The sequence below is a fragment of the Podarcis bocagei genome, assembly GCF_964188305.1.
Source record: "Podarcis bocagei genome assembly, chromosome: 16".
In the NCBI taxonomy this organism is placed as follows: Eukaryota; Metazoa; Chordata; class Lepidosauria; order Squamata; family Lacertidae; genus Podarcis; species Podarcis bocagei.
Genome location: NC_138142.1, coordinates 39,854,662 through 39,997,160, shown reverse-complemented (window position 1 = coordinate 39,997,160; position 142,499 = coordinate 39,854,662). Strand labels below are relative to the sequence as shown.

At 47.1% G+C, this 142,499-nt stretch overlaps 3 protein-coding genes and 1 long non-coding RNA gene across 9 annotated transcripts; 1 reads left to right on the top strand and 3 right to left on the bottom strand.

The window, feature by feature from the left end:
* Positions 1-23,092: 23,092 nt before the first annotated feature.
* Positions 23,093-35,244, bottom strand: ECM1 (extracellular matrix protein 1). Its single transcript, XM_081173683.1, has 7 exons — positions 35,025-35,244; positions 29,990-30,091; positions 29,092-29,435; positions 26,823-27,260; positions 26,061-26,281; positions 24,294-24,381; positions 23,093-23,999 (listed from the first exon to the last, which is right to left on the bottom strand). The coding sequence occupies exons 1-7, from the start codon at positions 35,092-35,094 to the stop codon at positions 23,820-23,822; spliced, it is 1,443 nt and encodes a 480-aa protein (XP_081029809.1). The 5' UTR covers positions 35,095-35,244; the 3' UTR covers positions 23,093-23,819.
* A 6,004-nt stretch (positions 35,245-41,248) lies between these two features.
* On the top strand, positions 41,249-54,724 carry LOC308575357. Its single transcript, XR_014002808.1, has 3 exons — positions 41,249-42,129; positions 43,582-43,668; positions 53,303-54,724. It is a non-coding gene; the product is annotated as an uncharacterized lncRNA (long non-coding RNA).
* Positions 54,725-54,850: 126 nt separating this feature from the next.
* TARS2 (threonyl-tRNA synthetase 2, mitochondrial) lies at positions 54,851-94,228 on the bottom strand. 3 transcript variants are annotated; one of them, XM_081173551.1, is made up of 19 exons: positions 93,059-94,228; positions 91,651-91,841; positions 90,669-90,792; positions 81,429-81,553; positions 77,794-77,911; positions 74,039-74,103; positions 72,712-72,790; positions 71,309-71,455; positions 70,742-70,840; positions 69,608-69,774; positions 69,314-69,476; positions 68,542-68,679; positions 68,111-68,188; positions 66,570-66,670; positions 63,417-63,521; positions 62,319-62,391; positions 61,079-61,193; positions 56,107-56,262; positions 54,851-55,414 (listed from the first exon to the last, which is right to left on the bottom strand). In XM_081173551.1, exons 1-18 carry the CDS (start codon positions 93,122-93,124, stop codon positions 56,114-56,116), a joined length of 2,103 nt encoding a protein of 700 aa, XP_081029677.1. In that variant the 5' UTR covers positions 93,125-94,228; the 3' UTR covers positions 54,851-55,414; positions 56,107-56,113. The 3 variants fall into 3 exon arrangements, 2 of the variants coding, with proteins under 2 accessions (XP_081029677.1, XP_081029676.1); XM_081173550.1 differs by lacking the exon at positions 54,851-55,414 and having other exon boundaries at positions 55,645-56,262; positions 93,059-93,282; XR_014002695.1 differs by lacking the exons at positions 54,851-55,414; positions 56,107-56,262; positions 61,079-61,193; positions 62,319-62,391 and adding an exon at positions 64,153-64,304.
* A 7,040-nt stretch (positions 94,229-101,268) lies between these two features.
* On the bottom strand, positions 101,269-141,513 carry RPRD2 (regulation of nuclear pre-mRNA domain containing 2). Of its 4 annotated transcripts, XR_014002694.1 has the most exons (12): positions 141,195-141,513; positions 118,822-118,951; positions 117,650-117,750; positions 116,309-116,458; positions 115,024-115,076; positions 112,550-112,676; positions 111,715-111,890; positions 110,651-110,942; positions 109,358-109,681; positions 108,618-108,821; positions 104,556-107,624; positions 101,269-104,465 (listed from the first exon to the last, which is right to left on the bottom strand). XR_014002694.1 is itself a non-coding variant. In XM_081173448.1 (11 exons), exons 1-11 carry the CDS (start codon positions 141,475-141,477, stop codon positions 104,905-104,907), a joined length of 4,560 nt encoding a protein of 1,519 aa, XP_081029574.1. In that variant the 5' UTR covers positions 141,478-141,513; the 3' UTR covers positions 101,269-104,904. The 4 variants fall into 4 exon arrangements, 3 of the variants coding, with proteins under 3 accessions (XP_081029574.1, XP_081029575.1, XP_081029576.1); XM_081173448.1 differs by having other exon boundaries at positions 101,269-107,624; XM_081173449.1 differs by having other exon boundaries at positions 101,269-107,624; positions 116,309-116,386.
* Between the last annotated feature and the right edge of the window lie 986 nt (positions 141,514-142,499).

Sequence of the window (142,499 nt, the reverse complement as noted above, 5' to 3'; positions counted from 1 at the left end):
GAGGGAGATGGGAGATGATGGGAGATATATGGAGGGAGATGGGAGATGATGATGAGAGATGATGATGGGAGATGATGGGAGATGATGGGAGATGGGAGATATAGATATAGATATAGATATAGATGATATAGATATAGATATAGATATAGATATATAGATATAGATATAGATATAGATATATTTTACAATTTAATGTACTCATTTTTACATCCTTAAGATATCAATGACTTCCCTTCTTCTCTTTCCATGGTTCATTTTACATATCATAAATCCCTGCATATTTTACAGAAATTATACCGTTCAGTGACGGAAGCACGTCCGCAACCCGCAGCGTTCGCATCCTGAAGTGTATGCGCAGGCGGCGGCACAATTTGGTGCTTCTGCACATGTGCAAAGAGCGATTTAGCGCTTCTGCGCTTGCGCGAGCGGCAAAGCCCGGAAGTAACCAGTTCCGGTACTTCTGGGTTTCCCGCTGTCTGTAACCCGAAAACATGTAACTTGAAGCGTCCGTAACATGAGGTATGACTTTATGTACCGTATTTTTCGCTCCATAAGGCGCACCGGACCATAAGGCGCACCTAGTTTTTAGAGGGGGAAATCAAGAAAAAATATCTTATTATGTCCGCTTCTTCCAGAGCTGCTGGGGCTGCCAGGGAAAGCCCGGGTCCCCCCCACCCCAGCCCCAAAGAGCAAAGAAGCCAAGACAGTGATCGGGATCCATCCCGCTGGCTGTCTTGGCTTCCTCTTTAGCCACGCGCAACCTCTCCATCCGGGAGAGGCTGCCCGCGGCTATGGCTTCTTTAGCCCCACACAGCTCCAGGGTTTTCACGGCTCCAGAGCACCGCTGGGCAGTCGGCCGGGTAGCCAGGCGCTCTCAGTCCCGGCTCAATTTGGGTCATGGGGGGGTCAGCGGTTCCCCCAGTTGACACGCCAGGCGTCCCCGGTTCCCCCTCGCCAGCCTGGTAGCGCAGTTGACTCTGGCTGGCTTCAGGAGCTGCTCTCTGCTGTGGCGCCCGCCATTTTGCCTCCCCATATGATGTGTCTTGTGCCGTTGAACCAATCACGCAACATTCGTTCCCTACTAATAAATCTACAACACTTAAAATATAAATCCGGGGACATTAAATGAAATCCGGGGACATTCCGGGGACGGATTTTGTCCGGGGACGGATTTGTAAATCCGGGGACTCTCCCGGGAAACGGGGATGTCTGGTAACCATACATTACAAGGAATGTTGTACTTGACTGCCTCTCATGGATCACACCCCACAAAAATATTGTTTATGATTAAGGAGGCATATGAGCAGTAGGTCCCTCCAACTAATGCTATAATATGGGTTACATGAAAATACAATCCATACACACCCATGCCCTTTCGTTTCATTTTATCGTATTTTATGTTTATCACATCTCTATTCATATGGTGCGCACATGATAGGAAAAGCAGGGGAATGAAGCACAGCCCATTTTTATTTGATCCAGTCCACGTGTTGGAAATTGCCGCAGCGTTTTCTTATCCAAATATGTAGGAACATTTGTTAAACCTCAACAATATTTCTGCAGTACTCGTGTTCCACGTCTGTGTCGATGCTGTATAACGCTTCTCTTCCTGTATCTTCCCACTTTCATTTTCCTTCCCTAAAAATCCTCCTTTTCTTATAAGTTTAAAGCTTTAATAAACATGATGCGAAACAAGCAAACGGGACAATACGACACACAAATTTTTGGGCGGGGTACAAATAAATTATTATTATTATTATTATTATTATTATTTAAAAAGAAGAAGAAGCTTGCTTTATATACATTGTAAAAATGAAATAAATAGAGAGAACAGTAACAACGACAGATGAAAATCAAAACGAGGGAAACAGACAATGAAGTGGGATAAAATAACACGGCCCAAGTAAAGAATATTGGTGCTTTTGTCTTTAAAATGGTGGTTCTCTTGTATATGTAGTAAAGGAATGTCAAATGATATAGAAAGTGCCTGGAAGTTCTATAGAAAGCGCCAGATTTTCCTGGACATTACTAGGAATTCAGAAGTGGAATTGACGTCTGTGGGGAATCGTCCACTTTGTCCTGGATCTTAGGAAGTCAAATTGCGGGGTTTTGTGTGGCGTTTTTGTATTAAAAAAAAATTCAATAACTTTGGGGTTTGTCTAAAAAACGCTCAACAAATTTTGGGTTGTCCTGGTTGTTTTTACTTTGTTAAATAGGGCAACCCGAGGTTCTTAAGTTCTTGCTGAAATCTCAAATTGTGCATGATTTTCTCTGTTAGAGCAATATTCCAGAGTGAGTATTACCAAGCATCCAGTGTGAGATTTTTGGGTCCCCCCCCCCCCCCGTTTAGTTGCAGTTGTGGTCATGAGTGCTTGACTCCATGCACTGTTCCCTGCCGGCACAGGAATCTGAGGGCATGATCTGTAGCAGCTTCTCAGCTTGCTGTGACTTGTTGGAGAGTTTCGAGAAGGTCAGGCACACCAGTTTGACTTTCGGGTGCAAAATTGCTGTCTTGGAGAAGCCATCAAAAGAAAGGGTGGGAGTGAGAGAGAAAGACAATAAGAGATCCTGTTGCACTGGCAAGAAACTAGGACTGCTAACCTCTTCTCTCCCACACATCCCAATTTCAATGCTCTTTTTTTGTCTTTCTCTCATGTACGGTTTTGAACATTAACACGCACACACCCAAGATAAACAGCGGAGGAAAAATGAGCAGAAAGGATTGGGCTTGGCAGGAGTCCAGCATGCTCTCAACTGCATCACAGATACCCCCACCACTGATTTGCCATCCGTCAGAGTCAACAGAACAAAAAAAATAAAAATATAACCACATCCAACCTGCTATTTATAACTGGCTGTGCCTACCTCCCCGAAATAGACTTCCGTCCCAATGCCAATTAATATGTTTTAAAATGACACACACCCTCCACTCCTCGCCGAGTAGCCAAGTGAGATTGTCTTCCATAAACACGGTTTTAACAATGACTGTGGATTCTGGATCCACACCTCCTTCCACAGTGGGGACATTGGTTTCTGGGCAAGAGTTGATTCCGGTGTGGATTTGCCAAGTGTGCCATCCTCTTAGCACGTTTCTCCCTTATGTCCTGAGTTCGAGTGTCTTCAAAGCCCGTGACACCTTTGGGAAAGGCTGTTCTCCAACTGGAGCGCTCGCAGGCCAGTGTTTCCCAGTTGTCAATGTTTATACTACATTTTTAAAGATTTGCCCTGAGACAGTCTTTAAACCTCTTTTGTTGACCACCAGCATTACGCTTTCCATTTTTAAGTTCGGAATAGAGGAGTTGCTTTGGAAGATGATCATCAGGCATCCGCACAACATGACCAGTCCAACGAAGTTGATGTTGAAGAATCATTGCTTCAACACTGGAGATCTTTGCTTCTTCCAGTACAGTGGTATTAGTTCACCTGTCTTCCCAAGTGAGGTGTACAATTTTTTAGGAGACACCATTGATGGAAACTTTCAAGGAGTTGGAGATGGCGTTTATAAGTGGTCCATGTTTCAAACGTAAGGATTTTCTGCAACGAAAGCCCAGTCTAATCTGCTTCCACTTGCGGAGGCTTCAATCTCCTGAACCCCAATAGCTTGACACCCCAGGAGGGGAGGCTTGGTCTTGGGCTAGAATCCTGCTTGCGGATTTCCTAAAAGAGGCATTTTGTTGGCCACTGTGAGAACAGGATGCTGGAGCAGATGGGCCTGATCCACAAGGGTCTTCTCTTCTCGACAGCAGCCAGACAGATGCCCCAGAAAGGCCCAAGCAGGCAATGATGGCCTCCATCCTTCAGCGACCCCCTTCTCCCCATCCTTTGCCTACCCCCATGTTATGTACTGAGTTGAATAGGATCCAAACTGCAGCAGTCTGATTGGTCCTAGAACAATAGGATCCAAAATGCAGCAGTCTGATTGGTCCTAGAACAATAGGATTCAGAAGGCAGCAGTCTGATTGGTCCTAGAACAATGCAGCAGTATGATTGGTTGGCAGGACCCACCCAATCCGGCTCCAGATAAAAGTGAATCCACAACCTGATTGGCTTACAGTAGAATTCCGGAATTAGCCAATCATGTGCAGCCCATTGTGTAAATAATGTATATAAAGCAGATACTGTGAGGGGACTTTCATTCATTCCTCCTCACCACTATGAGCTGAATAAAGAGCATGAAATCACTTTGCGACTCTGAGTATATTTCACCCCAGCTAATATTTAAGGTACACTGAGTCTGGACAGGGAGGTTCTGTTCATCTGCCAGGCCTGAAATATGTTGGTAGGCGTATCCCACCGTGAGTTTGTACAATTTTTTTAAAACTCCTCGAAGCACAGCAGAGGGGACTGTCCCCTGTCACTTGTCCCTAAGATCCAGCATTCAGAGGTAGACTATCACTGTCCATTTAGGTTCCACTAAGCTATTTTCAGATGACACAACCTTGATGGCAGAAAGTGAGGAGGAATTAAAGAACCTTTAAATGAGGGTGAAAGAGGAAAGCGCAAAATATGGTCTGAAGCTCAACATCAAAAAAACTAAGATCATGGCTACTGGGCCCATCACCTCCTGGCAAACAGAAGGGGGAGAAATGGAGGCAGTGAGAGATTTTACTTTCTTGGCCTCCATGATCACTGCAGATGGTGACAGCAGCCACGAAATTAAAAGACGCCTGCTTCTTGGGAGAAAAGCAATGGCAAACCTAGACAGCATCTTAAAATGCAGAGACATCACCTTGCCAACAAAGGTCCGTATAGTTAAAGCCATGGTTTTCCCAGTAGTGATGTATGGAAGTGAGAGCTGGACCGTAAAGAAGGCTGATTGCCGAAGAATGGATGCTTTTGAATTATGGTGCGGGAGGAGACTCTTGAGAGTCCCATGGACTGCAAGAAGATCAAACTTCTCCATTCTGAAGGAAATCAGCCCTGAGTGCTCACTGTAAGGACAGATCCTGAAGCTGAGGCTCCAGTACTTTGGCCACCTCATGAGAAGAGAAGACTCCCTGCAAAAGACCCCAATGTTGGGAAAGATGGAGGGCGCAAGGAGAAGGGGGCGACAGAGGACGAGATGGTGGGACAGTGTTCTCGAAGCTACCAGCACGAGGGAGGCAGTGGAAGACAGGAGGGCCTGGCATGCTCTGGTCCAGGGAGTCACGAAGAGGCGGACACAACTAAACGACTAAACAACAACAAGCTATTTTCAATAATAATTGGGGGGGGGGGAATACCAAATGGGGTGGCAGTGGGATTTGGGGGTGTGTGTCTCAGGTGGCCTCAAGTAAGAAAAGACAGAAATCTGATTCAGAGCTGGCTCGCTGGTCCAGGAATACAAGGCTGTGTTGTGTAGTGGTTAGACTAGGACCTGAGCGAGACAAGGGTTCCCCCCACGTGACCACATGACACTCAAAGGGTGCAACCTTGGGGACCAGTCACTGCCTGTCTGCCAGCCTAACCTACCTCTCAGGGTTGTTGTAAGGGGGGATTGGGAGGGCCACATATACCATGTTAAGCTCCTTGGAGGGAAAGGCAGCAAATCAGTGCAGTAAATAACAATGGCAGCAAGTCTCGAGAAAGTAACTCACAGCAAGTCGCAGGAGGTGCCGAGTTCAAATCCAGCCCAAGCTCACTTAAGGAGCTGCCTTAGCATTCAGTACTCTCGTCCAGCCCCCTGCGGTGCAGGAGCCACAGCTAGGGAATCGGTGAATGTTTGTTTGGAGGGTACAGTGGTACATAGGCTTCAGGTTACAGACTCCGCTAACCCAGAAATAGTGCTTCAGGTTAAGAACTTTGCTTCAGGATAAGAACAGAAATCGCGGTGGCAGCGGGAGGCCCCATTAGCTAAAGTGGTGCTTCAGGTTAAGAACAGTTTCAGGTTAAGAACGGACCACCGGAACGAATTAAGTACTTAACCCGAGGTACCACTGTACTTTTAAACAGCCCCCTCCCCTATTTGGGTAAGCAGCTATATTTTTTTTTAAAAAAAAAAGGATGGCAATTTTAAAATGAATGAACAACTCTAAAAAATACAGTGGTACCTCAGGTTAAGTACTTAATTCGTTCTGGAGGTCTGTTCTTAACCTGAAACTGTTCTTAATCTGAAGCACCACTTTAGCTAATGGGGCCTCCTGCTGCTGCCGTGCCGCCGGAGCCCGATTTCTGTTCTCATCCTGAAGCAAAGTACTTAACCCAAGGTACTATTTCTGGGTTAGCGGAGTGTGTAACCTGAAGCGTAAGTAACCTGAGGTACCACTGTAGATGGATGGGTCATGGTGATCCGATTCAGTGGAACCGCCCGCATGCCTTCGATTCTGAGCAGTTGCGTTCCCATCAGGATGCTCTTAATATTCCCAATTTAATCCCTTTATCTCCTTAGGCCTTTCAACTCTCCTGAAGGTGAGCCAAATGCTTCTTTACTCAGCAAAGTAATAATCGAGGGCAGCACGCAATGCTGACGGACTCCAGCTCACATCCTCAGCATCCTATATACCAGAGTGGCCGGGCAACCCAATTATTATTATTATATACCACTGTATTTTCTTCGGAGAAACGCTGGAGGGTATGCACACAGGCACACACAGGCAACACGAGGCTTCCTTCTGCATCATGCAAGGCTGGGATTTCCACCTCAGGGGTTCAGGTCATGCTGCCCTGTTCCTTTGAACTCTGGTGAAGGACGGTCCTTTCTCTGTCATTGGTACACTCTCAGCCACATTCAGAGCAGAGTTAATGCAACACACAGGAAAACAGACGGTGCGTTTTCCCATTGACCCTGAGCGCTCCTTCTTTCTGCTCGGGGATGCGGGGAGCCTCGTAATCTTGGCTGGCCTCCCCACTTCCTACAGAGAGACCCGTTTATTTTTCACACCCCAGAGAGCCCAGAGGCCTCCTTCCGCACTCAGCACGGCCAGCCAGGCGGCGGTCTCCCCAAATAAATGTGTGTGCCCCCTTCAGGCCCTGCCTGGGCTCCCCAAAACTGGCTGCCACCCCGTTTTCCTGTAAGCTCACACCAACTGGCAGGAGACTGGCGGCTTCTGGGTTTGGCGAGAGGGAAGGTTCTGGTTGCTGGCACCTCTTGCCGCACACCATGTGCAAATATTTAAGCTAACATACCATGGAAGAGAGGGAGAGGGTGGAAAAAAAGCAGTTTTATGGTTGGGAAGGAAAAGCTCACACTCCCTGGGTCGGATTCTGCTCCCTGGGCCTGCAGATGGAAAAAGGACGGTCCGAAAGAGTGGCGAAAAATTACTTGTACGGTCAGGCTAAGGCCTAACTGAGGCGTGTGATTCTGGTATAAGCTCTACGTTCTGGGTTTTAAAAAATATACATGGTGTTGTCAGTTTGGCGGGGAAGTTAGGCTGTATGCCTGTAAAGGTAAAGGTAAAGGTAAAGGGACCCCTGACTGTTAGGTCCAGTCGTGGCCGACTCTGGGGTTGCGGCGCTCATCTCGCTTTATTGGCCGAGGGAGCCGGGGTGCAGCTTCCGGGTCATGTGGCCAGCATGACAGCCGCTTCTGGCGAACCAGAGCAGCGCACGGAAACGCCGTTTACCTTCCCGCCAGAGCCGTACCTGTTTATTTACTTGCACTTTGACGTGCTTTCGAACTGCTAGGTTGGCAGGAGCAGGGACCGAGCAACGGGAGCTCACCTCATCACGGGGATTCGAACCGCCAACCTTCTGATCGGCAAGCCCTAGGCTCTGTGGTTTAACCCACAGCGCCACCCGCGTATGAGTGCCTCTTAATTTCTGGATGCAGCAAGGATTCAATGGTTGGAATGGCCAGGAGAGCTTCTTGGTAATGCAACCCCCTAAATATGGGTCATTAAGGTAACAAAGGAAGCGGCTTTGTGCCAGATGATAATGGGGGTGGATCCCATTCCCTCACCTGGTTGTTGTTAAGAAGGAAATGGGCCAGAGAGCTGAGGTGTGAGAGAGCTTGGAGCAGGCCGCAGGCTGAATCCTGTGAAGGAGAGACATGCTTGATTCCTGTTTGAATCCAAACAGCAGCTATGGGAGAAGCAAGAACTTACTGGGGGTGCTAATGCTGCGAGCCCCTGCGGGTTGTATATATGGCTCAGGTTGTAAATATGTGTAAATAAGCCATATATCCTAAAGACAACACAGTCTCCGCTGTGCTTCATTCCTGAAGGAAACACAAATAATTAAAATAAAATTGCATTATCTGCTTGCCCAAGTCAGGGGTGGGTCTAAACCAGGCGTCAGCAACATGCGGCCTATGAAGACCGTTTTACCGGCCCACGAACCGAGCCGCCTGCTTGGCAAGTTTCCTGTGCGCTACGCTAAACCGGTGCAGCGCGGCATGGGGACTCGCTGAGTGGTGCTGGAAATCTGCACATGCCCAGACGCCAAAAAACTGCTTCTGCGCAGGTGCGTTTTCTGCATCTGGGCATGTGCAGATTCGATTTCCGGCATCGTGCTGCGCCAGTCGGGCCTATGGAGGATCTCTGCGGGAGTGATCTGGCCCATGGCTGGTAAGCCTTGCCAACCCCTGGTCTAAACTGACCGTCAGACCTGATCTGGCAGGACTGTTCTTATACTTTTTCTTTTTAAAAACACTCTGTTCTCAGCCTGCTTATCAAGGGAAATTGTAGCCACAGTAATCCTTGCTGAGATAGCCTCCAGGTTAGACTACAGCAATGCACTGTTTATGGGGCTGCCCTTGAAGACAGTTTGAAACCTGCCTTCGTTGCAGGGCACAGCTGGGTCCGCACTTAATGGTTATCAGACCACAAGTGCGATAGCAACCAATCAATCAGTTTGAGTTTCTTTCGTTTTCCCCATTTCCCCAGTCTTAAATTCAGGTTCCAGTAATATGCAAATGTTCCTCCCAAAACACACATTTGCAGCTTTGACTAATTTGCACATTTTTTTTGCAAGTGATTTACACATTATTTTCACAAGCAGGTCCATTTTTATGCATGCTTTCCCCTAGTATCGGCAATCCTAGTACGACACAAAATCCAGAGACCTGCACATGTCAGTGGATTACTGAGCTCCAGAAGTTGCTTCTCAAGACAAAAATAAGATTTCGCCCCCACTGGGGCCAAAATCGGGTCACTGCATGTTGGTGCTGGCACCCTGCCACCAGGATCAGTCAGGATCCGATCCAGAGATCCATGGAAGAGATTCAATTGAGGTGGGGGTGGAGGAGGAGGAGGGAAAGAGATTTTGCCAGAAGAACTTGGTCGGAATGGCGCCTCTAAATCTCGCAAGAAGCTCTCCTGGAAAAAGACACTGACAGAACAGGCCTGGGATTGAGCCACCTCCAACAAGCCCGCTTGGAAATGAAAGCGGAATAATGGAGCCGCTGATGAACAGCCAAATCTTGTCCGCGAGACGGCTGCGTTTTTCCCCCAAGCAGTTATCGCATCTGGGGTCACAGACAGGCTATCACTGTGGTCGTTTTAAAAATGAACTGAGCGTGGTTTCATTCCCTGTGGCGTGCGCTATGCATACACAACGTAGAATCGTAGAGTTGGGAAGGATGGGGTAACTGTGCCCCCGAAGGACCAGGTGCGCAGCCTGGGAGTCATTTTGGACTCACAGCTGTCCATGGAGGCGCAGGTCAACTCTGTATCCAGGGCAGCTGTTTATCAGCTCCATCTGGTACGCAGGCTGAGACCCTTCCTGCCCGCGGACTGTCTCGCCAGAGTGGTGCATGCTCTGGTTATCTCCTGCTTGGACTACTGCAATGCGCTCTATGTGGGGCTACTTTTGAAGGTGACCCGGAAACGACAACTAATCCAGAATGCGGCAGCTAGACTAGTGACTGGGAGTGGCCACCTAGACCACATTACACCGGTCTTGAAATACCTACATTGGCTCCCAGGACATTTCCGAGCACAATTCAAAGTGTTGGTGCTGACCTTTAAAGCCCTAAACAGCCTCGGCCCAGTATACCTGAAGGAGCGTCTCCACCCCCATCGTTCTGCCCGGACACTGAGGTCCCGCTCCGAGGGCCTTCTGGCGGTTCCCCCACTGCGAGAAGCCAAGTTACAGGGATCCAGGTAGAGGGCATTCTCGGTAGTGGCACCCGCCCTGTGGAACGCCCACCCATTAGATGTCAAAGAGAACAACAACTACCAGACTTTTAGACATCTGAAGGCAGCCCTGTTCAGGGAAGCTTTTAATGTTTGAGGCATTACTGTATTTTAATATTGTGTTGGAAGCCGCCCAGAGTGGCTGGGGAAACCCAGCCAGATGGGCGGGGTATAAATAATAAATTATTTATTATTATTATTATTATTATTATTATTATTGCCAAGGGCCATCAAGTCTAACACCCTGCAATACACGTGAACATTTATCTTGCCTTCCTCTCACCTTTGATCAAACAGGCTTGGGGAGGGGAGGACACATAAGCGAAAACTTCACAAACCAGAAGCAAGAGGAGTCGTACATTCTTTACGAACAGCTATTGCATCTTTCGAACCGCCTTCTTCAGTTCTGCTTTGGGGGGGGGGGAAGGAGAGGGAAAGCAAGTCTACCCTCAATTTGAAATCAAAGAAAGCAGGTAATTATATGCCCAGAAATCGAGGGGGCAGTAAACATGAGTCGCTTTGTGCTGCAATCGTCCTAATTGCACTCCTCGTAAACGAATACAGGAACTGAAATTTTATGTACCGTATTTTTCCATGTATAAAACAAGGTATGTTAATCATTAAAAATTGGGGGTCGTCCTATACACAGATAGTACAGAGGGGGGACAGGTTGTAGTCGCCAGCAGGAGATTGTCAGTCTGCTGGTGATTGGCTAAATAAAAAAAATCCTTCCTGTAGCACCTTAAAGACCAACTAAGTTAGTTCTTGGTATAAGCTTTCGTGTGCATGCACACTTCTTCAGATACACTGAAACAGAAGTTGCCAGATCCTTCTATATAGTGAGAAGGTGGGGAGGGGTATTACTCAGAAGGGTGGTGGGAATTGGAGATTGGCAGATAGCTGAGATCTGTTGGCTGTTGCAGCAATTTGGCAGGTGGTTGGCGGCTGCTGGCGGCGAGCGGGCAGACGATTGGTGGCTTCCTCCAATTGGTGGGCGATTGTCAGCGGGGTTGAGGTGGGCGAGGGATTGTCGGCAATCCCCCCTAAAAAATGCTGAACAACTCTGGGCAATCTCTCCCCATTTCCTTAATTTGGGGTCCCCAAAAATAGGGTTTGTCTTATACACAGGGGCGTGTTATACACAGAAAAATACAGTATCCATTTCCTGGATTTGCATCCCACTTTTCTCCCTGAGGAGCTCAAGGGGCCGCGGAAGGTTCTCCCCTTCCTCATTTAATCCCCACAACAACCTTTCAAGGTAGGTTAAGCTGAAAGGCATCTGGAGAGATCTGGCTGGCTGCTGTGAAAACAGGGATGCTGGACTAGGTAGCCACTGCCCCCTTTGGGGCTGATCCAGCTACAGGCCTCTTCGTACATCCTTATGCATCTTTGTACATGGTTTTCACCGACCGATACATTTTATGTACGCTTTACCCCATTACAGGCACCTTTGTACACATTACATGCATGCGAAATTCAGAGGAGATGTGTAGATTTCAACAAACAAGCTGGTTTTGAGAGACAGTGTGGTGCAGCGGTTGGTGAGTCAGACTAGGACATGGGTAGGCAAACTAAGGCCTGGGAGCCAGATCCGGCCCAATCATCTTCTCAATCCGGCCCGCGGACGGTCCAGGAATCAGCGTGTTTTTAGATGAGTAGAAGGTGCCCTTTTATTTAAAATGCACCTCTGGGTTATTTGTGGGGCATAGGAATTTGTTCTTTTTTCTTTTCAAAAATATAGTCCGACCCGCCACATGGTCTGAGGGACAGTGGACCGGCCCCCTGCTGAAAAAGTTTGCTGACACTTGGACTAGGATGAAAGAGACCCCGATTCAACTGTCCCTGGGCTAGTCTCTGTCTCTCAGTCGCAGCGCTGTTTGGGGGATTAAATGGAGGAGGGAGAGAACCGTCGTACCACGTTGAGCTCCATGGAGAAAAAGGTGGGATATGAATGCTAATAATGCTAATGCTAATGCTAATGCTAATGCTAATGCTATTGCTAATGCTAATAAAATAAAATAATAATAAATAATAATAATAAAATAATAATAATAATAATAATAATAATAATAATAATAATAATAATAATAATATTAATATAATGTAGCCCAGCATCCTGTTTCTGTCAGAGTGAATGATCAGTGCCCACAAGTACAGCATGCTACAGCCCCGCTGAACTGGTCTGGATGGAACAGAGTAGGACATACATACCTGTTATGTACTGAGTTGAATAGGATCCAAAAGGCAGCAGTCTGATTGGTCCTAGAACAATAGGGTCCAGAATGCAGCAGTCTGATTGGTCTGCAGGGGCCACCCAATCCAGCTTCAGGTGGAAGTGAATCCGCAACCTGATTGGCCTACAGGAGCATCCCGGAATTAGCCAATCACGTGGGGCCCATTGTGTAAATAATATATATAAAGCAGACATTCTGGGGGAACTTCCATTCTTCGTCACCACGATGAGCTGAGTAAAGAGCATGAAATCCACTCTTGACTCCGAGTATATTTCAATACCCAAAGATAAATTGGTGTAATTTCTGTCATGGATGCATTGCAAGCGGTCGTACCAGATAACATTCGGAGGCCCTTCCTACAGTTCCCTGATAACAGGCCAACCCGCCACTTCCAAAGGCCTTCAGTTCCTTAGCCCTTTCCCGTCAAGCCACAGACCATGGGCTCTCATTCAGGCCTTGACAACCTTTCTCAGAGTCTATCCCAAACGTGGAGATTTACGACTCAGCCGTTTCAGACCAGCAGCGCCTGGGCCGAGACGGGTCCAAGCAGCTGCCGGCAAAAGCCTCCACATCTGGAGAGGGGGCAGAAAGAGGGGGGAAGGTTTCTAGAAAGTGTCTCTTGCCTGCTCGCTTTGCTTTCGAAGACACTGTTCCCTGCAGAAAGCACGGCTACAGAGATCTCCGTCTCTCGGAAATCTGGGGTGTTTGGGAACGGAGTCTCTGAGCCCCACACCCCAAAACATGAACCAAATTCAAATGGCCAGAGGAGGCCGAATAGTTTAACTCCCAACTCTTGGGCAAAAGCCTGGATAAGAGGAGGCTGGAAGGAGATTATGATAGCCATCTTCAGATATCGGAAGGGCTGTCACAAGTCTGTTTTCTGCTGTCATGGTTTGGTTCAAGGGCGATCAAAGTCCTGGCTGGGGACGTTGGGACCGGGGTGGGAGCAGGAACGGGAGTCCAGAAGCCAGGAAGCCAAGGGTCCGAGGGTCAGGAAGCAAGGAGTCACGAAGTCAGGGGTCCAAGGGTCAAGAAGCAAGGAGTCACGAAGTCAGGGGTCCGAGAATCAAGAAGCAAGGAGTCACGAAGTCAGGGGTCCGAGGGTCAGGAAGCGAGGAGTCAAGGAGCCAAATGTAGCAAGTGAGGGAACATGTTGCTGTGGCAAAGAGCCAAAGGGAAATGCTGACCTTATATCCCTTCCCGGCTCTTGTCACCAGGTGCTGTGAGTTACCAATCAGCCTCACCTGTGCAGCCATGCCTTGCCTCTTCAGAACAAACTTAGGAAGGCCCCAGTCCTGCAAAGTCCTACTGGTCACAGGGCCTGGTTCCTGCACGCACTCCTGACATCTGCAGCTCGAAAGGTGAGGACCCAAAACCAGTGGATTCAAATGACAAGAATTGAGATTCTGAGTAAATATTAGGAAAACGTTTCTGACGATGGGAGATGATCCACAGTGGAACGGACTCCCTCGTAAGGTGATGAACTCTCCTTCTTTGGGGGGTTTTAAGCAGAGGTTAGACAGCCACCTCTCAGGGATCCTTTAGTTATGATTCCTCAAGGTCCCTTCCAACTCAACAATTTTGTGATTCTACAAAAAAAAAAGTTGTTCGCTTGTAAGTGTTACAGAAATGACAAGGTGGGGGGGGGGCACATCTTTAAAGTTATTTCAATGTTACAAATATTACGCCTGAATGTATCCTTTCGATTTGACAGCTCAGGGAAGATACCTAGCTTTCTAAATCCATAGAAAATCCATACTTTAGCAGACTCTCCATTTTAACCCTTAAGATAGTTGAATTTGGGCTGCACCTCCCTCCACAAACCAAGAAGCATGAAGTCACGTAGGCAGCAGGAACAGGGCATAATTCCCCAAGCATGAGAGCACAGACACGGCCCCCCACCCAGGGAGTGACCAAGGGGGCAACGATAGTGTTATGTCCTAGAACAATAGGATCCAGAATGCAGCAGTCTGATTGGTCCACAGGAGCCACCCAATCCAGCTCCAGGTGGAAGGGAATCCGCATTCTGATTGGCCTACAGGAGAATCCCGGAATTAGCCAATCACGTGGGGCCCATTGTGTAAATAATGTATATAAGGCAGACATTCAGGTGGGACTTCCATTCCTCCTCACCACTATGAGCTGAATCAAGAGCGTGAAATCCACTCTCGACTCCGAGTTTATTTCAGATATACATCCACAGAAGCAGTTTAGCAATTCAGGTGTTCTGAAAGCCCATCTCCAGACAAGTCCTGAGGGCAAGGATATAGAAAGAGTTTTGTTGCGCTTTCGGTGATGGGTACTTAAGAGGTGTTGGGAAAGTTGTCTGATAAAGGGACCTAATGTTGAACTTGTGTAATCCTTGTATACCCCTCCCCATTTGTGACATGCTAGTGATGTAGTGATGATGTATCAGTGATGCCTCTCAAAGTGTATTCTGGGGGAAAGAGGGATGTTTTAAAAGAGGATGTCACCCCAGGCTCGGGGTGCTTACTCCTGTGGGGACCTGTTGCACAACAATAAAGATCGTGCTGTTTTGCCCCCAAATTACTTAGCTGGAACTTCCTTCTTTTACTGACCGCATGGACCTGTGGGGGACTTGCACCCCGATGACCTGGGCTGTTGAGAGTGGTCTCTCATCCCAGAATTTTTCCATAACAAAAGGTATGTAGTTCTTCTGGCCCTTTGCTCAGTTCTGTATCCAGCTCAGCCTGGATAATATTTTGCTGCCACCACACGGTGCCAGAAATTGCAACTGGAAAAAGCAAGGAGTGTGAGGAACCAACCTTCTCCGTGACCAAAAACTGGTATTTTGCACAACTTTGATGCAGCTAAAGGTAAAGGGACCCCTGACCATTAGGTCCAGTCACAGACGACTGGGGTTGTGGCGCTCATCTCGCTTTACTGGCCGAGGGAGCTGGCATACAGCTTCCGCGTCATGTGGTCAGCATGACTAAGCCGCTTCTGGCAAACCAGAGCAGCACACGGAAACGCGTTTACCTTCCCACTGGAGCGGTACCTATTTATCTACTTGCACTTGACGTGCTTTCGAACTGCTAGGTTGGCAGGAGCAGGGACCAAATAATGGGACCTCTCCCCGTCGCGGGGATTCGAACCGCCGACCTTCTGATTGGCAAGCCCTAGGCTCTGTGGTTTAGACCACAGTGCCACCCACTCCCTGTTGAGAGTAGTCTCTCACCCCGGAACTTTTCCATAACAAAAGTTATGTAGTTCTTCTGGCCTTCTGCTCAGTTCTGTACCCAGCTTGGCCCGGATAATATTTTGCTGCCATCACACGGTGCCAGAAATTGCGACTGGAAAAAGCGATGGGTGTGAGGAACCAACCTTCTCCGTGACCAAAAACTGGTATTTTGCACAACTTTGAGGCAGCTAGAGGAAGCAAAAAATAATAAAAAAGGACAGCCCGGCAGCAATTGAACATTCAAAGTGGGGATTTTAGCCGGGCCTCTCTCCACAGAACTGAAAAGCTGAGCCGGCGGCTCTCAGCTCCAGCCAGAAGCCCATACTTTAACCATCCAAGAAGCCCTCAACTCCTTGTTTCCAAACTATGCATGAAAATTCCGCCCGGCAGTCTTTTGGCAGGTGATGTGCGGCCGGAAGCTGCACCTGGCCCAGGTAGCCGGTGACCCCATAGCGGCCTCGCGATGCTCTGAGCCTGCCTGTTTCTTCGCCTTGCTTCATTAACTTGAGCCTGAAACAATCCGAAAGGAGTGGGGGGAAAGAGAGAGAGAAGGAGGGAGGAATGTGGGAATGAAAAGAGGTTTCTGGCAGCCCTGTGGGCCAAGAGGAGGGAACGCAGGTGTGAAGGGAAAGGCAAGCCGGCTCACGGAGCTGAGGCCGAAGGGACGGAGACGGCCTGGGGAAGGCGGCCTGCTCCTCACAGATCACCCCCGGGCAAACGTCGCTTCGGCAGTGGGAGAGTGGCAACAGGCGCTTGCCAAAGCAAACTGGGCTCCATCTAGCTCTTCTCCGCTTTCCCCAGGAAAGAAAAACACAGGATGTCGATGCCTCAAGAGAGGACGGCAAACGTGACGGTTGCACATCGCGATTTTATTTTGACGCCCTCGCATATGCTGAAGCAGAGCATTTGATTATTTCACGCCGAGGTTTTGGTCATTGCAAGCACACAGACCGCTTGGCATCACAGGGGACGCACCGCAACTATGGCCACGTTCATACAGCATGGGTGGCGCTGTGGTCTAAACCACTGAGCCGTTTGGGCTTGCCGATCAGAAGGTTAGCAGTTCGAATCCCCGTGACAGGGCAAGTTCCCATTGCTCTGTCCCAGCTCCTGCCAGCCTAGCAGTTCGAAAGCACACCAGTGCAAGCGGATAAATTGGTACCTCTGAAAAGGAAGGTAGGTAAACGGTGTTTCTGTGCGCCAGAAGCAGTTTAGTCCTGCTGGCCACATGACCCAGAAAAGTTTTCTGTGGACAAACGCCAGCTCTCTCCACCTGAAAGCGAGATGAGTCGCCTTTGACTGGACTTAACTGTCCAGGGGTCCTTTACCTTTTACCATACATGGAAACTTCTACAATACCACTTTAAACGGTCACAGCTTCTCCCAAAGCATTCTGGGAGCTGTGGTTTGTGAAGGATGCTGAGAGTTATTAGGCAGAGACCCTTATTCGCCTACCAGAGCAGTTTAATGACCAATGCCTCTCCCCAGTGAAGTGCAGTTTTGAGAGGGGGAATGAAATTATCAGTAATTTCAGCAATTTAAAACCTTCTTTTGAGAATCTACAACCAGCTAAAAACCAGATCGAAGCACATACCCCGTGTTCTACATACACATCCGGGTAGGCTTGCCTAAACAAAAACATTTTTAGCAAGTGCCCCAAAGAGGACAGTGGAGAAGGTGAATGTCAATTGGCAGGGAGTTCCAAGTGTGGCTGAAGCCCCTCTAAAAGATCCAATGCATACAAATGCAGAACAGGTATTACAAGGCAGCTGTAACAGCGCCGGTTCTGCAGATCGGAGGGGTCAGGGGGGGCATAGAGGGGGCAAGGCAGGCACACTGGTGTTCTGATAAGGGACTTTTTACCATATGTGGTGGGAATGTAGAGAATTTTTTTTAAAAAAGGGTAATGATATACAATGAGTTGAAGAAAATGTTTAAATTAAAAAAAAACCAGAAGCATTTCTGTTAGAGATTGTAGGAAAAGTCCTGCCAAGGGAAATAGAGAATTTATTTATGTATGCGACAACGGCGGCAAGAGTCTTAATAGCACAAGGATGGAAGAATGAGGAAATCCCAACAAAAGAACAGTGGCAAGAGAAATTGATGGATTATGTGGAATTGGCGGAATTGACATATAAACTGCAAGACAAGGACAACTGTGACTTTAAAGAAGAATGGGAACTTTTCTGTTGTTGTTTAGTCATTTAGTCGTGTCCGACTCTTCGTGACCCCCTGGACCAGAGCACGCCAGGCCCTCCTGTCCTCCACTGGCTCCCGCAGTTTGGTCAAACTCATGCTGGTCTCTTCGAGAACACTGTCCCACTATCTTGTCCTCTGTCATCCCCTTCTCCTTGTGCCCTCCATCTTTCCCAACATCAGGGTCTTTTCCAGGGAGTCTTCTCTTCTCATGAGGTGGCCAAAATATTGGAGCCTCAGCTTCAGGATCTGTCCTTCCAGTGAGCACTCAGGGCTGATTTCCTTCAGAATGGATGGGTTTGATCTTGCAGTCCACGGGACTCTCCAGAGTCTCCTCCAGCACCAGAATTCAAAAGCATCAATTCTTCGGCGATCAGCCAACTTTTTACAAACTACTAAAAAGAACAACAAAATGAATTGGACTCCTTGGCAGGTTTCGAATAAACATACACAAATTTATTATTGTTAATACAATAGACAGATAATTTAAGGATCTTTACAATTTTAAAATATGCAGAGAATAACATGTGTTGAAAAATCAGAGAGAGGAGCTGAGGGAAGTCTTGGGGGGGGAGGGAGGGATTTTCTTGGGGAGGGGGGAAATGGGTGGAATGAAGATGATATGTTTTTGATAACTGTTATGTTGAAATTTTTAATAAAAACTATTTTTTTAAAAGGGGGGAAAGAACATCCTCTGGCGTTCCTTCGAAAGTCACGCACAGCCCCCCCCAAAGGAGGTTGCCAGGATAAATGGACTCAGCTTACATCCGCTCTTGTCGTCCTCTGCCCGCCTGCCCCCTTCCAATTCAACTTTTCTCTCTTTCGAAACCAGCCATTGTTTTACTGGCTTTGGAGTGGCGGGGGCAACGCTGGGTGTTGGGCGGGGGTGGATCAGGCCCCCCAGCCAGGGGGCCATTGTTTAGTCCAGGCCTAGCAGGACCTTCCCCTGTGATCTTAGACTGGGTTTTTCTAACACCGCACAGTGTGTGTTTCTTTCCCCTGTGAACTTTGCGGCCTGAAAGGGGGACGTGTTGTTAAAAGGGGGCCTTGTATCAGCTGTGCACTGTTTGCTTGGGATAGGTGCCCACCCTTCTGGCCAAGCTGCCCGGTGCCCGGCCCCACCCTCCTCAATACGTGACCAGGAGGCCCCCGGGGCCTGTTTGTTTTAAACACAGCCGGTGCCAAGTCCCTTGCTGCCGTCGTGCAAAGTTTCGTTCGCCCACTCCTGCACTCCCCCAAAAAACAAGTCCGTTCTCTCACCATTCCAAACCAAAGGAACTGGGATTATTTTGGTCGCTGGAAAAAACAGGTCAGCTTTGAAACAAGAAGCCAAGGATTAGCTCAGCGGCACGTCTTCTTAGAACCAAAAGAAAAGAAATCCAAATCTGTGTCCAAGGGAAAGGTCCCATTTCTGAGATGGATCAATATCTGACATGGTTTGTTTTTCACTGCCCCCAAGAGCTGAAGCCATGGGAGATCGTCTCCCCACAAGCTAGCACTTTCCTTCCCAACTCTGGGACCCTCCAAAACTAGCATTGGACTAGCACAGAGGTCGGGACACGGGAGGCGCTGTGGGTTAAACCACAGAGCCTAGGACTTGCCGATCCCCGTGACGGGGTGAGCTCCCGTTGCTCGGTCCCAGCTCCTGCCCACCTAGCAGTTTGAAAGCATGCCAAAGTGCAAGTAGATAAATAGGTATCGCTCCAGCGGGAAGGTAAACGGCGTTTCTGTGCGCTGCTCTGGTTCGCCAGACGTGGCTTAGTCATGCTGGCCACATGACCCGGAAGCTGTACGCCCGCTCCATTGACCAATAAAGCGAGATGAGCGCCGCAACCCCAGAGTCGGCCACGACTGGACCTAATGGTCAGGGGTGCCTTCACCTTTACGTTTTAGCACAGAGGTCAGCAACCTAAGGCCCGTGGGCCACAAGAGGCCCACAGGGGTCGTTTAGCCGGCCCACAAGATATCCCCAAACCGAGACACCCACTCAGTGAGTCTCCCCACACTGCGCTAAACCGTTGCAGTGCAGGGACTTGCTTCCGTGGTGCCGGAAATCACATCTGCGCAGATGCCAGAAATTGCGGGTGTGGGCGCTTACACACACATGGAGGGTTCTCCGCTGGAGTGAACTGGCCCAGGCAAGGTAAACCTTTCCAACCCCTGGACTAGGACCTGGGAGAGACGAGGCCCCAAATTCTCACTCTGCCAGTGGAACTCACGGAGACAAGATGAAGAGCCTGCATTAGGCAGCAAGATCCGCTGCAGCGGCAGATCCCAGAGCTGATCTTTCTCTCCCCCCTACCCTTGTTCTTGATGTAGATCTTCCCTCACCCCTTCTTCCCTGGGGTAGCGCCTTTTGGGAGTCTGCCTCAGGTGCCAAAATATCTTGAGCTGGCCCCGTCTCCCAATGACCACTGGTCATCCTGGCTGCTTGGGGGTTGGAGTCCAGGTTAAATTTGGAGGGAACCTGGACAAGGTAAGGTTGCCGCAGGAAGCCCTTGAGAAATTAAAAACAGGCCAAATCTAGGTAAACATCTGTTCTGAAACCTGAATAAACTCTAAGCGTTGAGACGATAGCCGTGTATGAAAGGCTCAACCCCCTGAGCCAGTTTGGAATGTTGGGGACCATTCTCGCCACGCACCTTTAGCTTACGGAACTCAGCGCCACAAGGTGCAGCGGTGGTCACTAATTTTGATGGCCATAAAAGGGGATTGGAACAAAAGGAAAAGAGTAATATTTAAGAGAGAACTGCAAAGGTAAGCTTGTGTCAACACGAGCTCATTTGGTTTTACGGATCCATATATCATTTTTTAAAATGCTGTACGCTCTTTTTCAGGGGTGGCCAACTCCCAAGAGAATGTGATCTACTCACAGAGTTAAAAACTGGCAGTGATCTACCCCCTTTTGGGGGGTTCAGGTCAAGGTTGTTGAGATTTTTTTAGAAGGAAAGCCATTTTGGGGGTGCAGGGTAAAAATGTTGAGCTTTCTTAAGGGGAACCAAGGTTGTTGAGCTTCTTTGGTGGGAGACAATGATCTACTAGTGATCTACCACAGACGTCTGGTGATCTATCGGTAGATACCTGTTGGACGTGCCTAAATTAGATGACTGATTGGTCCAGAAACATGGTCAATATATAAAATAAGAAAAGGCCAGTTTGACCCCTTACGAACTTTTTTCTTGAGGCACTAGTTTTTGCACCCATTGCACAGCTTGCACAACTAAGGCCCACTCTGTTGAATAGATTTTGGCCTCCCCCACTTACTCCCTAAAGCTCATAATAAACCTTCCACTGCCTCTCTGCCAAAAAATAATAATTCTTCTTTTTAAACCAGTTCCCAATTAAATGCTTTATCCTGGAGACTTTGTGTCCTTTAGGATGTCGAATCATGTTCATTATATGACCAGAACATGAGGCAGATGCGTCCTGTCATTCTCTGACTCCTCCGGCTTTCCAGGGGGCAAAGAGACAACCCCCCCAAAAAAAAAATCTGTTCCCCAAACAAATGGCTGAGCGTCTATCTTGAGTGATGTGTCAGAGGTGCTGCTGAGCCAGGAAAACTCCAGTCCTGCTGAGGTGCAAATTAAACCGTGTCTAAAAGATCTGGCACTGCAGACCGGCTGCAAGTGGCCAGTGCCAATGCAGAGGCGCACCCTGGTGGTTAAATACCTCTGCTGTTTTTGCTGTTATTGGATGTTGTTCATACAATCTCCTTATATTCACAGTGTCGAAAGGATGTCGCTGTAGTTTTGCATGCTGTTATGCTTCTTCTCCTGTTGTTTTCTTATGTTATGAAACAGTTTTACAGTGTCTGGTGTTGAAAAGCATTCCTGCTTTCTCTGTTGCTTGCCACTTTGGGCATTTCCTGGAGGCATTTGTACAAATAAAACATATGAACGAACATATATATGTTTTTATTTTGATTATATGTTTTGTGGTTTTATATTTTGATTTTGTTCTGGGAACCGACCCGAAACCTCCCCGTATAGGGTGGTATATAAATTTAATTAAGAATAAGAATAAGAATATTCAATTAAGAATAAGAATAAGAGTATTTTACGGCAGTCACCATCAGTGCTAGTAAAGGTAAAGGGACCCCTGACCATTAGGTCCAGTCACGGACAACTCTGGGGCTGCGGCGCACATCTCGCTTTACTGGGCGAGGGAGCCGGCGTTTGTCCGCAGACAGCTTCCGGGTCATGTGGCCAGCATGACTAAGCCACTTCTGCAAACCAGAGCAGCACACAGAAATGCCGTTTACCTTCCCGCCGGAGTGGTACCTATTTATCTACTTGCACTTTGACGTGCTTTAGAACTGCTAGGTTGGCAGGAGCAGGGACCGAGCAACCAGAGCTCACCCCGTCCCGGGGATTCGAACCACCTTCAGATCAGCAAGTCCTAGGCTCTGTGGTTTAACCCACAGCGCCACCCGTGTCCTAAGTGTTGAGTACTCTCTAAAAAACCTCTAAACACCTGTTTTTCCCCTTGCTACCCAGCTGTCTCTCCACAGAACTCGTCTCTTCAACTGGAGTTGTTCGGCAGGGAGGCTGAGCAACTGAAACCAAAACGAAGCCCCTTTCCACCCCTACTGATGTCCTTTTTGGGCTCCATGGAGGGTCTCTTTTGCACGTTATGTAAGACTTTGTTACAGACAGACTGGTCTGTTGTGCCATTTGTGTTTTGGCAGAGTTCTGGGTGTCCCTGATGTTCCAGATTAAGCACCCGCTTCCGCATAACTTTTGCTAAATGCATTGGCACTCAAAACCCATTTTGTGGCTGTTCTTGCCATTTTGATCAGAGGCTGCTTTCTTCCTTATACCCAAAGCAATGGCAAAACTACTTGCTGTGCATGGCTTTCTTTGTGTGTCTGTGTAACGTAGGTCTTTTTCATTCAATGGCATGTCCTGTCTCTTTGCGTGATTTAGAAGGAGGAGGAGGAACAGCCAGCACTTTTGTTCCCCTTCTATTGTTCACTGCCACATATGCATTTTGAGAGAATTTCAGAACTAGTACCAAGAGCGCATCACAGTAATCTGACCTCAAGGTCACTTAACGCATGTCTATCCCTGACCAGGAACAGAGCTGGTAGACCATTCCGACTTTTTTCCAGTGAAATTTCCCCAAATATATAAGTAAAATAAAGAAGTCAGATAACGGAAAGGATTCATCTAAAAAGTGGTTTATTAGAGCCCTTTGCTCAGTTACAGCTGGGAAACAAAGATGGAGATGCAATGGTGTGACTTGGCAGAGTAACCCACAAACTCCCCTGTACAGTGTTTCCTTCTGGGCTAGTGTGTTTTCTGGGCATGTTTCAATAACCATTACACCACACCAACTCTTCCCTTGTTATTTTATCCACCGTCCCCACCATCATTCCTGATTGCTAGAGCCTTGTTGGTAGGGCTGTACCTGCCTAAGATCAGCAGAAAAGCTACTCAGAAATAGAAGTTCCCCTTCTCCAGTCCTTCAGGCCTTGTGCTCCTGTTCCGCTTTCTTCACTAAAAAAACAAAAGCACTGGCACCCATCTACCTAATTGGAGACCATCCTGATCAACTTAAGTTTTGCACAAATCCAAAAGCAGACTATATGGAACAGAAGGCAAAGCTCCAAATAACGATGGCGACACAGACCCTCCAGATATCTCACGAAGATCTGGAGGTGTCTGGATTGAAGGGAATGAATTAAACTTTGCCAGCTGGCCAATATGGTGGGGGGGGGGAGGCACTCCCTAGCAAGAGAAATCCTCTCTCTGCTTTCTCCCAAACTCCCCTTTTGAATCAAAACGCCTTTTAGCACTTTAGTGACAGAAGACAAAAATCAGACAGAACTTTTTCTTTTAAAAAAAGGACTGAGATGTTTTCCTTGGGTCGCGACTGCCTAGAATTTAAAGTGCGTACCAGTGAGGGCTTCCAGAGGCCCCCTTAGTGAGAGGTCAGTGTGTGCAGATTGATTTTTGCCCCCCCCCTGCTTTGCCTTGGGGAGGGAGCAACGTCTTAGATAGTTGATAGTCTATAGGTCAGGGAAGCAGCTAACCCACTTCTCGGAAGCATGGAACTGGAACCAGCCAGAGAGAGAAGAGGACAGAGGAAGGGAAGAGGCGCGTTTCAGCAGTAGGGGACGAGTCTGTTTCTGATTCACACGGACGGCACCGTTGGGCGGGTGATCTGCACAGAACTGGCAAGAGACACGTTGTTCAGGTAGTTGACATTGAAGCAGTTGCTGCGGGCCTCGCCCTCCAACTGGGAACAACATTTCTTGGGGTCTTTCCACGTTTTCTTCTGGGAGCTGCAGAGTGCCACAATGAACTGGGATTTCTGCAGGGAGGAGAAATAACCACATCACGTTAAAGGATCAAGGATGTCAGTGTTACTCTCTTTTCTGAAACGGTGGGACATCATTGCCACCCATCACCACCTGTAGGGTCACAGGTCCCCATCCCTCGTTTATAGGCAGAGGAGGGAGGGGTGAAACACAAGTTAAAAGTGGAACCCCTCGTGCTCAGCTCATACTAGGCTGCTCCTAAATCAAGATCCTTGCCAACACCCCCCCCACAACCCTTGCCTTGTTCTTTACAGATGAATAGCTGCTTCCTCCAACCGATTACTCACCACATCCTCAGCACACTGTGTCCTCTCACTGCCCTGCAACTTGCAACAGGGTTCTGTGATGTTCTGGACCAGAGCAGGGATGTTCTTCCTGGAGAACAATGTGAAAAAGTTGGGGGGGGGTTGTAATTATAAAAATATACTAATGGAAAATGCCCTTCAGATGGGCAAGGACGGTTAAACATTTATGCCACACGTAAGTCTTGATCGACACGTCAGCCATTTCGGATGGCAAATTCTCTTCTTTCTTCCTTGAAATTTTCTATTATCTGTATTTAGAGACTGGCAACTCCATCAAATTTCAGTTTCCCTCATTCAGTTCACCATGTTTCCACATTAGCTTGCAAATATTTTTTTCCTTTAATGTCCTCACGAATGTTCATCAGAATTTCAGTGTGAATTTGTCCTAACATGCACATCTTTGCAAAGCAATTTCCTCTAGTATAATGCACACCTGTATGTTACATTCACTAAAATATGGGATTTTATTAGCACACTTCAACAAAATATTTGCAATTTTCTACACATTGCAAAATTTGAAGAAGCACGAATCTTGGCCGTGGTTCAATTCACATATCATTCCTGGAAGTGCAAATTGGGCTTATTTGAAAAAGCAAACAGGAGTGAATTTCTCTCCCATTCCTTTCTGTCTTCAGCTAATAAGACTACGTAGACTGGAGGAGGAGGATCTTGAACTGTAGACTGAGAATGGTTTGGGTAAGGGGGAGGAGAAGAGAGAAATCACTTTGGGTTTCAGCCACAAGGGGGAGCAACAACCCTAGGTCTGAATTAATTACCCAGCCTTCCTTAAATTAATTATTTCTGAACAGCTCAGTTTAACTTTTTTGAAAGACACACACAAGGCTTGCTGCCTGCAAGCAAAATGTTGCTACCAGAGGTGGCTGCAATCTCCGCAATCTGTATTCCGCCCAGTTGGAATAACAGTCATTGCATCTTTATACCACTTGCTACTGACAGATGCCCTTTTCACACTCCCACCCCACCCGCCTCCAGTATAGGAATTCTTAAACACACTTTTTCTAGCCGGGGAAGTGCATGGCACAAATCGGAAAACCAAACTTCTCCAACCTCCCCTGCAATATACTTCCCGACAGCCCAGCAAAAACCTGAAGCCCTCTTGATATTCCACTGCCCTCAGAAGTTGGGGAGTTCTGCGTGACAGCCCCTAAGTCAAGGAATTCCCTCCCCACAGAACTGCGTCCAGCACCAACATTATGCAGTTTCTGCCATGTATTGGAAGAAGATGCACCTTCCAAACCTGTTACAGATAGGTAGCCGTGTTGGTCTGCCATAGTCAAAATAAAAAATTCCTTCCATTAGCACCTTAAAGACCAACTAAGTTACTTTCAAACCTGGTCTTTGATACCTGATACAGTGGTACCTCAGGTTAAGTACTTAATTCGTTCCGGAGGTCCGTACTTAACCTGCAACTGTTCATAACCTGAAGCTCCACTTTAGCTAATGGGGCCTCCTGCTGCCGCTGAGCTGCCGCTGCGCAATTTCTGTTCTCATCCTGAAGCAAAGTTCTTAACCTGAAGCACTATTTCTGGGTTAGCGGAGCCTGTAACCTGAAGCGTATGTAACCTGAGGTACCACTGTATATATCTTGACAAGAGCCACCCTTTTCCTGTAACTGCCATTTGTTGGAAACTGTTTGTGATACTGAACTTTAAATTGCTGTAGCTCGACCGGGGACCTGAAGGGGAAGGGCAGGTAAGTAACTGAAACGGAATAAGTAACCATACTTACTGCTTGGTGAGAAGCGTGAATTGGCCACAGAGCGAGTCCAGGAGGTCTGGGGTGACCTGACCGAGGTTGACCTGTTGAATTTCCTGGTCGTAGGCTGGGTATGGAGCCAAATTGGCAAAGCAACCATAACGGGCCTCCCCTGCAGGGACTTTACAGCAGAAGTGTGGCCTGGTCTTCACAGAGAACTCCTGTTTGCAGTACTGGGTCAGAACCTTTTCCCACTGGAAAGCAAAGCAAAACAAAACAGGGGGAGGTCATGAGAGAGAGACAACCTCTAGAGGTGAACGAAAACCCATCCATTTATTGCAGCTCCTTGCGGTCTACCAATCTTAAGTTCAGTTCTCTACAGTCCTCATGAAAATTCGCCAGCCCTTTCATTTCAGTTTCTTCCCAATATGTACATTTTTGTATGCTACGTATGTGTTTGCAATTTCCCCAATAGAAAGCATTTTTGCATTTGCTAATATAGACCATTATATGCACAATTTACGCATCTGTGTACCCGTTCCTTGGTTGGAAGAAGCGACAAACTTCCCAACGGTTAGCCTGCAAGGCTGCAAAATTCCAAAATGCCACACTGGGTGTTACCCCCAAATCAAGGACAAATCCTTCATTGTGAACTGCTCAGATTCTTTGGCTGCATGGGAGAGGCAGCTTGTGTTCGAAACAGACCATAAAGCATGGAATGCTGGGAGAGAAAGGGATGCTGGGAAAAGACCCAAGCAGGAGATTCCAGGAGGCCCTCCTGACTCACTCACTCACCCCTTTGCGGGCACAGCCGGCATCCTCCTTTCGGCAACATTTCTTAAACTCATTTTCCAAGCGGTTCACAGCCTGTGCTCGGCGCACCAACCAGCCAAAATGTGACTTTGGGAAGATGCTGGCCAGGTAGGTGGGCCGGAATTTACGCAGCTTGCAAATATTTTTGATGTTGGCGCTGGTGGGCTCTCCAGGAGGAAAGGTGACCTCTAGAAGCTTCGGTGGGTTGACCTGCTCCGAGGGTTTGCACCGGGAAGGATTGCTGCAGGTGACCGGCTGTGATGGACCTTGACCATCAGAGCTCTTGAAGTCATAATTCGGGAAAAGGGAATCCTCGTCAAAGCAGCGATCCCGGCTGGCACCTTCCAGCATGCAGCAGTGGTAAGGCCTGGTCTTTATCGAGAATTCCGTGTCGCAGAACTGCTCCAGAACATCTGACCACTGGAGCAGGGTGGGGAGAGATGAACGCGTCAATCAGATGGCTAACCAGAGTTTTTATCATCTGGGCCCAAACTCAAGAGTCTGCTTTTGATAGCACATGTCTGTCTGTCTGTCCTGGGATGTGCAAGGCGGCAGCAGACTGAGAAGAGGACAGATTTTGGCTGTGTAAAGCAGGGGTCAGAAAACTTTCAGCAAGGGGCCGGTCCACTGTACCTCAGACCTTGTGGGGGGCCAGACTATATTTTTTGGGGGGGGGGATGATGCAAAAGCAACACGAGCCCCGGTAGCTGCTTACCTGTGTCTTGAGAGCGGCAGGGGCTGGTGGCAATGGGACGATGAGCCGTGTGCGAAAGGGCTCAGGAGAGGGGCTGCTTAAAATGGCGGCCTCTCAAGCGCTGGTGCTGCTGGCACTAACAAAGCCCAGCAGCTCCCTTCCTCCTCTAGGCAGGGCGGGGAGAAGCCAGGAGGAGGGAGGGAGGAGTGGCTGCCACTGCCGCCATGTGAGGGAGAGGGAAAGAACGTGCGCACTGGTGATCCATGTGGTGATTCCCAGACCGTCCACGGGCTGGATCCAGAAGGCAATTGGGCCTGATCTGGCCCACGGGCCTTAGTTTGCTAACCCATGGTGTAAAGAGTGACTTTGCCTCAACCACAGCATGCCCTACCAACACATCTGGAGGGAGAGGAGAAGCAGCTTCAAAGGCCATCCTTGAGAGACCAAATCTGTGCAAAGGTGTGTGGGCCCCCAAACGCCCTTTGAAAGGAGTCCCACTAGAGTCCCACAGAGTCTCGGCTTTATGCTCCAACCTTTGAAAAGCGGAGGATGCATCATACAAAGGCATTGTTGGCCTTCACAACCAGTGCAGTATCTGAGCATGTCACAACCAACACCGAGGGGTATGCTGCTATACTACATACACACAGCCCAGACAAAATCTCATCAGATCTCAGTTGTATAGAAGTCACCTTTTACAGAATAGAATACCTCTCTGCGTTCCTCTTACTGCATGAGGAAAAACAATGGCTTGGCCACAGACGGTCCCAACCCTGATAATAGCATAAGATTAACAAATTTGGGGTGAGAATGATCAGACCTTAGAGACTGGGATTGAGCCAACTATCCCTTTTTTAAAAGGTTTTGACCAAAATGCTCCGTAGGGCATGTTCAGCACCCACAAAATCCATGCATGCAAGACTCTTCCTGCCTTTTTAAAAAAACAGTGGAAAGAATTCAAGCTCAAAACCAGTCTTTCCAAGGAGAGATAAAGAGTCGGACATGACTAGATGACTAAACAACAACAAAAATATGCCTAAGAGCAGCAGCCCCTGCCCCCACAAGGCCCCCGTATTACAGCAGTTGCCGTATTTGTCAGAACAACAGTGACAATGGTAGATCAGATGTCGGACTGCAAATCCAATCAACCCTTATTCAGCATGGCTGGATGATGGTGGGAGCTGGATTCGGGCAACAACTGGAGGGCCACAGATGTTTCCCAACCCTGATAGACACGTAAGATTTACAGATCTGGGCTGCAAACTGTCAGCCTTCAGAGACTGGGACCGAACCAACAGTCCCTTTTTAAACGTTTTCACCAAAATTCTCAATAGGGTGATTTCAACACCGACAAAGAGTAGAAGAAAGGTTTTTTAGACTTTCCCAAAAATATAAATAAATGGTGGAAAGAATTCAAGCTCAAAACCAGTTTTCCAAAGAGGGGCTAGGAACATAGGAGTTGCAGCTCCTGCCTTGTAATGTACCTAAGAAAAGTGTGCCCGTTATCACAGCAATGTCATTTTTGTCAGACCAGGAACAACAACGGTAGCAACTCACCACACTCTGACAGCAAGTGAGTTTCTCGCTGTCGGGCAGCTTGCAGCACTGGCCCACCCCGGACTCCATGTTGTTGAGGGCATCTCCCTGGCGGCTGAGGTGACCGAAACCCGTCTGGGGCACATTCCAGGGCCCGTAGTAGAGCTTCCTCCTCCCTTCATTGCAGATGTTGCCAATATTACTGATGTTAGGTTGGGCAGGTGGGAATTCTTCCAGTCTGTAGCGAGGGGGGAGCCGGGTGCACCCCAAGGCACTGCTGCAGCCGGGCCTCCTGCCCCTTGGGCTGAGGGGAGAGGATAACCGTGTCTGGGGCTCCCCATTGACCAGCAGCGGGAGATCAAACTCTGGGGAAGAGGAGAGGGATGGAAATCAAACAAGGCACACTCACATCTCACATGCATTAGCTGGGAAGTGCCCGTTTTGAAACTAAACCTTAAAATATTTCTATTTTTTTCTTTTATTATCTTGGAGGCAGGCGAAGTATAAGTCTATGAACGTTCTTTCTTACTCTATGGGAGATTTCGTTATCAGGTGCCATGTACAGATAAATACAGGTGTTTGAGAATTTCCGAGACATCAGCAGTCATTATTTGGGTCGCTGTTTGACGAAACATTTCCCTTCAGACTTACAAAACAATAAGATAGACATAGTAGATTCGTAGAATTGTAGAGTTGGAAGGAATCACGAGGCTCAAACCCTGAAATTAAGAGTCTCATGCTGTACTGAGTGAGCTACCCCAGGTTGGTATTACCTATTCAAAACAAATACATCAATCTGTTTCTGTACAATTCTCTCTTCTTGCACAGCCCAAGGTTTTCTGAATAACATTTTCCTGGAGAAACTGGCCCCAATCCCCAGCATGGATTGTAATTAGAATGGAGAACCTTGAACCCTCACCTCCCAGTTCATCATTATCTAGTATCCTCTGAAGCAGAACTTCCCGTGGGATCTCGGCCGGAGGGATTTCCTCTTGGAGAATTGGCTTTCCAAGTTCAATAACTAAAAGAGAGAATTGGGAAGGAGGGATTAGAAGATGTTTTTAAGCAACAACAACATTTTTTACTGAATTGATACCCCTCCCTTTCATCTCTAAGGATTCCAGGGTGGCAAACAGACACACAATTTAAAAACAAAGCAAAAAAAGTTGTAAAACAGAACATTCTAAAAAAGAATTAAAAACAGTTTCAGTTGAAAACATGCTTCCATCTAACAATCATGGGGTTGCCAGGACCTATATCAGCAAAGTCAAACTACATCCAGCATCACAAATTTCCCCCCTTATTTAATTTGGGACTTCTCAAGAGCATATAGTCTTGGTTTGCAAGGACAAAAGAAAGTTTGGCAAAAAGCAATAGCTATGGGACAGAGCACCTGCTTGGCATGCAGAAGTTCCCAAGTTCAATTCCTGACATCTCTAGGTAGGGCTGGGAATTCCCCCTGCCTGAAACACTGGAAAGCCTCTGTCGGGCATTTGCAAACAATACTGAGCTAGAGGGACCAATGTTCTGACTCGGCATAGACAGCTTCCTAACTTTTCCCCTTCCTATCTTTTTTCAGAACCATGAGGACTGGAGCCTTACTTTATTTTAAAGGGGGAGTGCCATGGCTCAGTAGCAGGTACGCTGAACCGCAACTCCAAAGTGGAAGTGGTGTGTTGATCAGGAAGCTGCACGAATACCAAAACAATAATTGTACCCTGTACTGGAGAATTCAGAACTTGGCCCCCAGGGCATCAAGGCCTAATTAAAACAAGCAACCATAGCACAAGAATGTGACTTCCTTAATATTTGACTTAAGTCATGTGGCCACTCTGCCCAGATTTGGTTGCGGCAGAGCTCAAATAGAAGGGAGACTTTGATTGAGGCCGGTCCTACTATTAGACGTGGCTGCCTCTGGTGGCAGGTAGACAGCGGCAAGGAGGTGTTGGCCCCGAGTTTCCGTGTGAGCAGTGGAGGATACTGACCTATGGGTGGTATCAAACCAAGTTCTAGTCAAAGTAGACCTATTGAAAATGGTGGGCTTAGCTCAGTCATGCCCATTCAATTTCAATGGGTCTACTCCGAGTAGGATTAACACTGAACACACAACCCCAGTATTTTAAATTGTTTTGCCCAGGGGCCTCATTGTGTGGGATAGATTTGGAAATCAGAATACAAAAATGATTTAGCACACGTCGCCAGCTCCAGCAAAACTGCTTTTATGGGCGGGAAGGCCAGCCATGTGCTGCCGGGACCAAGTCTTTCTTGCTACAGTTAATCAGCCTGGTTAATCAACTTCCTCTTGTCAATTACAAGCACAGTTCTCATGGATGAGTAAGCACAATCAATTCCAAAAGAAAAGGAAGTCAATACACTCTGCCACCCGCTAATTAACACTTGCGGCAATGATGGAAGTCTGGCTCGCTCCGTGGGGCCAGTTTCCTGGGCAGACTCAGCCTGACTACCTTATCTGTCTTGTACATATTTTGTCCTTGACTTCCTGTGAAGGTTTCTACCCATTCTTTTGCAGCATAGCTCCTGCAGCTTCAAAAACAGATGCTGGACAGGCAGAGATTCTACAGGTGCAGCAATTGGGGGGGGGGGGGGCGGAGAGAGAGAAATGGCCCCTGTTGAGTTCTTCAGTTCCGCATCTTTCAGGCCACACAGATGCTTCTCTACCCCTGATCTAAGTGACCAGCTATATGTGCTATATGACATCACCACATTCAACATTTCATTGCAAGTCTCTGGCAAATGTGTGTCCTCCCATGTAATCTTCTTCTTTGGCGATCACTCGTAGTCAAGTAAGATTGTCTTCCATAAACACAGTATCACATTGTGTAGGGTGTCAATAGTAACCAGGAAGGAAGGAGAAGATTGCTGCATACACACCATACATTTTAAGCATACTCCCCCCCCCCACAAGAATCCTGGAAACTGTAGCTTAACTCAACACAGAACTATAATTCCCAGCACCCTTAACAAACTACAGTTCCCGGGATTCTTTGTGGGGAGTGATGTACTTTAAATGCATGTATGATGAGTCTAGTTGGTTTACGAACAGAACGAGAAAAGCCAGCTTATTCTACTGGTCTTGCAGGGTGGCGTTGCCATTGTGGCAGGGAAAAGTCCTCTGGCATCAAGAGCTGCTTTAAGTTCTCTGCAAATAATGGCCTCAGAATCCACTCCCTGCTTAGGGAAGGTAAATATTGTATCATGCATGCCGAGGGAATGAGATCTAGAGGAAGCCACCCACCACAAGGTCTTGGGCTGCACCTGACATATGCATTCTCAACATGTACACCCCTTTTCAAAACAAATAACAGTTTACTCTCACAGTCAGCGCAGCGCTTTTGTACAGTTTGCACAGCCAAAATCCCTGCTGGTTGCTCCTCACGGCAAAAGAATGGCAGGCTGGTTGCACCATCATACCCTCACATCAAGGGAGGGGGTTCTAGGTTTGGTATGGACAGACTTTAGGTTTGTGGGATCTACTTTGTGGTGTGTGGGGTTTTTTGTTTGTTTTTTTGTTTTAACTAAAAAAACCCGAAGTTCAACAACAAGAGACAGGTGCACAATAGAGACTGAGCCTAGTGGACATATGCTAAGAATTAAGGAACAAGGGTGTCTCTGGGCATGTACTGAGACCAGATGGTCAGTTCTAGAATCAAGATAAGAAGTCCTTCCTTTCAAAATTCTATTTCTGGTCACCCTACCACCGAGCGTTCTTTTTCAGCATCTAATAGGGGGTGTTGGTGTTTGGGTCATTCTTGTTGCGGATCAGGAGCTCTTGCTGAACTACTGCAAATCACCCAGTAGACCATGATAGACCTGCGCTGCTCCCAAGGATGCTACTGTTGAAAAGGTCTCTGTAGCCAATTGTTTATGCTGTGCAAGGAGCCCGACCACACTGATGCTTTCAAACATCCCAGGTGATAAATAGCAGAAACTTCACTTCCTTCCTTCCCCGCAAGCCAGCTTGTCCTCCAAGCAATCACCAAGAAACAACAGACCTTCCAAAACGAACAACCAGCTTCTGCACTCCCTTTCTTTACTTTGAGGTTCGGGGGAACATGCAGTGCATGCTGGGAAATCAGAGCCACTGCGCTCCACTAGACAGAGAACTAAGCTTGGAGACCTCAGAGGCCTGGATCTCAGGGCTTGGCTCTGCCATGGGACAAATTATCCCATGCCTCAGCCTCAGTTTTCCTCATATGTAAAATGGGAACATCTGTAGTGGCCTATCAGAAAGGGTTATTGTGAGGCACCGTTTTGGGTTCTGGGTTTTAAATTTTTGGTTGGGACACACACATGCATTTTGGGAGGGCTATATTTTCTCTGTAACTCAAGATACACACAGCATCTTGGACACAGCAGTTACAGCACTATTCTTTACAATCTATTATGTTATGGTATGTGTCCCTTCAATCCAGAGTTGTTCTTGTATCTGATACTACTTCTTCTCTCCCCCCCCCTCTTTTTTTCCTTTCCTTTTTTTTGCAGAGGGAAGGAATCGTTTAAATTTTAAAACATTGCAACACAATTTGGCTGGAAAAAACCAACACCAAACAAGACGACAGATTTCACAAGGTTAATCAGGAGATTTTTCAGATCCAAAGCCAGTGTCACATTTTTTTCCAGTTAAAGCTACTGAAAATCATGATTTATCGCCCAGTTGTGCTAGATTTCACAATGCCTAGAGTGTTTGGGGTTTTTTGCCTGAAGGCCTTTAAAAAAATTGTCAAATACTTAGAGGATCAGCAAGTGTGTAAATAATTGGTTTTCAGTTCCAAATCACAAGACTGATGATAGATGTGTTGTTTTGAAGCCTTATTCTGCCTGAGCCATTAAGACAACAGCAGTTCTGAAACACGATTAAAGAAAGAGAGGAACAATGTTGATTGATTTGGGAGCACCCAGCTACACAAATAAACATAAAAAGATAAAGTAGAGGCTGTGAATAGCCTCTGGATCTGTGCTCAGAGAATAAAATGAGAGCTGTCTTAAAATTTCAAAAGTTAGGAAGACCCAAACTTTTGAGAAAACTGAGGTAGATTGCAGGACTCAGAATGGCTCAATCTTTGATTTACATCTCAACAACGTTCAGGGATTCTGAAGGCGATAACAGGGGTTAGCGTCTATAAAACACAAAAGGGGCTCGTGTGTGTGTGTTTGTGTATGTGTACAGTATGCTGAAAATTCTCTTTCAGTATGCTGAAAATTCTCATACACCCTACATTTAAAGCACACAAACCACTAATAACCCCACGAAGTGTAGTTTGCCAACTCACAAAGCTACAATCCCCAGAACCCTAAACAAACTACAGTACAGTTTCCTCAGTATGGGGGTGTGCCTGAAATGTGTGGTGCCTATGCAGCCAGCGGTTTTTCCCTGCAGTGACAATAAGGTACTCTCTCTGAAACAGCTGGAAGGTGGGGGAGAATAGGCAGTTTCAGAGAAGACTTGCACAAGCAGGGAAGGACCCAGAAATTTAAAATGTTGTTCCCCCATTTGCTTTATAGGAGTGTGGCACTAACACACATAAGGCCATACATTTAAAGCACACGGCTCTCCCCACCCACAACTCCTGGGAACTATAGTTTCTCAAGGATGCTTGGAATCATGGGGCTGTAAGGGGGCAAACTACATTTCCCACGATTGTGTTTATGAGCGAGGGTGCTAATAGAGGAATAAATGTGCTTTAAAGGTATGGTGCGTATGCAGTCTAATGCACCAGTTGTTCCCGGCTAACAGGCAGCACGGAGGGCGCGAGGAAAGTGCCAACCTGAAGCGCACTGCCGCCATGCCAGCTTGCAGATCTCGCTCGGCAGCTGTCACCTTGCCCTGCACACATCTGCCCTAGTTTGCAACAGGGAAAGGGAGGTCAGGAAACAAGTAAGCAAGCAAGGTCCCAACTTGTCGTAGTTAGTGATGGGTTCTTGAGTAGGCTTACCTTCGGGAGCAAGAGTGGCGGATTGCGCCAGGACTAGCCAAGAGGCCAGGAAAAGGACCAGCATCTTCATAGCCGTCCGGAGTCAGGTGGAGTCTGGCTTCTCTCAGGGGTTGTGACGCCAGGTGGTTCCTCTCTGCTCCTTCTTCTTGCCTGAGCTGCTGTTGCTGACGGTTTGCTGGCTGCTGCTGTGCTCTTTTATAAGGCTGGAGACTGGCAGGCGAAAACTGAGTCATCGGCTGACGTAGGGAGACACGCCCTGGGTGCTCATGAGCCAGCAACCCACTACCACCAAAACCACAACTGGAGGGGGTGGTGCAGGAGGAAAGAAAAACAGAGGCATTTTCCTCCTCCTCCTCCTCCTCCTCTCTCTGCCCCCTCCCCAACCTCAAGCCCAACCATGATTCCTTATTAAGGATCAGGTTTCAAAGCAACTGCTAACAGATAAATAAAAGAGGAAGGGAGAACATTCACCGCCTATTATGAAATTATCACCAGACCATTTCATAATACAGTACAAAGGAGTTGGGGGAGGTGATGAATACACCCTAATGCAAATCTGTTTAAAGAATGTGTTTGACTTTAGGGTTTAAAAAAAAAAACCACCAAAAAAACCCCACAAGCAAACCAGTTCTGTTTTATCCTTTCATCATGTTGCAGCTGATCTCTTTGTTGCAGAGACCCACTCAAAATAAGTAAATAATGTCTCTTCCCAACTCCCATCTCCACTCCCTACAAAATCAGGCAATGCTTCTGAATAAAAAAACGTGCAGTTGGGGACAGCCCATAGTGCAGAGGTGAAGCATCTGTTTTGCATGCAGAACGACCCAGGCTCAAACCCTTGAATTTCCCGGTACAGTGGTACCTCGAGTTAAGAACTTAATTTGTTCTGGAGGTCCGTTCTTAACCTGAAACTGTTCTTAACCTGAAGCACCACTTTAACTAATGGGGCCTCCAGCTGCCACTGCTGTGCGATTTCTGTTCTCATCCTGAAGCAATGTTCTTAACCCAAGGTACTATTTCTGCATTAGCGGTGTCTGTAACCTGAAGCGTCTGTAACCCGAGGTACCACTGTACTGTAGCTTCCTGTTGTCCCGTTTAACTCCGAACCGCAAGGACTGGAATCTTAGTTTTAGGGGAAGGGCTGTGATACATCACAACATTGTTCCCCCCTTTCTGACCTTCAAAAATATTCTTTTACTTAAGATGCCCATGCTGACAGAACCAGTTGTGAGTTACAGTTTTCCAAAGAAGTCACCTCATCTCTCTGAGGTCCCGCTGGCCACCGCTGAATGTGCTTGCCTTGGCTGATGTATTTCCCCCCCAAGTTGAGATCTCCTTTGGATCAAACTTTGCAAAGAAGAAGAAGAAAGTGTCTGGTCTGTTGATAGTGAAATGTCAACACTGCTTTGCAGAAAAAGAAGCCAGACTCAGCAAAACACTGGTGACCTGGGGTTATGGCTGTCGTTTCACCGCAGGCCCTTTTTAGCATGCCTGGAATTCAGTCCCAACAGAAACAGTAGCTGCTGCTGCTGTAACTAGAAAACAAGACCCTGGCAACATCAAATGGTATATTTTAAGGGAGATAAGGCCTGCCCAGGCTTGCTAGAAGGGGATCTGTCATAGAACCAAGTGTAAGAAAATGCAACTCCTGATTCTTCTCTGTATTTGCAATTGGAACAAATGGTGGTAGACAGCTATGTGTGCTTGTGTTTGTGCTACACATAAAATCATCATGTTTGGGGACATCTGGGTTTTTTCTGTTTTTTTTTACTTGTGTCCATAGTGGCTTGGAACTCACAGCTCAGGTGTTGTCTGAATGGTACAAGAAAGGTAAATCTCACATCAGTTTTATTCTACTTTTAACAGAGGAAATGGCCAAAAGACCAGTGTAAAATAAAAATGATGATGATTCTTTAGCATAACAAATCCCTTGGACAGAGGAAGGTGTATATTCTGCATTTATAAGTTTAAAATTATGGCAATGAGTGGCAAAATCCCACTAACCTGAATAGGAGGCAGTGCTAGGTTTATTATGGTCAGTACTCTGGCTTAAGGTAAGGGTAAAGGGACCCCTGACCATTAGGTCCAGTCGTGGCCGACTCTGGGGTTGTGGTGCTCATCTCGCTTTATTGGCCGAGGGAGCCGGCGTACAGCTTCCGGGTCATGTTGCCAGCATGACTAAGCTGCTTCTGGCGAACCAGAGCAGCGCACGGAAACGCTGTTTACCTTCCCGCCGGAGCGGTACCTATTTATCTACTTGCACTTTGACGTGCTTTCAAACTGCTAGGTTGGCAGGAGCAGGGACCGAGCAACGGGAGCTCACCCCGTCACGGGGATTCGAACCGCTGACCTTCTGATCGGCAAGTCCTAGGCTCTGTGGTTTAACCCACAGCGCCACCAGAGTCCCAACTCTGGCTTAGTGGAAGTCAAAACAAATGATCTGGATATTATAGGCACATTTGGATTCTTGGGATCGTGAACAGCTTCTCCCTGAATTATGATCTATTTTGATTGTGTACGTGTTAAAAATTGTTACAAAAACTAGGGCTCTGCTGCAGAATTATGATGAAAGTGCAAATTGTATACCTCTCCATTGGGGAAGGGTTGTAAGTCAAGTGATGGAACATCTGCTTTGCATGCAAGAAGGCTCCAGATTCTGTCCACAGTGGCATTTACAGTTAGGGCTGGGAATATTTCCTACGTAAAACCCAGGAGAGCTGATGCCAGTCAGGGTAAATATTACCAAGCTAGATATATCTACTTATAGGAACTGATTGCCTGGGGCTTCTCGTGGTGCTGGATGGACATTTAGCACTCAAAAGGGTTTCTCAAACTTTGTTGAAACTTTACTCCCCTTCCAAGCGGTTTGCTCAATCTTCCTGGACGGATCTCTTTACGCCCACAGCGGCACCACAAGCACCAACTGCTTAGTGGGCGAGCATGTGAAAGGCCTCGTGAACGGCAGCATATCTCCCTGCCGCCTACGTGCCGAGATCTGTGGATCTGGGTAATAGGGCCAGCCCTACCCTGGAACAGAACGGAGATGGTCACCTCAGGGATCACATTTGGGTTGCCCTTGAAAGACATTCAGCAGGTTCCATTATGTATACCATGGTACAGCACCTCGGTTTCCAAACTCTTGGAAGTCGAACGTTTCAGTTTTCGAACGCTGAAAACCCAGAAGTAATTGCTTCAGTTTTCAAACGCTTTTCGGAAGTCGAATGTACCACGCGGCTTCCATATTGAGTTTTCCGTAAGCAAATGTTTCCGGAAATGCATGCTTCGGTTTTCAGATGTTTCGGAAGTCGAACGGTCTTCCGGAACAGATTACGTTTGAAAACTGAGGTATCACTGTATTTTAAAAATCATGCATTATATATTTTTTCAATCTATAGAGGGCGCCATTCGGATGTTTTACCCGAGGCAACCCACCTTGGCAGTGTGAGCAGTGGCTTTAAAAAAATGGTTAGACCTCAAAGGCTAGAAACTTGGGTGAATTGGGGTTTTGAAGTAAACAGGAACTGGCCTGACAATGTCTAGTACCCAGAAACACAACCCTCCATATTGAGAGACAGGACACTTTTGCTAGGGCAGAAAAGCAATGCACCAATTCGAAATTTGGTGATACTTCAGAATTCTTACATGTAACCTTCTTGCAATTTGAGTTTTTCTTCAGGTCTAATCATTTCTTTAAGCCACTAATGGAAATCATTCAGTACCTAATAGGGGTTCCTCCTTCCCTTAAAATCTAATAAGGTCCACAATTCAAGAGGTCTCAGGTCGCAGTGGTAGACTATGAGCCTTGTATGCCAAAATAATAATAATAATAATAATAATAATAATAATAATAATAATAATAATAATAATAATAATAAACATTTCAATCTGTGCAGGTCCAACTAAAAGCACAGGGAAGGATGCTCTCTGTCAGAGACTCCGTAGCTGTTGTCCGTCAAAGGAAATTACGCTAGGTTTGATCAGGGGAGAGGAACAGTTTTCAGACCAAGGGCCACATTCCCATCTGGGCAACCTTTCAGGGGCCACACCTTAGTGGTGGGTGAGGCCTGAGGCAAACATTGGTGAACAATAAGCTAATTTCCATGTATGTGAAGCAGGGCTGGTCAGGGTGTGGACTAGGGAGATGGGGCATGGCTTCTGAGGTGGGAAGGGAGCTCAGTAGGGTCTAAAGGGCCAGGCATAGAGGCCTGGAGGGCCACCTTTGTCCCTTGGGCACCAATAGAGTGATCCAGCCTATAGCAGCTCCCTGTGTTCCCTGACTGGAAGATTAGAAAATAAAGAAAAAGAGTGAGATTATACATCCAAATTTTCAGGGCGAGGGGAAATTAAAATAAAAAAGAGGATAACTGACGGACTGAGAGCTTTCCTCACCCACCTCCTCCCCACAACCTTGCATTTTCAAACAGGGATGGATATTCCCATCATGCTTTGCTTGTGAACATCCCAGGTGTGAAGGAAAGTGGCCACAGGCTGTGTGGCTTTTATACACCATACCTTTAAAGCAGCTTCAAAGCACACACCCATGCCGCAAAAAAAGAAAAGAAAAAGGGAGTTGTAGTTTACCCCCTCACAGAGCTGTAATTCCCAGCACCCTTAAACTAGTTCCCAGGATTCCTTGTGGTGGAAAATGTGCTTTCAATATACTGAACTAGATGGGGGACACACAGAGCCTGCTGTTCTTATTATGCTATCCCGTTTGGGTACGCCAGCAAGCATGAAGAAACGGGCAAATAAATAAATAAAAACAACACAGCAGCCAGGAAGAAAAAAATCAAAAACAACCGCCATCATTAAATGCTGTTAAATGAAGCCGCCAAGACTAGGATAGAGGTTGAATGAGCTCATTGTTTCCCTCAGTTGAGAAATAAGCCAGCTTCCGATCCTAGGAAACCACCTGCTAAAACTGCTTATTTGTGTGGGGAAAGGAGAGCGGGGGGAGGAAGAGTGTATTAAATGTGTGTTTTCTCACCCTCCCCATCTTCATGGCGTACGTGGTTAAAGCTGCAAGGCTAGGCCCTGCTTGCATTGTGGGACAGCAGCAATGAGGCAATAAGGTTGCTTTTTCAGAAGAGGGGAGATTAAAACTGACACTTTCAGGGGATTAATTGCTCAGGTTGGAGGCTTTGAGCGCCGGGTGGAGAAAGGTGGAGGGGATGCCCAGTTTTTGTAACTTACACTGTTAGCAGAGTTCCCAAAAGCGCACACTGAAAGCAAGCTGCCTGGAAATTACAATCTTTTAAAAACTTTTCTCGTGTGGGGAATTGCCCATGGTTACTCCATGCTGAGGACAATGCACTCTACACATGCCCAGAGGCACAAACATTGAGGGAATCATTTCTTTACATGGGTTTTCACACTCTTTCCATTCACAAAATGCTGCCTCAGGTGTGGCGGGGGTTGTTAGGAAGAGAAAATGTCTTAAAAGGCTGTCAAAATCACTACTAAGGAAACAGACGTGTCTGAGGAAATACTCTCTCCCATTGTGGTTAGAAACCTCCTTGAAGGGCAAAAGTATTAAAAATGATTTTGCAAGGTTATGCTTTTAGAATCCGCTGCCTGATCTTGTAAGATCAGAGAGAGATAAATTAAAATTACCACATGTGGATATTTGGTGCCGGCCTGAAACAATTTGTCACCTGAGGCACAAAACCCAAATAGAAAAAGCTCTGCCTTGAACAGGGAATAAAATATAACCCAAAAATAAATGGCTCAACATCTCATTGGCCTTTAATTATGCTATCTGAGGCAGCCATCTTAACATTTACCTCAAAGCAAGCAATGCCCCTTTCACCTTTTCAACCCTCATTGGTTTTCTGAATCAGAATTACCTCCTCTGTGTATGTTGCCCTTTTGAAACAAACAAAAAATCCCATCAGATTTTGGCTGGGGTTTGGGGAACAAGTTTTATGCAATAAAAAAACACACCAAATATCCGCCCATACAAAAATTTGTGAGGTGTTCTTTACACCCATCTTTACACCTGTCCCTTTACACCTAACTAATAGAAAATTTGGTTTAGATTCTGTTGTAAGCTGCCCAGTTTTCTGTCTGAGAAAGACTGAAATCTAATAAACTTTTCCAGTCTGAGGCAAGCCATGCTGCGAAGTCGCACACTGGTTGTGTGAGAGAAAAGGAGCTCTTTGATGGTTGTGACAGGAGAATAACTTTCCCCTCAGAACAAAACGGTTGTCGCCAAAATACCTGATAACTTTTTGAATTCACTGATGTAAGAGGGAGCCAAGAGAGGGCTAATCTTGATATTTCTGACTCAAAACATCAGTTCCACTGGTTTCCCTTTTAGATTACACAGATAATCCAGTTAAAGATTTCCCCCTTTTTTGCTTTTTATTACGGTCTTTATCTTCATCTTCCCTTTCCTCTCTTCATTTGTCATCAGTGTTGTTTTCCTTTAACACAGGTCAGCGCCAAGCGCTTATCAGTTACATTTGTTTGATGTTTCTACAATGATAAAACGCCTTGGTAGTTTTTTTAAAAAAATGTCAGCGGTGCCTCTTGAACCTGGCAAAACTAATTTGCTACCTGTATACAGTTTCCTCAGAGAGAAAAAACTGTTTTATTTTTATTTTGAACTGGTTATCTTATTTATTTACAACATATACACAGAAAACCTAGCTATTACCTAGCGGAAATATTTGATTAAAACAAAAATAAATCCAATAAGTTAATATATCCCTTCCAGCAAAACCGAGCTGAGGAACTAGGTTGTCTCATGAATAAACAACAACTACAACTGTTTTGTTGTAACGGCAGGTAGCAAATAGTGGAAATTGTTCTTTGAGGACTAGATGCACAGAATTTAAATTAAGGAAAGGGTGGTGGGGATATAACTGCCATTACAACTTCTTTGCAGGAAATGCAAGCACTGCCCCTTCCCGGTTTTTGTGACAGTTACAGATGGGATGCCATGCACCGCAGCGACAATAACAGACCGATTATGAGACATTTTCCTGGATTACATGAAGTGCCAGTGAGAGCAAATTCCAGAGAACTCTTTCATTACGTGCCTCAGTTTCCCCACCCACGCTCTTTTTAAAGACATTAGGACACTTCCTCACCAAAGGATGAGGTAACGAAGAAACAAAGTGGCTTTGGGTGTTGTGTTTGAGGGGGATAGTTTGGTTTAGTTTGGATTTTATTGCAAATTTGCACTTCCTGGAGCAATACGTCAACCCCAATACCCACATCTACACTGCAAGATTTGCACTTACACAAATTTTGTGCTGCAGTTTTGCAACTAAAGAATGGGTTTAAAAATGTGAATATCAGGGGACATTAAAATTGCAGACTAAAAGGCATTAGGTTAGGGGAATGTGCTTGCAAAAGTGTCTATATTAGGCAAAAGCTATTTTTTTTTAAAAAAATGTATATTATGAGAAATATACACTAAATATTGACGAATTTTTGTGATTACCTTTTTAAAAAATGGCAAACTGATGTGGAAATGTTGCAAACTGAATTTATGACTGAATAAGAAATTGACATGATTTATCCATCCCTTTATGTGGGGAAGAGGTGGTATATATCCTTGGTGAATCTGAGTTGCGTCCAAGCTTTTACTCAATAGTAGTGGATCCATCAAAATTAATGGCCTACTCTGAGAATGACTTAAGGTTGGATACAACCCCATTTATTTGGTGTCAATACGTGTAAGAAGATTCCCAAAGGCTTCCAGGTCTTTGCAAAAAGTTGACCCAGACTAGCAGAGTCAGCAAATTTCTCATCCAGGGCTCACTTCCAGCCAGGAAAAGCGGTTGCTGGATGAGAGGTTAAGCAACTCAGCCACACCCAAAACCAGAGTGGCAAAACGGTTTAGGGACTGGTGTCATTTCCCACCTCAAATTTCATTTTATTTTTTTTAAAGGTGCATGGTCTGATCTGGGCTTGCAGAAAGGCCTAGTTAAGAACAGGCATCATTTTCAAGTTGGCAATGTGGGTGTGGGTGTGTGGGTGGGTATGGGTATGGGTATGGGTATGGGTAAGTGCCATAAAGGCTGCAAGGGGATGCAAGTTGGTTGTGTTGTGTGGAGGCGTGTTTGGTTAGATTCCATCTCATATCCAGGAAGGAAGAAAACTGTTTTGAAATTGCTGTAAAAGCCAATGGTAGGGAAAGAAAAATTGAGCAATGATTCAGCAAAGAAACAAATTTAGAGTGCAGGAAGGTTGATTAACCAAACAGCATATTTATCTCTTCTGAACAGACGTGAACATTTGCAATTAAGAAGAAAGTCTACAGATATTCCAGAACTGCTCTGAGGATGTTATTCACTGAGAAATGTGAATACTCTAAAAATCTAACTTCTGAGGTACTATTCAAAATATATACAATACCTCTCATCTCTGGATCTGAAGATGTAGGCTGTGAAGAATTTGAGGAACACAAAAATGTCAGTTAGTGATTTTTCAGTCAGCACTCCTGAGCCTTTAATAGTTGCACAACAGGCAGAAATTAAAGAGGGAATGTTTCTCCAGAATTCAAAGTGAAAGTCATACAAGATTGTTTCCATTTGTTCCCTTTCAGGAACCCGGGGTGACTACAAATCTCTCCAGGGCACTCCCAAATGCTTTGGGTCGATGCCTGGAAGGGACATCAATCTCGCATTACAAGGTAGAAGATGGCTTTTCCATGTAGCTGTTTATCAATATAGCACCTTTTTGCCATCTAAAGGGACCCTTTCCTGCTTCTAAATCTTTCCTCTGATCTCCACAACTGTGGTCTCTCTTCTTAGCCTTCCTGGCTCTTTCGCCTCAACAAGCCTTTTCTCTTTAAAAGCTACTGGCATGAAACATTTGCTTCAAGATGCAAGGAAAGTCTTGCATTAGCTTCTGCTGCAACAGCCTAAAACTTCTCTGGTTCCTCCCCTCTCACTTTTCATGTCTACGTTTCAAGATTCTAGTCCTCATTGTGCAAACATCTCTCTCTCTCACTCTTCTCCCCACTTATGTTACTTTCTTTGTTCCTCACAATATCACTGGTGCTATGGGCACTGGACAGAGGATTGAGGGTATTGTGCCAAGGGATGTAATCCCAATGGGGGTACTCTGGAGAAGGGTCATGTCATTGGTACCAAAAATTGGGCAACACAGGGGTGTGGAACTTCTGGCCTGAAAGACAAACACAAGCATCCAAAGTTCTCTATTTTGCACTTGGGCTCTCCCCAAGCCACACCCTTCACTGGTCTTCACTGGTGTCTCAAGGTGGGGAGTGAGCGTGTGTACTTAAAAACGGAAAGCATAGTGCTGGTGGTCAACAAAAGAGGTTTAAAGACTGACTCAAGGCAAATCTTTTAAAATGTAGTATAAACACTGACAACTGGGAAACATTGGCCTGCGAGCGCTCCAGTTGGAGAACAGCCTTGACCAAAGGTGCCATGGGCTTTGAAGACACTTGAACTCAGGACGCAAGGGAGAAATGTCCTAAGAGGAAGGCACACTTGGCAAATCCACACCATGATCAACTCCCGCCCGGAAACCAATGTCCCCACTGTGGAAGGACGTGTGGATCCAGAATTGGCCTCCACAGTCACTTACAGACTCATTGTTAAAACCATGTTTATGGAAGACAATCTTACTTGGCTACAAGTGATCGCCAAAGAAGACAAGAAGAAGAAGAGTTTGGATTTGATATCCTGCTTTATCACTACCTGAAGAAGTCTCAAAGCAGCTAACATTCTCCTTTCCCTTCCTCCCCCACAACAAGCACTCTGTGAGGTGAGTGGGGCTGAGAGACTTCAAAGAAGTGTGACTAGCCCAAGGTCACCCAGCAGCTGCATGTGGAGGAGCAGGGAATCGAACCCGGTTCACCAGATTATGAGACTACTGCTCTTAGCCACTACACCACACTGACAAATGACATTTACATTCATTGCTCCATCCAGTATTGTCTCTGGCCCTGTCCACCCATGGAAAGTTGCTCGGAAGGAAATGTGGTCCTTAATCTGGAAAAAGGGTCTGCACCCCTATTTTAGCACTGCTGTCTATGCATTTGTCTGACAGTCCAGCTCTGAGTGCAAATTCTGGGAAATGAGAAACTGCAGCTTGGCTGTCTAATAAGAATGGGCTGGCCCTGTCATGGCTGCTTAAGCATTTTTGTGGCTTTAAACAGAAAATCCACAACAATGTCCTCTTTGCCTCCTGCCAATTAACATGGGCCACAATCCAGCAGCATCTGGGTTTGGGAGTTTATTGGTTTTTGCACAGTGCTGAAATAAGCAGTTGCTCTGTTTAGTGTATGCAGAATTCCTCAGAACCTGGTGCTTCCTACTAATTTTAATTTGCAATAAAACTAAGCCAATCTTGCAAAGCCTGGATAAAAATCTTTCGAACTTCTCCCGTACTGCTCAGCCGAGGAGGAGTTTGGAATTTTTGAAAGCCTTGATGATACCAGATGCATATTGCATCTCTGTTCCATCACCAGCCCTTCTGGCAAGTAGAGAAGTGGGAATTGTTTAAAGGGCATTATGAATGTAGGACGCTGTCTTAAGCCCAGTCAGACCACTGGTCCATCTTGCCCCATACTGTCTACACTAACTGGCAGTGATTCTCCAGGGTTTCAGACAGGCAATTAATCCCAGCCCTACCCAAAGATGCTCAGGGCAGGGATGTGGCTTTGTTCATTGTGTCTCTCAATACCAGAGAATTTAAGGGGTGGGAAAAGACTCCATGGAGGGGACTTCAAGACCCAGTTGTGGGCTTCCTGTTGGGATGGATCCAGGAAGGCAAATACTTGTGTGGCAATGTACCAGCTTGTGTATCTGAAAAAGGAGTGTGTCCCCAGGAGAACCTCAGAGCCAGGTGTGGGCTAACCTTAACACACCAGGTGTGCGAAAGTACATTGCAAGGAATGTTCTTGAGGTGTGCTCCTCTCAGTTCAACTTTCAGGAACCAGTTTGGTTAAGGTAATTGAGCAGAAAAAAGAGCTCGCTGCACCCATCTCTCCCCAGAACCCCCCTTGTGAGCATTAGTCAGGGGAATTTTATCTGATCTCCCCGATTCGAAAACAAAGGGGCAGCTTGATCTCCCCGGAAGGTATAGGAATGTTTACAGGAAGATGCAGAATACAGGAGGCTGGTAACTAGGGGAACCTCTCGTCTTTTGAAAGAACGTCTCATTCTTCTCAACAAATTGTGTCATAATGTTTGTGAAGAGTTCTCTGAAAACATGTATGTGGCAATGAATAATGGAAGGGGAACAAAAGCGTCCACTGTCCCTCATGTTTTAAAATATTTTTTTTAACACCCAAAGGGACAGGGCATGCCACTGAATGGAATGAGACATGCATTACACACATGCATCCAAAGCAAGTAATTGTGGCATCATTTGTTTTGGGTATAAGGAAGGAAGCAACTTGTGCTTCTCATCTCCTCTGAAAGGGCAGCCTCTCATCTCCCAGCGAAGTAGGACCTCAAGTGCCAATTGAGCAAGTCATGCGGAAAAGGACAGTTAAGCTAGAACGTCACAGACGCCCAGACCTGTCCCAAAACACAGGAGCACACAACGCCCCAGTCTAGCCCAGCCTGTCGTGAAGTCTTACGTTTGTGCGAAGGGGTTTGTGCTCGTTCAACCTGTTTCCTCTCTACCCTGCTCTCGAAGCTGGAGTTTGTAAGCTTCTTGGGGAAAGGGCCTTTGGATTGCCCACCCATTTTTGCTTGGCCACAAGGCAATAATACTGTGTAAATAGTAAGGACCAGGGGTTAGGGGAGTTATAGTCCAATAACAAATGGAGGGCACCAAGACTTGCGAAGTGCATTTGACCCTATTCTGGCCCCATTCATTACGTAAGACCCAACCAAGGGAATCAGGCACAGGGACTTCTTCACTGTGGCCCCACTACTGTGGCACATACAGTGGGACCTCAGGTTAGACACTTCAGGTTTCAGACTCCGCTAACCCAGAAATTGTACCTCGAGTTAAGAACTTTGCTTCAGGGTGAGAACAGAAATTGCGCGGCGATGGCGCAGCGGCAGCGGGAGGCCCCATTAGCTAAAGTGGTCTTCAGGTTAAGAACAGTTTCAGGTTAAGAACGGACCTCCAGAACAAATTAAGTTCTTAACCCGAGGTACCACTGTACTAGGGAGATTTGCCATGCCCGTTCTTTCCTGTTTCTCCCTTTCCTGTCTTCTGGAATTCTTTTTATGAATGGTTTGTTTTGCTTTTCCCAGCATCGTGTTTTGAACTCATGGTTGCTCTCTTACTGTAACCCCCTCAGGGATGGAAATTGCCTTCTCGTGCTTTACATAGTGCCATCTACTGAAATAGCTCTATAATTTAAATAGCTCCTCGACACATCACGCATCTAGTCAAGCACAATAAATTAAACTAATTTACATGATTAAAGTGTCCAAGGGATGCTCATCAGTTGATGTTGTTTATCCCTCTGTCTTATGAATATGGTAGCATATTATCTCCTTCTATATTTGACCAATATGTTGTTACTTCAGCAGTAAAGCCATTATAGTTGTTGGGTTTTGGGGGCGTGGGGCGTGTGTAAGTGTGTGTTCCAGAGTTTTATTTGTTTATTGGAGCTTCTGTTTGGAAAACTGCATTCAACAGTTTTTGATACTTATTGTCAGAGCTGCTTCCAGATCCTAGCTCACAGAGGATCACGCTAGCCAGCGGTCACTTGTAAAAGTCTTTTATTGAGTTACAGTTTCCATTCTCAAGCTGCTGCGTGCAACTCTACGTCTTATGGGTTAGACCGGCGAAGCTCCGTCTGAGTCTCCGCCCCCTGTGCACCAGCTTACTAACCTAGCCTTACTCCACCTTTTCCGCCTGACCATTCTTCTCTGGGTCCCTCTGCCCCCCGTGGTCTCTTCCGTCCGGGACGCTTCTGACGCTGACCCCCCGGACCCTTCTGTCTCCTTGCGCCGGGCTTTAGGACCTGGCTCCCTTTCCGGGCTGCTTACTGCGCCACCTTCCTGTGTATTTGAACTTGGTGCGCGCGCCCAACCTTCCACTTTCCGCCTGACCGTTTCTTCGCTCCCCGATGGAGGTGTGGCCACTCCTGACTCGTGCCCTCCCTCCTGTTGTGAGCTGCCAGCGCTTGATACCTGGCGCCCTTCCTCTCCCCTGCTCTCTGTTGGTGACGCTGGTCCCGATTTCCAACTGCTCCCCTCTGAGTCCCCTCTGGCCCTTTCTTCCTGGGGTGTCCCCCTAGGCTCCCCCCTTGCCCTGGCCACTGGTGCTCCTTTCTGTGAATCTTCTGATTCACTGGAAAGACTCGGAGATCTCGGGTCGTCGTCATCACTCATCTTTTCTTCTGCCTCCTCCCCCTCGCTCTCTGTTTCCTCCCTTGCCCTTGCCTCTGCTCCTGAACCCCTGACATCCATCCCCCCCTCGAAGCCCCCCCTTCCCCCCTCCCCTCCTTCCGGTGCGGGAGCTGGGTGCTGCCGTGTCAGGGGGACGAATGTCGGATACAGTTCGCTTCCCGTGGTGGGCCTCCATCTGAAGGCTTCCGGTTCTTCCTCCCTGCTCTCGTTGACGACGGTCACCTCCGCTTCCATCTCTGTGCCGCCGTGCTCGAAACCCGGGTCGTCCCCGAATACGTCCATGTCCGTCTCTCCCTCCTGTTGTGAGCTGCCAGCGCTTGATACCTGGCGCCCTTCCTCTCCCCTGCTCTCTGTTGGTGACGCTGGTCCCGATTTCCAACTGCTCCCCTCTGAGTCCCCTCTGGCCCTTTCTTCCTGGGGTGTCCCCCTAGGCTCCCCCCTTGCCCTGGCCACTGGTGCTCCTTTCTGTGAATCTTCTGATTCACTGGAAAGACTCGGAGATCTCGGGTCGTCGTCATCACTCATCTTTTCTTCTGCCTCCTCCCCCTCACTCTCTGTTTCCTCCCTTGCCCTTGCCTCTGCTCCTGAACCCCTGACACTTATATATATTGAAACTTAAGAGTAAAAATCACATGAAGCTGAACATAGGGAGGATTCAGGCAAAAGACGGTATATCTTTATGTAGTGCATAAACTATGGAATTTATTTCCATAGGAGGCAGTGACAACCACCAAGAATATAATGCCTATATTCTGCTGCCACAACTAGAGGCAGCCATGCTTGATGCAGCAGAGAGAAAGAAAAAAGTGAACGCTATTCTAGGCTGCATCAACAGAAATAGTGTCCAGACCAAAGGAAGTAATAGTACCACTATATTCTGCCATTCATTCTGCCACACTATATTCTGCCATTCATTCATCCATTCTGAAGGAAATCAGCCCTGAGTGCTCACTGGAAGGACAGATCCTGAAGCTGAGGCTCCAAGGCTTGGGCCACCTCATGGGAAGAGAAGACTCCCTGGAAAAGACCCTGATGTTGGGAAAGATGGAGGGCACAAGGAGAAGGGGACGGCAGAGGACGAGATGGTTGGAGAGTGTTCTCGAAGCTACCAGCATGAGTTTGACCAAACTGCGGGAGGCAGTGGAAGACAGGAGGGCCTGGCATGCTCTGGTCCAGGGAGTCACAAAGAGGCGGACACGGCTGAACAACAATATTCTGCCTTGGTCAGTTCTGGGCGCCACAATTTAAGAAGGATGTTGGAACATGTGCAGAGGAGGGCTACCAAGATGATCAAGAGTCTGGAAATCAAGCCTTATGAGGAACGGTTGAAGGAGCTGGGTATGTTTAGCCTGGAAAAGAGGGGACTGAAAGGAGATATGAGAGCCATCTTCAAATATCTGAAAGGATGTCACATGGAAGAAGGAACAAGCTTGTTTCCTCCTGCTTTGGAGCGTAGGACTCAGACCAATGGCTTCAAGTTGCAAGAAAGGAAATTTAGACTAAACACTAGGAAGAACTTTCTGGCAGCAAGAGCTGTTAGATAGTGGAACGGGCTCCTTTGGAAGGTCGTGGGCTCTCCTTCCTTGGAGGTTTCTAAGCAGAGGTTGGATGGCCATCTGTCATGGATGCTTTAAGTTGAGGTTCTTACATTGCAAGGAGTTGGAATAGATGACCCTGGAAGGTCCCTTCCAACTCTATGATTCTGAATACCAGTTGCTATTGCACTTGCGTCCTGCTTGCAGGCTTCACACTGGGGCATCTAGTCAACTACTGTGAGACCAGGATGCTGGACTGAATGGGCCACTGGTCTGATCCTGCCACAGGGCTCTCCTGATGCAATTATTCTTTCACAGGTTTGCAAAAATTCAGCTTTTCCTGAGGCAGTATTCCCTGCACCCTGAAGCAGAAACCCAGCCCCACAGAGCATTCACAGTCCTGCTTATGGATCTCTGGGAGTTTTTTTTTTACCTGAAAAAGAGAGGGTGGGGAGGAGGAAGTTGCAAGAGTTGCCAGAGGCTCCATTGCACAAGGGAAGCCTGCACCACAATGAGCCCTGCTGCCGCCACTCCTGCCGAAGAAAAGCGAAATTGCATCAGGGGCTCAAAAGTCATCCTTTACTCACATGAGGATTCCGGCTCCTTGGAAAAGGGGGAGGGAGGGAGCAGGCATTGCGAAAGAGGGGCCGTTTTGTTGTCTTGGGCAACCGGAGGCCGTTTAAGAAAATAAAATAGATGAATGAAGAAGAAGAGAAGGAGTTTGGATTTGATATCCCGCTTTATCACTACCTGAAGGAGTCTCAAAGCGGCTAACATTCTCCTTTCCCTTCCTCCCCCACAACAAACACTCTGTGAGGTGAGTGGAGCTGAGAGACTTCAGAGAAGTGTGACTGGCCCAAGGTCACCCAGCAGCTGCATGTGGAAGAGCGGGGACGCGAACCTGGTTCACCAGATTACGAGTCCACCGCTCTTAACCACTACACCACACTGGTGAAGCTGTACCCACTTTCCAAGATTGCTCCCACAATCCACGGGCTGGCTCCACGGCCTTGTTTCTGCAGAACAAGATCTCAAGGCAAGAGCTGGGATGCATCAAGAAGGGAAAGCACCTGTGTCTGTGGAAAGTGTAACTAGTAACAAACCACCCCATAGTCACGTAGGAGGCTGCCTTATACAGTGGTACCTCGAGTTACAAACACCTCAGGTTACAAATGCTTTGGGTTACAGACTCTGCTAACCCGGAAGTAGTACCACGGGTTAAGAACTTTGCCCCAGGATGAGAACAGAAATCGCGCGGCGGTGGTGGGAGACCCCATTAGCTAAGATGGTTAAGTTTCAGGTTAAGAACGGACCTCCGGAACAAATTAGGTTCTTAACCAGATGTACCACTGTACCCAGACAGAGCATTGCTGTTTGTAGCTCAATATCGTCTACACTGACTCCAGGGTTTGAGGCAAGGAGTTTCTCCCAGGGTTTGATTTATTTCATTCAAATGAATCTTAAAGTGGCGTGCAATCAGTAACAATGACCTAATAGAACATCACAAATGCATACAAAATAATTAACAAATCATAAATAAAATAATCCATAAAACACTATTAACAAAATAGCAACTAAAAAAAGAAATAAGCTAAGCACTGCTAAGTTCATACACATTCTCCACACCCCCATGACTCATAATCTTTCTCTCTATTCAGTTCACTAAAATACAATAGTACCTCTGGTTGCGAACGGGATCCGTTCTAGAGCAGAACGCAACCCACGTCTGTCTGCGCGGGTCACTATTCGCCGCTTCTGCGCATGTGCGCGACGTCATTTTGAGCGTCTGCAGATGCATGAGCGGCAAAACCCAGAAGTAACCCTTTCCGGTACTTCCGGGTCGCCGCAGAACGCAACCTGAAAAGATTTAACTCGAAGCGTCTTTAACCCGAGGTATGACTGTACTTGTAATGTCTGTTGTTAAGCCAGCTCAGCCAAATGTTGCACGAGATGCTGGGCACTGAAGCTGGTGTTTCCTGTGTGCAGAACAGGGGCTCTACTACAAAGCCACAGCCCTTCCTCTACTGGCAATTGACACCAGCAGGTTAAAATCAAGCTGCCTTGAACTCTTGTCTGCTTCTGAAAGTAGAAAAGGGACCCGCTTCAAGGCACGCACAGGTGATGGCCGGGGTCTGAAGGCTGGATTCCTCAGAAAGCTTGTCGCTCACTAGGAGAGTGAAAAACAACAAGAAACCATCCCCTCTGTATTGTGAGCCCAACTCTGTGGAACTCCCTCCCACTAGAAGTCAGGCAGATGGTGACTCAGTCAGGCAGGATATTTTCCATAGAGTTGGAAGGGACCCTGAGGGTCATCTAGTCCAACCCCCTGCAATGTTGGAATCTCAGCTGAAGTATCCATGACTGATGGCCATCCAACCTCTGTTTAGAAACCTCCAAGTAAGGAGAGATCACAACCGCCTAAGGGAGACCGTTCCACTGCTGAACAGCTCTTACTGCCAGAAAGTTCTTGCTTCTGTTTAGTCAGAATCTCCTTTCTTGTAACTTGAAGCCACTGGTTCAGATCCTACTCTCCAGGAGCAGGAGAAAACAAGCTGGCTCCCTGTTCCATGTGACAGCCCTTGAGATACTTGAAGATGGCTATCGTATCTCCTCTCAGTCTCCTCTTTTCCAGGCTAAACATACCCAACTACCTCAAACGTTCCTCATAAGGCTTGGTTTCCAGACTTTTGATCATCTTGGTTGCCATCCTCTGCACAAGTTCCAGGTTGTCAATATCCTTCTTAATGTGCGGTCCCCAGAATTGGGCACAGTATTCCAGGTGTGGTCTGACCAAGGCAGAATAGAGTGGGACTATTACTTTCCTTGGACACTAGACTTGTGTTGATGCAGCCTAGAATAGCATTGGGGTTTTTTTGCTGCTGCTGCATCACACTGTTGACTCCTGTTAAGCTTGTGGTCTACTATGACCCCCAAATCCTTTTCACATGTACTGCTAGTAAGCCAGGTGCCCCCCCCCGTCTTATATTTGTGCATCTGGTTCTTCCTGCCTAAGTGCAGAACCTTAACATTTGTCCCTATTGAAATTCATTTTGTTACGTTTTGGCCCAGGTTCTCAAATCTCTTAAGGTCATTTTGAATCCCAATCCTGTTTTCTGTGGCGTTAGTTACCCTTCCCAGTTTGGTGTCGTCTGCAAATCTGATGAGCATCCCCCCCTATTCCTGCATCTGTTTATAAATATATTGAACAACAGGCCCCAGACAGAATTCTGCGGCACTCCACTTGCCACTTTCCCCCCAGGGTGCTGAGGAACCATTAGTAAGAATTCTTTGGTTTCCGTCAGTCAACCAGCTACAAATCCAAATTTTGACCAATTAAATGTGCCTATTTCACAGTCAAGGAACACTGAGGTGGAAACATCAAGTGCTTAAGGGCAAGGCAAGATGTGTAAATATATTGTTCATTTTTATTTACATGCAGTTTCATGAAATGAGTTGTTGTTCCAGTGGAGAGTACCAGCCAGGAAACACCAAGACTGAGAGACACCAAGACTGACAGCAAGCAGTACTAAGCGTAAGTGCACTACAATACTACGATCCTATGATGGCTGTGTTTTTGTGCAGTTGTGTGAAAGCCTCGCTGACTTACTGCAGCAAGGGGAACAATCTACCAGTCCCCTGGGGTAAAGCAAAAACAGCATATGTACATCTGCGTTTGAACAGAGAGCATAACACTTATTACTCAGTCCACACTCCCTTTCCCCCAAGTTCCTAACTCCCTGCAAGTTGGAAATCAAGTTAAAGATCAGAGGGTAGTGGGTGCCAGTCATCTAAAAGCCCCCAGGTCTCTGTCTCTCTCTGTCTCTCTCTCTGGAGAGCTGAATGCCAGGTTATGTTTGCAACAGAGTTAGCGGTTGCCTTGAATTTTTGATGGATGCCAATTACAGATTTAAAAGCACTTAGTCACTCATGCGCGGGTGATAAATCCTTTCAAACAGGTTTTTCCAACCTGCAGGGGAAAACCTGTATTCCTTCTGAGTTCAGGCCTTCAGCATCCCTTTCCCTGCTTTTTAACAAGCCAAACAACGCCACCAAAGAAAATATTCAAGTGTCACTGAAGCCCAGTTAAAATTGACTCCTGGCCTGGCTCTTTATGATACGCCCCAATATCCGGCTTGCTATCAGAAGGTCACCTGTCCTACTAAAAGGAAAAAGGGGGTGCAGAGCCGTGCAAAAGCCAACAACACAGGTTGATCTAGAACACCTGAACGCAATGATTTACTCAACTGTGAGTCAAGGGCTCTCTGTCCATGCTCAGGGACACCATGTCATAGCTTCATTTTTGTTCCGGAGCTCAACTGTGGCATTAAGGACGTGCCTTTTCTTTTCCTTCAAGCGGATGAAAGCCAAACTGAGTCAGAGTTGGGTGGCGACCCACGTCACCTGTTGCCCCAACTTCAAGTATTCTTGAACCAGAAAAGAATCCTGCTCCTTCCTCTCCCCCCCCTTGCCCCCTCCGCCAAGTGTTTCATAAGTGTGTTACGTACGAAGAGGAGCCCGGCTGAATCAGTTGCAGAGTGACCATCTAAAGTTTAATCTAGAGGCCGAAGTGGTGCCCCAACAGGAAACTTGACCGGAAGGACACCTTCTCCCCTCCCGTTTTCCGCAGCTGACGTTCAAGGGATATTTCCCCCCTAGCATTTTAGCAATCAATCAATCAATATCAAGGCAGACTGCCTCTGAGCATGGGAGGTTCAATTTTAAGCCACCACCATGGTTAAAAGGTCTTTGATAGAGCTCTCCTCTGTGAATTGGTTCCATCTTTTCCCCCCTGAGCTTTAAAAGGCAAGAGCTGCAAGACAGAGCCTATCATTAGGCAAAGTGAATTATCATTATTATTATTAGCGTTCCACAGATAGACAGACAGACCAGGGCAGTTCAACTTTTCATGCCAAGTGTGCCGCAAGAGTACTTCCAACACAGGACCTGTGGGCCGCACACTGAAGTAAATTTCTGTATCGTAAATAAAAAGTGTTCACAATATATTTAATATTATTTAATGTACACAATTTATATATTTAGTTAAATATTTATAATTATATACACAATTAATAGGTTTAACTATTAAAGAAATTTTATACACCAACAGATGCATGCGCTTTCATTAGCAATGCGTGACACACACAAAGATTAATTTTTAAAGGCTTTAAGGTGTTCTTTCCTGAATGTTGCCGAGGGCCGCCAAAAAAAGCCTCGTGGGCTGCACCACCCTGATATACCAAAATGCTAAAACCACTTAAATACTAAAAGTAACTAAAACAACTTAAAAAGCACTTAACGTAAGTACCTAAAAAGACCCCGATGGACCTGCTACCGGAATGTTACGCAGGCCGGCCCTGAGTAACTATTTCCACGCATCAACTCCCATAACCATTAAAGAGACCTATTTGCATCTGATAAAGGATATTAGGGGCAGGGGGCAAGGTAGAATTTATGAGCCGAGCTGCTGTTGACTCAGTCCTGTGAAGAGGTGTGTGTGTGCGTCTCTCTTCCCTTCCCACCTGTGGGTCCTCCGAAGCTTTCCGGGAACAAGCTGCGACAAAGATGAATCACTTGAGCAGTTTGCACACACACCTGCCGTTAAATGCCCCCCCCCCACTCTAGGCACCAGTTTTAGTGGGATCCCTTGTCAACAAGACACACCTTACGCATCCTTAGAAAAGAACAACTTGGCCTGACCCAGACCTCGACCCGCCAAGGCCCCTGGGGCTAATGCAGTAGTTCGCAGCAAGGCCAACCAATCAATGAGACCGCCAGCCAAGCTGCAATTTCTCAAGAAAAGGTATTTTAATTACGGGCCTCCGCAGGGGATGCGGTGACCATGAAAGACAGGCTGGCCAGCGTGAAGGAGAGAAACTTGGCATCCCTCCAAGAATGCGTTTCCACAAACAGCTTTTCTGGGAAAGAGGGTTCTGCTCTGGTTGTTGTACATGCTGCTCTGCCAGTCAACCAAGAAAAATGGCAAGATTTTGAGGGGTGTTCGAAGAAAGCAGCGGGGTGGCTTTGATATACGGCCTGGGCTGGTTCAGCTCTAGCAAACAAGGATTCCTTGCTTGATAAGATGACCTCGGTCTCCAAACTGTGGGGGCATCGATGCAACTTGGTATCGTGACCTTGAGGTGCCCCGAAAGCATGACACTTGTGAAATGATTCACACACACACAGCTTTTGCTGTTGTTTCTGTTACTTGTGGATGTCCTGGCAAGTTGATGATGGGGGTCTCACCTCTCCTTTAGAAGAGATCTTCAGCATTTCTGACACGGGCTTCCCGGAGCTCGTGGAGCCTGCGCAGCACCTCGTGCGAATCCCGCTCGCCGTATTGGTGGTTGTTGCGGCTACGGACGTTGACGGTGCGGTTGGACTTCTCCTTCCGGCCGACCACTAGAAGCAAGGACATAAGATTAAGGGGAGGCTGCTGGGTCAGGCCAATGGCCCATCAAGGTCCAGGGTCCTGTTATCACAGTGGCCAAATGCCCCGAAGAACCCAGTAATCTCGACAGTCGGCCTCTGATCCTGCAGGCTCCATAAGAATATCAGAAGAGCCTGCTGTACTGGACCAAAGGGGCCCACTCAGTCCAGCTTCCTTTTCCCATAGGTCACTATGATGCTTGTGGTGAACCAGCAAACAAGACCCAAGCACAAAAGTAACACTCCCCTGCCTTGTGTTTTCCAGCAACTGGTATTCGGAAACATTGCTGCGTCCAGCTGTGGAGGAACAACACAGACTCTCCATCATGGCTAGTATCTATCAATAGGCGTCTCCTCCTCCTCCATGAATCTGTCTAATCCTACTCTGAAGCCATCCAAGCTGGTGACCATCACTGCCTCCAGGGGTAGGGAGTTCAATAATAATAATAATAATAATAATAATAATAATTTTAAAATGTTTTTTAAAAATTTTCTTCGGATTTTTTGTATGTGGGGGGTGGGGGTGGGATGGACGTTTGGTTGGGCTTGGGGAATTATTATTTTTTTTATTTTGATGTTTTTGTAATTTTTACATTTTTTTTGTTTGTATTGTTTTATTGGTTTTGTTTGTTTGTTTAAGGTGTTATTTTGTTTTTAGGGGGAGGGTTCAGGGCTGCCGGGGAGTGGGCCCCAGCCCACAAAATGGCTGGGGCATGTTCCACAGGGGGGGATGCACTGGGACAACCGATCTCAGTGATCACGGGTAGGAGGAGGAGTTACGCTAAGACCAGACCATGTCATTACAGAGGAGGCAGGTTTAGTCGTTGTCTGAGGACTATCCCTGCCTCCGGGTCTGGTCCTGTCCGGATGGATACTAGAATCAGCAAGGGATACCCACGTGACCTGAAGGTGCTGCTGTGCAATGCCAGGTCAATGATTCGTAAGACCACTGCCATCCATGACTTGATCATGGATGGAGGATTTGACCTGGCATGTGTAACAGAGACTTGGTTGGATGAAGCAGATGGGCCTGTCCTTGCCGCTGCTTGTCCACCAGGTTTCTCTTACGCACAGCAACCCAGGTCACGTGGGCGGGGAGGGGGGGTTGCAGTGATTTTTAGGAAGTCATTAGTTTGCACCAGGCGTCCTATTGGGAAGACCCAGTTTTCTGAGTGCATGTTCTGGAAGTTGGGCAATAGGGGCAGTACAGGATTCCTTTTGGTGTACCGACCTCCCCGCTGCACCAAGGATTCCCTGCCCGAGCTGCTTCAGGTCGTGGCGGATGTTCTCCTGGAGACACCTAGCCTGGTCGTCCTAGGGGATTTTAACATCCATGCCGACACGACCTTACAAGGGGCCGCTCGGGACTTCGTGGAAAGCATGGCCTCCATGGGGCTGTCCCTGAATAAGTCTGGCCCAACCCATAGCCGTGGACATGCCTTGGACCTGGTGTTTAACTCTATGGATGTTGGTGATCTGACACTAAGAAAAAGCGAAATGAAAGAAGTGCCATGGTCAGATCACTTCCTGGTGCAACTGGACTTCTCTGCGACCCATCCCCTCTGCAGGGAGGTGGGACCAATTCGGATGGTCCGCCCTCGCCACTTAATGGATCCAAATGGTTTCCAGAGAGTGGTAGGGGATGCTTTATCCCATGTTGATGGCCTTTCAGCCGATTCCCTGGTGGCCCGCTGGAATGTGGAGTTAACCAGGGCTATTGACTGTTTGGCTCCGAAGCGCCCTCTCCGATTGCATGGAGCCCGGACAGCCCCGTGGTTTTCCACGGATCTGAGGGCAATGAAACAATCGTTGAGACGGCTAGAGCGCCGGTGGCGGATAACTCATTCCGAATCTGACCGGACACAGGTTAGAGCTCAACGTCGAGCCTACCAAGTGGCGATAGCGACGGCGAAGAAGAATTTCTTCACCGCCTCTATTGCATCTGCAGAAAACAGCAGCAGGAGACTTTTTCAGGTGGTTCACAATTTAGCGGAACCACCTGCAACATCGGGGCCCAGTACGGGCCACATGTTCTCCTGCAATGATTTTGCAAAGTTTTTTGCAGATAAAATCGCCCAGATTCGGGAAGAAGTAGACTCCACCGTGGGAGCAGGGCCGGGGCGGGAGAGTGCTAGAGTTCTGTCTAGTCAAGTTGAGTGGGATCAATTTCAATCTGTTACCTCCGAGGATGTGGACAGGCTGCTTGGACGAGTGAAACCAACCACCTGTCTCCTGGATCCTTGCCCATCCTGGCTTATAAAAGCTAGCCGGGAAGGACTGGGTGATGGGCTTCGTGGGGTGGTGAATGCTTCCCTCCGTGAGGGAGCCTTCCCAGACCCGCTGAAAGAGGCGGTTATTAAACCGCTTCTTAAAAAACCATCTTTAGATGCGGCCACGATGGCCAACTATCGCCCAGTCTCAAATCTTCCATTCCTGGGCAAGGTGATTGAGCGAGTGGTTGCTGAACAACTCCAGGCACGCCTGGAAGAAGCGGACCATTTGGATCCCTTCCAGTCGGGATTCAGGCCTCATCATGGGACTGAAACTGCCTTGGTCGCACTGGTTGATGATCTCCGGCGGGCTAGGGACAAAGGTGAGAGCTGTTTCCTAGTTCTGCTGGATCTCTCAGCGGCGTTTGATACCATCGACCATAGCATCCTTCTGGACCGTCTTGAGGGGCTGGGAGCTGGGGGCACTGTTATACAGTGGTTCCGCTCCTTCCTCCTGGGCCGTGTTCAGAAAGTGGTGGTGGGGGATGAGTGTTCAGACCCTTGGGCCCTCACTTGTGGGGTGCCTCAGGGTTCTGTCCTCTCCCCCATGCTTTTTAACATCTATATGAAGCCGCTGGGAGAGATCATCAGGAGGTTTGGGCTGGGTGTTCATCAGTATGCGGATGACACCCAGCTCTACCTCTCTTTTAAATCAGAACCAGTGAAGGCGGTGAAGGTCCTGTGTGAGTGTCTGGAGGCGGTTGGAGGATGGATGGCGGCTAACAGATTGAGGTTGAATCCTGACAAGACAGAAGTACTGTTTTTGGGGGACAGGAAGCGGGCAGGTGTGGAGGATTCCCTGGTCCTGAATGGGGTAACTGTGCCCCTGAAGGACCAGGTGCGCAGCCTGGGAGTCATTTTGGACTCACAGCTGTCCATGGAGGCACAGGTCAAATCTGTGTCCAGGGCAGCTGTTTACCAGCTCCATCTGGTACGTAGGCTGAGACCCTATCTGCCTGCGGACTGTCTCGCCAGAGTGGTGCATGCTCTGGTTATCTCCCGCTTGGACTACTGCAATGCGCTCTACGTGGGGCTACCTTTGAAGGTGACGCGGAAACTACAACTAATCCAGAATGCGGCAGCTAGACTGGTGACTGGGAGCGGCCGCCGAGACCATATAACACCGGTCTTGAAAGACCTGCATTGGCTCCCAGTACGTTTCCGAGCACAATTCAAAGTGTTGGTGCTGACCTTTAAAGCCCTAAACGGCCTCGGTCCAGTATACCTGAAGGAGCGTCTCCACCCCCATCAGTCTGCCCGGACGCTGAGGTCCAGCGCCGAGGGCCTTCTGGCGGTTCCCTCACTGCGAGAAGCAAAGCTACAGGGAACCAGGCAGAGGGCCTTCTCGGTAGTGGCGCCCGCCCTGTGGAACACCCTTCCCGCAGATGTCAAAGCGATAAACAACTATCTGACATTCAGGAGACATCTTAAGGCAGCCCTGTTCAGGGAAGTTTTTAACGTGTGACATTTTACTGTATTTTTGGTTTTTATGGAAGCCGCCCAGAGTGGCTGGGGAGGCCCAGCCAGATGGGCGGGGTATAAATAATAAATTATTATTATTATTATTATTATTATTATAATAATAATAAACAATTATTTATACCCTACCCAACTGGCTGAGTTTCCCCAGCCACTCTGGGCGGCTTCCAACAAAGATTAAAAATACATTAAAATGTCACACATTAAAAACTTCCCTGAACAGGGCTGCCTTCAGGTGTCTTCTAACTTCTAGGTAGTTGTTTATCTCTTTGACATCTGGTGGGAGGGCGTTCCACAGGGCAGGCGCCACCACCGAGAAGGCCCTCTGCCTGGTTCCCTATAGCTTTGCTTCTCGCAGTGAGGGAACTGCCAGAAGGCCCTCGGCGCTGGACCTCAGTGTCCGGGCTGAATGATGGGGCTGGAGACGCTCCTTCAGGTATACTGGGCCGAGGCTGTTTAGTTTACCGTAACTACACACTGCATAAAGAAGTACTTTCATTCTAAGCAGTAGTAGAGAAGAAACAGGAAGAGACATGGAGATTTGGAGGAGACCACTTGGCCGCATGGATTGCAAGCTTTCAGGGGACATAAAACAGGGCTGCCCAAACTCCCCATTGTTTTTAAAAATTGCCCCTACATTTTCAAGCATATAGCCACAAGCGTAACAACTCGAAACTTGATTCTGAGATCACTCCAGAGACTTTGCTTATTCTTCACCCTTGTGGATGCTGCAGCTGTACAAGAAGTTTGGATCAAGCCCATACTTTTAATCAACCTAAGACAGCTGAGGGGGATGACAATGATCCAACTTGGTATAACATAGCTTCCTACGATGGGGAAGGGCTGTAGCTCAGTGGCAGAGCAGAAGATCCCGGGCTCATTCGCCGGCACCTCCATCTACGGCTGGGGAAAGACTCCCCCCTGCCAGAAACAACGGAGAGCCAGTCAGTGTAGACAATGCTGAAGCTAGATGAACCAATTTGGTCTGACTCCGGGTTAAGGCAGGCTATTCCCACTCGCTTTCGGAGATGCCAGCTCACCAAACTGGAAGTTGTACTGGGCCAGCTGGGCTTTTCGGATCTTGCGGTTGAGGGTCAAGCTTTGGTCGGCACTGATGTCTGCCATGAATCCTGCCTGGTGGAAGAGCTGGTGGACCTGAAACACAAGGGGGAGTGTGTGTGAGAGAAGTGTCAAATAGTTAACCCAGCTGCAGTCTGCTTGGAAGGAGGCAGTGGGAGAAGAGGAGGTACCGTATTCTTCCATGTATAACACGGCCCCATGCATAAGACGATTGCAGCAAAAAATCCCAAAGTTGTTGAGCTTTTTTGGGCGGGATCACCACCGCCAATTGCTCTACCGCTCTACAGCCTGACCGCAAATACAAATCGCACGCATCACCGTGGCCACCAATTGTCTCCACACTTGCTGCCAAAAGCCCACCTGCCCACTTGACGCAACCACAGCCGATTGCACACATGCCTCACCGCTGGCATAAATCACACACCCGATTGCCGCAGCCAATCGTCAGCAGGCCTTGCCACAGCAACCAATCACACGCCAAATCAGCGCTGCCAATCTCCTGCCCGCTGCTGCCACCAATTACCCAGACCCCCTCTGCTATCCGTGTATAAGGCGACCTACAATTTTTGCCTATTATTTCTAAGGGAAAATTACCATCTTAGACACGGAAAAATACTGTATTTGTTGTCCGCCCCCTCCCAAGCAGGGGGTGGGGCCCTCATAGGAGGCTACTCTGCCCATTCCTCACTTCCTTACTGGTAATCACACACCCCAGTTCTATCCCTCCAGGGCAGCTACACTTTATAAAAATATATATTTGTGTGCACTAAACGTTCTGTGGCAAAGCAATTCCAGGCCTTTCCATCTGCATGCCTTAACCCTTTTCACTGCATGAAACTTATTAACAGTATTCAACATTTGACTAGGGGACATGGGGCGGCAGGGAGTGATTACAAGGAAGCCAAACAATTAAATAGAAGTCCTGCCCATGATAGATTGGGGGTGGGGTGGTGCTTTCTTGACCTCCTCTACAGCTTTTTCCACATTTCAGCAGAAGCTGCTATGGCACACTTTTCACACCATGAGGAATAGAGTATTTTTTTTTAAATGCACTGAAATGTTAATGCACTGAAATTCTTAGAAAGCTGAATTGTGAACCTAATACTTCTCCCCTTCACTGTTTCCTTACATGATTTCACAGCATATAATGCTTTGTGTATAATGAACAGGCAGATCCATGCTATTCTTCTTGTCTCTCACCTCGCACGCATAGTCCTCCACGTCTGGGCCAATGGGGATCACCATAATTTGGAACGGGGACAGCCAGAAGGGCCTGCAACGAGAGCAGAAAGCACAACACCCTCAAGTCAGCCTAATTCTTCCTTCCCCTCCTGCAGCTCCCACTTCCTGGGTGATCTATTGATTTATTAACTTTTATGGCGGGCACTCAGCAGCTTTCGCAGCTCCACAAAAACCCACGGTCCTGATCTCTTGACTGCTATTGCCCCCGCATTGCGGCATTTTCTGTTCACAATAAACCTTGGAGAGTGTATATAGCTGGCTCCGCAGTTTGAAAGCATATCAAAGTGCAAGTAGATAAATAGGTACCGCTCCGGCGGGAAGGTAAATGGCGTTTCCGTGTGCTGCTCTGGTTCGCCAGAAGCGGCTTAGTCCTGCTGGCCACATGACCCGGAAACTGCAAGCCGGCTCCCTCGGCCAGTAAAGCGAGATGAACGCCGCAACCTCAGAGTCGGTCACAACTGGACCTAATGGTCAGGGGACCCTTTACCTAAGAAGAACCGGATGGATCAGGCCAATGACCCACCTAGACCAGCATCCCGTTCTCCAGGTAGCCAACCAGATGCCCCAACAGGAAGCCTGCAAGCAAGATTTGAGCCAAGGGCAAACCCCCCTCCTGTGGTTTCCAGTTTTCAAAATTATTACTGACTCCATCTGTGAAGACACAGCATAGCCATTGTGGCTGGAAGCCATCAACAGCCCTCTTGCGTCCGTGAATTTGTCTACTCCCCTTCTAAAGCCATCTAGGCTGGTGTCCTGCAGGAAGGAGTTCCATAGTTCAACTATGTGGCTCAATAGGAAGGACTTTCCTTTGTGTCCTGAATCGTCCAGCTTCATTGCATGTCCACAGCTTCTAGCGTTACGTGAGATAAAACTTTTCCCTATCCAGTTTCCCCAGGCCATGCATCCTTTTACGAACTTCATCTATACGTATATGAACAAGAGGAAACGTTTCCAAACAATGGCAGCCTCCACTTGCAGTCGCTTTCACCACCTCATCCTGCAATATGGCGAGACCCAGCAAGGAAGATCGGTGGCACAGCCCCTCCGGTCACTCACCACTTCCCGCCGTAGTTCTCCGCCAGGACAGCCAACATCCTCTCGACAGAGCCAAGGACCGCTCGGTGGATCATCACTGGTCTCTCCTCCAAACCACTGTCTTTGCTGTATGGGACATGAGCACACAGAGTCAGCACCTAAACTCTCAGGGCTGTGTATGCTCCAAGTTCCTGAAATCCTTTTGGGTGAAGCGAACCTTGGTTTCTGCAGCCTACGTTGAACGGCGGAAATTAAGAAGGTAAGAAGGGCCCTGCTGGATCAGGCCAGTGGCCTATCTAGTCCGGCCTCCTGTTCTCACTGTGGTCAACCATCAGGTGCCTGTGGGAATCCCCACAAACAGGACCTGGGCACAAGAGATCTCTCCCCCCTGGGATTCGGAAGCACTGCTGCCTGCAGCTGTGGGCTGCGTGCGTTTGCGTAATCTAGGCCAGGGGTGCAAGCTTTGCTCAGGTGGGCCCCGTAGCTTCCCTGTGGATTTGTGGCAGGAGGCAGGAGATGGCACATGTTTAGGAATACAGGAAGCTGCCACACCTTGAATCAGATCATTGGGGTCCATCTACAATGACCGGCAGCAGCCTTCCAGGATTTCAGGCAAGAGATGTTCCCATCCCTTCCTGCAAACGCCGCTTGGAACTGAACCTGCATGCAAAGCATGTGACCCTACCACTAAATAATGCTAATATTCCAGTCCTTGTGGTTCCAAATCAAGGGCTGACTTAGGAAAGCTGCCTTATACCCAAGCCAGATGCTTGGTCAGTATTTGTCCACATTGTCCAGCATCTGGTCTTCAGGGTTTCAGGCAGGGGGTGTTCCCAGACTTAACTGGAGGGGTCAGCAGTAAAACCTGGGACCTTTCGCATGCAGATTCTAGCAGCTATTCCTGACTTCCTGCTGGGAAAGTGAACAAGGATCTCAACCCCTCCCTTCCCCAAACCAAACCAAATCACGTCAGGTCTGGAACAAAATTTTATTTCGGGCTTTTTTTGCTTGTGCCTGCTTGTGTTGTTACTCCTGTTTTGTGGTTTAAAATTAAGACAATTGCTTTTTTAGATGATAGATAGATAGATAGATAGATAGATGGATGGATGATAGATAGAATACCAGTACTTTGAAGGGGCCCAGTCTCCCCACCTAGCTATTCCTTATTTCTAAGAGGGATCTTTGCCAAGATGCACAGAAAAGCTTGCCCAACAACAAGGTTACAGTCAGACCTCTGGCAGGCAAAACACTTCCCCATTCTTCCAAGTCTGACACCTAGAGCTGGCACACAGCTGGTGCCACGGAGATTGCAGATTAGCTCCTGCAGCTGGCAAACCAATCTCCAGAAAGCTACTAAACAAAGGCGCCTTCACATTCCTAGGCAGTTCCTCTTTCCCTGTTCTGTGGTCAGACAGGGGTTGGGTAGGGGAAGGACCAGTTGCGAAAGTTGGGTGTGAGGAAGCGAAGGGAGAGGGAGAGAGTGAGAAAAGGGAACCTTCCACTCAAAGAGACCCGAGAATGAGGCTCCTCTGACGGAATCGCTGTGGAGATTTTGCGTTGGCTCTCTCAGAAGTTACGCACTCATGTCTGAGCTTCTTGCTTGATGTTATAAACACTATGGCAATGTTCTGTGCTCAGTGTAGGGCTTTGGGGAGGGCGGGGGAGAGCAAGGGGTGCAAGCCCAGTGGTGGAGCATCTGCTTTGCATGCTACGGTGCCAGGTTCATTCACACAAAACTCACTCCGTGTTTTGCTTGCACAATCTGGCAGGTCTGGAAAGGAACTCGGGTGCATCCGAGTCACTTCAGCCAAGAACTGAAAATGCAAGAGCCTGTAGCTCTGTGGCAGAAGGTCCTTCGGGTCAATTCCCAATGGCATCTCCAGGGACGGTGGGCAAACACTCCTGTCTAGAGCAGGTGTGGGGAAAACTGTGGCTCACCAGACATTGCTGAACTACAACTCCCATCATCAGCATCCCCAGCCTTGCTTGCTGGGGCTGCTGGGAGTTGAAGTTCAACAACATCTTGAGGGCCAAAGGCTCCCCACCATCACCCCACAGAACCACTGCCGATTAGTGCAGGGCCACAATGGAAACCTGTGCCTCTCCAGGTGTTATTGGGCCTCAGTACCCATTATTTTTTTTGTTTGAGTTTTAACCATTTCAACTACAGTGGTACCTCTGGTTGCAAACAGGATCCATTCCAGAGGCCTGTTCGCAACATGAAAAGAGCGCAACCCGCAATGGCGCATCTGCACACGCGCGGGTTGCGATTCGCCGCTTCTGCGCATGACATCATTTTGCACTTCTGTGCATGTGTGAGCGACGAAACCTGGAAGTAACCCTTTCTGGTACTTCTGGGCCGCCACAGGATGTAACCTGAAAGAACGTCTCATGAAGCGGACGTAACATCAGGAATGACTGTATTTATTTGTGTTTTTACCTTGTATTTTTACTGAGATCTTGTGATGAATTGGTGGGATCTTAATAATGATAAGAATGATAAGAATTCTAACCGGTAGCAATGCTGGCAGATGGGGAGTTGAGTGTCCTTTCACGTTGTTGAAAACCAGCCCTTTTTCCAGAACCATGAGGACCGGGACCTTGCTTTATTTCTAAGGGAATAGCTATAGCTGAGCAGTTGAGCACCTGCTTTGCATGCAGAAGGTCCCAGGCAGGCAAGTCCAGGTAGGGCTCTTCAAGGCCCCCGACAGAAAACTCTGCCTTGTCAGCCTAGACCAAGGATCGGGATAAGTCCCAGCCAGTCAGGGATGGTGGGAATTGTAGTCTGGACAGCTACAGGCGTGTCCAGGGGAACCAAGAGGAAGATCCAAAGTTGCCTCCTACCCAGTCAGACCATTGGCCCATCTACATCAGTAGTGTCTGAACTCACCGACAGCAGTTCTCCAGGATTTCGGGAAAGGAGACATGGTGATGCCACTGAACATAGGACCTTTTGCATGCAAAGCAGATGCTCTCCCGCCGAACCATGGCCTTCCCCTTAGACCATAATGGCCTGACATGGCAGGAGACAGCTTCCTCGGTTTCCAAAACGCTTTCCTTTCATTAAATCCCCCGCATGAAAATTCGAAGGCAACCTGGGAATTTTAGGGGACGGTAGGAGCAGAGCGGCAAGTATGTGAAGCCCCCTGGCGATCTACCTGGAGCAGAGCTCACCTTGCGTATGAGAGATCAAACCGGATGGGCATCTGGAAATCCAGCTGAATGGTGGCACATTGGTGGTGCCGGCCGAGGGCATCCTTAATCTGAATATCAACCTGGGGGGAAATGCACACAGAGAGAATACTGTGAGGAACAGGACCCATTACGTGCCTCAGCTAGCTTTGACCTGCAAGTGCCGTTGGGCGATGTTCAAAGAGGATCAGAAAAATCCACAGAGGATAAGGCTGTCAGTGGCTGCCAACCCTGATGGGCATGTTCTGCCTTGACTGTCAGAGGCAGGCAGCTTTTGAATGTCAGTCGCTGGGACTCAGAAGTGAGAGGAGTGGGCTTTGTTCTCACTGTGAACACAAACACATAAGAAGAGCTTTCTGGATCAGGCCAAAGGGAGCCTATTTGGTCCAGAACCCTGTTCTCACAGTCGCCAACTAGATGCCCCAATGAGAACCCGCAAGCAGGATTCAGACCCAAGAACATTCTTCCCTCCTGGAGTCTCCAGAGACTGGCATTTAGAACCACTGCTGCCTCTATGACTGTGGAAGCAGCGCAGAGCCACCAGGACTAGCAGCTGTAATAAACGAAAATCTGCCCCTATTCCCTTATGGGGAAGACAAAAGCCCTTATAGAGTCCTTTGTAGGTTCTCCATCAGTCAGAGAAAATAACAGAGGCCAGCCAGAGAATACTGAGAAGCAAAGCAGCTCGTAAGCCTGATCTTTATTGAACTGTTGCAACAGGGTGCTCGCCTCACACGCAGGAAAAGAGGAGAACCCCGAACAGAGGTGTGCCCGCCCTTATATAGACATTTTAAATTGCCCGCCCTGGAGTCCAAGACCACCCCCAGACACATCATACCTACATCACAGAAGGGGCGGTCTACAACAGAAATCTGAGTGCTTTGTTTATCTCCTGTCTGGCAGGTTACCTGCTAATGCTTACTTGATTGGATACCCTGGGGAGCCTGGCCAGTCTTTTGTAGCGACAAATACTTAGTTCCTGAGCCAGGTCACGGGCTCACCCTATTCATACACAGATATACCCTTAAGACAGGTTTTGTGAATGAAAAGACAATGGGGACCGGCTTTTCCATTTTCCTTTGACCTTGCAGATTAAACATTTGGTCAGTTTGGGAGCCAAAAGGGCTCCAGGGCTGCCCTCCTGTGCTGCCTCAGACATGTGGCCCATACATTTATGTACGTGTTTGCCTGGCACATCCATGGACATTTATTATATATGTAAGACCTTATTTTTTTTTATTTCACAGCCATCCATGAATTTGTCCTGTCCTATTTTAAAGCCCTCCAAGTTGGTGGCAATCACTGCCTCCTGTGGGAGAGAGTTCCGTAGTTTAAACTCTGCACTGCACGGAGAAGGACTTTATTCAGACTGCTCTGAATTTCGCAACACTCAGCTTCGTTGGATGCCCACAAGCTCTAGAGTTAGGGAGAACCAGCGCCTAGGTGGGTCCCCATTGGCCGGATCCAGCTACCGAGCTCTTCCTACTGTTCAGGATTTCTGGCAGGCGGGGCCACTCACTGACCTTTGGCCCGTAGAAGGCGCCATCCCCAGGACTGAGCTCCCAAGGCTGTCCAAAGTCCCGGAGGCTTTTTTCCAGCAGCTGGAAGGTGAGAGAAAAAGGAGGAGTCAGGAAACTGAGCTTGCTTTCCACTTGGCAAGCGCCCGCCATCTGGGTGGTCAGGTCACGGGAGCTTCTTTGAGTAGAAAAAGGACCTCAGGGCATGTTTGCCTAGCAAACAGGATGGAACAAAGGATATTTTTAAAGGGGGGGGGGAGCGTTTTGAGAACACACACAAAGCTAATCCTTCCCATCACTGCGAGGGATAAAACCCGCACAAATATGGATTGAAACATAACATTGAAAGCTATTTAAGTGCTTCTCAGGTTGATCAATTTGCAGGCAGGAAAAAAAATTTGGCTCTCCTAGGCAATGGCAGGGGGTCTCATTCTTACCTCCTCGGCCCGATCCCAAAGGTGAGGCTCTCCAAGAAATTTCTCGGGGCGGGTGGAGAGGTAGAAGCGCAAAGTGAATCCGAAAATAGAGTAGACAGCTTGAAGGAAGTCTAGGCAGCCTTGAATTTCTCCTTCCAGCTGAATTTGAGGGGTGGGGGAAGAGAGAAGAGAAGAGGTGATAATATCCTGTCCCTTCCTGCTTTGTCCCCTTTAAAAGATGTTCCGGTTTTTGCCCATTTGGTATCTGAACACTTTTATGTTTTTTTTTTTTTTTTTACATTTTCTTTTTAGTGATACTCATCAAAAGGTATACAAAAGTTTATACCCAACACAAATTCTATTTTTATAATATATGAGAATAAAAGAAATGTTTTAAAAATCCAACCAGAAAAGAAACAGGAGCAAAGAGGAGGAAGGTAGAAGAAAGAAAAGGAAAGAGAGAGAGAGAGAAAGAAACAAATGAAGTCTCAGAGCGCTGTTTCAACAGACAGGTGGAGCCTTTGGGTTCAGGCATGCAGGTACAGTGGTACCTCTGGTTAAGTACTTAATTTGTTCCGGAGGTCCGTTCTGAACCTGAAGCACCACTTTAGCTAATGGGACCTCCTGCTGCTGCCACGCCACCAAAGCACAATTTCTGTTCTCATCCTAAAGCAAAGTTCTTAACCCGAGGTACTATTTCTGGGTTAGCAGAGTCTGTAACCTGAAGTGTATGTAACCCGAAGCGTATGTAACCCGAGGTACCACTGTACCTTGCCATTGCCCCATCCCTCACCTGATCCATGGCACAGAAGATGTGAGCGTCGTCCTGCTGGAACCGGCGCACCCGCGTCAGCCCAGTCAGGGCTCCCGAAAGCTCGTTTCTGTGCAGAACCCCAAAATCAGCAAGGCGGAGAGGCAGCTCTCTCCAGGATCGGGGGCGATGGCCAAACATGAGGCTACGTGGAGGAAAGGGAGAGGAACTTGCTTCTACCTCTCAAGGCACATCAATGGAGCTTTAGGTGCAAGCCAAATATACCCCCCCCCGGTCTCCATCCCTACGCCCCCCCCCCAATAATTCATAACTCACCAATGGCCAGGGCAGTTCATTGGCTTGAGGGCAAAGGTCTCCTCTTCGACCCTGAAGGAGAACATGTTCTCGGCATAGTGCTGCCAGTGGCCAGACGCTTCCCACAGCTTCGCGTTGTAAATGTTGGGGGTGATCACCTCAGAGAAGCCGCGCTTGAGATACTCACTCTAGGACACCCACAAACAAAAGGGAGGGAGGGGGGGATACCAGGAGTTGGGGGCAGAGAATTAAGTAAGAGATTGAGCATGAGTCCCAGACTAGCTAAAAGATATTTAAAATTAGTTTTCTTCGCACACCAGCTCATTAAAAATAATAAACGTTTGTTTTTTTAGTTCCTGACTTTATAAAGGTAAAGGGACCCCTGACCATTAGGTCCAGTTGTGGCTAATTCTGGGGTTGCGGCGCTCATCTCGCTTTTACTGGCGAAGGGAGCTGGTGTACAGCTTCTGGGTCATGTGGCCAGCATGACTAAGCCACTTCTGGCAAACCGGAGCAGCGCACGGAAACACCGTTTACCTTCCCACCACAGTGGTACCTATTTATCCACTTGCACTTTGATGTGCTTTCGAACTGCTAGGAGCAGGGACTGAGCAACGGGAGCTCACCCCACCAACCTTCTGATTGGCAAGTCCTAGGGCTCTGTGGTTTAACCCACAGCGCCACCCGCGTCCCTCCTGACTTTATAACTTGCTCCAATAGGCTGACTATGTGGTTCGTCTTTTAACAAAGTCTGCATAGGAAATTAGGTCGTTTGCTTGCATCTCTTTGCTCACATATAATGGGATGATGTAGCAAGAGTGGCAGAAACTGTCTTTTTCAAACTGACCATCCTATTCTCCTGTCCAGGACACAGATTTTCTCCAATTCTTACCATACAAAATCCTGACTGCGCTGTACAGGGAAACATCTTTGCATTGTATATATCAATAATGAACACTGGGTTTAAAGTCAACTTGAATTGTCATTCTACGGACTGTTTCTGATACTTAGCCAGGGAAGGATGAACTTAGATCATCCGCCTCAAACAGTGTGTGGCATCAGAGACCAGCTCTGACCTTTGCACATAAGTCACGCACAGGCAAACACTCCGATTTGGAACATTTGAGAAGCGATGGATTAGGAAGCAGAGCACACCTTAATGAAGTCCATGAGAGTTGTGTAAATGTGCGCTCCTTTGGGGAGGAAGAAGCAGCTTCCTGGGCTCAGTTCATGGAAGAAGAAAAGCTCTTGATCCTGCAGAGGAACAAAGTCAGTCTGTGCGGCGTAATTAGAACCGGGGAATAGGATCCGAGAGACCAGGGTTGAAATCTTCACAAGGAGACCTTGGGCCCAGTCACTGTCTCTATGGCAGGCAAAGGCAAACTTGGCCCTCCAGATGTTTTCTGGGACTACAACTCCCATCATCCCTAGCTAACAGGACATGTGGTCAGGGATGATGGGAATTGTAGTCCCCAAACATCTGGAGGGCCGAGTTTGCCTATGGCTTGCAGGAGTGCTGAGAGGATAAAAAATGGGGGAGAACCACGTACAACCACCTTGAGCTACTCAGCAGGAAGGCGGGATGTCAGTGCATCAATGTATATATTTTACAGGTGCTTGTTCGTAAAAGAATGTGACCCCCTGGACTTGGGGGATGGGGAGAGAGGGAGGGAAGCATTTCCTCCCAGAGATTATACCAGACCCAACGGGTCTTAATTCCACCTTGCCTATCCGCCGATGATCCCGCTGGGCAGCCTCCTCTTGAGCACGTTCCCATTCCGCGAGCTGCTTGGGGCTGGGGAAGGAGATGCCGTAGACCCGCTGCAGCGACTCCTTCGAAGGGTCTCCGTGCCAGTAGGAGGCGGCGTTCTGCCAAGCCAAGAGGAATGACAAAAAAATAAATAAAAATAAGCATGCAATATCGCCTGGTCCAGAAAAGAAGCCCCTGGGGTTTCTGAACGTATGAAGTTCAGGACAGGGGAAAAGAAAGCAGTGAAACTATGGAACTGGCTTCCGGGGGAGGCGTGATGGCGGCCAACTTAAGATGGCTTCCAAAGAGGATTTGAGGCAAATTCATGGATGGCTGTGCTCTGCCTCCACTGCTAGAGGCTTCTGAATACCAGTTGGTGGGAACTGTGAGTGGGGAAAGTGGTTCTTGGGTTCAAACCGTGCTTGCTGGTTTCCCTTGAGGGCATCTGTCTTGCCCCTGTGGGAACAGGATGCTAGACTAAGGTGGGCCCTTGGCTTGATTCAGCAGCCTCTGCTTAAGCTGTTACATTAGCGCAACTTTGGCATTTCTACCACCTGGGATATTATTATTATTATTACAGTCATACCTCATGTTACGTTTGCTTCATGTTACATGATTTCAGGTTACGTCCTGTGGCGACCCGGAAGTACCGGAAAGGGTTACTTCCAGGTTTTGCCGCTCGCGCATGCGCAGACACGCAAATGTTGTCATGCGCAGAAGCGGCAAATCACAACCTGCACATGCGCAGACGCACTACTGCAGGTTGCGCTCTTTTCATGTTGCGAACGGGCCTCCGGAACAGATCCTGTTCGCAACCAGAGGTACCACTGTATTATTATTATTATTATTATTATTATTATTATTATTATTATTATTATTGCTATTTAGACTTCATGGTCACTTGCTACCTAACAAGCCTCCAAGTGACTTAAAAACATAAATACAAAGGGGGGGGGGAATTATATGAAACATTAAAATGTTTTTTTAAAATAAATATTTATTAGGACTTTACAAATTATAACAGACATAACAATACACACAAACACAAACAAAAATAAAATAAAAAAGAACATGTATAATTTCAAACCTTATTTTCTTAAAACTTATTTCACTGACCTCCTCATACCTCCCCTTTCTGCATTCCCATTTCAAAAATTTAGTTCAGCAAATCCTCACCCTTAATTTTATCTAATTATCATCCTTTCTTTCCTTTTATATGAAACATTAAAATGTTCACATAACAGCTATGCTTCATTAATATGCTTATCTTTATTTTATTGATTCGCAGCATTCGCACCAGGCTCTTCAGCCAAAAAACCCCAAAAGGCTCTCCACTCTACTCCCGGATGCAAGGACCTGGGACGTTAGCACCCACCTTCAGGAGCTTCAGTGCACGGATCTCCCCCGTATGCCGGACGTGCGGCCCCCGGCAGAGGTCAATGAAGGGTCCACACCTGCAGACAGGAAAGAGGGGAGACGGTGAGTATCGGGCCTTGATTATTCCTGATGCTTTGACTCCTTAGGTGGCGTACTTATGCTCCAATTGGAGAACAGCCTTTAACAAACCTGTCATGGATTTTGAAGACGCTCTAACTCAGGACGAAAGGGAGAAATGTGCTAAGAGGAAGGCACTCTTGGCAAACCCTCACCGTGATCAACTCTTGCCTGGAAAACAATGTCCCCACTGTGGAAGGATGTGTGGATCCAGAATTGGCCTCCACAGTCACCCACGGACACACCGCTAAGACCGTGTTCATGGAAGGCAATCATACTTGGCTACGAGGGATCACCAAAGAAGACGACTTATGAAATTGCTTATATTTTGTGCAAGAATAATAATAATTTATTATTACAGTCAAAGACGAGTTCATATATATTTTGTGTATTTTAACCTGCTTTAAGATGCCTTGAGGCTTTTGTTTTTTAAAATATAAATATCTCTTTAAGAAATATAACTAAACAAAACTAAATTAGAATAACAGGAGCATTGACGCTGTGGTGATCGCAACAGGTCTGTTAAAGGGCTAGGTGGCAATCTTGCTTACACCGATGCCCCTAAAGGGTTTTGTTACAATAGGAGGAGCCCATTGGGGAATTTAGTTGATCACTGTGAGGACAGGATGCTGAGCCTAGGTTCTTACGACATATAAGAAATAAGATATGGGATGGAAATAAACTGATCTGCTCATCTCCACCACCAGGAATAAGCTCAGATTTGCACTAAAGATCAGGAGGCGCTCCTGTTTTCTCAAAAGGCGGGTAAGGTAAAGGTAAAGGACCCCTGGACAGTTAAATCCAGTCAAAGGAGACTATGGGGTTGTGGCGCTCATCTCCCTTTCAGGCTGAGGAAGCCTGCGTTTGTCCGCAGACAGCTTTCCGGGTCGTGTGGCCAGGAGGACTAAACTGCTTTTGGCGCAACGGAACACTGTGATGGAAACCAGAGTGCACGGAAATGCCATTTACCTTCCCACCGGAGCAGTACCTATTTATCTACTTGCACCGGTGTGCTTTCGAACTGCTAGGTTGTCAGGAGCTGGGACAGAGCAGCGGGAGCTCCCTCGTCGCAGGGATTCGAACCGCCCACCTTCTCGTTGGCAAGCCCAAGAGGTTCAGTGGTTTAGACCACAGGGCCACCCGCGTCTCAAAAGGAGGCAACAACCGCAGGTCAGCCGTGGATGTCCAGAGTTGAGGGTTTCTCTCACCTGTACACGGTAGCAGTCGGAGATTTCACCTTTTCGTCGATAATCTGAAGTTTGAACTTGTTGTGCTGGAAGGGCAAAGAAAGAGCCAACAATCATCAAGGAAGTTTTGCGATAGTTCGCTGTGAGAAACAGGGTGCTGGACTAGGTGGGCCACTGGCCTGATCCTGCCAGCTCCTCTGGTGTTCTATCCATCCCGCAACCGCATCACCCAAAATCCCACTTCCCTGAACACTTTCCAAAAGAAGAAAATTAGTCTGAATGCTCAACCCAAAGTTGCTGGCATGTAGCTCAGTGGCAGAGCACCTGGCCTGCATGCAGAAGTCTCCCAGTTCAATCTCCAGGTAAGGCTGGGAATATCCCCTGCCTGAAACTCCTGGAAGAACCTCTGTTGGATCATCAGTCTGACTCATTAAATGGCAGCTTCCTCTAGTCCTATTTAAACTGGCCTATTAATCAGAACCATGAGAACTGATATCTTTGTCTTTTTTTTAAAAAAAATAATTTTTATTAACCGGCCAATCAAATCAAATTAAACCACATCACATAAATTCCGAATTACAAAGCCGATTTTTAAATTTTGTTGGGGGGACCCATATTTCAAGATCCGAAGGGGGATTCTGATCATCTTCTTGCTACTGCATTAATGTCCAAATCAGTCCAAACAGAGTTCATAATTCTATCCAGTCTTATCTTGCTGTTTCCACATCACATCTTGTTCATATATTTTCTCTTTTTTCTTTATGATCTCTTCTGATAGTTTCCTTAAGCCGATAAACACCAATATTAATCCTGTGTGAATTTTTCCGTTCTTCCAATCCTCAAATCGAGATGGTTTCCATATATCATCACCTTCATAGATAACATCGCTCTTTCCATCATTAATCTCGCAAAACTGTCGCTCTTAAGTCCCTCTGAGGAGTTTCACCCACAATATAAAAGCAGCTCTATTTCTCCTCCCAGACTCAAGACCTCCGACAGAACTTCCCAATATGGCGACGGCATTTTTAACTGCGTCATTCCAGAGCTCTTAATACATTCCACGCTCTTCTTAAAACAATCTTTGGTTCGAAACTTTAACTCCACACAGCCTTAAATCCACAGCTTAAGTCCTTAAAACGAGATTTCTGACTCGTGAGGGGAGGGGATTCTTGTTTAATCACATAAGGAAAGAAAGGAAAGTTTTTCCCCCTCCCCCATCAGTCATTTGCCATACCGTATCTTGGCGTATCTTCTCATAATTTATTCTTGTCTTGTTTTATCAGAGATCTCTTCTGTTAGCAGTCTTTACTCCCCCTCCTTCCTTGAAATATGTGCATTCCTTCATCCAAATTGTTTCTTTTGAAGTTCTTGCAGCTAGTGGCGCAGATCAGGGACGTCGTCGGAAGTGCCGGAATCCCACAGGAGGGCTTTGTGCCTAGTGCCCCCATCCCCACAAATTCGGGGGTGGTATAGAGCACAGCAGGCAAGGGCAGTCCCCCCCACCATCTGGGGGGGGGTAGGGAGGCTAATTACTCCCATCATAGCCTTCAAATTACCTCGTGTGGGTCGGAGAGATGTTATTGTCAGCCATCTTCTGATGCGCCCCCTAGTGGCCCCCGAGAACTGATGTTTTTGTCTATGGAGTTTTCTTGGCAGGGATACTGCAGTGGCTTGCCGGTTCCTGCTCCAGGTGGATCACGTTTGGTCAAAACTCTCCACTGTGACCTGTCCATCTTGGGTGCCCTGCTTGGCATAGTTCATAGCTTATCTGAGTTATTCAAGCCCCTTCGCCACGGCAAGGCAGTGATCCATGAAGGGGAGGCTTCAATACTTTGGCCACCTCATGAGAAGAGAAGACTCCCTGGAAAAGACCCTGATGCTGGGAAAGGGGACGACAGAGGATGAGATGGTGGGACAGTGTTCTCGAAGCTACCAGCATGAGTTTGACCAAACTGCAGGAGGCAGTGGAAGACAGGAGTGCCTGGCATGCTCTGGTCCATGGGGTCACGAAGAGTCGCATACGACTAAACAACAACGAGAACTGAAATCTTACTAGCTGTTTGAAACAACCCACACTACTAAAAAGCCATTATTAGTTCCAAAACAGTGAGAGAGAAAACAATATTCAAAACACAGCTCATCATTTCAATAAGAAGTGGGTCGAAAGAACAAGCCTGCTTAAAAGCAAAACATGGGAGGGAGCAACACCTCTCCTTTGGGAGGAAGCCTCAGAAATGTGAGGCCATCACTGAAAAGGCCCTGTTCCTTGCATTCAACAGCCTAGTTGGACCTTAACTGCAGATACTTAGACCTGGGCTGGTTCATTGAAAATACATAGGTGAAGGCTGTCCTTCAGGGCTCTCTCTCTACTGTTGCATGAATGGTATCCTGCCATTAGACCTGGAGGATGTGGGTTGTATTCTCTCTCTGCTAGTGCAAGGGCAATTCAGCACAACAAGCTGTGCCAGTGCAAACTCGTTGCGCAACAGATTACACAATCTATGGGTCAACACAAGTGACCAGCAACCTACTTACATGTTCTCTTGTGCAAAACACGTCACGTATACGGCTAAGTGACTTTAACTTAGCACTGCATTGGATACGACCCCTCTAATCCTGGCAAGCACGGAAAACTTTGCAAATGCAACACTCTGGATAAACCAGTTAAATGGAGCTGTGTATTTCGAAGGCTATGCCTGACTGTGAGTTTGCACCTATGTTCCCATATCAAGAGCGATATGCAAGAGGAACCCTGCACTCTTTCTAAAAATCGGCCACCAAGCCCAGCCGTTCCCCATGCCTTCTGGTGCCTTCCAGATCTTTTGGACTACAGCTCTCCCCAATGACATACTAGCACAGCAGTGTTGGCTAAGGATGATGGGAGCTGAAGTCCAAAATATCTGTAGGGTATGAGCCCAGGGAAGGCTGAACTGGGCCATCGTTCTGTTTCCCCACAAAAGCCCAAACAAATTATCCTGGGAGGCCCCAAAAGAGAGGGTGGAAGGCAGATGTTTATGTCTCCAACAACTGGGATAGACAGCCTTTGAACATGGAGGTTCAGTTGACTAATAGCCACTGACAGGCAGCTCTTCAGAAACTGGTTTAATGCCCTCTTAAAAGCCTCTGGTTCATTGGCGCGTCCTGTGGCAGCAGATGCCACAAACGGCAGTCAACTTCCAGGAATTGTAGACAACTTTGCACCCGTTTCAGAAACCAGGCCATCAAAACAAAAACAGGAGGAAAAGCTTGAAGAACCTGTTGCCAGCCATTTTAGTAATTTTCACAGCCACAACGTTTTCAGGAGTGGAAATTCCAGTAGGGTAGGAAAGCAAAGGGAAGAATGCCCCACAGCACCTTGAAACTAAGGTGTGGAACATCTGTGGCAGCCCAGATGTTGCTGCAAGATTCCACCATAGTCAGTGGTCAAGGATGTCAAGAAGAGTTCCCATCCATGAACACCAGGGAGCACCAGATCTCAAACTGGAAATGGACTAGCAATACAATAACTTCTGGAGAACCATGGCCTCAGCTCAGGGGACAAATATGTCACATTTTACCTAAGCATTAAACTATTTTTCTTGTCCTTCTTGTGCTCCTAACACAATACTTGTCCAGAAGTACTCTTGCCATCCTCACTCATCTTGGTTTCAGGTGCAAAATCCAGTTATGTCACTGGCAAAGCAGAGGCCCCGGCACTTAACTAATCTAAGCTTCTTTTTAGTCCGTCTTTCTACGAAATGACGGAGGGCGCTTCTGACATTCTTTGGAGTTTGCACCTTAAAGAGCTCCATTAGTTCCTCTCGAGATACTTCCAGCCGTTCAAAGGGATGGTTCTTGGCAATTATCCCCTTGCAGATTTCCTCCAGGACTGGCAGGTCTTTACTGGACACAGTCCTGTGAAGAAGAAAGAAATGAGAAGCTCTTTACAGGAAATATGGAGACATCAACAGATAATGTCAAGCAATTATAGGCAGCCCAGGCAGACCCAAAATTACAAAGAGGGTGATAAAAGCCCTGATCTTCAAAGTTTTGATACCTAACCAACAGACAGAAAGATAAACCCTTGATTTGGACCAGCCAGTTCTGTGGACCAGACAGCCTTTGTCCCTGGATATGTTGTGAACTGCTCCTAATCAAGTTTATTTACTTGTTTGATCTTAGAAACTTTGGAGATTAAGGTTTTGTTATCCTGTTTGCGTTTTCTGACACTCACAAAGCTCCCCCCCCCCCACCTTCGACCAGCAACCCTTGCAAGTCTTCTGCTTAAGTCAAACTTTATGACGATTCAGAGATTAAATCATCAGGAGGATTTGGAAAGAAGTTTCAAGACTAGCAAAATTTCTCAGTACAGAAAAGTCATTGCTTGACCAGTGGCGACACCTAGTGGACAGCAAAGGTGTAACACACCCACCCACGGGATTGAGAAAGTCCCACAGGCCAATTCATTTGTGCAAGGCAAAAAGTGTGTGCGTGCGCATGCACACAGACCACTTTCAGAAGGAGATTCTTTTCACATTCAATATCTCATGCACCATATGCCTATCCTGCCTCTTTTTTTTTCAACAACAAAATCTCAAAAGCAATGAACACATCAAGAGGAACATGTGAAGCTGCCATATACCGAGTAAGATCATTAGGGTGCATCTAGCACAGGGGTCAGCAAACATTTTCAGCAGGGGGCCAGTCCACTGTCCCTCAGACCTTGGGGGGAAGGCGGATTATATTTTGAAGAAAAAAATGAATGATTTTTGCCCGGCCGAAAAGAGGCCTGAAGATGCTTCGCTTTACTAGTCCCAGCTATCGTCCCAATAGCCGCAGTTGGACTTCTCCAGCCAGCCAGACGCCATGGCGGGGTAGGAGGCTGAGTCGGCCGGCAAAGACAGAAACAGCAGCCCCGGAGGAGGAGCTGCGGGCAGAGGTAGGAGAACCGGGGCGTTGCCAGAGCTTTTACCCACTACCTGCTGCTGCTGCTGCTTCCTGAGAGGCACCGCAGAGAAGAAGACAGAGCCGCCCTTTAACCTACAAGCAGTGGCCGCGGCCACCGCAACGAACCGCCTGAACACCATGGGAGGAATGAAGGAGGGAGGGAGGGAGGCGGAAACGAAGAAAGCGCGCGAGGAAGCGGCATGGAAAAGGGGCGCGGAGAAGGAAGGGCTGAGGGAGAGGGAGAAGAAGCAGGAGGAAAACGCAGCAGCCACCGGTGTCACAGGCCCCCTTCACAGCACCGCCCTGCTGAGGCGGACAAGCCAACTCCCGCCATTGACAGGGCCTGGCGTGGGACAAGATTGCTCCATCTCTGAGGAGAAAAGCGCCGCCCTGTGAGGGAGAGGGAAAGAACGTGTGCGCTGGCGATCCACACGGCGATTCCTGGACTGTCCGCAGACCAGATCTAGAAGGCAATTGGGCCTGATCCGGCCCGTGGGCCTTAGTTTACCGACCCATGATCTAGCACAATGCTGTTGACAGTGACTGGCAGCAATGTGTCTCCGGTGCTTCATTGCAAAACAACATCAAACCTAGCATTACGTAAAATACATTGAACAAACACACAAAACGTAACCGGCTGTGCATTCACATAAACAATTCTCTCCTGTATTTTTATACTTCTCTTGCACATTATCAACACATAAAGTACAACAGTGTAAGCAGACGTCCCAATAGATCAGTTCATTCACAGAGTCCAAATATCTGCTAGTTTCTGTTCCACGTACAGTGGTGCCTCGCAAGACGAAATTAATCCGTTCCGCGAGTCTCTTCGTCTAGCGGTTTTTTTGTCTTGCGAAGCAACCCTATTAGCGGCTTAGCGGATTAGCGCTATTAGCGGTTTAGCGGCTATTAAAGGCTTAGCGGATTAGCGGCTAAAAGGCTATTAGCGGCTTAGTGGCTTAGAAAAAGGGGGGGAGCGGGAAAAAATCGGAACACTCGCAAGACGTTTTCGTCTTGCAAAGCAAGCCCATAGGGAAAATCGTCTTGCGAAGCAGCTCAAAAACAGAAAACTCTTTCGTCTAGCGGGTTTTCCGTCTTGCGAGGCATTCGTCTTGCGGGGCACCACTGTGTCTTTGTATGTTCATAAAATCCAAATGGGAGCTTACTATAGTTCCAGAGAATCTTGACAAGGATTTCCGGAATAATGCCTTGTTTCGCCGTCCTGGGCTTTATCAGTTGTATGTGTTCATATGTTTTATATCAAGATAATGGAACTTATGAGATAGTGGTTTTGTGTTGATAATGCGCAAGAGAAGTATTTGATACCGTGATAAAAATACAGAAGAGAATTGTTTGTGTGAATGCACAGCCGGTTACGTTTTGTGTGTTTGTTCTCCGGTGCTTCAGACAGGGAGTCCTTCCCAGCTCAATCAGAGACAGAACCTGGAGCCTTCTGCATGCACCCTGGGTAATCTCCCACTGAGCTACAGCCCTGGCTCTAAGCAAGAAAATTAAGATTCCAGTCCTCATGTTTCTGAATAAAGGGATGGTTTAAATGGGGACCCAGGAAGGTGGCTTATACCAAGCCAGGCCATTGTTGCATCTAGCTCTGGGTTAGGCTGACTTTTCCCTATTTTCTCCAAGGAGCGTACTCCGTTCCCTTGCACCCCAGGTCAGCCCTTTAGCGGGAGAAATAATTTTCCTATTTTATATATTCGCTTCCTTCCACCCCACCCCCGAAAGGGAAGCAGGTGGGATGTAACGAAACACCGCAACCACAAAACACACACAATTTAGAAAGGATAGATGTCCACTTGCAACCTTTTCTTATAATAGGGTTATAATAACTGACGGAGCATTTCCCTGGGGGTTTCCACTGAGCTACAGCTGTTCCTTAAAAATAAAAGTCTGCAGCCTTTATGGTTCTGAAAGCAAGGCTTAATTTCATTAGGAACAGAAGGAACTGCCTTATACCACATCAGACCCTTGATCCATTATTGTCTACAGCAGGCACCCCCAAACTCGGCTCTCCAGATGTTTTTGGGACTACAATTCCCATCATCCCTGACCTCTGGTCCTGTTAGCCAGGGATGATGAGAGTTGTAGTCCTAAAACAGCTGGAGGGCCGAGTTTGGGGATGCCTGGTCTACAGTGATTGCCAGTGTCTTTCCAGGGTTTCAGGCACAGGAAATTCCCTGCCCTACCTGGAGAAACCACTCCGGCCCTTCTGCATGCCAAGCAAGGGCTCTACTACTGAGCCATGTGTCCCTTTCACTTGAGAGAGGGAAGGCAAGGCCTCTCCAGCGGCTCAGCCCAGAGACCAGGGACTTTAGCTTCCAACTCTCTTTACATTCCAGCCAGTTGTTACAAGAACTCCGTAACCTGAAGAACTACAGCTGCAGCTGCTGTTTTCCTCTCCTACCCCCTTTCCCTTTTCTGCCGCATCTTTTCAACAACACTTCCCACCATCGCCCTTCCAACTTACCTCTCCTCATCCAAATACATGTCGTAGAAGAAGCCATTTTCCGTGCTGGGTCCGTGGCACAGGTAGGCACCGTAAAACTGCTCGGCGGCACCTCCTAGAACGTGGGCACTGGAGTGCCAGAAAAGCTGGTAAAAGAGAAATTTTGGGAGAGGTCTAGTCAGGTACGTTGGAACTCCGGGCTCCTTCCCAAGGCAGCAGCACTGCCCCCCTCCCCATTTGCAGAGGCAACCTGAGGACAATGGTCAAAACAAACCAAGGGAGAATATTATTATAAGAACATCAAAAGAGGCTGGCTGCTAGATCAGGCCGTTAAGAAATGTTGTCTGTCTGCAGGCATGGACTCGGTCGAAAGCATGTGATGCAGCTTGGAAAACTATCTGCTTGAAAAGTGCTACTAGACAATCTCCAAGCCTGAAATCTGGGCTGCATCAATAGGAGTATAGCATCTAGATCAAGGGAAGTAATAGTGCCACTGTATTCTGCTCTGGTCAGACCTCACCTGGAGTACTGTGTCCAGTTCTGGGCACCACAGTTCAAGAAGGACACTGACAAACTGGAATGTGTCCAGAAGAGGGCAACCAAAATGGTCAAAGGCCTGGAAACGATGCCTTATGAGGAACGGCTAAGGGAGCTGGGCATGTTTAGCCTGGAGAAGAGGAGGTTAAGGGGTGATATGATAGCCATGTTCAAATATATAAAAGGATGTCACATAGAGGAGGGAGAAAGGTTGTTTTCTGCTGCTCCAGAGAAGCGGACACGGAGCAATGGATCCAAACTACAAGAAAGAAGATTCCACCTAAACATTAGGAAGAACTTCCTGACAGTAAGAGCTGTTCGACAGTGGGATTTGCTGCCAAGAAGTGTGGTGGAGTCTCCTTCTTTGGAGGTCTTTAAGCAGAGGCTTGACAACCATATGTCAGGAGTGCTCTGATGGTGTTTCCTGCTTGGCAGGGGGTTGGACTCGATGGCCCTTGTGGTCTCTTCCAACTCTATGATTCTAGGAATCCGCAATTTAGGCAAATAAGCTCTGTCTGGTGCTAAAGGACAGAAAATGGAAGAACAGGCCGGGGTGCTCTTTTGTCAGACAGCTTTTAAATTAAACATATTGGCCTTTTTCTTAAAGCTTCAAAAGTGAAACTGTTACGGAATTCTAATTCTAAAATGTCTGCTCAATAAGCAAGTCCTTGCTTGGGGGGGGTGGGGGGAAGGTGGCCAACCTAGCCCAGGATCCTGTCCTCGCAGTGGCCAACCAGATAGCCCAATGGGAAGCTTGCAAGGAGGACCTGAATGCAACATCAATCCTCTCACCACTTGTGAGTCTCAGCAACTGGTATTGTTCAGAGGCATTTACTGTCTCTGACGGTAGAGGAAGAACAGTCCTAGACGCTGCTAGTCCCTGACAGTCTCCTCTGCCTCCTCCCTGAATCAGCCTGACTCTCTTTTAAATCTAAGTTGTTGGCCGTCATTATGTCTCATGGGAACGAATCCCAGAGTTTATCTGTGCTCTCTGTGAGGAAGTCCTTCCTCTTCTGGACTCACAGCTGTCCATGGAGGCTAGCTCCACCTGGTACGCAAGCTGAGACCCTACCTGCCCGCAGACTGTCTCGCCAGAGTGGTGCATGCTCTAGTTATCTCTCACTTGGACTACTGCAATGCGCTCTACATGGGACTACCTTTGAAGGTGACCCAGAAACGACAACTAATCCAGAATGCGGCAGCTAGACTGGTGACTGGGAGCGGCCACAGAGACCACATAACACCGGTCTTGAAAGACCTACACTGGCTCCCAGTATGTTTCCGAGCACAATTCAAAGTGCTGGTGCTGACCTTTAAAGACCTAAATGGGCTTGGTCCAGTAGACCTGAAGGAGCGTCTCCACCCCCATTGTTCTGCCCAGACACTGCGGTCCAGTGCCGAGGGCCTTCTGACGGTTCCCTCATTGCGAGAAGTCAAGTTACAGGGAACCAGACAGAGGGCCTTCTCAGTAGTGGCACCAGCCCTGTGGAATGCCCTCCCACCAGATGTCAAAGAGAAAAACAACTACCAGACTTTTAGAAGACATCTGAAGGCAGCCCTGTTTAGGGAAGCTTTCAATGTTTAATAGGTCATTGTATTTTAATATTCTGTTGGAAGCCGCTCAGCGTGGCTGGGGAAACCCAGCCAGATGGGTGGGGTATAAATAATAAATTATTATTATTATTATCTTCTCTGTTCCAAATCTTCCAGCCATCATGGCAAGGAGATAGGAAGAAGCCCAATATAATTTCGAAAGGATGAACACCCCAGGAGCCTGAGGAAGGAAGGCTGGAGGTTGAGGTCTTTCTGCCTTCGCCTACAGAGCAACGTCACCAGACTGGACTTTCCTGGCAAGAATGACCACACCACCCTGACGGAGAAGGCCGCCCACCCGGACATTCCTCCTGAAAGCATCCTCTCCTGGAACACTGGCAACGAGACACAGCTTGGGTTCAAGCTGCCAGGCAGCCTGCCCCTACAAGCTCCTGAAGCTCACAAGCGAAGGTTTGATGCAGGCAACCAGCCCCATGTAGCTCATAGCTGTTCACATGCCTATTCCTTCCTGTAGCGCAGGGTCTGAGGAACCCATTTCTTGGCCAGGGAGGGCAGCTCTTTCTCTTCTCCCCCCCCCGCGCCCCCCACAAAGAAATGCTGACAGGTGGGGAGGGCCACCCATCTGCTAAAGTTAACCAATAGCGGTGGGAGGGGAGAGGTCTGTTTCACCAGCGCCTTCCTCATAGGAAAGGATTCTCTGCTTCTCTTTAGGAGCGTGGTAGATATTTTTATTTATTTTCAAAAACGGTATTAATATAGACTTCCGGAGGCGGCGCGAAATAAGTAATGGCGGTCCTCTTTGCGCTGCGAAGAGGGGCTCCGCAGAAAAGGGTCGTTCGCTGCGGCAAAGCGACGACCCATTAAGATAAACCACGAGCAGAACGAGCTCGTGGCCGTGGGATCCGGCGGGCACCTAGAGCGACCCCCAAAACGAAGAAGGGTCCCCGTAAGGGGGTCCGGAAGCGCGGAGGGGAAGCGGTGCTGTGGATTCATCGCTCTTTCTGCGGGAGTGAAGCCGCGCGGCTGTTGCTGATGAGCGCCGACCTTTCTTCCTTAAGAATTGGATTCTAAATCATCTACTCGTGAGTAGGAAGAGTATTAATTTCGGGACTACAAAGTAAAAATTTGGCTGAAAGCGGGAGACGAGAAAAAGGAAGTCCGTCTCCCGGTAGTGCTTAGAGATCAAAGGCAAAGGAACTGACAAGCTGGAAGCAATAAAAAGGGATTTAAAGACGGGAAGCTTCATGCGTCTGGTGGAGTTGGTAACTGAAGGGAAAGGCAAGCTTTTATTTTTCTATCTGTTACTGTGTTGATTTTACTTGAGGATCCTCTCCCTTACTGGACTTTTAAAACTTAAAAAACCCCAGTCCCGGGCTTGCAGGGGGTAAAAAGCTTCTTTGCGGATACATATACAAAGCTAAAACGGATACATAGAGGCATCATTGGTGGATACAATTAAACAACTGTATCTTGCATCTTCAGATAAACTATTGGGACAATATTGAAAGGGCTTTGCCAGTGGAAAAAAAGTTTTCTTTGAGGACTATTGTTAATTTACTTAACTGCAGGAACTTTAATGGCGACTGAACCTTCTTCCTTCTTTCCTGAACTGTAACAACACTCCCTCTAGTGGAGTTTGGGATTTACAAATTCCTGAGAACCAACTTTGTTTTGACTCTCTGTGGCTTGGTTATCTACTTTGAGGCCTGTCTTTCTCATGGAACATTTGACAGTTTGACCTTGAATCCAAAGGCAGGTGTGGGATGAGTGGTCCACCGAAAACAAGAGCTGCGTCGAAAGCAGGAAAAGGCCAATTAGTACAAACAACTCTGATTTCCCAGGCTCGCAGATCTTCAGTCCCTGCTGTTTTACAGGGAGCTGTACCCTCAGCAACAGCTCCATCTAAGGAAGCTGAACAGCCAACAACTGAGGATATGGCAGCAGGGGGATCTGGAACTCTTTTAGAGGAAATGCTACAACAATTTGCAATTTTGAACAAAAAGGTTGACGACCAAACTGCTAAAATTGACCTAGCTACATCCTCAATTACTAAACTTTCTGAACAGGTGGCTAAGCACTCACAAGATATTGGGAGTTTAAAGGACGCTACATCTGAAAATCGGAAATTGGCCGAGGCTGCGAATGAAAAAGCAGGCCAAGCAATTCAGAAAGCGGATGAATTGAAAGGAGAAGTAAGGCCGCTTTACAAACACGTCAGCGACCAGCAGGCCTACCTGTCTATGGTGGAACTGAGAAACAGGGAAAATAATTTGAGATTACGCTCTATCCCAGAGATTGAGAAAGAGGACTTGACTGGCTTTTTGACAGCAGAATTTTCTAAATTCTGGGGTATAGAAGAAGATACAGATTTTAAAATAACAACTGCATTCAGACTGGGAAGAGTTGCCAGGAAGGACAGGCCTAGAGACTGTTTGATCATTTTAAGGACCAAGCAAGAGAGAGACAAACTACTTGACCTACATTTTAATAAAGCACTTGAGATCCAGGACAGAAGAGCTCAAATTTACAAGGATATTCCTAAACAACTACTGGATCTCAGATCAAACTACACTGACCTAGCTGGGCTTTTGAGAAGCAACGGAATACCCTACAGGTGGGAGTTTCCACAAGGCCTATCATTCAACTACACAGGAAAGAAGATTAAAATCAAAACGAAAGAGGACAGCCAGAAGTTTCTGCACGACCACGGAGAAGACTTGCAGAAGGGAATAGCAGGTCCTTGGCCTCCACCTGAGTCTGGGAAAGTGCCAGCACCCTCGGATTTAGACAAGAAAGAAGACACCCCATAAAGAGCAACAACAGATTAATACAGGATGTCTCTACAGCTGTATAGTTGGAACATTAATGGCGCGAATTCCCCGGAGAAACGCAAAAGGATTTTTCATATTTTGAAGAAGGAACATTTGGATATAATCTGTCTGCAAGAAACCCACGTGACCAGGCTTCACAGGAAAGTGTTAATAAACAAAAGACTAGGCCAAGAATTTATCTCATCAGACAGAGTTAAAAAGAGAGGAGTGGTGATCTATGCAAAAGAGAATTTATCACCAAAATTTTTGTTTAAAGATGAACAAGGAAGAATCCTGGCAATTGAAATACAAATCCAAGGAGAAAAAGTTTTGATATTAGGAATTTACGCACCAAATGAGGGGAAATCAGAATTCTACAAGAAGCTTCATGAGACATTACTGGATTATCTGGACTATTCTAACATCATTATGATGGGAGACATGAATGGGGTGGTCTCTACCTATATGGATAAGTCACAGAACCAGAACCTGACCAAAGATGGAAGACTACCAAAGACTTTTTTCGAACTAACTGACAATATGGATTTGATTGATCTATGGAGGACGAGAAACCCCCTAGGTAAAGAAGGAACTTTCTTTTCTGAGGCCCATCTGTCATGGACAAGAATCGACCAAATCTGGACAACTAGAGGTCTGGCACCTAAGACCACAAGAGTAGAAATCTGCCCAAAGACATGCTCCGACCATAACGCTATGAAAATAGAAATGAGATTTACTACTGCCGATTCCTTCAGATGGAAAATGAATGACAACCTGCTAAGAGATCAAGAGATTGTAAAGAAGGCCCAAAAAACTTTAAAGGACTACTTTGAAATTAACCTCAACACCTCGGTGGAAAAAAGAATAATCTGGGACGCAAGTAAAGCTGTTATGAGAGGGTTTCTGATACAACAAAATACGATCAAGAAAAAACTTTGGAATGGGAAAAAGGATAAGATATTAGAGAAGATAACAGCCGGAGAGAAAAAATTAAGACTGAATCCAAAATCAAAAGAGACTTTAAGAGAAATTAAATTTCACCAGTCACAATATATGAAACTGATCAACCAAGAAGTGGAATGGAAAATTAAACAAATGAACCAAAGATCTTTTGAATCTGCGAATAAATGTGGGAAGCTGTTAGCTTGGCAGTTGAAAAAGAGACAAAAATTAAACTATGTTACCAATCTAGAAGTGGAAGGAAAAAATATTCAGAAACCAGGAGAAATTAGAAAGTGCTTCCAGAAATATTTCAAAAAACTGTACACCCAAGGGCCTGAGGAATTGGCTGAGATAGAACAATTTTTGAAAGATAATGGCTTACCAGAATTATCTCAAGAGAAGAGGTCAATCTTGAATTGTAAAATAACACAACAGGAAATTGAGGTTGCCATACAGAACATGCAGTTAGGCAAATCCCCAGGCCCTGATGGACTTACCTCCAAGTACTACAGGATGTTAAAGGACTACTTGACACAACCATTAGTGGAGGTTTGCAACCAGATTATGGGGGGAGGGAGGGCACCCGATACGTGGAAAGAAGCATTCATCACTCTGATACCTAAAGTGGAAACTGAAAAGACTCAACTTAAGAATTACCGTCCCATCTCACTCCTAAATGTGGATTACAAAATATTTGCAGACATTTTGGCAAATAGATTTAAAAAGGTTTTAAATGAAGTAATTCATAAGGACCAAGCAGGCTTTCTCCCTGGTAGACATTTGTTTGATAACACCAGGAACATTATTGATATTCTGGAACTTTTACAAACAAACATTAACACTAAAGCAGTGTTAATTTTTATTGATGCGGAGAAAGCCTTTGACAATATTTCTTGGAAATTTATGAAGAGAAACTTGGAAGGGATGGGAGTGGGAAGGGGGTTTGAGAACGGAATAGAAGCAATCTATTCCGAAAAAAAGCTAAGTTGATAGTGAACAATGTGGTGACAGAAGAACTTCAGATTGAAAAAGGAACACGCCAGGGGTGCCCCCTGTCCCCTTTATTGTTTATTTCAGTCCTGGAGGTTTTGCTGAACATGATAAGGAAGGATCGGCAGGTACAAGGAATACGGGTCGGAGTGAAACAATATAAACTGAAAGCATTTGCAGATGACTTGGTTTTAACATTACAGGAGCCAGAATCTAGTACAAAAAGAGTTTTAGAACTGATACAGAAATTTGGTCGGGTGGCGGGTTTCAAGTTGAACAAACAAAAAACTAAGGTGTTAGGGAAAAATTTGACAGCTACTGAAACAGAAGAGTTCAGAAGGAAACAGAACTAAACATTGTTAAAAAAGTGAAATACCTGGGGGTTAATCTCTCTTCCAAGAACCTGAACCTATTTAAAGATAATTACGAGAAATGCTGGTTAGAAGTTAAAAAAGATTTAGAAATTTGGTCAAGACTGAAGTTATCCTTGTTAGGCCGAATTGCAGCTATAAAAATGAACGTTTTGCCAAAGATGTTGTTTTTGTTTCAGGCCTTACAGATTGTGGACAGAGTGGAATGTTTTGGAAAGTGGCAGAAGGATATCTCTAAATTTGTCTGGCAGGGCAAAAAGCCCCGAATAAAGTTTAAAATACTAACTGATGCAAAGGAGAGAGGGGGATTTGCCCTGCCGGACTTAAGGATATATTACGAAGCTGCAGCCTTCTGCTGGATGAGAGATTGGATTTTGTTGGAAAACACTGATGTCCTGGATCTGGAAGGCTTTAATAACTCGTTAGGTTGGCATGCGTATTTGTGGTATGACAAGGCAAAAACACATGGAATGTTTAAAAACCATATTGTCAGGAGAGCAATATTTATGGTCTGGAAAAAATACAAAGACTTATTAGAAAGCAAAACTCCGAGGTGGGTATCACCAATAGAGGCCAAGGCTCGGAAAAAACCCAATATGGAGGCCGGATGGCCGAAATATTGGGAAATAATAGAGAACATTGGAGACAATTGGAGGTTGCAGAGCTTTGAAAGGTTAAAGGGTAAGGTGCAAGATTGGTTTCACTATGCCCAAATCAATGAGGTTTTTAAGCTAGATAAAAAAACAGGATTCCAGGTGGAAAAATCGAAACTTGAGACAGAATTGTTAGAACCAAAGACCAAGCTATTATCGAGAATGTATAACTTGCTGCTTAAATGGAACACTCAGGACGAGACAGTTAAATCAGCCATGATAAAATGGGCTCAGGACATTGGTTATAACATCATGTCTGAGGACTGGGAAAGGTTATGGACCACCGGTATGAAGTTTACGGCATGTAATGCCTTGAAAGAAAACATTATGAAAATGGTATACAGGTGGTACATGACCCCAGTCAAGCTTGCTAAGATTTACCATTTGTCCGATAATAAATGCTGGAAATGTAAGGAGGCTGAAGGGACATTCTTTCACCTCTGGTGGACCTGCCCAAGAGTGAAGGCCTTCTGGGAAATGATATATAACGAGTTAAAAAAGGTGTTTAAATACACTTTCCCTAAGAAACCGGAGGCATTCCTCCTGGGCATTGTCGGCCAGAAGGTGTCAAAGAAGGATAGAACTCTTTTCATGTACGCTACTACTGCAGCAAGGATTCTTATCGCTAAGCATTGGAAGACTCAAGATTTGCCCACACTGGAGGACTGGCAGACGCAACTGATGAACTACATGGAACTAGCCGAGATGACTGCAAGGATCCGTGATCTGGGAGAAGAAGCTATGGAGGAGGATTGGAAAAAATTTAAGGACTATTTGCAAAAGTATTATAAGTTATATGAATCTTAAGACGCCGTATGATTTGGAATGTTAGCCCCAGCAACAAAAGTGGTTTATATAAGAAATTGGATAATTTTTATGAAAGAATTAAGGTTTAAATGGGTAAAAATGACAATATGCTATATTTTAAGAGTAAGTGGAAAACAAGAGATTTAAACTTAAACTGCAATTGAAAGTAAAAAAGAAACACATGAAACAAGGTTATAATTTGCTGATAAATTTTATTGTTAAGAATGCATTATGCGGGAGATGTGGGGAAGTCCGATAGAATTCTGAAATAAGTTGATGAAATGGTAAAAAAAAAAACAAAAAAAAAAACGGTATTAATATAAATTTGATATGAACACTCTGCTTATCAGCTGATGAGCAGAGGGTTCAATCCTGCTGCTTGGGCCACACACCATTTCCCTGTGGTGGAGCTGGTAGGCGCCACCAATGAGGAATCAGGGTGTCTGGCAGTGCCAAACCTTGAATTCAGCCCCCAGAAGTTCTGGTATCTGGAAGGGGAGTGAGGCCCTTTCCCGTGCTTGCTTGCTAAACTCCAATCAAGATTTAGCAGCTTCCTTCTCTCTCTTCTGCACAAGCAAAACTCCTCTGGGTACTCACCGCCTGCCCATCCTGAGATTCGAAATCCACAAACTCCAAGCTGGCGTCGCCCTCCAGCGGGCGATCCAGGTCATGTAGGCTCCCATTCACCCGTGCCACCACGGCACCCTGGGCCAGACTCTGGCTGCAAGAGCAGTAATAATAATAACAACAATAATTTATTATTTATACCCCGCTCATCTGGGTTTCCCCAGCCACTCTGGGCAGCTTCCAACAAAACACTAAAACACAATAACCTATTAAACATTAAAAGCTTCCCTAAACAGGGCTGCCTTTAGATGTCTTCTAAAGTGGGAGGTTAGGACATATCTGATTGGCAACTGCCTCGCAACCACAAAGAGAAATGGACCAGATATTTATTTTTATTTATTTTAGGTACTTCTGCGCTGCTTGATATTAAGAATCTCTAAGCGGTGCAGAAACATATTATTATTTTTAAGGTGTGAAGATTGTCTCCAAAAGGCAGAAGCTGGAAGCTGCCTTGTAGCGAGTCGGACTATCTGTCCACCTAGTTCAGTACTGCTCACACTGACTGGCAGAGGTTGTCTAGAATCCCCCAGAGGGGCTCTTTTCCCAGCCTGCCCTGGATATGCCACTGGGGACAGAAACTGGACCTGTCTGCTTGCAAAGCAGATGCTCTCTCCCTGAGCTACGGCCCTTCCAGTGAATCACAAGGTTTCAGATTCTGAGTTAAAGAAGAGCGTGCTAAGCCTTAAGAAGGCCAAAGCTGCTGAACCTCCAGATGCTGTTGAACTACAACTCCCATCAACTCAGGGGCATCTCAAAAAACTTCCAATATTACTCATTTCCTAGGGATATGTTTTTACAAGTGAAGGACAGGATCTCAAATTTTTGAGTCGCACATCTCTGTTCATAAGAGCTGCCAACCTTTGCCCCAAACAGTTTGCTTTAAAAAAAAAAAAAAGTGTTCAAGAGGAAGCACATTTGAAGAAAGCACATAGCAAACATCTAACACACGCACCTGATCTGCAGTGCCACTTGATACGGCGTGGTCATCCAGGCCTCCCCGTTTATTTCACTGCCGCCTGGTAGGGAAATCCGGATCGGCCGGCTGTTTTTGTGGCTTCGCTCGGCGCATCGTTCCGCCGCAGCAGCTTTTAGCTTCTCATAAAACGCCAGGCGCTCAGAGATGTGGGAAGGAAGAGCACCCGCCTACAGGAGAAGACATACGACAGAGTCAATCGCCATTAATTCTGTCCTTACCTTAGGGAAATGGCCACTTTCAAAATGCAGAATGACTGACAAGACCCCCGTTAAAACAGAAGATGGCCAGCAAATCTAGTAATGTTATTATTTGTTACAGGACTGAAAAAAACTACAGCCAGGTACTACAACCAACATAGTTCCGTTGAGGGGAAAGTGAAGAAGAGTTACATGGTTTGCTGGGGAAATGGTACCATTTGCAGAGAATGATGGAAAGGGGTAACCAACTGCCTTGGAGCAGTTTTCTCCCCAAAACTGGTAGCAGATAAACCTGGAGGCAGCAGGCTCCCTTTTATACCAGTTAGGAGTGTCAGTGTGACAAACTGCCAACCCAAAGAGAAACTGATATACAGACCCCTGCCCTGTCTCTCCAAGAACAGGTTTCACGTGGCGCACCCAGAACGGCAATTCAGCGCTCAGTCAGACACTTGTGGGCAAACATCAGATGCTCCCAAGATAGAGGAAAAATAAAGAGCACCTACTGACAGGAGCTTACCTCCAAAGGATGCACAACTTGTACAGAGATGCTACAGGAGTGCATTTGGCACCTAGTCGTTTCATTTAGCAAGCCCCAGTTGGGTGTGTTGCAAATGTATGGGAGCACCATCATAAAGCAATAACCTCTAAGGTTTGGGGTGGGAAGACTGGATGATCAGCTCCAAAGGTTGTCAAGGGAAGAAAGTACTGTTATATCTGGAGCGACGCTGGACACCAGGGATTGCCCGGCAACCATGCTTCTTCATTCCCAGCGGTGTGGGGAAAATGCCACAGTTGCACTCTGTGCATGTTCAGAGATGCTCCATTATGTTGTATCGCTTTGCAACGTGTTTTCTCTACGCAGCACTGTCCTGAAAGCAACGTTAAGGAACGACCAAGTTCAGGCCAGGCGGTCTCGCCTTGGTCATTCACATAAATCTGAAAGTGCCGGTGCTTTGAAGGACCTGCTACAACAGGCAAAAATCTGGCTCTACTCCTGGGGCGAATGGAAGGCCTCACCGGTTGAAAGCCTGCCTGCTGGACAGAAAAACAGCAGCAGCACAGGAACTTTCAAGACGAGAGGCTGCAGCTTTAGAAATTATGGGGCAGCGAGAAAAGTAGGACTGGAGACTGGGGAAAGGAAGGATTCGAAAAATAAATACATTTAAATTAGAAGACTATCAACAGACCCTGTACAGCCTGCAGAGATGGCTCTTCCCAGCCCAGATCTTCCTCCAAGGCCAAAGGACCTTCATCTTTTAGAAAACCCGTGTCAAGTCCTCAGTTCCCACGTGGGAACCTGCCGGGGTCCCTCAGGCCGGTTGCACCCTCTGCAAAAGCCGCTCCAGCATCCCTCTCCACCTTGCAAACTGCGAACCGGGAGCAGCAGCAGCAGCAGCCGCCTGCGTGGGACTCTGCGCGCGCTGATTGGCCGCCTCTGCAAAGAGGAAGAGAACGCGGATTGGTAGTCTAGCTGGCCAATAGGTGTCCTCCCCCTGGAAGGAGTTTCCTTCCCCCTCCCCTCCTGAAACAAGGACTCGAGGATGTGAAGTTCCGCCCACCTTTCCTCCCCCGCCCGGATCAACGCGACAAGCAAGGCGGGGAAATGAAATGCTGCAGCCACCGATTCTCCTGCGAATTAAGGAGGGCTTCTTGGATCGCAGGCTGGCACGCGAGGTTGCCAGAAACTGATATGCAAGCCTTTGTGTAGGGTGCAAAGGGGGAAAGGCTCCCCTCACTGCATGTAGCTGAGAAGCACGCTTTAACCGTGTTGAGCGAGGTCTGTCAAGCTGCACAGCTGCAGCGGCCAGTTGGAAAGTTGGCAACCCAGTAGGCACGGCAGGGAACGCTTAGGGCAAAACACAGCCTAGCTGCAAAGGAATTTTGTGGCCATACACTGAAGAGAACTGCATGTTGCAATTAAAACCAAAACATAACCAATTTCTGCGTAACAGGCATAAAGCATGCAGCTTTCAGCCTGATAGGTAGAGTTCTGGAAAAGATGCATTAGTTGGATTTCCACGTCCCCTACAGTACTCAAAGGTCTTTTAAAAAATGCCTTTATTTATTTAAAACATATGTAGCATAGTCAGTGTTCTAAATAAAGTAATTTTTTCCTATGTCTCATTTAAGTACTGTAGGAGGTGGAAATTCAACAGGTGCAGCTTCTAACACTGCCTATCCATCATAGGGAAAGGGGCAAGCTTTGAATTGTGCCCAACTGAATTCTACTCAGAGTAGACACATTGAAAACAATGGACCTAAATCATGTCCATTTGTTTCAGTGGGTTTACTCAAGAGTATGACTAACACTACATACGAACCCTTTGCCTGTTAGGCTGCTGATTCAAGGGCCCAGGGGTTCCCCCTAGCAGCTCCATAAAATCCTATAAACCAGATTATCAGTGTGCACACACAAAAGGCAGAAAGGGCTTATTTAAGCATTAAAATCACATGTTAGAAAGTAAACATCCAAATATGAATTGGATCCCAATGTCTTTTCAATGAGCAATTCATAGAATGGGCAGGATCTGGCCAAGGATACCCTCTTAAAACTCCACTAATTTTTCCCCAGTAGGAGAGTTAAGTGCATATCATTGAATCCCTTCCACTGGAATCAATGTGGTATAAAAGTGCCAGGGCTGGCCCAAGACATTTTGGCACCCAAGACGAACCACAAGATGGTGTTCCTCTCCTACCTAAAATGTAAAGTTCTACATTGCAATCTGCTGCCCCTGTGAATCCAGCCACCTGCAGTGGTCGCCTCATCTTCCCTTGAGGGCGCGCTGGCCCTGCCAAGTGCTCATGAGAACCAGACAGCTCCCAATATATTTCGCCCACCCCACCCCCTGAAATTGATGTCAAAACCCTAACCCTCCCCTTTCCCTCCTAACACCGAAAAGGACCGTATTTCACCCTCTGGGTTTTTCATATTTTTAATCAGCAAATCCAAGACGCTCATACCAGATTAATTTTTTTCCTATGAGTGATGGCAGAGTGGCTCTTTGAAGTTGCTACTGGTGTCTGTTCTATCCGAAGAATGCCTTATTATTATTCACACGCACAACTGAAAAACCCAAACTGTGTCCTACCTTTTAAGACTTGTTCCATGGATTACGGCCTCGCTCACACACACAAAAAAAACCTCTCAAACATGGCCTAGCTTTTAAGGCTTATTCTGAGGATGATGGAAATGTTTGTGAATTACAAACAACTTGGTCCTACCTACATTTATTTGCATATCCCAATTTGGCTTACTCTTGGTTGCGTGGATTGGGCCCCAAATGTAAATACAGATAAGCTCAGCAGAACTCACTCCTAACTCTGGAGGTAAAATAACTACTTAAGTAAACAGCATGCTAGGAAAAGATAACCAGGTTGTTACCTTGGCAAAATAATCAGATGTGCAGAGATGATAAATTAAAAAACCAAAACCCAAAAACAAGGCACAGACACAGAAGAAATAAATTGCAACCCAGTCTTGTAGGAAGCCTTTAAAAGGAGTTGATTCAGATTTACAAAGAACAAGAATTTAGGAGGTCTAATCTGAGAGTGCCCACATGAGCTATATGCCCAGGCTCATGTGGTGCCCTTTCAAGGAAATTTTTATGAGGCTGGTGCCCAATTCAGGTGGGAGAGGAGTGGGCAGTCTCACCCCACCCCCTGGCAACACACATGTATAGCATGTATACCACAGGTGCTGGATTTGCATGATCTATGCCTCTTCAAAAAGAGAAGGCAATTTGTACACATCGACATAGCTGTCAAAGTTTCCCTTTTTTTAAGGGAAATTCCTTTATTCTGCATAGGATTCTTCACAAGAAAAGGGAAAAGTTGACAGCTATGCACATTGAGTATTGGTACAATTGGGCCACCAAATCATCTGCAATGTCGGCATGATTTGACAGACCACTGTGAGGTTTGATGCCCCAGCTCAGGTCTGACTGGTGCATGGAACAGGGACTGGTTCTCTATGGGGGCACTAAGCACACCTGCCAAAGGAGAGAAGTCCAGAGTTTCTAGGCAAGGGTGCTGTAGGTATCAGAACATAGGAAGGAAGAAGAGCCTACTGCATCAGGCCAATAGGCCATTGAGTCCGGCATTCTGTTCTCACAGTGGCCAAGATGCCCTTAATGGGAAACTCGCAAGCAGGATCTCAACACAAGAGCCTTCTGCCTGCTCTTGTGGTTTCCAGCAACTGGGATTCAGACCCATTGCTGCCTCCAACTGTGAGGGGCAGAGCATAGCTATCACGGCTAGCAGCCATCAGAAGTCCTCTCACCCAATGATTTATCTAATCCTCTTTTAAAGCCATCTAGGCTGGTAACCCATCACTGCCTCCTCTGGGAGCAAGTTCCATAGTTTCACTAAACACTGCATGGAGTTTATTTTCTTTGCCCTGAACCTTCCAATATTCAGCTTCGCTGCATATCCAGCGCCCAGACGTGTACTCCTACGGCAAAGACGCTCAGCACATGAACACAGGTCACGCTTGCACTCCATGCTCCCAGCAACGTCACTCTCACAAGCACAACTCAAGCCTGATTCCACTCAGCTAACGTTTTCACCACACCAATAGATTTGGCTATTTCAGCATCGGGTGACGCTTTTGTCTGTGCAACTTTATTCTTAGATCTTCCTGTCCTAGCCCTTTTGGCACAGATGCCGCCTTCGGTTTCCTCTTACTCCCCAGGGTCTTCATTGGACCAGGCCTTCTATCGCCCTAGGATTCAGAGCACCTCAAGCCAATGGCTTGAGTAGAAACAATTCAGCCAATAGCAGCAAGACGCACTTGTGTGACAGGGAGCAAGCAAGCCAATTGGAGCCATTGGTTTGTGCTGCCATTGCACAACACCTGCCTCCCCGGAGGATATTTTTCGTCGCATGCTGCAAATACATGCTATAATCTTCTCTGCCCTCAGGGCTTTCCCTGTGAACAAAGATGTTCTTAGAATCATAGAAATGTAGAGCTGCAAGAGACTGCAAGGATCATCTAGCTTTGAAAATATTCACCCTGTGAAGTTGCTTTAGCTGGTTGGTTTAAAAAGCGCCGAGTCTTTTGAGCCAAATTATGAACCATTGGATGTTTCTGGCCATCAGGTCACCCCAAAAGAACAAGAGTCAATTCAGGCAAAGGAACAGAAGCCAGTCATTCAACGGGCCTGAAGACCACACAGAGCTGCTCCTCCTTTCCCCTTCTGCTTGTGGGAACCACCAGTGCCTCAAGGCCTCCGATGCGCACGGTCCTCTATTTCAAGCTTCCCCAATCTGGTGCTCTAAAGCTGGTTTTGGACTTCAGCGCTTCATCAGCCATGTGTCGCCACTTTAGGCGAAAACAGCGCTGCTACTTGCACTTGAACTTAGCGATACTGCTGACAGCAGCGGCACCTTAAAACCCAAGGTTCCACGGCTTCTTCAGCTCCCTGTCAGCCTTTCGGAGGAAATCTTAAGAGTAGCTTGCTGAATCTTGTGCTTGAATAGCCCTATGGACATCTTCTCAGAAGCCATTAAGTTCAAGGCGGTTCACCCCCAGGTAAGTGTGCAGTGGGTTACAGATCTGGTGAATTTTAACCCTGTTCATGGCTCTTTTGGGTAAGATTTCTTAGGGACACAAGAAGCTGCCTTATAGAGTCAGGCCACCGATTCGCATAACCCAGATCTGCCTACGCTGACTGGCAGAAGCTCCTGGGTGTTTTAAAGCAAGGGGGTTCCCAAGCTTTACTGGGAGAGGTCCAGGAATGAACTGGGAACCTTCCACACGCAAAGGGAGTCCTCTCCCAGTGACAGAGCCCTTAGGAAGAAAAATAAAAAGGAATGGCGAGCTGCTTTAAGCTGTAACAAAGCAGATTTTAAATACTGGATTGGTTGGCAACCAATGCAGACAGGTGACACAGTTTCTAGAGCGAAGAGATTACATTTACATCAGGGTAAGACCCTGGCCAAGCTTACTAGTTATAGGCAGAATAAAAAAAATTCCTTCCTGTAGCACCTTAAAGACCAACTAAGTTAGTTCTTGGTATAAGCTTTTGTGTGCATGCACACTTCTTGGTATAAGCTTTCGTGTGCATGCACACTTCTTCAGATAAGAAGAAGAAGTGTGCATGCACACGAAAGCTTATACCAAGAACTAACTTAGTTGGTCTTTAAGGTGCTACAGGAAGGAATTTTTTTTATTTTGACTATGGCAGACCAACACGGCTACCTATCTGTAACTAGTTATAGGCAGGTTTGGAAAGCTTTGTGATGGCTCTTTGGTGTCTTGGGTGGAAACCCAAAGGTGCTTTTCTTGGTATGGCGATGCAAGCAGGGCCCCACTTGCCATCCTCTTGAGATCAGCTAGGCTAGACATCTCCCTCTGCATGAGACCAGAGAAGTCATACTTGGCAAGCAAGGAGGCCCCAGATAACTCTGAGAGCATTCTAGGGTCACTGAGATGGACCGAAGTGCTCAACCCTTGGGAGCAGGGAGCCAGTGCAGTGAAGAAACTCGGCCTCAGCTGTTTCAAGACTAATATACTTTCCCCTCACATAATCATCTTTTTCCAGTGGGGATTTATGGCCCTCTGCGGGTTTGCCATTGTCATTGTTACTCGCCAGCCCTCCACACAAACTTCTAAGCCAGATTTCTATGCAGCCTTCTGATTTCACGGGCACAAACAATACAGATGGGTCCCCCTCCCCACCAATCAATTGGGGTCGCTATCAGGCACACCCTAGTTATGCCTGCTCCAGGAGTTGGCACGGTTATACATACTTAGGCACGGACTTGCAGAAGATCCCATAAAAACAAGACCAGCAGGATGAGCATGCAACAGGAATGTAGAGCCAGTGGGCTTCCACTCTGCAAAGCTCAGCCCCCCCCCCCCATGAAAACACTTCCTAGATGCAGCCACTGACAAAAGGGTGACTCCTGGCTGCAGAAATACTGTTCAGTCAACCAAAAACCCAAGCAAAACCAGTTACTAGAGACTCCTTAGCTGTCCCCCACCCCTGGATTTTTTTCCTTTTTTTCTTTTTTTGCAATGGTAGTCTCCTCCACGATGATGGGACATTTCTGTATTCTTCCCTTGGGTGCATATGGCCTGGTAGTATTTTGACCACCACCAGTCACAAGAGTGGGTGCACTGGTGGGAAAGCTTTGCACCCTGAAACTAGTATACTCTGATTTAAGAAACCCCAGCCTGTCACTGCTCAACTGGTTGACTGACTTGCTGTCCCCACTCTACCCAGGTGAGAAAGGTGATCCAACTTCTGCAACCAGAGGGGCTTAATGTTTGAGCTGCCGCTTGAATGCCACCACAGCAGACTTGAGCAACGAGGACCCTGGTCCTGTAAGGCCACAGTCCTCTGCAAACCAGCACAAGACGGGAGGTTCGCTTCCGAATCAGCAGCGTTTGGATGGGTGTCTAGGAGCGAGTCTAGCAGTAGCAGGCACTGCACAAACCAGTTTAAGCAAGTCTACTGAGACAGAGAACAAACAGTGGGCTTTTAAAGGTTTTGGCTTTGCCAGGGTGGTGGCATGAGCTAAACACCCCCCTCCAAAAAACCCACACAATTTACCAATTGTGGTGCTTTTAATGAATCATGGAGGATAAAGCGATCCATGGCTACTAGCTCCGATTTGCCTTAACTACCTCCCTACATGTGGACTTCCTATAATAGGCATCCGCTTGGCTGCTATGAGACCAGGATTTTGGACCACACGGGCTCCCTTTGGGCAGATCCAGTACCCACAATTCTTAACTCTTGTTTCAGGCCTTTACAAAATTGTACATGTGCTGTGACAGTAGCGAAGTACCTGCTCAGAATGACTTTATCCGGTAGATTAAATGGGAAGCGCTGTTAAAACCTCTCCCTCCAACACACACACACACACACACACAAAATAGGCACACAGTTCCCTTGGAAGGGACCTCAAGAGTTATCTAGTTCAACCCCCTGCAATACAGGAATCACAGCTAGAGAGTCCCCAACGTATCAGTAAAGCACTGGTGAACTGAGCTGCTGCTACTGCCTGAGGTTGCGAGTGCAAGCAGGCGCACGCAAACACATTTTCTAAAGGCCACCTTCTCCTTTGTACCACAAGTAGTGGAAATAAAACTCTCCTGTCATTAGGGTAGGGGGGTCATATCGTAAGGCAGCAGTGTCTTTTAAGCTCAACTGGAGGCACGCAGATCCCTTCCCATGCCGTAAGTACATTCCTTTATGAAAATATAGTCAAGTTTGTGCTGCAGCCCAGGTCGGGAGCCAGAAGTGCCAGACCTCGCTGTGTTTTAGAAGGCTTGTTTGTTCCAGCAAGACTGCGCCTTCTGAAGACGGTAAATGTTGGTTCTCGTGCCCTCTACCCCAAACAGATGTTTAAAGTTATTTTAAGAACTACCCGTCTACCCAATACTTAGCCTCAAAACAGTGATGATGATTATTTTAAAAAGAGCTTTTAACATTTTATAACCAAGAGGGAAAAGGGGGTAGGGGTTGGACACAGAGGCAAAATGAGCTTTGCCCAACAATGGAAACAAAGATTTGACAAAAAAACAAAACACCCATTCGATTTCTTTCAGAATTATCTGCAGGCCAGGAATGGTCAAGATACACAATCCCCATTTCCCCCCCGCAAAAGTGAAATAAAAGGTATCACAAGCTGCCTAGGAGCCCAATCCACAGGGCAGAGAGCTGGGTCCCTTTTCTCCTAGAAATGGAGGCCACAACAAGTCAAGAACACTTTATTAGTATACAATACAAAAATAAGGAAGGAGGGAGAGAGGGCGGGGGAGAGAGAGAGAACCTCAAAAAGCAAAACAAAACAAAAAAACCACACTGCTCCGATTGTGTTTTAAGCTTTGGAATTGGTTTCCAGACCTCTTTTCCAACACAGAGACAAGATGCATAAATTCAAAGAGCAACAGTCAAGACTTCCTCCAACGGGGAGCGCTGTGGGTCTTTCGGAAATCGGAGGTGGCTCTTCCATCTGCTCTGCTCTTCCCCCTCCAGGCTGGGTTGGCGCCGATCCGGCTCCGATTCCAGGTTGCAAAGCAAGGAAGGGATGGATGGGTGGGGGTCCCGTTCTCAACCTTATGCACCTATTGCACACTTAAGAGAGGGCTTATTTACAAGAAGTGTAGATATATATATATGTATGTATATATAAAACATTCAAACTAGGGTATTTTATTAAATCGTGTTAATATACAATCAAGAAGATGGTCTGCAGTTGCTTGCTCTTCAGCCCAATGCACATCAGGTTCTCGGCCCACCCTTGTTCCCCCTGCAACTCCCCCCACAAGAAAACACTTGAAAATAAAACCAAGCCAACAAATATTAAACTTTTCCCGCCCCTCCTCTTAAAACAGGCACACACAAAGAAAATGAAAAGTACATCGATTATGTACAGTGTTTGTTCCCCCCCCCTTCCAAAATGGCAGCACAGCCGCACACTTCCGGGGGAGACTGGGGTGTATCCCCAAAACATCTGCTCCCTTAATATGGGAAGCAGGTTCCCTCGCGTTCCCCCAACCCTGAAAGCTACCCCCTGCCCAGAGATTCGGCTCTGCAAACATGCCAAGTGCCGCACCACCCCCCCAGAATGAAATACGCTATTTCCCCTGCGCTATGCAAGTAATTTTGCCTCGGAAGGTCAAAATGCGTATCTAAGGGGGAACTGCGCCGGAGGAATAATGGACACCAAGAAATCTGGGGAGGGTGCTGCTCCCCCCCACCCCAATGGCCCTATAAAAATCTGCCATGAAAGTTACTTTTTTGTCATCAATGAGAAGTGGGTTCCATAAACGGGATACTTTCAACCCCCGCCAAAACAGCTGGAAAGTAAGGGGGGGGGAGACTTCTGTGCCTCCCTTCCTCTCCTAGGAAATTCTGCCCTTCATGACAGAGACTAAGGTTTTCCTTAAAAAATACATGTTTATTTCTTATTTCCATTTTGTTTCTCTCCTTGTCAGGTGAAATACAAAAGTAACAGCAAAGGGAAAGGGTGTGTGAAGAAACCAGAGACAGGGAAATCCTTCCTGTCCAACAACCTAACCTTTTTTGTTTTGCTTTTTTTTACACACACATATGTACATTGCTAACTGCGAACATCTTAAAGTAAAAGCACAAAATCATTCTCATATATATATATATATATATATATATATATATATATATATATATGAGAGAATTGGGGGAGAAGAGGGAAAGACATGGAACTCTTACCATTAAAATATTTTTGTCTTTCTTACAGGTTCCCTTTTCCTGCAAGAAGCCCCCTCCCCCGCCACAATGGCACCCCCCAATCCTTAGCATTCTGTGGCAATCTGAGTAGCGGTTAACTCTGAGGGTGCTTTTCATCGCCCACGGGTTAATTTTCTTTTTAAAAAAAGGATTCATGGAATCGCCACAGAGAGAAAGAGAGCAGCAGAAATAAGAAGTTTCACATTCTATTCTCCTAGGAAGGAAAAATAAAGAAAACTGCGCCGCCACCGCCGCCAAACCACCTTTGCTCGTTTTCAATATTGGTTTTGAGTCCCTCTGCAAATTGTGAAGCCTGTTCTGAAGAAACCGTGGGAAAATCTAAGAAGCCGACTCGGGGAACGCTTCATGAGAAAGCTCTGCCGAGCAGGCCATGTCAGAACGAACTGGTCTGACGCGGGAGAAAGCTGCGATGGATTTCGGCCCCGTGGGTTTATATACAGGATAATGCAAGTAAGTGATGTTTCTTAGGGGGGAGGAGTAGACCCACAAAACCTCCCTAACGTCTAAAGATGAAACACTTTAATCTAGAGTGGCACCAGAAGTCATGCAGTTAAGAGAGATTAGCTGTACAGATGAGCCACAGACTGTTGTTAGCTCCCTTGTGTCACAAGGGGTGGGGGGGGGGAGATATGTTTTTTCCCCCTCAATGACAGGTGCAATTGGAGCTTCACAATAGTGAGGTTAAGATGGTTTATCCCTGCAAGCACTTTTGGGAATTTCAGTTCTGGGGCGGGGTGTTAAGGTTCCTGTGCTCACAAGCCAGTAGCAACCAGGGATCTTTGAGAGGGGTCCTGCCGGGTGCACAATCAGCTTGCGAGAGGATTTAAACTCAATTTTCCTGCTTCCTGGTAAGAGATGAGCTCAAGAACTGCTAGTCACAGACCCCTAATATGGATAGTGACATTCTCTTCTGCTTGGGGGTGGGGATCAGAACAACAGGATCTGAATGAACTTGAGTTTACCCTTTTGAGGTTTGCCATTCGCTAAAATTAATTTTTCAGGGGAAAAACCCCTGGGAGTAGACATCACCCAGATTGGGTGGATCAAGGAGGACTGTAGGGAAAACTACCCCCCTTTTTTTAGAGCCTTGGCATTTTAAAACTGTCAGGTTTTAATAAAACCAAACTCTTCATAACCCCTTCAAGATCTACCTGATATATAAAAACTGTTCATGCTATGTACTTTTTTTTAAAAAAAAGGAAAATGTGCACATATGAGCTGTGGAATATTGTTTCAAATGCACAGAATAGCAGATTATTCCTAACATATTTTTTTTTTAAATGCAACTTTCCTGTCGCCTTAAAGGAAACGTGGCTATTAAGTGAATCCCAGTTTTTACAGAAAAATCGTCTATGCCCACAGCTGCGTTGAGAGAAAAATAAGGAGGCAAATGGGCAGGTAACAGGTGGGAGGGGAGACAGTAGAGAAGAGAATCGGGGTGGAGTTCATCTGGGAACTTGAGAACAGCTCCGCTCTCAAGGAGGGATTTTGGGGGAGGGAAAGCGGAAAAAGACTTGAGCAGAAGGAAGCAGGAGTCGCCTGGCATCAGCTACAGCCATTCTCCGTGGAACCCAATTGAAGGGAGCTGAAATTCACTAGGCCAATGTGTCTGCTGAGGCACAGATGCCCTGTACAAAATGCTACGCATTAACTGTAGACACCAAGCCGTTTTCACTGACTGATGGCACCTCCCTGCCCATTCCTCTCCTTAAAGAGCGCAAAGCTCGCTATCTGAGCAAACTAAGTTCAGAAAAAGCAGGAGAGCTTGGCAACTCTCAGCAGAGTCCTGGCCAAATCCTGCCCTCTTATAATATGGGGGTGAGGAAGGGATTGAAGAGCAGCAGTCTTTGGCAATGCATAGCTGGCTTCAAGAGGAAGGTGACCAGGGGGAGAGCTTGGGCCATACCTGCTCCCCCCCCCCTCAAAATGACTCCAGCAGCCTCAGCCAGCTATAAGCACCAGGAGAGAATTTGCCCATTACCCACCCTGTGTATAACCTGTCTCCAGATAACAATCTCTTTAAAGCCCTTGAGGCCCCAGGCAAAGTGAAGTTATTCCATCCCTTGGCCAATCTGAGAAATGTATGAGAACTTTAAGAACCTAAAGGACTGCAAGGAAGCAAGAAAAAGGGATTAACAGGTGCACAGAAATAGCAAATCCTTCCCTTTCCCCTACAGTTGACTCAAGCAAATGTGCCCATGAAGAATCAGCCCAGGTCACTGAAGGGTGCGGGGAGAGTAATTCTGACCAAAAAAAAAAAAAGGAAAAGAGGCACAAGAAGAGTTAAAAGCGACAGCATGAAAGGCAAGCTTTGACTTCTTGGACCTTTTCTCTTCCTAAATTGTGTTAGGATCTTTTCTCCTAACTCTGACTTCAATGCTAGGGGAGTCCCAATTTGCTATGCACTGGCTCAATATATATATATATATATTAAAAATATAACCCTATGCTTCATGAACTGAAAAGTCTTTATTTCTACGTTCACTTTATGGTTAGGTTTTTAATTATTCTGCAAAAAAGGAAAGCCAAAACCAAAACTCACTCTCTAAATTTAGGCCGTCAACTAAAAAGCCCCTCCAAACAAGCAAAGAGAATGAAAATGGGGGGGGGGGGAAGAATGCAATAAATGCATTGAAGCACAGAACATACCTTGACAACGAAAAAAGTTGTGGGGCCCTTTAAGGGGCAGATTGGTTTGCTGTTCTTGTTTTTAAAGAAAAGACTTTAAACATAAAACGAAAGTGAACATGTCACTTCCGCCGCTCTCTAGGAAAGTTCTGGAACACCTTCATTCAGTACCTGGGAGGGAAGAAGGGGCGTTTTGGTGCGAAGAAGGGGGGGCCCCTGGCGAAGGGGGGCCGAGGCCTTTTTAAGCTGTTAAAGGGGTCTCTGTTTAAGAACAATTCCCTGGGTCGGAAATCCGGCCTCTGGCTTCTCATCCCCAGCCCGCCTCGGTTTGTGGCGTCCCGGTGAGGGGGGACAGAGGAGCTGATGTTAAGGGCCGCGCCCAGAGGATCTCTTGGGAGGGTGCCCAGGGTCTCTCTCGCCCGGCCGCCGTGGTCGCGCTGCCCCTGGCCCAGCTGGTCCCGAGATGCTCCCGACGGCATGCTAAAATGCTCCTTCATTGTCCCCTGGTGCACGGCCAAGGGGCTCTGGCGCCCGGCGGCTAGAGGGGGAGCCGGGAACGGGAGTCCGAGGTCCCCGGGAGGGGGCGGCGGGCTGGAGAACGGGACGCTGCCGTGCTCCCCGGGGAGAGGAGGGGGCGGCTGGGTGGGGAAGGGCACCCCGCTGCGTTCCAAGGAGGGAGGCGGGGGCGGGGGGACGCCGTGGGGCAGGCCGAGCGGGGAGGCGGCTTCCTTTGAGAAAGGGCCGGCGTGATCCACCGACGGCATCCGGGGCGGGGGGACTGAGTGGTCCCGAGAGAAAAGGCTGCCGAGATCCTTCGGAGGCAGGGACTGAGGCCCTGAGGGGGGAGGCGGCCCAATTTGGTCCATGGGGAAAGACGCCCCGTGCTCAAGGGAAGGGGGCGGCACGTGGCGGTCAAAGGCGGCAGCGGCAAAGCCGCCGGGTCGGAAGTTGTTGACGTTCTCCTGAAACGGCGGCCCACGGTCTTTGTACTGGGTCGGGAAGCCGGACACACCGCTGCTGCCACCGCCGCCACCGCCGCCACCCAAGGCTGGCATCTCCGTCGTACCCGAAGGACCGTTATCGAAGGTACTACCTGCGCTGCTCAACTCAAACCACCCCGCTCTGGGGGTCTCTCGCCCGTGGCCTCGGCTCCCTTTCCCAAGGACTCTTATAGACTCTACTGTCTGAATCGGCTCGCCTGACATGCCTCTGTTGGAGGCATTGTGGTAGCCCAGCGTTTCGATGGGGGCTCCCTTCTCTTCGGTGCTGTCAGGCAAGTCTAGGCAGGATGACGACACCCTGGTCTCGATCCGGTAATGCTCCTCTTGCTGCTTCTGCTGCTCCCCTCCGGGAGGAACCCCCACCTGGCCGAGGCCCGACAGGCCCGTGCTGTCACTGGGACCCCCTTTCGCAACCTGGCCGAAATGCTTGCTCTCGTCCGAGGGCTTGCGGGAGGCATTCTTCAGCATGTTCTTGAACTCAATGGTCGAAGTGGCGGAGATGGAAGACACGACGGGCTTGTCTGTGTTGCTCGTGGGGAGTCTACTGGCCGGGGCCAGGAGCGCGTTCTGCGGGGAGAAAAGCGACCTTTGAGGGACCAAGTGCGGGGAATCCGGATACTGCGTCTGAGGCATGGGTTTGGACAAGCTGTTGTGATTGGAATCCGGTGGGAAAAATACATCGTTCTTGCTCGGCGTAGGTGAAGCGTCCGAGCCGGAGTCGTTTCCCCGCAAACCGTAGCCCCCATATATTCCAGGCGAAGGCAATGGGTCGCAGCTTTCGCTCTGGTCGTGGAGAGCTCTCATTGACTGGGGGAAAGCAGATTTCAGGCCAAACCCGGAGGCACGTTGACCGTAACTCGACAGAACAGACGGGTACTCGGAGGGCTCAGAAAGCTTGGTGGACTTCAGGATTGACTTTCCTGGCTGCTTCTCCAGGTTCACCAAAGCAGAAGGCGGTGGGCCGGAGTAATCAAAGTCACGGTAGTCTTCATCCTCCTGGAAGGAGGTGTCTGGGTAGAACTTCTCTTGCGGGGAGTCCATTAAAGAGGAAGGCAACTCTATCCCATCAGAAGACTGCTTGTATATGCCGGCTGGAGAATCTCGGCTCAAGCTAAAGGACCTGTACACCGAGTTGGACAATTCCTGGGGGTAGCTGTCATCCCGGCTCTGAAGGGGTGACCTTGTGCTACTCGGAGTAGAGGATCCAGGGCTGATGATCTTTGACAGCAGCGACATGGTGTCCACGTTGCTGGATGACGGCTTGTCCATCATCTCATCCTGAGTCGGAGTCCCGCTCCTCTCATCCCGGACGGGAGTCCCATCAATGCTGTCCATAGAGGTGCTTGTGGGTCCGCGGTTGAAATCAGAGGAAGATGACTGGCTCTCGGGGGGCGCGGCGGCAGACCCCAGGCTGCTCAGAATGGGGATGTTGAGGTTCAAGCCGCTGAAACCTGGGTTCCCCTTCAGGAAATTGTGTATCTTCATTTCCAGACTCGGGGAAGGGGGTTCCAACTCGAGCTTGGCCTCCGCCAGCTCAGAGGATTGGCTCGTGGGGTTCTCAGCCGGCCGAAGGGAAGGGCTGGCATTGTGGGAGCCGGAGAACCCCAAGGAATTGGTGGGAGGCTTGAAACTGGAACTGGGGAGCCCCACACTGTGCCCAGAAGGAACCTTGTTGACCGAGGTGGAAGAGACCTCAGCCGAGGAGGAAGAATTTGGAGAATAGCCAAAACTCTGGGGCATGAAGGGCTGAGCATTAGAGGAAATGTTCCTTCCTTTTACAGAAGAAGCCGTCGTGTTGGCCGGCGATGCCGACGTACTCTGCGACGCCATCTCGGTGGGCTGGGCTGTGTTCCCAGCCACACTCTGGAGGAACGAGGACAGACCTGGAGCGGAAGAGGAACATTTTGATCAAGAAGCAAGAGGGGCAAGAGAACCACCTCCATAAAGCAGCAGCCTTTCAGCAAACCTTTGCCAGTACTTTTAAAAATCCTTTTAGAATCTAAGCCAACCCAGGTTGTTATTTTATCTAACCGTCTTACTGGACTGTTTTGCTGCTGGTCAAGGGGCTGGGAAGGCCCAATCTGCAACCACACAGTTGTGCCAATCTCAGCGTGGCCTCCGAGAGCCCTAATTCCCCTCTACCTGAGTCAAGCAGGCATGTGGCCACAAGTTATTTTATGTATCACTGTGATTTTGGGATACTGGGTTGTCTCAAATGTTAGACCTACTTAAGAGTAAAAAGGTAAAGGGACCCCTGACCATTAGGTCCAGTCGTGGCCGACTCTGGGGTTGCGGCACTCATCTCGCTTTACTGGCCGAGGGAGCCGCTGTTTACCTTCCCGCCAGAGCGGTACCTATTTATCTACTTGCACTTTGTGCTTCTGAACGGCTAGGTTGGCAGAAGCAGGGACCGAGCAACGGGAGCTCACCCCATCGCGGGGATTCGAACTGCCGACCTTCTGATCGGCAATCCCAAGGCTCAGTAATTTAACCCACAGCGCCACCAATCTACTTAAGAGTAGAACTGCTTAAATTACCCAACGCAACTGAATCTCAGTCCATTAAGCTGAACTTACTTGGATCCCAACCTTTGCAAAATGAATATAAGCTGAAGATGGCATCCAAGATCAAGGCAGCTGATTCCAATGGGTTAACCAGGAGTATGAAATCACCCTAAATAAACATCCCACCTGAAAACAATACTAAGGACATTCTGGCACATTTTAAGCTCGAAGCTGCTCTTCAAGGAGCAAGCTGCATCAGCCAGGGGGGATAACTAAGAAGGTCCATTCCAGTAAGGGAGTCCCCCCTTGATGCTCGTGGGAGGCCCAGACTGACCACTGGTCCCATCCCTCCCAGGCTGACTACCTACTTACCTTGCAGGCCTGGTGCAGTCTGGCTCTGGCTCTTGGAGAGCACCGAGAGGATACTTTCGGGGGTGATCTCGACTTTGGAGAAGATATTGGCCAAAGGGTTTGGAGGGGCGGTCAGGGGACCCATTCCTGCGGTCTTCAGGCCACTCATAAGTGTTGTTGGGCTGGTTGGGGTGCCAGGCGAAGGTCTCGAGGCAGGACTGACGCCTGGAGGGAAGAAAAGGTTGCACAGCGTGGAATTATACAGAAGCCTCTGGGTGTCTGACACACCCCAGAGCCAGGATAAAGACCACGGTTCACCCCAAAACTCCAAGAAGCTCACGCACCGTATAGAAAAACGCAAGAGGGAGAGAGGGTGCCAAAGGCTGGGAAGTCAGGTTGGGCTAGGACTTTGCGGAGGTGAAGAAAACTCGTAAGAAGCAGAGTTTGGAGGAGAATTCAGTTTCCCAAACGTTTCCACTAAAAAACAACAACTGTTCTAGCTCTCATGGGCACAAAGGTATGCTGGAAAAAGGGAGCAAGCAGACCTCACACCAAGAAGGGTGGCCAAGTGCGGTTTCCAGGGTTGGGGGCTTCAGTGCCGCTGCCCCTCCCACAACTAACAAGCAAAGAGGTAGGTTGTGCAAGGAGAACATACGCCCAGTTTGTGTCATTTATGCAGCCTGCAAAGGACTCCACCCCTTGACACAGATGCCCAAGACCCAGTCCAGTTGTCACAGAGCACCAGGACACGCGACTCTCACCTGTGTTCTTCATCACCGAGGTGAGGCTGCTGAGAATGGAGCTGATCTTGCCCAAATCCACATTGGCGAGGTTCGGCAAGGCAAGGGCAGGGGACTGGGGAAGGGGTGCTGCTGGGGTGGCCGGCTTAGGGGTTGTAGGGGTGATGGGGCTTGGAGCCAGCGTTGCCACAACAGGAGCAGGGAGCGCTGCTGCTGCTGCTTGCAGTGGTGGGACTGCTGCTGCTGCTGCTGCAGCTGTCGTGGAAGGAGACATTTTCGGGATGCTTTCAGCCATCTTCGCGGGGGGCATTGTGGAAACAGCCGGCTTCTCTTTCCGTTCGTCCACTGGTGCAAAAGACACAGAGAGGAGACAGTGAGGAGAGGGCATTGCTCAGTCCACACCAGCTTTCCCTAAGCAGGGACCCTCCAGGTGTTTTAGAATACACTCCCCACAGTGGATAATAGGAGTAGCAGCCAAACATCCAAAGGGCACGAGGTTGGAGAAGGAAAATGCACAGAATTCATTCATCGTGTTTGCATTCCTCTGTTTGTGTGCACGAAACAAAGTTCAGAACAATTCTAACCATTTCAGTTCCTTATCCCGCCCGCCCCCCAATGTGGCAGTTTATGTCATTCCCAGTGCCCCCTACTCTAACCTATGAAAAGCATTAAATAGAATAGCTCTTTGCACGAGCAGAAAGAACACGATAGAATTCAAAACAGTAACTAAGTGCATACTGAATCACAAAATCTGATTCAATCTACAGTGGTACCTCGGGTTAAGAACTTAATTCGTTCTGGAGGTCCATTCTTAACCTGAAACTGTTCTTAACCTGAGGCACCACTTTAGCTAATGGGGCTTCCTGCTGCCGACACATGATTTCTGTTCTTATCCTGAAGCAAAGTTCTTAACCCAAGGTACTATTTCTGGGTTAGCGGTGTCTATAACCTGAAGTGTATGTAACCTGAAGCTTCTGCAACCCGAGGTACCACTGTATTTAGTTTAATTCATTCAACAAAACTGATGAGTTTGAACCAGCTCTTGCTGCCAACTTCTCAAACTCCGATAGTCATTTAAAACTCTGGTGCCCCCCCTTAAGTAACCCCAGTGCCCCCAAGGAGGCAGTACTGCGCATTTGGGAACCACCGCTTGGCTTGTCTCCCCGACACAATGAGGGTTTCCCCTCCCGTTTCTCCACAGATCCCTCACCTCTTCCCACCCTCCAGAATGGCAGAGTCCAGAAACATCTTCACATGTGGCCATTCCCTAAGTTCAAAGCCCCCCACCAAAAAAACCCCTGATGGACAACCTACCAATGATCTTTGGGGCCTCCTCCTCCTCCTCCACATCGGAGAGCTCCATGTCCTCCACATCACAATTGTCCGTTGCGGGCTCTGGAGTCGGAGACTTCTCCCTTTCTGCCCCTGGGGAAGGGGAGTTGTCGTCCTCCCCCATCCCAGGGAAGGGAGACTCCGAGCCAGTCGGGGAGGGGGCGTCCATGCTCGGGGAGGGGACGGGCGATTCCTCAGGGTCGGGAAGCGTCGCCTTCAGCTGATCCAGTTTCTTTTTGAGGTTGTTCACTCTGTTAGCAAAGGTCTTGTAAGCCTGGCCAAAGTGGTGGAATGAGAGAGAAAAAGCCATGTTCATGTCTGACCTTTAACAAGCATGCACAAATATTAGGGCTTTACGCTGTCCAGAAAGTAGGAACTGAACCAATGCATTCAGATTACAAAAAAAGAAGACTCTGACTAAACATTAGGGGGAAAAACCTCCTGATTGTTTGACAGTGGAACAGACTTCCCCTCAGGAGGTGGTGGAGATTTTTAAGCAGAGGTTGGCTGGCCACCTGTCAGTGATTCTTTAGCTGTGGTTGCAGCGGGTTGGAGAACTGGAAGGGATTCCAAGACGACCCTCGGGATCCCTTCCAACTCTACGATGTTTTGGTGCCACCACCGAAGAGACTCTGTCTCTTACACCTGGGTGCTGCCCCGCACGAACCAAGACGACACTCTGGAGCACGCCCAGTGCTCTCCTGTGGTTGCCCAGAGCAACACAGAACTGGCTGCTTATTCACCACCAATCTGTTCGTTAAGAAATCCTCAGTAGAGTTCTGGAGGAAAACTGCCCTCCACTCCCGATAGCAGTTTGAAAGCCACAGGTTTCCAGTGAACATGAGACTGGGTTAACTACACTGACTCAGCTGATGCTTCAGCCTTTCTGAACTTGGTGCCTGCGGGACATTTCGGAGGGCAACTCCACCAGGCCCCCCTGACCAATGCCCAGGGCTGATGGGTGTTGTCGTTCAAAACACTTGGAGAGGACCATGTGCTCAGCCGGGAGGCTGATTTATGGAGTGGAGAAGCCCCCTTGCACTCACATTTGCCACCACCTTGACCTCCTTGTATTGCGCTTCATAGAAGATCCCCGCGTTCTCCAGCACCTCTGTCAAGGATGGGCCGCTTTTCACCTGCTTGTCCAGGCTGTTGACAAACTCTTCCAGCTTGGCACTCGCCTCCTCAAACTCCTTGGAGAATTTCTTTCCCCCTGTTTTGTCTGAAAGGGAAAGGAGGGTTTTTTTGGGGCTTAGCAGGGGGAGGAGAGAAAGCAAGAGAGACCAACCCTTCCTCCCCAGAAAGAAATCAACAGGCGATGGTCAGTGCTAGTCCTACTCAGACCCATATATATATATATATATATTAAAAAAAGTGTGAGTTTTTTTACACACACACATATATATACACACACACACACATACATATACACTGAATCTTTTCAACATACAATATAATAAAAAACAAACTAATCAAACTCATCTAAATAAAAGTAAAAAAACAAAACAACAAAGCAAAACAAAAGGGAGAGAAATTAGAATACAATACAAAGCCCTCTCCCAAAAGTAGATTTTAATTCTTGTCTCACACAGAAGGCGTGTGACACCCTCCCATCTCTCACCTGGGAGCTTCCTTTTCTCCTCCCAGCCTGGGAGATCTCCAGAGCAGACCCAATTAAGTTAGTAGATCTAACTACTCTGGATCTACTCTGAGCAGAACTTTGTGAAGACAAGCCATTGACCCTACACCTTGGTGGTGGTCATGGGAGGATAGGTGTGTGTGTATTTGTATACAGGCAGGGATATGTAAGGGTTCGGGCAGTTCTTAAGGCAACGTGGCTTAAGGGAAATCCAATGCCCTGCCCCTGCCTGTGCACTGCACCTTTCAAGCACTTCAGGGTCTCGGTGCTGCAGACGTCGACTCTCATGGTGGAGAGCTGCTTTTCCTTCAGCTCTATCTGGTCCTCGGAACGCTTGTAGCAGAGCAGTTCATCAACCAGGGACTGCGGCTGGATGGGGAGGGAGAAAAATGAGAGAGATGTGGATTCCGTCAAGACACAAAAATGGAAGCAAACTGATTTATGAAGCTGAAAGTAGTTTGTGGTGAGGCAGGCAGGGAGAGAAGAATGCAGTGCAAACGCTTCCAATTCTTGGGGTAGGGGGGAGTCCCACTGGCGTACAGAAAGATGGGAAATGCAGGTGTGGGGCATGCAAGACATTTTTCCGGCGTGGCATTTTTCTAGGGTAGCTTCTGTGTCCCTCTCTCCACCAACACCCAATTTCCCTGACCTCCCTTCTCTTGTACAGTGCTGATCTCTGACCTCCTGACTGCCATCTCACTCAGCAGTGCAACACCGCACCACACTGTGTGGCAGTGGGCAAAAGGTGACCGTTAAATACACACCCAGCAACAAGAACATGCAGGCCCCGGATATGCCCAGGATTCAGCATCTCTCTCTTCTCCTCCTCCTCCTCCTCTGGTTGACCAAGCTGCTAACAAGGCTCCAGGATCTAGACTTTGGCCCTGCAGCTTGCAGCAGAGTCTTGCCCTGCTATTCTGGCACATGCACCCCAAAACAAATTGCCTTTGTAATAGGATTTCCAAATCTGTCCCTTCTAATGTTTTTTAAATATGTGGATATGTCAAAATGCATCCAAGCACATGACTGGTTACGTGTGTGTGAGAGAGAGAATGAATGAATGAGCAAGACATGCTAGATTTTATGTTTTCAAATATAGGGAACTGGCCATATTTGTGCTGCTTCCAAAAAAGCACTTCTTCACGGGGCTCCTTCTAAAACTACGGACTACCCTCTCACCGAGGTAGTTACGCCCCTCAGCTTCAAAATAAGACTGGACAAATCCATGTAGGAGAGGGCAACTAGCCACAATGGCTATGCTCCGCCTTCCCGTTCAGACCAGCTGCTGGCAGCAGCAAGAGAGGCTGGTGCTATTGTGTTTGGGTTCCGCTTGCGGGCTTCCCTTGGTTGGCCACTGTGGGAACAGGACGCTGGACTAGATGAGACACTGGCCTGATCCAGTAGGCTCTTCTTAACTTTCTTGTTTATCCCCACATCCCTATGGGTAGCTCAAAAAACGTGCAGGGAGAAGAGTTGGCGGAGGAAGATTGGAAGAAATTTAAAGACTATCTACAGAAATATTGTAAAATTAACGAATGTTAGAATGATGCTGGATAGAAACTAAGTGGCCTTTGGCTGTAATGTTACAAGAGAATATGAGAAAATGGTTATTAATAGGTAAAAATGTAATGTTAAAATATTTTTTAAAAAATTGAAGATTAAGATGATTGAAGAGGGGAGGGATTTGCTGAATTAACAATTTGAATTGGAATACAGAAAAGGGAGGTGTGAGGAGGTCCAGGAAATAAGCAAATGAAAATATGTGATGGAAAGACTGAATTGTTTTTAACTATTTCTATTTTGTATTTTTCTTTTTTTTCTTTTTATTTTGTAATTTCTTTTTTGAAAATCTCAATAAATATTTAATAATAAAATAATAATAATAAAATAATAATAATAATAATAATAATAATAATAATAATAATAATAACAACAACAACAACAACAACGTGCAGAGCTCCTTGGAGTGTCTAGCCTATCCACTCTGCTACCTCATTGACACTCCATCTTAAGGCAGATATGGGTGCAGAGTTCAAGGCAGGGGCCGGGAACCGGTGGGCTTGCAGTTGTCTCTGGATGCCAACTCCCACCAGCAACCTCCCTGGTCACAGGGGCTGTACCAGCTGCTGGGAGTTGGAGTCGGGCAACCTCTGCTCCCCAGGGCCTGCTTTCTGACTTGAGCACCAAGGGCCACCAGTTTGTCATCCCTGCTGCAAACTGACGGTTTTTCAGGTCTCGTGCCCGCGCACAAAGTGAGTAAGATCAGTGTTTCCCAACCGGTGTTCCGCGGCACAGTAGTGTGCCGTGGAACTTTGCCTTGTGTTCCGTGGAGGCGGGCGAGTCGGGCGGTGAGAGGCGGGGCGGCGGCGGCGAGCACACGCGGGACGGCGAGCGAGCGAGCTCCCACATCCCATCGCCGCTCGCTACTTGGCCTGCGCATCCGCTCGCTACTGGGCCTGCCCCAGGAGGTGGGGTTGCGGGCATCACGCCCTTCCCCACGTGAGCGGGGAATCCCATCCGCCCCCACGTGAGCGGGGAATCCCATCTCAGCCCCCGCGAGAGCAGGGGAATCCCATCCGGCCACGCCTCCTGGCCAGCCAATCGGCTGGCTGGAGGGGGCGTGGTTTGCCTCGAGATTTTTTTCATGAAACAAGTGTGCCTTTGCCCAAAAAAGGTTGGGAAACACTGAGTAAGATGAAGAGGTTACTGGACTTACCCGAAATTCTGCAACAATCTTGGACTTCAGTGCGGCTTTTGGATTTGTAGAGGCTGTGGGAACAAAGGAACAAGGTGTTTAAGGAAGATAGTGCAGGCAGGTGCAGCATTCTAGAGGAGAACCCTCTCCTTCGTTTCCCACATGCAAGGGTCTGTGAAAAAGCCCCCAGCAGGAAGCCACTATCCTCCCTCCACACTCAGTTGTAACACGGATGCTTCACACATGCAGGGAGAGTGATACACCCGGGTTGGCTGCTCCCCAGGAACAGCCCTCTGCACCAACCCTGCCCACCCCCCTAAACCTCTGAGCGCACTGCTGTGCCTCTTACTCTAAAGAGGCAAGAGGAGGAATCCCCTCCTCCCTCTGCATGAACGCCTGTTCTGTCCTAGTGCAGGGCAGCAACTAATGCAGAGATGCGACGGGCAACTTCTTGTGAGAGGTGGGTCATTCTGCGGTACCCCCCACCCCTGCCAAATGCTTGCAAAGCAACGCCTTAGCTTCCTTGCTCTAATTTGCAGCTTCCAGAGAGGAAGAATGGAATACTCCTTTCAGGATAAATCCAGATGTTGCTTAGCAAAAGGAAGACTATTTGCAGCCTCCGTTACGTCTCTTCTCCTGACAGAGGAACAACATGCCGTTAGAGAGACAGGCTTTCGGCCTTGTGCCAAACTGGTTTCCAGGTGGATCCAAGCCCAACTCCCAAACATTAGCCTAATGCGGTTGACAGAAGCCTTTCCTGTCTGACGTCCCATTGGTCATCTTCTCTTAGCCATTTGGGGCTTTCCTGTCTGTACTGCTGCTGTGCTGGTGGACTTATAAGCTGTTCTCCGAGAATGCCAAAGACGGTTTGTTATCTGCGTGCTCTCTCTCTCCCTGATGCACTGAAAGGAGCCTGCTGTTTAAGTTAACCTAGTCCTCTGCCACTGAATGCAGGTCCTTGGCTTCAAGTCTGACCGGCCAGGCTTAAATTGCCACTCACTAATCATGCGTGCTGCCTCTCCGTCTTTCAATATACTAACGCCAGTTCCCCTAAACACCCCACCACGTCTTTTCTCTGTACATCACGGGCTAATTTAAACACAGTCATATATCCTGCATAATTTTAAGAAGTGCCTCTCTTGGTGTCTTTAGCAAAGGACGCTGCCAGCCTGACGAAGAACACAAGGCACCGTGAGTGCCTACGGTGAGGTGTGTTTTTTGGGTGTGTGTGTGTCTGTTCTAGGCTGTTCCTCAAGGAGGTTAAAATATCAAAAGCTCAGACCGTTTCCCGTGAGGATTTCCTTACTTTGAGGTTTCTTCCATGACTTAGTTGGCTGTTTGCTCTGAGTTTCTTTCTGCTGCTTCTGAGCTTTGAAAGTGGAACCTGGAAAACATTTTTGTTTGGTTTTGTTTTTTGTTTTGCAGTCTGAGATTATGGGATGCCCTTTAGGAGTCTCTATGCATGTTTAAAATAAAAAAAAGGGAGAGAAAGAGAGAGACCAATAGAGGTTGATACCTGCTGGCAAACATTTGACAAGGCAAAGCAGCAGGAGACTTAAAACCAAAAATCTGAGCTTACAATGCGGAAACTTCTGAGGACGGGTCCCTCCGCCTTTCAGGATTTCAATCAGGCTTTACATGAAAAGGACGAAGTTGGCAATCTCAAGGAACAGAGTTGGGACCTCAAGTGAATTTGCAGGCAGTAGTTTAAAAGCCCCTTTCGCTTGGCTTGTGAGCGTAGACAGGAAGCCTTATGTCCATGGATGTCTGGCAGCTTAAATGGACTTGAAAGATTCCACCGTGCAAATTAAATACGGAAGTCTCTCACACTTTCTGAACATGCCACTCCCCACAACTCATTCTATTTTCATGGCCCACCCAGCCCAGCATTTATACTGTAGGGGCTCTGCAGACAAACAAGCTCTGAGGAACAGCAGGGCTATAGATAACCTGGAAATCAACATTAAAAGATCTCCTGCTGCAGCGAGAAAAGTCTGTTGACTGGGGCACTAATCCAAGGGCAGCGTTACAAGGGAGATCGTACCTGCTAACACCAGCACCCCAGATGAAAAGCATCGTCAAAATAGCAAAAGCAACATCATGACCATCTGTGAGGCTTCAGTGTACGAATGCTACTCTGCGGGGCTATTAGGTTAGTTTGGACAAAGGAGGATCCTGCTTCCCTGGAGAGAGTTTCCTTACAGTTGCATACAAAAATCTACTGCATGAACTTTCCACTGGGAAATGCTGAACTGGAGCTTTGTTGCCGCAGCAAGCTAAAAGACTGCATCACTCACCAGTGTCACATAGAATTGTAATTATTATTATTTCTCATTTATACCCTGCCCATCTGGCTGGGTTTCCCCAGGGCTGGATATTTAAGTAACCTTTCAGATATTTAAAATTAAGGACGGAAATTAAGTGGGAAGTGGTGTAAACCGCAGCAACCTGGGGCAGACAGTCCAGAATTCTCTTGCCTAAGCAAATTGCCACTACTGACTTCTGTGCAGGTGCAGAGAGATGATAGCTAATGGATTTAAAGGATAAAACGTTGTCCTCGTAATCTCAAACCAAACTCTGCCTCACCCACCCTTTAAGTCATCACCACAATTGCACAGATGTGGAAAAAGAGTAATGGAGAACTTACTTAAAGCTTCTTTCAGTAACATGATGGTTTCTTCTGGATACACATTTCTATCTTCCCAGATTTTAAAGATTCTTTCTATAGATTTGGAGACTGATGGATCTCTGAAAATGACACATAGATAACACATGACTGTTTCTAGTGCATCAATTTGCCCTCTCCTCTACGGACATACAAAGTGCCAGAAGAGATGGCTGATTAAAATAAAATGCAAAAAGGAGGCTTCTCACCTTACCTTCTCTTTCAATAATTTTCTGCAGGTGGGGATACCAACCAGCACAGGTTGGGGCAAATGAGTAAAATATGTACAACTGATATTCCCCCCCCCCCAATTCCACACAAAAAATGCACATTCTGACATAGATAGTAGTCTTAGCCTCAGCACGTATCTTACAACGCTAGTGCAGGGATCTGCCACTCGCTAAAGTCTCTTCCCCCAAATTCTCCACTCTGGAGGTGCATTCCTACCATGAAACAGACATGTGTCTAAAGGGTGAAGCTGTAGACTGTTTTTTTCATATGCAAATTTAACAAACACACTGACAGAGCTCACAGGTGGACTAAGGTGTCTTTTCATCTGGCAACGCCCTGGCTTTCAGTTAGCACAACTTGTCCTTACAAAAGGGCAAACAGTGCTGCACTTGTAAAACCAGGGGTTAGATCAAGACAGTCAAGCAACACTTGCAAACAGGGATAGTTTGCTGAGAAAAGGCAAAAATCTCCCCCCGATATCTTTCCCTAAGGACAGTTTTCATCAACCTGATGTCCTCTAGTTTGTTTTTGGGCTACAATTCCCATCTGTCCCAGTCAGAGCTGAATATCAACACGAAAGCCTGTGGCTTCAGAGCTAAAATCACAAAATTATTTTAGATTTTAAGATCTTTGGGACAGAGACCTTCCGTCTTGTTCCCTGAAAAGTGCCAAGGAGTGTTGTTTCTCAAGCACAGCCTACCTAAAGAAGAAGCCACTGTCCTGCCCCCACACTGCGCTTTCTGCTTCCTTGGAAGCACCCTGTGACAGAACCTGCTTTCACACATGCCTTGCTGTTCATTCACAAAGCAAACAAAGAAATCCAGCCAGCCTCCTCCGCACACCAACTTGAGTTTGGCGAGCAGCGAAACGAAAAGACTTTTATTGTGTTGGATGAGAAATGCAGGGGGAAGCCATCAACTTACTTCACCAAAGCGGCAGCCTCCGGGAGCACTTCGGCAAACGTGTCACGGAACACAATCGCATTTTTCCTTTTGCAGTTCTGGATGACATCATTGGCCAGGTAGAAAAGGTTCAGCCGATGCGGAAAGGCAGCTGGAAAGAGCAAGGAGGAAGAAGGTCAGTTGGCGCACCAAGTCACCACTCATGAGCCAGGAAGGCTCCTTTGGTAAAGCCACGGGATAAGGCGGCAATGTGGGGTGGAAATTATTGCAACACTTAATTTTCCTGCAGAAAAAAATGTGTTTCGTAAAGTTCATCAGCGACAAGGAATGGATGCAGGATGCAACTGCAATCTTAGGCAAAGCATGGCAGTTCTGGAGTTTTTAAGCTTCACTTGCCAAATATTAGTAAAGCAAGCATGCTAATGATCAGCCTTTGCCAACCTGATGCCCTCCAGATGTTTTGGGCTACAACTCCCTTCAGCACCAGCCAGCACATGACTTGGGTCAAAAGGCTCCCTATTGAAAAGCCCAACAGAAATGGGAGCATTTAAAAGATGTGACCTGCAATTTAAAAAGGTGTTTCTGCTCATCCCTTTCCACAGCGTGGCAGAACAGATTCTCAGCACACAACCACAATGCCACCATCTGCATGAATCCTTGTGATTCTGCCTTGCAGAGAGGCAGGGTCACTCTCTGAAGACCAGCTTGGCAACTATCGAGAACCAGCAGTGCTCAGGAAGCCAGGGTGGATGCTGGAGTCAAGACTTGTAAGGAGATGTATAAGAAGCTGCCTTGGACCAAGCTGACCAGTGCTGTTGACCCTGACTGGCAGTGTCCCTTCTCTGCCTGATTAAGATCCTTCAGTTGGGAAGTCCAAGCATTTGGAACAGGAGCAGGAAAACCTTCTCAGCCTGAGGGCCACAAGTGAGTGGTGGGTGGGGCCAGGGGCAAAAATGGGCGGAGCAACAGATGTAAATTTTATCCTACACACAATTTACACACCCCTCTCTATTCTGAATCCAGGCAAGCAAGAGGCAAACCTGTGCAATCTTCCCCCAGCCAGACAGAGTATTCGCCACAGTGTGGGGAAAGCAGAGGGCAGGTGAAGAATGATGTCTTCCCACCCACCCCACTGCTGCCGTCACAGATTTCCCCCTGGCCCTACTCTGCAGCAGAGAAGGAGCCATCAGGTTTCCCAGACTCCACAAATGCGGCCCAAGTCCAATATCCCCACCCCCTGATACAGAACGATGGCCCCTCCTCAATGAGGCAGCCACACATGGGCTACTGCAATCCATGCAGTCGGGCCATTCAAGGGCAGCTCCAAGTCCATTCTGCAGCCCTTCTGATCTCTGCTCCCAATCTGTAAGCCAGGTGGGCAAGTCTTGTCCCTGAACTGCTGATATGAAGACCCGAGCAGTGCAACAGACTGTGCTCCAATCCGCTCCCATCACATTGGGGACAGAGGAGCCTCGGAAGACGCTCCTCCTGCGTATACCCTGCCCGGAAGCAACCCAAAAACCTGACTCAAGGCTATGTTCAGCAGGTACTTTTGCTAGATCTCATTTATTGCCTCAAAGGGGAGAGACAGTATGTTTTCGAGCACAATTCAAAGTATTGGTGCTGACTTTTAAAGCCCTAAATGGCCTCGGTCCAGTATACCTGAAGGAGCATCTCCACCCCCATTGTTCTGCCCAGACACTGAGGTCCAGTGCCGAGGGCCTTCTGGCAGTTCCCTCACTGCGAGAAGCCAAGTTACAGGGAACCAGGCAGAGGGCCTTCTCGGTAGTGGCACCCGCCCTGTGGAACGCCCTCCCACCAGATGTCAAAGAGAAAAACAACTACCAGACTTTTAGAAGACATCTGAAGGCAGCCCTCTTTAGGGAAGCTTTTAATGTTTGACAAACTACAGTACTGTAATTTAATATTTTGTTGGAAGCCGCCCAGAGTAGCTGGGGAAATCCAGCCAGATGGGTGGGGAATAAATAAATAAATTAATAATAATAATAATAATAATAATAATAATAATAATAATAATAATAATAATAATTAGCAACAACAACAACAACAACAACAACAACAACAACAACAACAAAACAACAACAACAATAATAATAATAATAATAATTAGCAACAATTGTTCCTTGCTGGGCCCATATACTGTTAGTAATGTAAGGAGGAGATGAAACGCAAGATGTAAAGCACCTGAAACCTAATAAAAGGTTACATACCCCTTTTAGCTTTTTTAAATTAGTCTGTTCTCTCTCTCGTGATACAAGGAATGTAAGCACCGGCAAACAGAACTAAAAAGCACAGAACAAAGCTTCTCGCTGTAGCACTGTGTGGGTGGGAACCTCCAGCCTCCAGACCTCTCAATCTGGTCCTCAGCACCGTCCCCCAGGACACACCTCTGTCTGCCACTGCCCTCTCTTGTGCCTCTACCTGGCGGGAACATAGGCCTGAGCTGTGGCAATGCCTCTTGCCTGCCTGGACAGCACAGAACAGAATCTAGCCCACTGGACAGAAGTTAAGGAGTCACAACTGCTACTTTGCCCACTTTGGTCTTGCCCAGGAGGGAATGCAGCCCTGACTGAGAAGAGGTCCCTCCCCAGGGCGGTGTAACAGAAACAGCGCTATCCAGTCCAAATTCCAAATGTGAGAGATCCAGCCTCTCACACTCATCAAAATGACTAGGACAGCACAGTGAAATCTTGCCTATTTCCCCATGCCATCGCACACCCTGCACAGCATCAAACTATTAATTGTTCTAATTAAGTATTTATTAGCTTGCAAGCACTCCTGCCATCAGTGAGGTTTAAAAAACAGAACAAGCTGTCCTGGCTGCAAAGTGCTCCAGAGTTGTGATTAACGCCTCTTACATGTCTGGATGGTAGCGTGGAGAGGTAGGTGCATGTAGAAAACTGTGGCTTGCACAAGGCTGGTACGTAGCCTACTGCATAGGTAAAGGGCCCCTGGATGGTTAAGTCCAGTCAAAGGTGACTATGGGGTTGCGGCGCTCATCTCCACTTTCAGGCCAAGGGAGCTGGCGTTTGTTCACAGACAGCTTTCCGGATCATGTGGCTATCAGGACTAACCCGCTTCTGGTGCAATGAAACACCGTGATCAGGGTGGATAAAAATCAATGATTAAAAAAATAAAATAAGTAAATAAATAATCTTTTTTTAAAAATTTAAATCAGATTTTTAAAATAAAATGCTTTTGGAGGAAAAAGCTTTCTAAATATTTTTCTATTTAAGTTACATTATAGTCCAAAGGCTATTCATCAGGAAATAAGGATTTGTTTTAGGTTTTTCATGTGTAGTAAAACTCAGTCTAAGGTTTTTTGTTTTGGTTTTTTTTTAAGTTTAACCACATCAGTTAACAAACAGGGATACATATGCTACAATGTTATTGCTTTAGTTGAATAAATTGTTTAAATTGTTATTAAGGAAATGATCATTTTTCTCCTTCCAATAAAGTACAGCAGAAAAGTTGTCCAAATATAAACAGTTAGCTTATTAAACCACACAATAATTTCATAATTACCTGTCTATGTATTTCTAATAGGTAAAGGTAAAGGTACCCCTGCCCGTACGGGCCAGTCTTGACAGACTCTAGGGTTGTGCGCCCATCTCACTTAAGAGGCTGGGGGCCAGCGCTGTCCGGAGACACTTCCAGGTCACGTGGCCAGCGTGACAAAGCCGCATCTGGCGAGCCAGCGCAGCACACGGAAACGCCATTTACCTTCCCACCAGTAAGCGGTCCCTATTTATCTACTTGCACCCGGGGGTGCTTTTGAACTGCTAGGTTGGCAGGCGCTGGGACCGAGCAACGGGAGCGCACCCCGCCGTGGGGATTCGAACCACCGACCTTTCGATCGGCAAGCCCTAGGCGCTGAGGCTTTTACCCACAGCGCCACCCGCGTCCCCTTGTATTTCTAATAGTATAACCAAATTAGTAATTTTTGATATAACTGTAAAAACTACTCTGAAAATTTATTATTCCAAAAATGAAACCTACATCTGCTAGTAAATATTAAGATTATACCAGCAAGAATAAGTCTTTCTGTAAAAAAAATTATTTAAACCAAGTCTTTAAAAAAAGGTAAAGGACCCCTGACAGTTAAGTCCAGTAAATCAAGTCTTACTGACTAGTGATTTAAATCAATTTGATTTAAATCAAATCCACCCTGACTGTGACGGAAACCAGAGCGCATGGAAACGCTGTTTACCTTCCCGCTGGAGTGGTACCGTATTTTTCGCTCCATAGGACGCACTTTCCCCCCTCCAAAAATGAAGGGTAAATGTGTGTGCGTCCTATGGAGCGAATGCAGGATCCTCGGCTTCACCGCGAGGCGCCTGACCTGGAAGCCGGAGGAGGAACAGAAGGGTCTCCTTCTGTTCCTTCTCCAGCTTCGCTGAAGGGTGCTACGCCTTCTCCCTCTCTGCGCAGCGCCTGTCCTGTGAAGGAGAGGTGCTGCTCAGAGAGGGAGAAGGTGCAGCGCCCCTTGAGTGGCGCGCCTGTCCAGCGAAGCCCGAGGAGGAACAGAAGGGTCTCCTTCTGTTCCTTCTCCTGCTTCGCAGCGACGCGCCTTTCCAGCGAAGCCGGAGGGACAGAGAGCAGAGAGAGAGAGAGAGAGAGAGAAGGCACAGCGCCCCTTGAGCAACGCGCCTATCAAGCGAAGCCGGAGGAGGAACAGAAGGGTCTCCTTCTGTTCCTTCTCCAGCTTCGCTGAAGGGCACTGCGCCTTCTCCCTCTCTGCGCAGAGAGAGAAGGCACAGCGCCCCTTCAGCGACGCACATGTCCTGGCTTCTGCTTTAGCCCTGCGCAGCCTCTTCGGGCAGGGGGAACCTTCATCCCGCTGCCCTGAAGAGGCTTGGCGCGGTTATCCCAGAAGCCAGAACAGCCACAAGGTATCCCAGAAGCCAGATCCCTCTTGCTGTTCTGGCTTCTGGGGTTCAGAATAAGTTTTTCTTGTTTTCCGCCTCCCAAAACTAGGTGCGCCCTATGGTCCGGTGCGCCCTATGGAGCGAAAAATACGGTACCTATTTATCTACTTGCACTGGCGTGCTTTCGAACTGCTAGGTTGGCAGGAGCTTGGACAGAGCAACGGGAGCTGACTCTGTTGCGGGGATTCAAACCGTCAACCTTCTGATCTCAGCAAGCCCAAGAGACTCAGTGGTTTAGACCACAGCGCCACCCACGTCCCACCTACTGTGTAACAGCAAGCATCACAAGACACTGATTTGGCTTGGACAGCCACCTTGGCCCCTGGCCCTCGAAAGGATGCCTCCCTTGGGTTGAAAATGTGCCCCACCCCTGCAATATAAAAAGAGAAGGAAGTAGGGCCAATTTGCATTAGCTACCAACTCCCAAGGTAAAGCCGTATTCTAACGCTCATGATATGCAAAGATTGAAGTCTATTTTTAAGTCATCGGAAACTATTAAAAGCTACAACGCTAAATAGCATGCTTATTCCACAAAAGACAGAAACAGACAACAGATTTTCTTTTGCCTGGCCTACCGGCATATTCTGCAATTACCACTGATTCATCAGTGAACTGACAGCCAACTGCTCTTCAAACCAAACATAAGGCAGGCTGAACTGAGATCTGCTAGTGGAGACATACTTTTGTCAACAGGCTCTACAGGGACTGGTTTTAAATAAAAAATAAAAAATGCAAGTCACTAATTTAAATCAAGCTGAGGTGCCAACAGACTCAAGGGACCTATCTGTTTGATCAGCAGTTTTTTATAGGTAGCTCCCATTATGCTAAGAAAAGCCTTTAATAGTTTGTGCTGTCACATTTCAGGGTTCCAATTCTGCAGAAAATATTTGCAAAGATGTTCCTCACCCAAAGACCCATGATTATTTTAATTGTTTCTGTCATTTATAAATCGCTCCCCATAAAACACTCCAAAGTCATTAACAATAACATCAACAGAAAAAAGTGTATTTCCAAACAATTTATTCAAGTAGAGACAGGTAGAGACAGGTACAATCCTCCCCTGACTTAATCACTTGTCAGGATATGAAGGTCTTCAGTAGGTGCCAGAAAGACAGTAAGAGATGCTGGCTGCCCTGATACGTAATGGGAGGGAGCTCAATTTCCTTCAGTGCTACTCCAAAGGCCAGATTCCTACACTGTACCAAACAGACTTCCTAATGTCATGGTATCCGCAGAAAGCAGAGATTACTAGGCAGACAAGCACAATTTGGGGACTGGAAGATGCTCTTTTTTAAGAGGGTAGAAAATTTGATTGCAAGTCCTAACTCTTGTTAACAAGCACCTCTTGTTCTCAGCTTACCCCAGGTGTTTTACAAACCCTGGAATTCTTCTGAAGCTTATAAGGGTTTTTTGGGGTTTTTGAAGATCAGTAACGGTGGGTAAGGGACGCGGGTGGTGCTGTGGGTTAAACCACAGAGCCTAGGACTTGCCAAACAGAAGGTTGGTGGTTCGAATCCCCGCGATGGGGTGAGCTCCCGTTGCTTGGTCCCTGCTCCTGCCCACCTAGCAGTTCGAAAGCACGTCAAAGTGCAAGTAGATAAATAGGTACCGCTCCTTCGGGAAGGTAAACGGCGCTTCCGTGCGCTGTTCTGGTTCGCCAGAAGCGGCTTAGTCATGCTGGCCACATGACCTGGAAGCTGTACGCCAGCTCCCTCGGCCAATAAAGCAAGATGAGCGCCACAAACCCAGGATCAGCCATGACTGGACTTAATGGTCAGGGGTCCCTTTACCCTTTACCTTTACTAACGGTGGGTAAAAGCAGCCTGTCCAGAATTACTCCTCCTCTTTCTATGAAGGACAGGAAAAGGGGCTAGAAACATTCTTGGGCATACACAGAGCTCACGGAGGGTAACTTCTGAGCCTGAGAAGACATGAATGTGTCTCATGGGAACTTAAAAGATGCTTCTTGCTATCTCAAAATACACAAAGAAGATGCAACAGGGCTCCTTGGCAATGGCAAGCAGGAGAAGGGTCATGGCTCAGTGGTACAGAATTCATGCCCTGCATGTGGAAGGTTCCAGGCTCAATCCCCAGCATCTCCAGGTAAGGCTGGCAATATCCCCTGCCTGAAACCCTAGACAGCTGCTGCCAGCCAGTGTGGACAACACTGAGCCAGCTGAACCAAGGGACTGACTTCCTACATTCCTATGTGAGTGTGAAGATCACCAGCTTCCTTGATCCTTTGGGTTTACCACCAGCTCCAGGAACCTCACTGGATAATAAAGGCACCAGCTTAGCTCCTAGCACCCACCCACAGACACACACATATACCCACACACCCCACCATTTCAAATGCTGCTTCGCCCTGTGCCCAGTTCCACGTCAGGCCTGAAACAAGCAGACCTACAGCAAAGTTTCATCACTCCATTCTTCCCCTTCCCCTAATCTGGAGGTAGGCAGACTGTGGACTCTAAGCCCATCATCCCTGACCACTAGCCACAATTGCTTGGAGTCTAGAAACATCGGGGGGGGGGGGTCCTACAAGTTCCTTGCCTGTTTACAGGTCGCTTGGCAGAGAGGCGCACAACCCCTTGTACTCCTACCAAGCCAGGGACCTGCTGGAGAAATTCAAGAGTTGAAACACAACCACATAAGCCTCTAACACAGAGACACTGTTGTCCCCAAGCCACCTATGGCAAAGTATTCCCTCCCCAAATAGCATAATCCCATGCATTTTTATTCATACACTCTTTACTTTTGATTTTAATGTGTTTGTTGTAAACCGCTTTGAGGTTTTTTAGTATCAAGCTGTGTATAAATGTTATGAAATAAATAATAATAATAATAATAATAATAATAATAATAATAATAATAATAATAAAAAATGCCACTTGAAATACTGCTTAGTACCTGTACACAGGACTGCAAAGCCTTTGCTTTTAAAAAAGTGCTTTTTATCATGCTCATTAAAGAAATTGTCCAATGCCAAAAAAGAAAGAAAGAAAAAAGATCAGAGGAGACTTTGAAAAACAGTCAATGAAAGGCTGCGGTCAAGGCAGGAGGCCTCCTTTTCCTTCAGAAAAGGCTCCCCCCCATCCCACCTCTTAATTCTTCTCTCCCTTTGCTATACAGAAACAGCACAAGGTCTGACCAAGATTCCACCTCTTTCAAAACTCTCACCCAGTATTTGTTCCCGTGAGAAAACAAGATGCACCAAGCACGCTCCCCAGCTCAAAGTCTTGATTGGACCAGCAAAATCAGAGGAGAGTAAAGTTCCCTCTCTTTCTGGGTGGGGGCAAGGGCTTTCAGATATACTGCCATCTGTGTGTACTCAACAACCAGCCACAAGGCTTCAAAACCCTAAAAGGTATTTTACGTAATTGACTTTTTATTTCTATTCTTTGTATATCGTATTGTTTTATCGCTATGGCTGACGGCTGATGCAAATAAAGATTCGTTCATTCATTCACCCACCCACAAGGGGAAGGCCTAGCCACACTAGTTCTAAAAGCTGCCCCTCTGTGGGGAGCGGGAAAGACCCCAGACAACGGGCATCCAAGCAGCAGCAAGAGAACTGCCTAGGATGGGGGGCAGCCACATGGCACCCATACATGTGCCTTCCACAGCCCCCTTCCAGCACCCACAGGGCTCCTCCCCTCCACCTGCTAAAATCAGCCTTGAAAGAAGCATTCTATCGTAGCCAGTAGAATATGCCAGGGTGAGGGGCTGAGTTGTGATGCTTCTCCAGCATCCACAGTAGTGTAGGACTAGCTCCTGAAATGCTCAGCACTGGCCCCTCTGAATCTGAAATGGTTTTTCCAGCCCTGGCGCCTTTTAGCTCTCCCCCTCCCACCCCTGCTGTTGTTAGTCATTTCGTTTCTATACCGCTTTGTATCTTCCAACAGAAAAATAATAATCTCAAAGCGGTTTACAACACATTAAAACATCAAATAAAACAATTCAGAATGGAACATTGCTGCAGAAAATCAACAAGTAAAGTATACATTCTTAACAGGAAACTAACTATTATCCTAAAGATTTCAAAATAAAACATTGCAAAAGAGGTCAACGGCAGAATGCACATTTAATGTAGCATAGCTAACCCAAACAAACAAACAAACAAACAAACAAACAAATAAATTAGACATTTCAAAACAAAACATTAGCAAAGGAAGTCAACTATAAACTGCACATTTAAAACATCATAATTAACAAAAGAATAAAATATTATCATAAGCAAAGAACGTATCTGCTGCCAATCTTGCCAATGGTGGTTCATGGTGGGCAGCGGGTTTGCAATAAGAGACAGTCAAGATGGCCTCTTGCTACTCCTTCCAGCCACCTACACCCTCCTTCCGTCCCTTCCGCTTCTCTCAACTCCTGAAGCTGGAAACAAAGCTCTTCTTTGGCCTCTGGCAAGCACCAGGTTCACACACCAACCAAACCCCACACGTCCCACTTGCTGGTGGCCAAACACACTCTAGGGGGTCTACTCTGTGGTCCTGGCTTAGCAGAAGGAGACCCCCCCCCTGCCCAGGTCCTTTGGCACAACTGCAGGATGAATAAACCCATCTGGGATTCAAGTGGCAGCTGTGCGAGGAGCCCGAGAAGGAATGTGCCCGCCCCACACAGCCAGCCCCGAATCAAGGAAGGAGCCTTGCTTTTCAGCAGGTGAAGCCAGAAATATGAGAAGAGGCGTTCAGGATCTCACTCTCCAGTGGACCCGAGCTAAAGAGCCCTCTCCCCTCCTCTGGTTTTCAGCAACTAATACAGTGGTACCTCAGGTTACATACGCTTCAGGTTACAGACTCCGCTAACCCAGAAATAGTGCTTCAGGTTAAGAACTTTGCTTCAGGATGAGAACAGAAATCGTGCTCTGACGGCGCAGCGGCAGCAGGAGGCCCCGTTAGCTAAAGTGGTGCTTCAGGTTAAGAGCAGTTTCAGGTTAAGAACGGACCTCCGGAACGAATTAAGTACTTAACCCGAGGTACCACTGTATTCAGAAGCTGTACTGCCTTCCAGTCCCTCCCCAAGAGTCACAATAAAATTGCTTGGGGGAACAAGACAACTTCATTTCCTCACCTTTGTTCCAATGGGAATAAACAGAGGAGTGGAGTAATTAAAGAATCTCTGGATATTTCCTAGGATCTCCCCAACCCATTGTCTCTGCCCCTGTGCCTGGGATGAGGAAGACGTAGCAACCCAGCGGTGATTTTACACATTTGGAGATATGAAACAGCTGTGCAGCGCATGTGTGGGTGTGGAGGGAGGCTCTCAGCACAAACACAAGCCACTTGATCCTTGCCGTGGGGCTGGGAGGCCTTGTGAAGAGAGCACTTGAAACCTCTTGCCATAAAACACAGGGCCTTGGGAAATGCAATTTGTGCGCGGAATGGGAAAGGAGCAGCGCATGAGACAGACCTTCAAAGGTGAAACTTTCTTGTAACGAATTCGTGGCTGCTCACTGCACCTTTAGGGCCATAATTGATGCAGCCAGTCAAAGCCCGGCAAGTGTGCTGCTGTGGTTAAGCAGCCCAGAGGGAAAGTGATCCAGTGGCTTTTTGATAAAGCTGTAATGTTTCAGGGTATCACCAATTCAATGCTATGGCTGCTTAAAAAGGGGAGGGGACCTCCTTGGTTCAATTCTCATGCCTACTCCCCACCGCTGCCAGCTCTTATCCTGGCTGAACCATGTAAGCAGAGCTTTGTAGGTACTGACTGTATTCACATGTCATGATAATAAGCCAGAACTGCGTGCTCTTGGCTTCTGGGGAATGAGCAGCAGCCCTGTTCCCAAGTGATGCAGGGCAGAAATTTCTACAAAGCCAGGTTTCCCCCCCCCCACCCCAAAGAAAAACTTCCCGTTTCTGAAGTTTGATAGTAAGAACGCACAGCACAGGTGCCAACTGCAAACACGATTATTAGGCAAGCTTGGCCGTTTCAAAGTTTCTAGCTTTAAAGTGGTACCTTGGGTTAAGTCCTTAATTCGTTCCAGAGGTCCGTTCTTAAGCTGAAACTGTTCTTAACCTGAAGCACCACTTTAGCTAATGGGGCCTCCCGCTGCCCCCACGCCACTGGAGCACAATTTCTGTTCTTATCCTGAAGCAAAGTTCTTAACCCGGAGCACTATTTCTGGGTTAGCAAAGTTTGTAACCTGAAGCGTATATAACCCAAGGTACCACTGTATTTACTAATTACAGAGCAAAATTAACATGCTAAATTAGATGGGCAATAGGACATTCTCTGTTGCAAACCAAGTATTTTCCAGAAAATCTACACCACTGTCATGCACATTGACCAATCGCTCCCACTTCTCTCTTTACCAGTGCAAGAAGTACGCTGAGATTCAAAAGTGACAAACAAACCTTGGTTTAAGGCTGGCTGGGGATCCTGGCTTGTTAGAGAAGAACAAGCCAAGACCCCAGTTCATGAATTGTTCGGAAGTCAACTTAACTGTGGCTGCTAGCTTATTCCTCCTGCTTGTGCCAGGCAGGAATGAAGTGGGGGCAACTGGGCCATGTGGGCCCCTGATGTTCCACAAGATCAGTGCCCTTGGCTTATCCTAAAGTGTGAACAGCAGCCACTGGGAGAGTTAAGCCCCTCAAGGCAAACAAACCAAGCTTTTCCCATCTTGCCAAAGCAAAAGAGAACATCTGTTAGCGACACTGTCTGGTGCCCCTGTCCTAAGCAGGGAGAAACACAGGGACCCAAATGAATAATATGCAGGACCAGAAATGCATCAAAAAGAGAGGATCTGGTGTTCTTAGAAAAATAGTAAAGCTTTGATCTGATTTATTTCTATCATCTTCCAAAATCCCTGTGGGCAAAATTGTTCCTCACTCCCATCCCAGCTTCAAGATGTATGGAAGTTGCAAATGTCTAAATCACACAGCCTCTGCATTTTATACTGATTGTTGGTTTTTAACTGCATACTTTTGCCATTTTTGTGATTCTTACTCTACATTTTGCTTTAATGTAAACCACATAGAGGTCATTTTGACAAAATGTGCTGTTCAAGAATGCAAAGTAAGTGATAAATGAATAGCATCAGTTCCTAATGCTGCTGCTCCATTGGCTGAAGAATGCAGCACTATCTTTCTTGCTGGCTATATCACATCCCCAAAATATTTTTCTCTGCTCTCCCACTCAAAATTTGAGCTCCGCTCTGGCTCAGAGGCACATCTAGCCTCCTGCTAACTTCCAACCTTCACAGACTGTTTAAGAAACATCTTCAAGGTATTAATTACCTCCCATTCAACAAACATCAAGCACCAAAAAGCTGGCAAACTCCAAAGTCCAGAGTTAGGCAATACCTTTATTAAGCACAAAGAAGGCACAAAGGTGTGGCAAGCTTTTGAGCGCTGCAGAACTCTTCATCAGCTAACGTTACACAAGGTAGGGCATGACTGGATGAGGATTTCTTTTTTTAAAGGAAAGGTTAGGCGGGCTGTTGTATGGTGAGGTCAGCCTGTATGTAGACTCCATTCTGAGATGGAGATTTGCAGGCTGAGTCCCTCCCAGGTGTTGAGATATCAGGTTGCACACCTGGGATTCTAGGATAAAGAAGCAATGGCTGCTCCCCATCTCTCAGAAAAGAAACGTCTGGCTTGCGACCTACTTTGATCATACGCTGTTAAACAAAATACACAAGCTCTTGGGCAGGTAGAGAATTGAAGCAAAGAAGAACATGGCAATATCAGCAAAGCCAGGAGTTAATTTAGGAAGATGCACTAGATAAGAGAGTCACAAAGTGTAGTGCTACCCAGTGGCTGGAGGGAATGTAACTGTATCATCTTCAAATTGTAGAAGACAAGCCTTTAGCAGCTGCTAAGGTATTAGCAGGCTGTTTTTACAAATTTATTTAGCCTGCTACTGTTTTTATCCGTTGTTTTAATGATTTTTAGATATGCTATGTTTTAATATGGTGATTTTATTATTTAATCATTACAGGTGTTGCTGCTAACATGCTGGGAGCCCCCTTGATAACAGCAAGCCAGAAAAGCTGCCTATAGATTAAGGATTGCAACCAGCTATTAATGGGCATGACTAACTTAGGTCCATTAATTTCAAGGTGTCTATTCTGAGTAAACTTAGTTGGATACAACTAATGGAATTTTAAAAAATAAAAATGGAGATCTTACTTAAGAACCTCTACACTACACATTTTGAATAGAACCTTGCTTTAGAAACTGTTTCGCTCACCATCCCAAAATAGTTATCATTTTGTTGTCATAGACTCCCCCCTCCAGGTGTTTCCCAAATTTTCTACTGACATCCAACTAAGTCAACTGTCCTCTGAGCATAAGGCCATTGATTACAATGGGTTTACTCTCATGTGTGAGACTAACAATGTATATCACCCTTCCAATTATTCTATCGGAAAAAATGAAAAAGTCCTTCAGGAAGGAGAGAAAGAGGAAGAGGAATAGGAGAGAAATCAGAGCATCCCTTTTTTTCTTTTTAGGCCTCCACATTTAATTGTTCACACATACAGCTCAAAACTAGCTACCCGGTTTGTTGTCCTTTGACTGGTCACACACTTCAACAGTAGCAACTTTTCCATTCCAATTGATGAGTCATTTGGCTAAACCTGAAGGCTTTGTTACATACAGCCATGCGAACAAGAAGCTTGTCCAATTTTTTACATACATGGTCTCCTTGTGTCTTTTCCAGTTTGGAAATAGCAATCAATCCATTTATTTCCTTCCACGTATAAAAAAATCTCTGAAGGCGAGCAAGACTTCATTCACCCTCAACTCCTCTAAAGAACCACGTGAGCCACCACGAGCTCCACTGGGGAAATGGTGGGATATAAATTAAATAGACAGACAGACAGACAGACAGACAGAGTTGTCTCTTGGCTTGGAGAACAGAAACAAACATTATTCAAATATCCTTTCTACAGGCGGGTTCCCTTTTCCTCTGTGACACTCAAGTCAATATTTACAACCAGACCCAGAAGTTTCTAAAGCAGCTTTGCAGCAGTGGGCAATTCTGCAAGGGAAGAAAGAACCAGCCCATAGATTACTCTACCATTCTGCTACCCCTCCTCTCTTCCGAGGTACAAAAGAAACCAGAGAAGGGCAACTTCTGTGTCCTCCAATTCTAAGCTTCTTGAAGCAGGTGTTCAATGAAAATGAATGAGATTTCTGAAAAGCAATGCCTGGGATCAGGGTGTTCCTCCGGTGTGAGAGGTATAGTATTGCTGGCATTGAGGTAGGATGAGCTGAAACATCACACACCGTCTGGCACAAGCAGGTGCTTCCATGCTTCCACTAAGTTCATGCGTACAATCTGTGCGTCAGCAACCAGGTCCCAGGAGTTCCCGAGATCTCTGACAAACGATAATAACTCTTTTTTAAAAAATCACCTAGAAATCAAGCCAGTGTTTGAAGGAGTGTGAAAAAAGAATCTGCTCAAGGTTGAGTCCACAAGAGAACTCAGAGAAGTACAGGCAATGGTGGAGCCTCCATCTTCAGGAGGTGCTGCTAATAAGACCTGATCCTTAAGTGTGGGATTTGCATGCAAGCAGCATGTATGAGAACCAAAATGTCGAGATTCCTACATTGCAGAAGATTGGTCCCTTCCACCTCTGCAATTCTACAATTCTATAAAAGGCTACGCCTGCCCCCAGATCGGTCTTTGTAAAGTACCGTATTTTTCGCTGTATAAGACGCACCAGACCACAAGACGCACCTAGTTTTTGGAGGAGGAAAACAAGAAAAAAAATATTCTGAATCTCAGAAGCCAGATCAGCAAGAGGGATCACTGTGCAGTGAAAGCAGCAATCCCTCTTTCTGTTCTGGCTTCTGGGATAGCTGCGCAGCCTGCATTCGCTCCATAAGACGTACACACATTTCCCCTTACTTTTTAGGAGGGAAAAAGTGAGTCTTATAGAGCAAAAAATACCGTATGTTGTTGGATTACAACTCCCATGATCGCTGACCATGGGCTGTATTGGCTGGGGCTGGTGGGAGTTTGAACCCCACAATCTCTGGGAGAAACCAGGGCTGCTGGGGAAGGCTGTCCGAGACCACACTCTCTGTCCATGCTCAGATAGAATCAGCAAGCCATGGTTTGTTTACGAATACCGGAAGCTGCCTTAAACTGACTCAAGCCCACTGGGGTCAGTGTTAGAAACTGAGATAAGAAAGCTAGGAGCTAAATGGCACCTTAAACCTAGGTTATGGGCACAACAACAGAATGTCTAGGTGCGCTTTTTTATGGCAAAAATACAAAGCTGAAAATGAATGAACTGCAGCTAAAATTCATGTTCATTTTTCACATGGTCTAGTCCTCCCCTGCCCACCCCTCTAATATTCTTAAGAGGGTCTCTTCCCCAGTCTGCAGAGAGTAACTGGAAGTGTAGAGACAGAAGAGGGTCCTCCTTTCCTTCCACTCTGCAGTTTTAATCTGAAATCTTAGGTGCGGTACTGCACCAAGAGCTCAGAAACTACTCACGCTAATGAAATTTCCTGCCGCAAAATGCGCCTAGAACAATGGGAGTTTTGAACACTGACTAGGGTCCACCTAGCTCAGTACTGCCTACACTGACTGGCAGCAGCTCTCCAGGGCTTCAGGCAGGGATCTCTCCCAGTCCTGCCTGGAGATGCCAGGGACTGAACCTAGGACTTTCTGCAAGAAAAGCAGATGCTCTAACACTCAGCTACAGCCAAATGGTGGTTGGTTGAAACTTCTGAACAACCTGGCATGAAGCCATTGTGTGTGGCTGGCTTGCAAACCGTATGGCTTCGTTCTGAACCCAGCTTAGCCATGGTTTGTTTGCCTTCTGTCACAGATGCTTGCCAAGCTTCAAAGGCACAAGAGGAGAAAAACGAACCAGTTTTGGAGAAATAAGCTGTGTGGCTTATTTGCTCATCTAAAAAGACAACTCGTGGCTTTTTGAACAAACTATGGCTCAGTTTTATGTGTTCAGCCACTGTGTGCACACCAGAAGCCTTTTCACTGAATAATTGTTCTTTAGAAACATCTCATTTTAAAGATCACAAAACTCCCAAGAACAGCTATTTTGCAATTCATTAGGATTTTGATAAGCAAACTTCATTTTAATTTTCAATACTTTTGTTACAACCAACTGCCTTTTCCGTATCCCACCACAACTCCTAAAGTTGCAGTTTCTAATTAATGGAAAGAGTTCACATAATACATAGACAATCAGGACTCTCACAGAGACCGCCTATGAAATAGTCCCACAAACGCCGTTGTCACAAGGTCTGGAAAGATAGCGTGAATGAACCAAAATTATCGTGAAGGACTGGCTCAGGGATTCTCAGATAACCCACCATGCACCTCCAGACTATGAGGGGATCAAGCAGGAGTCTACATTTCACAAAAAGAAAAGAAAAATAAGTATGTGATCTGCAGCAAGTTCAGAAGCTGATCCTTGCAAAAGAGATGTATGACAACATCCCTAAGCAGCCAACATTCAACACTACCAAGTGCATTCACGGCTAGCGAAGCACTCTTGACTTGTAACTCAGATTTGCATATTCCTAAAACTAGCAGAAGTTGTTCCAGTAAAATCTTACTGCCTTGGCTTATTTCCTTCCCTTCATCGCTAGGAAGCAAGCCAAGTGCAACTGTCTAATACACTCCTTTAGAATACAGCACTGACTGCACCAATATAGTTGCTCACTTTTGGGGTTTATCTTGCTGCAATTACAGCTTAGGCAATATTTTGCCCCACAGGAACAGGTTTCAGCTCAGCTGCAGGTACAGAACAGAAGGAAGCAGTTAGCTTAGTTGGTTAGAGCATGGTGCTGATAAAACGCCAATGTTGCAGGTAGCGATGTTAAATTCTCGAGAATAATCTTTTGGAGAAAATTCTCGATTAATGACAATACAGGTATTAGAGAATTTTCATTTAAAATAGGAGTATATTCATTTTAATGCATTGAAAATTATATGATTAGTTAACATACATGTTTATTCATGGGTAAACTTGTTCAGACGGCAACCAAAAACTGTACAGATACTTTTATTCAATGGGGCTATGCAGTGAATTCACATTCTTTGGGTTTTTTTTGCACTAAACTTGAAATTGAAAATTCAACATGAATGACTCACGTTAATCACTAAGCCTGCCACTAACCAAGAATTTACACTTTGTGGAGAATATTCTCCGGAGAATTTTCTAGCAGAGAATATTCTCCAGAAAATATTCTCACCTCACATCACTAGTTGCAGGTTCGATTCCTATAAGGGCAACCTTTATTTCATTGCAGGGGGTTGGACGAGATGACCCCCGGGATCCCTTCCAGCTCTACAATTCTAAAATTCTGTGATCAGACAGATTCAGATACACCCCAGGCCTCAGCCAAACACACAAAGTACTGTAGTGAGTAGTCTTGAAAATGCAACCTACATTTCAAGCTTCCCGGTGCCTCAAGCATTATCCAAGAGGGCAAACTGAAACAGTTTGCTCACAGAAAGGAAATTCAAAGTGGTTGAGATATCACGGCAATCCTGCTACTTCTTGGAAAGGACAACCATGTTGAGTACCAGCCGGCAGGTCAAACCTAAAGCGCTCCAGATGTTGCACTTATTGGGAAGGACCGTAGCTCAGTGGTACAGAATCTGCTTTGTGTGCAGAAGGTCCCTGCCCTGATGGCAGGTGTCTCCAAGTAGGACTAGGAGAGGTTCCTGCCTGAAAGCCTGGGGAACTGCTGCCAGTGTGGACAATACTGAGACAGATGGGCCAGTGTGTAACCCACTTGCATGCAGCTTCCTAAGTTCCCACTGGCCCCACCTAACATGTCCAGTGGTCAGGGATGACCAGGGAGATGGGAGTCCAACAACACCTGGAAGGCCATAGGCTCTTCATCTCTACTTAAATATGGACAGGACAGGGCTCACGATCCAGTATGTTGGGAGAGAGGTGGAAGTGAGGTGGCTAAGAAGGACACACACACACACACACACACACACACCTCCGTACATTTACAAACATTAATACAGGCTTGTCAATTGTCACTTGCCCAGCAACTTGCGGTTGGAATTGACTGCCTTGAGGCAAGCTGGGAAGATTTACAAGATTGTTCTTTTTTTTAATAAGGCAACAGTGACTAATAAGGCATCCACAAGCCTAGCAACTTTCATAGACTTCTTTGCAAGGCTACTCGCATCCCCTCCAGCTCGCTGACTGCAAATATTCAAGTGGAGGGGGAAGGTTTATTTACTGGCCAGCCTGTTGAATCCCTGTACACCGTCCAATCTTCAGATTTAGCTATGCACTTGAGGAGAGAACACAGGACAGTCAAACTTGCTTTTGAAAACAGCAGCAGCAGCAGCAAAGGAAGGTTTGCTGGCTTTCAAAAGCAGATTTAGCACCCTGCTGTTCAGCGACACTCCAGGCAATTCACGACAGATAAAAATCATAAGTTTTTTGTCATCTAGAATTATTGTTAAAAAGTCACCCACATCCATTCTACTTATCTCATTCTGTACCTGAAGTCAACAGCTTGAATGCCGTGCTCTCATTCAGAACCACCCCCAATGTTTTCCATTTCCCAAAGCAATAAAATCTAAGATGCTGGATTCTCACTCAGGCAGGAAGTTCACTGAGCAACCACAACAGCCCAGTTCTTGCAACTTAGCCTACATTACAGGGGTAATATGACACATATAAGGGCTAACAATAGGAGAATGTGGCACTTTCTCTAATTACCCCAAGCTGCCTGCTATCTTAGGGAATATTCAGGACAACCAAGCAGGTTCAAGATTCAAACCTCATGCAGCCCACCAAGCTGCTGGGTGGCCCTAACCGAGCCACTACTCCCTCAGCCTCAGCACCCTCCTTCCCAAATCTTCATCAAAAGGATTGGAATCCATTATTTAAGTGTTCCTTACCGCAGCTTTGTACAGAATACACACCATCACTTCAAACATCAGAAAAGTATTACTGCTCCAAGGCAGACCAACCCATCCTTTTGACCTAATGTATGCAAAGCGCTTCTATACTATTGAAATGTAGTGTATGGGTGCTAATAAACTAAGCCCACCTCACTTTGTGTGGGAACTCACCCCACCCCTGCAAATTTTGGCCCTCTTTACAAAGTTATTGCATGGGTCACCGAGATAATACAAGCAGAATCCTTTGGCTTCTTCAGATGCATTGATCAGCCTGCTTGCCATACCACAGACCCTCTCTCAGAAGCAAGCCCCGCTGGGTTCAACTGAACATAATTCCAAGTAACACAGGTGCAGGATAGCAGCCTTAAACATCACCCTTACACCATCACCTCTGTACAGATTGCAGACCCCTTTGCACTGCCCCGGCGCCCCCATTCTTAGCCCACTAAAAAGGGTTGCTACAAGGCAGAAGTTACATATTTGCCTCTGAACACTTTGAAGGGGAAGTGGGGAATGACAAAGTTTGTGTTATTTTATCCATTTATTTATTGCATTTTTATCACTCCTTTCCTCCAAGGAGGACAGCGTATTGTTCTCCTCCCCTGTAGAGGAAGTTAACCCTCCATTGTCCTCTTGCTGCCTTGCTGGGACTTTCTGAATGCATAGCAGATGCTCTACTAGTATGGTCCTTCCCCAAACATTACACTTACACCCACCAATAACCACAAACAATGGCAGGAAATCCCACCCAATCCCCCTTGCATCTATTCTCTCCATTCTTATTTCACTGTGCAGGGCTGTTCCAAAGACCAAAGTTGTTGTACTACAACTCACATCTTCCCTGATACACGAGTATGGAGGTGGGGTAGGATGTATGTCTGAGCACCCCCACTTCTGATTCCTGGATCCAGCATGGACTCAGTTGCTGGAATGGCCAGGCCAGCCTGGTAATGGCCCGCTAAGTATGGGTCCCTAGGGGAACCAGAAGGCAAATGGGTGGGCTTCCCTCCCTCAGAAGGCTGGAGTTGAGAGTTGAGTGATGTGAGCTAGAAGCTGCAGGAAAAGCTGCAGGCTTGAAATGCAGGGAAAGAGTCAAGCCTGATTTCTGCAGGCACCCAAGGCTGCAGCTATGGGGGAAGCAAGGCCCTTCTTGGGCTGCCAATGCTGTGAACCCCTCCATCGTAGCCTGAGGTGGTATATATGTGTAAATAAACCATATGTGATGAAGACACCACAGACTCCACTGTGCCTCATTCCAAACTCTGGGTAAGTGTTCTGATCCATGTATATGATGAACTTTTTCTATGCCAATAAAGGAGACTGATTGATGGATTATACACACACATAGTGAAAGCATATAGTGCATTTGATCTCATCACCAGCGTAGGAGTATCAGTAACAGTGCACCCTATATAATATGCTGCGTCAAATTCACACATATTGTGTACGCACAATCACCACAGCAAAATAAAGAAACTACATGAATTGCCAAGTAAACTATGCATATCTTGTACACGCTGCCATAATCATTGCCACCACAGTCATCATTACTGCCACTGTAATAGTAATAATGCACCCTGTATAAAATGAAAAGTACGTTTCCGAGCACAAGTCAAAGTGTTGGTGCTGACCTTTAAAGCCCTAAACGGCCTCGGTCCAGTATACCTGAAGGAGCGTCTCCACCCCCATCGTTCTACCCGGACACTGAGGTCCAGCACCGAGGGCCTTCTGGCGGTTCCCTCACTGCGAGAAGCCAAGTTACAGGGAACCAGGCAGAGGGCCTTCTCAGTAGTGGCACCAGCCCTGTGGAACACCCTCCCACCAGATGTCAAAGAGAAAAACAACTACCAGACTTTTAGAAGACATCTGAAGGCGGCCCTCTTTAGGGAAGCTTTTAATGTTTGATGTATGACAGTATTTTAATATTCTTTTGGAGTGGCTGGGGAAGCCCAGCCAGATGGGCGGGGTATAAATAATTAATAATAATAATAATAATAATAATAATAATAATAATAAATTCTACAAAGTGATTTTGCGCATAACATCATCATCAACCACCACAACGCAGCTTATCATAGTACTGTTAATACAATGCCAAAGCAGGGACTTCTGAAGGACTACCTTACCCTGAGGGAAGCAGGGAGGAAGCATTTGCCACTTGTCTAAACAAATCCTTGTCTTTCAGCTAAATAAATAATGCACACTATAAACTAAACTATAAACTAAAATCTGCCAACTAAGATATACACACCAGCAGCAGCACCATAATAATCACAGCAATACTACTAATAATGCATCCATTATAAACTGTCAAGTAAAGCTACATGTTGTACTGAGATGGTGCCTCTGTTGTAGCATCAATTATCATAATCAAAGCAACCTTAATTATGCACTTTGGACAGACTTCCAAATAAAATCTACACAGAAATACTGTACGCATCATCAGTGAAATATAATCATAGTAATAATAATGCACCCTCTATAAACTGCTAATCTACATTGATACGACAGCACTATGAATAATTATAGTAATATCAACAATTAAAACTACCAACTAAAATCCACACAGAGAGATACAGGATCAGTACCCTCAACATAATAACATTAATGGTCATCATCACAAAAATATTAATAATGCATATGATATATAAAGCAAAGTAAAATCTTCACCATCGTAGTAACATCGCACCCTGCATAAAACACCAAGCAAATCTACACGCAGGTATCATTATTAATAATTTTATTTATGAACTGCTCCCCAAGAATCATCTTGGAGCAACTTCCTATAAATTATGCCATATATGACAGTTACATTTATAGAAACAACAGGTAAAGTTCAAAACAACAGTGCCTACACTGAAAAATTCAGATCCGAGACAGATACCAAGTGAGGCAAAGATTTTAGAAGGCTCGTTGAAAAAGGAAGGTGGCAGAGAGGAGACAGACAGACAGCATATAAAAAACAGTTACATTTCTAAAAGCCCTTGACAACTGCGTACAAAAGCAACTTAAAGCAACAGCAGCGGCAAACCTTTTCAAACAGCACATGTAAAAAAACCAATTCAGATCCGGGAGCGATACCAAGTGGGAGGAAGACCTATTATTATTATTATTATTATTATTATTATTATTATTATTATTATTATTATTATTATTATTATTATTATTATTACAAGACTCCTTGAAAGAAGAAGAACGCGGGAGGCGGTGGCGGCGATGCCAGGTATATATCCCACACCCCTTGCGTTATCCACACGCCACACAGAAAAGCGGCGCATAACAGAAACGCCAGCTCAAGGCAACCGCATGCAAAAAGAACTTTTTGTTTTTGGAAAGCAGCTCTTTGGAAATCCTGTTTAAAACACCAAAATACAAATATATGTGTGTGTAAAAATAAAATAAAATAAAATAATTGAGGCGTATATCCGGGCGGGAGGGAGATTTCGGCCGAGGCTTTGTTGAAAGGTGACTGAGGAGGCGTCGCCAGGTATCCCACCTTTGCCACCACCCATTTCCCTGCCCCCCCCGAGGCCCGCAGGTGAGCCCCTCCCCGCCCCCCCGCCGCGCACTCACATCTGCGCATCCACTTGATCCAGTGGTGGACGATGGTGCTGTGGTGCCGCTTGTTCTCCAGGCACCACGACGACAGGCCCTGGATGGACTCCATGGTGTTGGTCACCCCCTGGAGCTTCCTGTCCAGGGACGCCTCCAGAGGGCCGGACGACGACGACGACGACGACGAGGCCGGCCCGCCCCCGCCGCCCGCCGCAGCGGCGGAGGACGAAGAAGAAGAGGAGGACGACGACGACGACGACGAGGAGGAGGCCTTGCCGCCGCCACTGCCGCCGGCCGCCATCTTCCCTCCCCTTCGGTCGCACAAGCAACGCCGCTCGGGAAGGGGGGGGGAGGGGGGACGAGAGCGAGGGAGCGCGAGGGAGGGAGCGTATCTCGGCGCGTGCGTGCGTGCGTAGCGTACGTGCGCGCGCTCCGTCCGCCTCGAGCGCGCTTCTCTCGCTCGCTCGCCGTCTCCTCTCCAGCGCGCAGGCGCACTCGGGGCGAGGCGGAGCTTTTTCCCCCGGGAAGCTCATCGCGAAGGGCGGGGAAGGGAGGAGGGGAGCTGATATCGATTATGGTCAGAGTTAAATCGCAGCTGCGCATTTAGCGTTATGAATACGAATACATTTTTTCCCCAAAAGTTTTTATTGGTTTTCACAACATTATAAACAAACAAACACATAAAACAAACATAAATCGTAACCTCATTAAAAATTGCACTTATTAACATTGTTAAGTGACTTCCTCGCTTCCTCTTGGTTGAATTTCATTGCATGTCCTTTTAACGGTTTTCCAAATCACAGTTCTTGTAAAATTTAACTTAAACATTCACATCCTTAGATCTTCACATTATGAAATTAAACATGTTAATTCATCACTTAACTTAAATAAAATCCTAAGCCAATTAAGTATCTGCAAGCTGTTTTCAGTTAGTTTAACTTAACATATCTAACCAAGTAATCATTCCATTTGATCTTCCTGATACTCCTTCTGGTCGTGGACTCTTCCGGTTAGGTTGGCTAGCTCTGAAAAATCCATCTTCATCTGTCATTCTTCTATTGTTAGTAATTCTTGGGTTTTTCCACTTTTTAGCTAACAAAATACGAGCCGCAGTTACAGCATACAAAAATAATTTAACATCTTTCTTTGGCAATTCCAAACCTGTTACTCCAAGAAGAAAGGCCTCTGGTTTCTTTATAAATGTATATTTCAACATTTTTTTTCAATTCGTTATATATCTTTTCCCAGAAGTCTTTCACCTTGGGGCAGGTCCACCACATATGATAAAATGTTCCTTCCTTTTCTTTACATTTCCAACATAGA

What these genes read in the sequence shown, in the direction of transcription:
- ECM1 (XM_081173683.1), bottom strand. Translation starts at nt 35,094, where the DNA reads ATGAAGATGCTGGTCCTTTTCCTGGCCTCTTGGCTAGTCCTGGCGCAA. An exon ending in CGCCACTCTTGCTCCCGAAG is followed by an intron (nt 30,092 to 35,024) that starts GTAAGCCTACTC and finishes TCTCTCTTTTAG; the next exon opens with TTATTGAACTTGGAAAGCCA. An exon ending in AGATAATGATGAACTGGGAG is followed by an intron (nt 29,436 to 29,989) that starts GTGAGGGTTCAA and finishes CCTCTTCCCCAG; the next exon opens with AGTTTGATCTCCCGCTGCTG.
- TARS2 (XM_081173551.1), bottom strand. Translation starts at nt 93,124, where the DNA reads ATGAAGGTCCTTTGGCCTTGGAGGAAGATCTGGGCTGGGAAGAGCCAT. An exon ending in ATGAACTGCCCTGGCCATTG is followed by an intron (nt 69,477 to 69,607) that starts GTGAGTTATGAA and finishes TCCTCCACGTAG; the next exon opens with CCTCATGTTTGGCCATCGCC. An exon ending in GAGAACTACGGCGGGAAGTG is followed by an intron (nt 62,392 to 63,416) that starts GTGAGTGACCGG and finishes CTCTCGTTGCAG; the next exon opens with GCCCTTCTGGCTGTCCCCGT.
- RPRD2 (XM_081173448.1), bottom strand. Translation starts at nt 141,477, where the DNA reads ATGGCGGCCGGCGGCAGTGGCGGCGGCAAGGCCTCCTCCTCGTCGTCG. An exon ending in GATCAAGTGGATGCGCAGAT is followed by an intron (nt 118,952 to 141,194) that starts GTGAGTGCGCGG and finishes TGCTCTTTCCAG; the next exon opens with CTGCCTTTCCGCATCGGCTG. An exon ending in AGGTCAAGGTGGTGGCAAAT is followed by an intron (nt 110,943 to 111,714) that starts GTGAGTGCAAGG and finishes CACTTTGGCCAG; the next exon opens with GCTTACAAGACCTTTGCTAA.